This window comes from Oryctolagus cuniculus, chromosome 7 (genome assembly GCF_051225735.1).
Source record: "Oryctolagus cuniculus isolate XC-2025 breed Fujian yellow rabbit chromosome 7, ASM5122573v1, whole genome shotgun sequence".
Lineage (NCBI taxonomy): Eukaryota > Metazoa > Chordata > Mammalia > Lagomorpha > Leporidae > Oryctolagus > Oryctolagus cuniculus.
In genome coordinates, this window is record NC_142873.1 from 40799859 (window position 1) to 40915328 (window position 115470).

The 115470-nt window shown below is 38.9% G+C and overlaps 2 protein-coding genes across 2 annotated transcripts; one reads left to right on the top strand and one right to left on the bottom strand.

Moving 5' to 3' along the window:
* The first annotated feature begins 25581 nt into the window (after positions 1–25581).
* Positions 25582–105252, top strand: SPTA1 (spectrin alpha, erythrocytic 1). The gene is made up of 52 exons (XM_051858483.3): positions 25582–25781; positions 27003–27242; positions 29305–29430; positions 31998–32138; positions 32852–32998; positions 35042–35175; positions 36062–36206; positions 38146–38300; positions 39246–39381; positions 39490–39591; positions 41390–41527; positions 42126–42236; positions 44333–44410; positions 44554–44709; positions 46349–46553; positions 47884–48065; positions 50167–50410; positions 51904–52026; positions 60114–60331; positions 61039–61131; positions 63479–63616; positions 64772–64923; positions 65483–65669; positions 68023–68124; positions 69355–69446; positions 70288–70432; positions 71392–71573; positions 73866–73965; positions 74076–74273; positions 75021–75164; positions 75697–75800; positions 76110–76272; positions 76534–76665; positions 77471–77608; positions 77792–77896; positions 79096–79304; positions 80481–80601; positions 81150–81271; positions 83788–83920; positions 88329–88427; positions 89105–89267; positions 91751–91827; positions 93726–93935; positions 97763–98059; positions 98932–99044; positions 100325–100342; positions 100801–100852; positions 101960–102147; positions 103040–103093; positions 103470–103616; positions 104103–104247; positions 104739–105252. The coding sequence occupies exons 1-52, from the start codon at positions 25758–25760 to the stop codon at positions 104865–104867; spliced, it is 7257 nt and encodes a 2418-aa protein (XP_051714443.3). The 5' UTR covers positions 25582–25757; the 3' UTR covers positions 104868–105252.
* A 6220-nt stretch (positions 105253–111472) lies between these two features.
* OR10Z1 (olfactory receptor family 10 subfamily Z member 1) lies at positions 111473–112414 on the bottom strand. The gene has a single exon (XM_002715327.3). It carries the CDS (start codon positions 112412–112414, stop codon positions 111473–111475), a length of 942 nt encoding a protein of 313 aa, XP_002715373.2.
* Between the last annotated feature and the right edge of the window lie 3056 nt (positions 112415–115470).

A 115470-nucleotide genomic window follows, 5' to 3' on the forward strand; every position in this document is an offset into this window, starting at 1 on the left:
ATATAGAAAATTTGCTCCTTAGTGATTACACAGCATAGACAATCCATGAGTTTCCTGTTAATACAATTAAAATAGGAAGAATCTTTAGAGAGTTCATAGAAAATGTACATTATGAAAAAGGTATGCATAAAAATGAACTTATATTTGATTCCATTTTCTCATGAACTTAAGTATTTCATAGTTTATGTATTTGTTTCAAGAAACATTTTTAATTATTTTACGTGCAAGGGAATATGGTTAAGTATTGGAACAGCACAGATCCAAGATACACTCTTAAATATCCAGAATCTCACAACTTATGAGGAATGAGAGCTTAAGAGAATGATGAGAATGGAGAGTTCTTTTACTTTTCCTCATCAAGTAAGCAATCATTCTCTACTCTTCACACAATAAAGAAAGAAACCGTATTGGAGTACATAACATTAGCAAAAGGATAAAAATTAAATACATTTAATAAAATAAGGAACTGCCTTAATATTTCCTTTTTTATTACTACACTTTATTTATGAAACAAAGTAAGGAACAAAAACTATGACCTTTGCTTGTAAGGATATTGCTAAAGCAATGGAGAATAGAAATCCAAATGCCATTTCTCAGTAATTACTAGCTAAATGTTGCTACTGTAAAGCTAATGACTCATTATTTTGATATTTAATCTCTGTATTTTTATATCATGTATTTACACAAATGTGTATTTATTTTCTTAACGTATTTGAAAGGCAGAGAGATGACAGAGATTCCCATCTGTTCATTTCCTTTCCAAATGCCCATGACAGCTGGTGCTGGGACATGTGAAAGCTAGGGGCTCAGAATCCAATCTGGTCCTCCTTGTGGGAGGAAGGAACCCAGAGACATGAAGCTGGAGTGGGGAGTGGAGATGTGACTTGACCTGGGTACTCCAGTATGTGTGCAGATGTCTCAACCAATTTCCTAATTGCTGCTCCAAACACTAACTCCTGCATGAATGCTTTAATTAGGTTTTTTTTGTTTGTGGAAAACTGCAGCAACAAAACCAAATATATTCCGATATTGTTCAGTGAAAAGAAGTCCATAGATTAATCAGACTTTATCCTGAAAATATGATTTTTCACCACTTACTTGAAACCTCAGAACAGGCTGCCCTCAGGCCATTTGTCACCTCCTCCATCCCATGCAACATTTACGACTCATGAGTTCCTAACTGTGGCTCCTACCTCTGTGTTTATACATACTTCCTAAAAATCACATGACTACCAAGAAATCTATCAGTGCCTCCTACCTCTGTGTTTATACATACTTCCTAAAAATCACATGACTACCAAGAGATCTATCAAACTGTGGCTCAAATCAAATGGACAGCATCTTCTGAAGCTGTGCTCCAAACTGGAGCTTAGCACACAAATACACTAGTAGCTTGTGATCTCAAGCGTAAGGATGACAGGTAAAGAGGAAGTCACAATGCTATCTTGCTAGGAGAACTGGCCTCCTCACAGAAAAGCTTTGAATGAGGAAAATGTACTTGTGGGTAAATGAAGTTTGAATACTGCTTATAATTAAACATTTGGAATTTGCAATGGATAAAATTATTTTCCATTTGCTCATTCATTAGTTTAGAAAATATATCCAATGCCTATTAAAATAGGAATAGTTTTGCACATTAAATGTAGGCATTTATAGAACATATTGTCATAGTATCATCATGTTAATATTGATGGTAAGATAGCAATTATTGAAAAAATCAGGGATTAGCATGCTGGTGCAGCAGTTAAGCCAGCACTCAGGACATCCAAATCCAATATTCAGGAGCCTAGGATCAAGTCCTGTCTCTGTCTCTGCTCCCCATCCAGCTCCCTGCTAATGTGCCTAGGAAGCAGCAGATGACGGCCCAAGTACTTGGGTTTCTAACACCCACATGGGAGACTCAGATGGAGTACCTGGCTCCAGGCATAGGCCTGCTCCAGCCCCAGCTGTTTCAGTTATTTTAGGAGAGAGCCAGCAGATGGAAAATAACTCTTTCTCTTTCTCATACACACCCACATATTCTGCTTTCCAAATAAATAAGTAAACAAATGAAACTTTAAAAGAAGGCTTCCATAGCCTAGGCAGCTCATGTCAAGGGCCTTGAGTGATCACTGACATCATACATAAGAGTGTTAATTTTTTTAAATTTATTTGACAGATAGAGTTATAGACAGTGAGAGAGAGAGACAGAGAGAAAGGTCTTCCCTCTGTTGGTTCACCCCCCAAACGGCCGCCACGGTCGGAGCAGCGCCGATCTGAAGCCAGGAGCCAGGTGCCTCCTCCTGGTCTCCCACGTGGGTGCAGGGACCCCAAGCACTTGGGCCTTCCTCCACTGCCCTCCTGGACCACAGCAGAGAGCTGGACTGGAAGAGAAGCAGCCAGGACTAGAACCGGTGCCCACATGGGATGCCGGCACTGCAGGCAGAGGATTAACCAAGTGAGCCACGGCGCCGACCCCCCCAAGAGTGTTAATTGTTAAATTAACAGGAGTCACTGTGCACTAACTTTCCATGCAGCACCTCTGTCCTCAAGAGTTGTATTATGAGACTTAACAGTAAAACTGGTTCTCAAAGATTTATTTCTTTTTAGTGTATTGAGTGGAGGATATTTTTATGTCTCAAAAATTTTAGTTATGCCCAAGTTTCCAACTCCATTGCTTGTTTTCTTAGGTGCTTCCTTAATAAACGATAAAGCTTGTTTTCAAGGATTTACTTTATTTTAATGTATTAAGTGGAGGATAGTCTTATGTTTCATAAGTTTTAGTTATGTCTAAATGCTCACAAAAGATGTATCATTCTTTTTTATTTTTTTAAAGATTTTATTTATTTTTTTGAGATGTAGAGTTACAGAGTGTGAGAGGGAGAGACAGAGAGAAAGGTCTTCCGTCTGTTGGTTCACCCCCCAAATGTCTGCAACAGCTGGAGCAGCGCCAATCCGAAGCCAGGGGCTTCTTCTAGGTGTCCCACATGGGTGCAGGGGCCCAAGGACATGCGCCATCTTCTACTGCTATCCCAAGCCATAGCAGATAGCTGGATTGGAAGAGGAGCAGCAGGGACTTGAACTGGTGTCTATATGGGATGCCGGCACTGCAGGTGGAGGATTAACCTACTGTACCACGGTGCCGGCCCAAGATGTATCATTCTTAGGTGCTTCTTTAAAGTTAATTATGTTTCTAAAAAAAAAAGGAGTGAAATTTCTTCCAGATGCAATGACTTTAAATAGCCCTTGTCTCCACTATTGAGGAACAGTTTTGGTTTTTTTTTTCTTGTGCAAATTCTTGAACTCGTAGTACAGAGTTGGTCTTCTGTGTATAATTGAAAATGTATCTTAGTGGAGAATGGGACTGGAAATGGGAAAGAGAGTAGGAGGGGTAAAAGGAGGGGAGGGAGGGCTGTTGGGAGGGTGGGTATGGTGGGAAGAATCACTATACTCCTAAGGTTGTACTTATGAAATGCATGGTTTGTATTCCTAAAATAAAATATTTCTTTGCAGAAAAAAAAGTGATAAAATCACTTCGTTTTGTTTTGAAGAGCATTACCATCATTGCCTTTATTCTGATGCTGAAGAATGCTCTCCCATCTGCATGGAATCTGCTACAAAAAGCACTAATTTTTTTTAAAAGTTACCTAAAAAATACCTTTTATATCTCTACATTAATATTCCCTCTGAAAACAACTAATCAAAGTGTCATACCATCTTTTCATTTGTTCCAGAAAGGTAAAAACACGATGAAATTAATTGAATCTTCGATATACACGTGTAAAAAACATTTTTATAATTTTTAAAGATCCATCCATTTTTTCCAGACTGCTTTCAAAATTTGTTATGGAAAAATCAAATGTCACACCAAATTGCTCATACCACATTTTATTTATTTGCAAAACAGTGACACAGAGAGAGAGAGATGGAGAGAGAGAGGTATTCCACCCATTGGTTCACTCCTCAAATGGCTGTAATGACCAGGGCAAGGCCAGGCCTAAGCCAGGAATCTGGAAATCATTTGGTTCTCCCATGTGATGACAGAGGCCCAAGCACTTGGGCCATCTTCTGATGCTTTCCCAGGCACAATAACAGGGAGTAAGTTTGGAGGTGGAACAGCTTGAACTCAAAGTGGCACTCTTATATGAGAAGCTACTGTTGTAGGCAGTGGCTTAACTCTTTGTGCCAAAATGTTGCCCCCATTTTTATAATTTTTTATTTATTTGTTTTTATTTATCTGAGAGGCAGATACACAAGCAGGCACACACATACACACACATAGAAGCAGAGAGAGAGAGAGAGAGAGAGAGACAGATTACATATCCTATCTGCTGGTTCACTTCCCAAATGCTCGAAGTAACTAGGACTGGGCCATGTCAACCATGAGCCAGGAATTCAGTTCATATCTCCATATGTGTGGCAAGGATTCAACTACTGGATCCATCATCTGCTACAAGGGTTTACATTAGAAGGAAGCTGAAATCAGGAGTGGGGCTGAGACACAAACCCATCCACTGCAGTATGGGATGTAGGCATCCCAAGCCATGTCTCAATGACTAGACCAAATGCTTACCTGGAAAATTTATCTTTTGAGTATTGATTTCTAAATATTTCAGGTCAAATGACTTCTATTTGCATAAACATATTTTTTCCAGACTGCTTTCAAAATTTTTTATGGAAAAATCAAATGTCACACCAAATTGTTCATACCATATTTTATTAGCCTGTAATCAACAGTAAATATTGAGGTCGCCACCATATTTTCACAACGTATGTGATGTTAAATGATTATAGCCGGTGCCACGGCTCACTAGGCTAGTCCTCTGCCTGCGGAGCCGGCACCCCGGGTTCTAGTCCCGGTTGGGGCGCCGGATTCTGTTCTGCTTGCTCCTCTTCCAGTCCAGCTCTCTGCTGTGGCCTGGGAAGGCAGTGGAGGATGGCCCAAGTGCTTGGGCCCTGCACCCGCATGGGAGACCAGGAGGAAGCACCTGGCTCCTGGCTTTGGATTGGCGCAGCGCGCAGGCCATAGCGGCCATTTGGGGGGTGAACCAACAGAAAAAGAAGACCTTTCTCTTTGTCTCTCTCTCTCTCTCTGTCTAACTCTGTCAAAAAAAAAAAAAAAATGATTATATGAGCACAAAGTAAGTCTGGATGGCATTTGGAGTCCACAGTTGAATATTCTAAATAGCCCCTCCTTGGATGTATTTACATTGTTTACTTTCCACATTCTCATATCTGTGCTCTTTATGCTCACATGCTTACATTATCAGGTCACAGGTGAAAGCATGTGGTGATTAAGGTCAGCTTAATCTGGATTACAACTCAGAAAAAGAGGTGGAATTTTTCAAATGAAAAAAACCTGGAGCCAGAGCTGTGGCATAGCGGGTAAAAGCTGCTGCCTGTGGTTCCAGAATCCCATATGGGCACCAGTTCTAGTCTCAGATGCTCCACTTCTGATCCAGCTCTCTGCTATGGCCTGGGATAGCAGTGGAGGATGGCCCAAGTCCTTGCACTCACGTGGGAGACCCAGAAGAAGCTCCTGGCTCCTGGCTTCAGATCAGTGCAGCTCCAGCCACTGTGGCCAACTGGGGAGTGAACCAGCAGATGGAAGTCCTCTCTCTCTTTCTCTCTCTCTCTCTGCTTCTCCTTCTCTCTGTGAAACTCTGACTTTCAAATAAATAAATAAATAAGCAAACAAACCTTGGTAAGAAAAAGTAAACAAAGCTGGATTGGGCATTTGAATTTTTTACAAAAAACATGAGAAGACCACATCAGGAGACTATTTTTTTTTCTTCTTTTCCACTATTACCTAATATTTTCTTTAGTTTTTCCTTCACATCTTTACCTTCCCTCCAGCTTTTTATGCTATGGCTCAGTGACTTAATAAGAGCTATGGATAAGCTTACAGCAACTCTGTGGCAGTGTTGTGGTGCAGTGGGATAAGCAACTTCTTGTGACACTCCACAGTGAAGTGTAGTTTTAAGTCCCAGCTGCTCTGCTTCTGATCCAGCTCCCTGATATTGTGCCTGGGAAAGTGGCAGAAGATGGCTCACGTGCTTGGGCCTGTGCTGCATGTGTGGGGGGTCCAGATGGAGTTTCCGGCTTCTTGCTTCAGGATGCTCAACTTCTGGCATTGCAGCCATCTGGGGACTGAACCAGTGGAAAGATCTATCTTTCTCTCAGTCTCTCCCACCCTCCCTGTCACTCTGTCTGTCAAATGAATAAACATATCTTTTATTTTTTTTCAAAGAATGGTACCTCTAGTGCAATTGATTCATGGTTCTTAACTATTACTAAGAGAATAAGGCATTTTATTTTGTATGATACTCCAAAGCTCCTGATATGCTCAGAGAGAATTCATGGAGGAAAAAATCAAGTTTCATAGAATTTCTACGAAATTGATAGTGGTGTGTGTTCCATCCCATTGAAGTAACACCTTGATAGTAGAGACTCCATTTTGGAGCACTTGAGACTCCATTCTGGGAAGGCACCCCCTACCCCACGTGAGACTCTGGTCTGAAACTATGATCTAAAACAGTTGAACAATAGCAGTCCACTACATCACCCTTGGCAGAGCATAGAAATCCCCTAGCATGATCGCTCAAGCTTGGAAGTGGATAGGCTCCACCTGGGTTAATAATAAAAATGTAATTTGTCTATGTCCTACATATGGTTAAAACCAATACCTAGATTAATGTCAAGATTATAATTGGAATTGTTAAGATTGTAACTGGTATTGTCAAGATTATAATTGATATAATTGATACTAGTTTCGCATAGGTTTTAGGTCAGCTTGACCCCGGTAACCATGTATTCCCCCCTGTTCCTAGCAACCATGAATTCCTCTCCCGGTTTTGTGTTTTTTGCCTTTATAAACCCTGTTGCTTTGGCCTTCAGGGTCGAGAGTTCTTTGGGGCATGAGCCCACTCTCCACCGCCGGCAATAAAGGACCATCAGATTTTATCAATGTGTGGAGCTCCTCTGTTTGCACTCGCTCAGGTACAACATCATTGACCAGAGAAAGGCAGAGGAGGTTTCCGAACAGAGGTGATATCGGAACTTGATTTCAGATCACACAGTGTGGTACCAAAAACTCGGGGGAATATTTCTTCCTCTCACCACAGTTTCAGGAAATGCGATCCAGAACACTTTACATAGGTTCTAAGATGGTTTAGGCTGCACAAACTGAGGAGGAGAAATGGATATGGATATGCATATTTTGGGAGTGTGCCAAAGTGTAGAGTAAATATACTTTTCCCTTTCACTCTGTATAGTGGACTAAAGACTGTGTCTGCTCACATGAACCTGAGGGCCTCAGCCTGGTTTTAGTAAGAACTGTGGCCGATAGAGCAACTTTTCACAAAGTTACCTCACCTGATTCTCAAAGAGCTCAGGTGGTAGATTTGAGCACACTTACTGTCTAGAGTAAAAAGTAATTGAAGCAAGCAGAATTTTTTAAAGGTCAAATTGGTGAATAATAATAGAGCAAAAGACCAACACAAGCTTGATTTTCAATTTACATGCTTTCCCACCACAGAGACTCTAAGTAGTGCTATTTCAGCGTTATTGGTAATGCTATTTTCTCCCCAAAGTGTGGTTATTTTATTTATACCTGTAGAGGATGAGAATACATAATTCTTCTGATCAGAGCTAATATTTATTGTCTCTGTGTGCTAAATCATGGTGCTTTTGCATAAATTATTTTATGTAATGCTTACAAGGTAATAAAGCAAGCAGTCTCATTATTTCTGGTTTGTAGTTGTAAACATGGAAGCAAAGAGAAGAAAAACGTATCTTTCCCAAGAGAGCAGTGGAGACTGAACTAAAGTCTATCCAGTGTTGTAACTCCATAATCAATAAGCAGTAAATGCTCTGAAATCTCCATCAACTTCATCTGTACTTTTGTGAAACTCTGCTTTCTTCCTTGAATTAGCATTAAAACACTAACATGTAGCCCAGTCCCCAGCAATGCTCCTTCTATGTAGCCCTGGGCTTCACGTAATAAATGACTGTCAATTCATATTCTATGATTTTCTGTATTATGGAGTCTACAAATACAGTGAAAGTGAAACAGTGCTAAAAGTTACTTCTCAATTTTTGACATTTTCTTGTTTAGTTTTTTAGCAGTTGGAAAAATATATTTTTCAAAGACTTAGCTGTTTAAACAGAGTCTGGATTCCTAGGGGAAAAGAGAATAGTTTATATAAATAATTGTAAGCTCATTTATCTTGCTGTTAGTAATTATATATGCACACTCTAAAACATCATTGTAGGGCAGAAGTTTAAAATGTTGATTATTTTGCAGCTAAGAAGTTATTTATTTCTTAGGTATATAACTCAAGCCCAAAATACTGTCTCCCATCTTGTGTAACTTATCCATAGTCACATAGTCATAGCCTGATAACACTAACATGTTCAACACATTTCCTTTATGAGAGTATGTCTTCTTAATTACAAGTTTCCATCAGTCATAGGGATTTTGAACAAATTCTACTTTGGGCATTAGGGAGATATTAGTCTAAAGACAAGGGAAAATAGGAAGCATAGAAAGATATATGCCAGTTATTACTAACTTAAACAACTAATTAGTACATGCCTATTCTGTTCCAATTACTATTCTAGCATTATGTATGTAGCTGTCTGTAAAAACAAAAATTATTATACTCATGAAATCTATATACACTAAATAAATTAAATAAAATCACATAATCAATAATAACATATAATATAGAAAAATAATAATGTATAGCTAGGGAATAGGGAATTTGGGCTAGAGTGTGATTAGTTTTTAATAAGGCCACTGAGAGTGGCTCCCCACAGCAGGTGATATAATTAAGCTGAGTATGCAGGGAGAACATTCTAGCTGGAAAGAATGATGTTCAAAGACTGTGGTATCTGCATAGAACAATGACTGGTAGGATTAGAGGAATACAAGGTAAATTTATAAAAATTATTGTGAGGTCAGGTTACTTAAGAACAAAAAGATCATTGTAACGGCTTCTGGCTTTCATTTGGAGTGTGATGCTGTTGAAAGGTTTTCAGCAGAGAATTGACATTATCCTAGTTTATCCCTTGATAAAATCTCTCACTGGTGAGAGACTGAAAGAAGTTGAGGGGGTGGAGCGGAACTGTGGCTTAGCAGTAAAGTCACCGCCTGCAGTACTGGCATCCCATATGGGTGTTGGTTCGAGTCCCAGCTGCTCCTCTTCCAGTCCAGCTCTCTGCTATAGCCTGGGAAAGCAGTAGAAGATGGCCCAAGTCCACGGGCCCCTGCAGCCGCATGGGAAACCTGGAGGAATCTCCCTGCTCCTGTGTTCAGATTGTGCATCTCTAGCCCTTGCAGCCAATTGGGAAGTGAACCAGTGAATGGAAGAATTTTCTCTCTCTTTCTGCCTTTCCTTCTCTTTCTGTGTAGCTTTCAAATAAATAATAAACTTTCAAATAAATAAATAAATAAACCTTTAAAAAAAGAGAAAAATATTGAAGGAAGTTGGGGGTTTATTGCTACAATTCAGGTTAGTGTTCAGGTTTACCCAGGGTGGCAGTGTGAACTGGATTCTGGAAAAATGTTGAAGACATAATCAAGAGAATTTGCATACTGATTGGTTATAAGGTGAGAGCAAAATTTAGCCCCAAGGAATCTGTCCTAAAGAATCGGAAGAATGATGGTTCTATTAACTGAGATTTATTTCCAACTTTATTCCAAAAATAATGGAGATCATGGTAAATTACTTTTTCTAGTTCTTATTCTTTTTATGTTATTTATTCATTCCATTTAGGATATGCCTGCCCAGAAAAATCTGAATTTATCAAATCCATCTCCAAGCCAAAGGAAGATGACAAATTCTCTCAGTTTTCAGAATTCAGGTAGAAGTTGACAGTTATGAATCCAGCCTGCTTACCATACACAACATACACAATCTATCTTTATACTTACTTTCATTTTATTTACTTATTTATTTATTTTTATTTGACAGAGTTAGACAGTGAGAGAGAGAGACAGAGAGAAAGGTCTTCCTTCCATTGGTTCACTCCCCAAATGGCTGCTATGGCCCGTGCTGTACCAGTCCGAAACCAGGAGCCAGGTGCTTCTCCTGGTCTCCCATGCAGGTGCAGGGCCCAAGCACTTGGGCCATCCTCCACTGCCTTCCTGGGCCACAGCAGAGAGCTGGACTGGAAGAGGAGCAACTGGGACTAGAACCTGGCACCCATGAGATGCCGGCGCCGCAGGCAGAGGATTAACCAAGTGAGCACAGCGCGGACCCCTATACTTACTTTCAATTTATACCATTTACTGTGTACTTACAAATGAAAACATCAAGTTCAAAACAGTCCCCAAAATCATGACACCTCAACTGTATACTTAGCTGACTCTAAATGTTGCTTCTGAAGATTTTCTGTGCCATTCCCTGAAATTCTTTGGATAGCCACACTGACATACTGTGGTCTAAATCGAATTCAGAATATCTTCTGTGATTTTGATCACATCTTGTATCTGGCAGATAGGAATTCTGACACAGTTGAACTGACCAAGATTCTGGACATTGTATGTGGTGTTTGATTGATATTTACATAACATTATGTTAATCATAAGCATTTATATAGCGATTAGAAGCTGAAAGAATTTATTTTAAAATGTTTTCTAATAATTTTGTTTTATATTCATTATTTTTGATTAAAATATAATCACCCTTGTACATTTTATGTTGTATAGTGCCATATTTCAACATGTGCATACAGAAGAAGCTGATCAAATCAGGCAACTAGACTTTTCATTTCCTTTTCTTTGTGTTTGTCCCTAAAGGGAAAATATTTTTCTGAGAAACTAATACATATGCGGGCCAGCCATACCAGTCGAACAGAACCTGAAGGAGGGAGTGGGAATGAAAAGAGGGACAAGGGCACAGAGAATGGAGCCAAGACAAATGAACTGACCAAGGCTCGTTTATTCCAGTGTCTCAGAGATATTTACTCATAACCAGCTATAGCTCAAGGCAACACAGAGGATAACAAAATACACAAGAAACTTATTGGGTTTTCTACAACACAGTCATAACATAGTCAATTTTAGCAGAGTGCTCTTGTTTAATCATCCTCCTTCAACATGGGAGTACCTGACTTTCTCATCCCAGGAATTCCACAAGCCAAGACTGACCTTGACTTGTCTATGACTTGTCTATGGGCTGCCTACAAATACATACATCTACAACCAACTAATCTTTGACAAAGAAGCTGAAATTACTACCTTGAAAAAAGAAAATCTCTTAAACAAATAGTGTTCAGAAGTTAGAATCTCTGCATGTAGAAGTATGAAACAAGACCCCTATCTTATACCCCATACAAAAATAAACTCACAGTGGATCAAAGATCTAAATATATGACTTGAAATATTCAAATTAATAGAAGAAAACATAGAGGAAATACTATAAGACATTGTATAGGCAAAGACATCTTGAATAAGACCTCAGAAACAAAGTCAATAGAAGCTAAAATAGACAAATGGGATTACATCAATTTAAGAAGCCTTTGCAAAACAATAAAAACATTCAACAAAGTAAAGAAGCTACTGACAGAATGGGAGAAAATAATTGCAAACCATACATTTGATAAAGGTTTAACATCCAGAACATATAAGAAGCTCAAGAAACTCAAGAACAACCACAGAAAACAAACAATCCAGTTAAAAAATTAGTTAAGAATGTGAACAGGCATTCTTCAAAGGATGAAATAAAAAGGGCCAACAGACACATGAAAAGTTGTTCAGGATCACTAGACACCAAGTAAATACAAATTAAAACCACGATACTATTTTACCTCATCCCAGTTAGAATGGCTATCATCTAAAAATCAAAAAATGACAAAAGTTGGTGAGAATGTGGACAAAAAGGTACTCTAAAATACTTCTGATGTGTTGATTGTAAACTAGTAAAATCATTATGGAAGACAGTCTGGAGATTCCTCAGAAATCTGAAAATTGATCTACCATATAAGCTAGCCATTGCACTCCCGGAAATTTTTCCAAAGGCTATGAGATCAGCATATGAAAGAGCTATCTGAACCCCCATGTTTATAGCACCTCAATTCACAATAGCTTATCTATAGAATTAACCCAGATGTCCATCAACTGCTGACTGGATTAAGCTAATATGGTGTGTGTGTATACAGTCAGCCACAAAAAAGAATGAAATCCTGCCTCTTGCATGCAATTGGAAGCCATATGCTTAGCAAAAAAAGCCAGTCCAAAAAAACAAATATCTTGTTTTCTCTGATTTGTGGTAACTAACATGTAGCATAGAAAAAATGTAATGTATGTGAGTGAAAATGACATCTTGAGATTTTGTTAGTGCTTATAGCCCTTGTCCATACTCTTGAGGAACAGTGGTCTTTCTAGTTTCTACTTGTTGAATTCTGTTTTTTTTAACTTTTATTAAATAGATATAAATTTCCAAATTACAACTTCTGGATTATAGCAGATTTTCTCCCCCATAACCACCCTCCCACCCACAACCATCCCATCTCCCACTCTCTCTCCCATCCCATTCTTCATCAAGATTCATTTTCAATTATCTTTATATACAGAAGATCAATTTAGTATATACTAAGTAAAAATTACAACAGTTTGCACCCACACAGAAACACAAAGTATAAAGTACTGTTTGAGTACTAGTTATACCATTAATTCACATAGTACAACACAGTAAGGACAGAGATCCTACATGAGGAGTAAGTGCACAGTGACTCCTGTTGTTGATTTAACAACTGACACTTTTATTTATGACGTCAGTAATCACCTGAGGCTCTTGTAATGGGCTGCCAAGGCTTTGGAAGCCTCTTGAGTTCGCCGACTCCAATCTTATTTAGACAAGGCCATAGTCAAAGTGGAAGTTCTCTCCTCCCTTCTGAGAAAGGTGCTGCCTTCTTTGATGGCCCATTCTTTCCACTGGGAACTTACTCACAGAAATCTTTCATGTAGCTGTTTTTTTTTTTTTTTTTTTTTTTTTTTTTTTTTTTTGGCACAGTGTCTTGGCTTTCCATGCCTGAAATGCTCTCATGGTCTTTTTAGCCAGAACCGAATGCCTTAAGGGCTGATTCTGAGGCCAGAGTGCTGTTTAGGACATCCACCATTCTATGAGTCTGCTGTGTATCCTGCTTCCCATGTTGTATCATTCTCTCCTTTTTAATTCTATCAGTTAGTATTAGCAGACACTAGTCTTGTTTATGTGATATCTTTGACACTTAATCCTATCATTATGATCAATTCTGAACTGAAACTGACCACTTGGACTAGTGAGATGGCATTGGTACATGCAACCTTGATGGGATTGAATTGGAATCCCCTGTCATGTTTCTAACTCTACCATTAGGGGTAAGTCCGATTGAGCATGTGCTGAACTGTACATCTGCTCCCTCTCTTATTCCTACTCTTATATTTAATAGGGATCACTTTTCAGTTAAATTTAAACACCTAAGAATAATTGTGTGTTAATTAAAAAGTTCAACCAAGGGTATTAAGTAGAACAAAAAAATACTAAAAGGAATAAAGTAGTAAGTTGTTCCTCGACAGTCAGGACAAGGGCTGATCAAGACATTGTTTCTTATAGTGTCCATTTCACTTCTACAGGTTTCCTTTTAGGTGCACAGTTAGTTACCACCGATCAGGGAGAACATATGATATTTGTCCCTTTGGGACTGACTTATTTCACTCAGCATGATGTTTTCCAGACTCCTGCATTTTGTTGCAAAGGCCTGGATTTCATTATTTTTACTGCTGTATAGTATTCTATAGAGTACATATCCCATAATTTCAACAAGAGTGACTCCAAGATGGAGAAATAGTGAGGAACCTCACTGATAGTCCAGGAAAATATAGTTTAATAAAAGTGGAGATAGTGAAGTATCAGGGAAGATTTAGGGAAAAAACTACAGAGACAACTCCTCTGGAATTAGAGGGACATGGTGGATCTACGTGGAGGACACAGGCACCCACGGTTCAGGAACCCAGCTCTTGAGAATCTTCTCCTCCACACCAGGTTGGAAACAGAGGTGAGCTGAAATCTCAGTCCCCTGAGACACTGGCAGAAAAGCGGCAGGAAGAGCCTAGAGGGAATGAGGCTTGAAGCCCCGTGGGAGAAAGCACACCAGCCTAACTAGAGGAGAAAAAAAGGGGGGGGGGCGGTACAGACACAATTCTCTCCCTCCACTCACCTTACAAAGGCATGTGAGATAATAGAGCAGGCACCATTTGGACATACGTAACAGCTGCGCCAGCTTGGGACTGTGCCCTCTCTCAACAAAACAGAAAAACTTGACTCTGGTTGGGAGTAATAACAGGTGACTAAGACCTAGTGAATGTATGGAGCTTATGAACCAGGACTGTGATAAAAAAAAAAAAATTAAGGGTGTGTGGGAGAGCTCATGGTGTGGCTGAGATGTGAGTAGTCTCGGTATGAGATGCCACAAACTCGGTAACCTTGGCAACCTGCTGAGAGACATTGAAAGTATAATATTACAAAATTTAAAAGAAAATTTAAGAAAGAAAGGAGAAAAGAGAGAGGGAGGGACGGAGTGTGGGAAAACGGTAGGAAGTACTGTGTTCTTTTTTTTTTTTATTTTTTGACAGGCAGAGTGGACAGTGAGAGAGAGAGAGACAGAGAGAAAGGTCTTCCTTTACCGTTGGTTCACCCTCCAATGGCCACTGCGGCTGGCACGCTGTGGCCGGCACACTATGCTTATCTGAAGCCAGGAGCCAGGTGCTTCTCCTGGTCTCCCATGCGGGTGCAGGGCCCAAGCACTTGGGCCATCCTCCACTGCCTTCCCGGGCCACAGCAGAGAGCTGGACTGGAAGAGGAGCAACCAGGACAGAATCTGGTGCCCTGGCCAAGACTAGAACCCGGTGTGCCAGCACCGCAGGCGAAGGATTAGCCTATTGAGCAGAGGCACCAGCCAGTATTGTGTTCTTAAAACTGTTGAAAATACATGAAATCTGTTTTCTTTATATAAATAAGTAATTTATGAAAAGTAAAGAGAATATGAAAGATTCCTACTATTCATCTGGAACATATGTGTTGCTTTTATTCTAGTGAGTAATAATAGCTTTTAGTTGAATTATTTTAATTTCCCTTAATAGGACAATGACACTTGACATACCTGCTTTATTTGGCTTATTTTAGTCTCAGATTATTTCTATTATTTCTATTTCAGTTTAGTCTCAGATTATTTCTTTCAAGGTTGCTGTACTCAGAGGTAATTATTAGTGGATGGGAATATCCAGCAATTTTATTTAGGATTTGCTACTTGATATTTTGCTATTCATTCCTTGAAAGATAAGCATTGAGCTTTATTAGAAATTATCACATATCAGATTTCTTTCCTTCACATTTTAATTTAAAAATTAAATACATGACTTTAATAAGTTAAAATGTATGTAGTTGGCACTACTGACATCAATTAACAAGAAGATATTATTTTACAGATTTAAATGCAAAGCACTTTTTAATCTGCTACTCAAATTTAGCCATATATCAATGCTCTGAGTAGGTTTAGTCATTACTACCTTCATTATACGCTTAATAATATTTAGACAAACTTCCAACAGAGAGAAAGGTCTTCCTTTGCCGTTGGTTCACCCTCCAATGGCCACCGCGGCCAGCGCGCTGCGGCCGGCGCACCACGCTGATCCGAAAGCAGGAGCCAGGTGCTTTTCCCGGTCTCCCATGGGGTGCAGTGCCCAAGCACTTGGGCCATCCTCCACTGCACTCCCTGGCACAGCAGAGAGCTGGCCTGGAAGAGGGGCAACCAGGACAGAATCCGGTGCCCCGACCGGGACTAGAACCTGGTGTGCTGGCACCGCAAGGCGGAGGATTAGCCTAGTGAGCCGCGGCGCTGGCCAAGTTTACTGTTTTTTTTTTTTTTTTAAGGTTTATTTATTTATTTGAAAGTCAATGTTACACAGATAGAGGAGAGACAGAGAGAGAGAGAGAGAGAGAGAGGGAGAGAGAGGTCTTCCATATGCTGGTTCACTCCCCAAATGGCTGCAAGGGCTGGAGATGCATGGATCTGAAGCTGGGAGCCAGGAGCTTCTTCCGGGTTTCCCATGCAAGTGCAGGGGCCCAAGGACTTGGGCCATCTTCTACTGCTATTCCAAGTCACAGCAGAGAGCAGGATCAAAGTGGAGCATCCGGGACTAGAACTGGCGCCCATATGGTAAGCCAATGCTTCAGATCAGGGCGTTAACCTGCTGTGCCACAGCACCAGCCCCTATAGTTCACAGTTTAAAGGCTTTTTAATTTTTTATTCAATGCAATAAAATCCAAAGTAATAAGCAGAAAAAATTTAAAGTAAATAAGCGGAGTGACAAATGATGAAGGTAGGGACAGGAAAGAGTTCTATTTTTGTTAAGGAATTGCAAAGTTGAACAACATATACCATTTGAAATAAAGTTAAGGGACAGATAACCTTAGTCAACCTGAAATCATAAAAGTTAAAGTAGGTACTCTAAGGAAGTTAACTGCAAAAGACCTTGTTATAGTTTGAATGTAATTCTTTACTATTCTCATTTTCAGTAATTGGGGCTCTCTTTAAATGAAACTTATTTCTGGTGGAAAAAAAGTAAAATTTAAAAATAATAAAATATTAAATTCTATTAAATGGAAAAATTTGTTTTACATCAAAGCTAACATATTGACTAGAAAAGATCAAACCCAGCACTTTATTCTAATATCTGAGAAGAGACTCACCCAGGCTGCTCACTGCTGATTATACTGTATGGAGAGCAGATCCGCCCAGAGCTGATAACCATGGTCAACAGCACTCCAAATTACTTTTTCCCTGTAAACTGTGTAAAAAGACTCTTTTTAAAAAATATTTCTCTCTTAAATTATTCTCTAATACTTGATTCCAGAGTAGATTATACTGCTCCTAGGTATTCAAAAACATTGAAAGGTCTTTTTGCAGTCAACTATATCCACTTTATCACTTCAGTTTCTTTAAAATTATTTGCCCCTTTACGCTACTTGAAAATTTATGCATTACTCAAGTTTGCAATTCTCTAATTAAACATTGGAACTCTATGTTTTCCTTACCAGCTCTTTAATTAAGCCATGATCAACTCCAACTTTTCCTTGTAACCTCAGCATTCATTTATGTATAGCACAGCACAAAATTTTTAGAGTGTATGTGGTTTTATACCTTCACAGTACACACCATACATTTTTATCCAAACCTTTTCTAAATAAGATCTCTGTATGACCACAAATGTTAGGCATCCTTGGGAGATAACACAAGTGCAAAAAGGTCAGGGGCCGGCACTGTGGCGCAGTGGGTTGACTCCCTGGCCTGAAGTGCTGGCATCCCATATGGGCGCCGGTTTGAGACCCGGCTGCTCCACCTCCTATCCAGCTCTCTGCTATGGCTTGGGAAAGCAGTACAAGATGGCCCAAATCCTTGGTTCCCTGCACCCATGTGGGAGACCTGGAAGAAACTCCTGGCTCCTGGCTTCCGATTGGCGCAGCTCCGGCCATTGCGGCCAATTAGAGAGTGAACCAGCAGATAGATGGAAGACCTCTCTCTGCCTCTCCTCTCTCTGTGTGTAACTCTGACTTTCAAATAAATAAATAAATCTTAAAAAAAAAAAAAAAAAAAAAAACAAAGAGGTCAGTGGCCCAATTGGTTAGCCACCAGAGTACAAGATTTTGTAATCATGCCCCTTTGTTTATCTCAAGGACATGCTGGATACTTGCACTAATAATGATAAACAATGCCCTGTGACTGGAGAATCTCTGTCTCTCAAGGGATTAGAAGTACGGGATGAGACTGAATTTAAAGTCAGAAGCTGCCAGAGCAATAGCCAGAATGCTCTCAGAGGAACTTTTACTATGATTGTCTCTTAGTTACATTGATGGAAAACTTAAATAACTGACCTGCTTTGATATATCAGACCTCTCCCCTGAATGTTTCTTGTGTACTTTGGCATTGCTAACTTGCTCTAAATACAGTGGATTTTGTTCAATTAAAAAAAAAAAAAAGGTCTGTGGGCAGCGCTAATAGGTTAAGCCTTTGCCTAAGGCTCTGGCATCCCATATGGGTGCTGGTTGGAGTCTTAGCTGCTCCATTTCCAATCCAGCTCCCTGCTAATGTGCGTGAGAAAGCAGTGGAGGATCCTTCAAGTGCTTGGGTCCCTGCACCCGCATGGGCGATCAGGAAGAAGCTCCTGGCTCCTGCCTTTGGATCAGCCCAGCTCTGGCTGTTGTGGCCATTTCGAGGGTGAATGAGTGAATGGAAGATCTCTCTCTGTAACACTGCCTCTCAAATAAATAAATATTTAAAAATGGATTTTAAAATGGATTCCAAATTTTTAAAACGTTTGAAAGGATACTTAAGGTGATATATATAGATAGATAGATAGATACCTTTTTTAAAGTTTTTAAGCTTTTTATTTAATAAGAGAAATGCATAATAGAGTGAGGGCCATATCTAAGTAAGAAAGGGAAATCAAGATTGATAGTGAGCAGAGGGCAGTCCAGGAGCCAGCCATGTGGAGAGGAGGAGCATGCAGGCTGGAAAGCATGATCACACGTCCTGAAGGCACGGGGCAACAAGGGGGTTGAGGGCAGGGAGGGGGAAGAGGGTTGGCCCCACCTTGCTCCAGGCCTTTAATCCACTTCCAAAAGGGATTAGTTAGTTAATCTGACAGTTGGGTGGACAGATGTGGTCAGGTAGGGGCATGATATCACACAGGGGGCGTGGTAAAGGTGTGGTCTTCCAGCTCACAAACCTAATTGAATTTTATCCTATATTCCTGCCTATATCATTCCCTGTTCCAGCTCTTAATTCTGCTTCCTTTTTTTAAAACTTTTATTTAATAAATATAAATATCCAAAGTACGACTTTTGAATTATAGAGGTTCCCCCCCCATAACCTCCCTCCCACCCACAACCATTCCACTCCACTCGCTCTCCCATCCCATTCTTCATCATCATTCATTTTCAATTCTCTTTACATACAGAAGATCAACTTAGTATATACTAAGTAAAGATTTCAACAGATTTCAACCACAAAGACACACGAAGTATACAATACTGTTTGGGTAGTAGTTTTACCATTAATTCGCATAGTACAACACATTAAGGACAGAGGTCCGACATGAGGAGTAGGTGCACAGTGACTCCTGCTGTTGATTTAACAACTGACACTCTTATTTATGACGTCAGTAATCACCTGAGACACTTGTCATGGGCTGCCAAGGCTATGGAAGCCTCTTGAGTTCGCCGACTCTGATCTTATTTAGACAAGGCCATATTCAAAATGGAAGTTTTCTCCTCCCTTCTGAGAAAGGTGTTGCCTTCTTTGATAGCCTGTTCTTTCCACTGGGATCTCACTCACAGAGATCTTTCATGTAGCTCTCTCTTCTCTCTCTCTCTCTCTCTCTTTTTTTTTTTTTTTTTTTTTGCCACAGTGTCTTGGCTTTTCATGCCTGCAAAATTCTCATGGGCTTTTTAGCATGTGCCAAACTGTACACCTCTTTCCTCTCTTATACCCCCTCTTATATTTAACAGGGATCACTAAGAATAATTGTGTGTTAATTAAAGAGTTCAACCAATGGTATTAAGTAGAACAAAAAAATTCTAAAAGAATAAAATAGCAAGTTGATCCTCGACAGTCAAGACAAGGGCTGATCAAGTCATTGTTTCTTATAGTGTTCATTTCACTTCAGCAGGTTTCCTTTTAGGTGCACAGTTAGTTGTCACCAATCAGTCCCTTTGGGACTGGTCATTCCACACAGCATGATGTTTTCATTTTTTTTACTGCTGTACAGTATTCTATAGAGTACATATCCCATAATTTCTTTATCCAGTCTTCTGTTGATGGCATTTAGGTTGATTCCATGTCTTAGCTATTGTGAACTGAGCTGCAATAAACACTGCAGACAGCTCTTTTATTTGACAATCTGATTTCCTTTGGGTAAATTCCAAGGAGTGGGATGGCTGGATTGTATGGTAGGGCTATATTAAGGTTTCTGAGCAATCACCAAACTGACTTCCATAGTGGCTTTACCAGTTTGCATTCCCACCAACAGTGGGTTAGTGTCCCTTTTTCCCCACATCCTCGCCAGTATCTGTTGTTAGTTGATCTCTGCATGTAAGCCATTCTAATTGGGGTGAGGTGAAACCTCATTGTGGTTTTGATTTGCATTTCCCTGATGGCTAGTGATCCTGAACATTTTTTCATGTGTCTGTTGGCCATTTGAATTTCCTCTTTTGAAAAATGTCTATTTAGGTCCTTGGCCCAACTCTTAAGTGGGGCATAGTGCAGGCCCTGCCTGTCCTGGGTCTGGAAGTCTCTGTCTATGTCATCTAACAAATTCACGTTATGAACTGGAGCATTCTCAGTAACCACCAATGTCTGTGTCCCCTGTGTGGTCAGTTATTCCCAGAAGTTGTTGAGTTCTGAAACATACAAGTTTGTTAATCAGCTATGCTGTTAATCAGCAGTATCAGAACAAAACCAATAGGGAATGGGGTGTCCCTTAAGATGGAAAGGCTACCCTTATGTAGATTATAAACCCATTTAGCTTTAGCATAGAGAATCATAATGGAAGAATCCATTAGGAGTTTTATTATTGCTAACAGTTTCAAGAGAGAATCAAAAGAAGAGAGGCAGGTACAGCATGTCTGCCTTAAGGTGCAGTTGTCTTGAAGTGAGGAAAGCAAAGGCTTTACTTATCTTTTTGCTTTTGAAGAGGTACTTCAGATCTCTGACTGGATTACAGGAATAATCAGGCATGTCTTTTGAGTTCACCTGTGAAGACTTAAGAGGTAGAAGTTTAATTCTAATTTCAGTAGCACCTGGTAGGTTCCCTTCTATTTAAACTGCGATTGATCTGAAGAGGATCTTTCTATGGATGGCTTACTCAGAAATTCATTTTAGGTCTGAAATACAGTATTAATACTTTAATCAATAAACAATTATTCTTAAGTGCTGAAACTTAACTGAGAAGTGATTGCTGTTAAATGTAAGAGTGGGAATAAGAGAGGGAAGAGATGTGCAATTCGGGACATGCTCAGGCTGACTTGCCTCAAACGGTAGAGTCAGAAACATACCAGGGGATTCCAATTCAATCCCATCAGGGTGGCATGTACCAATGCCATCTCACTGGTCCCAGTGATCAATTTCTGTTCACAATTGATCATAATGATGGGACTAAGAACCAAAGGGATCATATGGACAAGAATAGTGTCTGCAAATACTAGCTGATAGAATAAAAAAGGGAGAGAACGATCCAACATGGGAGGTGAGATGCACAGCAGACCCATAGAATGGCAAATGTCCTAAACAGCACTCTGGCCTCAGAATCAGCCCATAAGGCATGCGGATATGGCTGAAAAGCCCATGAGAGTATTTCAGGCATGGAAAGCCAAGACACTCTGGGGAAAAAAAAAAAAAAAACTAAATGAAAGATCTCCAAGAGTGAGATCCCAGTGGTAAGAACGGGCCATGAAAGAAGGAGGTACCTTTCTCTGAAGGGAGGAGAGAACTTCCACTTTGACCATGGCCTTGTCTAAATATGATCAGTGTCGGTGAACTCAGGGGGCTTCCATAGCCTTGGCGGCTCATGACAAGAGCCTAGGGTGGTTACTGATGCCATAAACAGGAGTGTCAATTTGTTAAGTCAACAACAGGAGTCACTGTGCACTTACTCCTCATGTAGGATCTTTGTCCTTAGTGTGCTGTACATTGAGATTTAATGCTATAACTAGTACTCAAACAGTATTTTTCACTTTATGTTTCTGTGTGGGAGCAAGCTGTTGAAATCTTTACTTAATGTATGCTAAACTGATCTTCTGTAGATAAAGAGAATCAAAAATGAATCTTGATGTGAATGGAAGGGGAGAGGGAGTGGGAAAGGGGAGGGTTGTGGGTGGGAGGGATGTTACGGGGGAAAAGCCATTGTAATCCATAAGCTGTACTTTGGAAATTTATATTCATTAAATAAAAGTTTAAAAAAAATTAAAATCAGAAAAAAATAATTAAAACTAATGTGTTATCATGGAAAGACACAGTGTGGTACAGCCTGTCTCTAGCACCCATCACTCTGCATAATTAAAAGTTTATATCCAGTGAATAGCAATTACCCATTTTCCATCCCCTCTGACAACCATTTTATATTATGCCTCCATAAGTTTAACTATTTTGTACACACCAAATACATACTACCATATAGTATTTGTCCCTTTGACCTAGCTTATTTTGATTATTGTGTTTTAGTAGTTTCATCCAACTTGTTCCATAAGGCAGGATTTCTTCTTAAAAAACAAAGTAACATTCCATTGTGTGTGTATAACATATTTTTTTATCCACTTATCTGCCAGTGTATACTCTGGTTATTTCTATACTCAGATATTATGAATATTGCTGTAATAAACATTGGAGTGCAAATATTTCTTCATGATCATAATTTTAAATTTTTGGTTATGTAGAGAGAGGTTTTGCTGGATTACAGAGTATTTCATTTTTAATTTTTGTTTTCATAATGAGTGTATCATTTTACATTCACACCAACAATGAACAAAGTGTTCATTTTTCCACATTTTCAACAATATTTGCACACTCCCTCTCTCTTTCTCTCTCTCTTTTGAGACAACAGCCATCCTAACAGATATAAAACAAAATATTCTTGTAGTTTTCACTTAAGTTTCCTTGGTTATTTGTGATGTTCATCTTTTCTTAGACTTGTTTATTATTTGTATATCTTCATAGGAAAATATCTATTCAAACCCTTTACTTATTTAAAAAATGCAGTTGGTGTTGTGCTGTCATTGTTGTTTTGCTATTAATTTGGAGTTTCTTATATATTTGGATGTTCACTGTTTGTCACATATATTAGAATGTTTTCTTACATTCTGTAAGCTTTGCTATACAGAGCCTTTTGGTTTATGCGATCTCATTTATTTGCTTTAATTGGCTGTGCTTACAATTATTTTCAAGAAATAATTGACAAAACTATTAACATGAAGCTATCCACCAGGTTTAATTCTAGAGTTTTACAGTTTCAGGTCTTATTTTTAAACGTTCAGTCTACTTTGAGCAAATTTTTTGGGTTAATTTTAAGGGTCTAATTTCACTCTGTTGAATGTGAATATGTAATTTTCACAACACTACACGTTGAAAAACATTTTTTTTTTTATTTCAAGATGATTAGTCCTACTTATTTGACCATCCTACTTCTTGGGACACAAGGTTATCACATGATTAGTACTATTGGTGAGATGACCTTGGAACAGGGAAATGAAACCAGAAATGTTGGTATGCTAAGAGAAGGGAGACTACAAACAATGAGAATAGCGTGATGGTTGCATTGATGTGGGTTTAACTCCTTGCTAGAAAGCTCACAAAACAAATAGCCATGAAATGAGGTTTTTTCTTTCAGAAGAGTATTTCTCATGCACAAATGAGGATTATATCTGCTTTGAAAAATCTAAAAATCTGGCCTGCGCCACGGCTCAATAGGCTAATCCTCTGCCTGCAGCACTGGCACCCCAGGTTCTAGTCCCGGCCAGGGCACCGGATTCTGTCCCGGTTGCCCCTCTTCCAGACCAGCTCTCTGCTATGGCCCAGGAGTGCAGTGGAGGATGGCCCAAGTGCTCGGGCCCTGCACCCACATGGGAGACCAGGAGAAGCACCTGGCTCCTGGCTTCAGATCAGTGTGATGCACCGGCCGCGGCAGCCATTGGAGGGTGAACCAACGGCAAAGGAAGACCTTTCTCTCTGTCTCTCTCTCTCTCACTGTTCACTCTGTCAAAATAAAAAAAAAAAAAGAAAGAAAAATCTAAAAACCAGAAATTAATATAAATTAATCATGTCAATGTTGTTTCTTGTCTCTCAGATTAAGATAAAATAATATCCCTTCCTCATCCAACTTCAGACAGAAATTTTACAGAGCATTCTCCAAAAGTGTATTTCCAGCATTTAGGAGTGAGCTCATCTAGGAACAGCAAAAAACCTATTCTATGTTCTACAAATACAGAATATGAATTTCCTGTGTTGAATCATGAAAATTAAGTTATTCAAATTGTATTCAAAAATATTTGACGTGGATAGCCTCCTGCTTTGTTTGAGGGTATAATACCATTCTATTTTCATTTGATTTGTTTGTATTACTTTGTGAAGGTAATCTAAAACCTGTGAGGAAACAATACTGCCTACTTTTTCTCCACTAAAAATAATATGTAGGGGTGGGTTTTGTGGTATTGCAGGTGGAGTTGCTGCACAAGATGCCCCACATGCTATATCAGAGTGCCAGTTTGAGTCTTAGCACCTCTGCTTCCAATTCAATTCCTGTTAATGCATCCTTGGAGGCACCAACTAGATGAAGGCTCGAGTGTTTAGGCCTGTATCACCCACGAGAGAGACCCAGTTGTAGTTCTTGGTTTCTAGTTTTAGCTTTGTCCACCTCTGACTATTGCAGGCTTTTGAGCAGTGCACCAGCTGATGAAAAATCTCTTCCTCTCTATCTCTCTGCATTTCAAGTAGACAAAATAAAAAATAAACATTAAACATAAAAATACCATATATGATTTTTATATTATATGTTAGAGGTCAGTTATATCTTGAAATGTTTGTGTCATTACTAAATGAGTTTTCAAATGATGTATACTAATTTTTGTTTCATGAAATGCCAATGCATTCATGCATCTGACTTTTATTGTTGCTTTCATTTAAGTAATGATTATTGCAACTAAATTGAATTTTTCAAAACTTAATTTACGAAAAGAGGAATAAGATCTTATTTTGGAAAAGACCCCTACAGCAAAAGTCGGGACAACTTGTTGCCTTCTTATTAAAAATTTCACTTGAATTTGATAAAAATCTTGAATTATATTTCCCAGAATTTGGTTGGAACAAGAACCTATGTGTGACCTGTTTTCTTGCAGCTCCCTATTGATATGCATTAGAAGAAAGGACAACCCAGTGTTTCTCACTGGTTTATAATTTTCATTCATAATAAAATCTAGAATCTGTCAAAGAAACAAAACAATTTTATTTTTCTTTTTTAAAGAATATTTTATTTTATTTTATTTGAGAGGTATAGTTAGAGAGAGGGAGAAACAGAGAAAGAGCCCTTGTACTTGCTGGTTCACTTCCCAAATATCCTCAACAGCTGGAGCTGGGGTGATCCAAAGTCAGGAACCAAGGGCTTCTTCCAGGTCTCCACATGGGTGCAGGGGCCCAAGCACTTGGGATATCTTCTACTCCTTTCCCAGACCGTAGCAGAGAGCTGGATCAGATGAGGAGCCGCTGAATCCGTGCCCACATGGGTCATTGGCACCATAGGCAGAGGACTAATCTACTAAGCCACAGTACAGTCCCAAATACAATTTTAACATGACTTTTTTGTTTTACATGTATCACTTTTCGTTCTAATTTTGAATCTTAAAAACTTGCTTTCTTGGTTTTACTGAGGTAGTGTTGATGAACTCTGAGAGCCATAGATCCCAAAACTGTTGAGTCACCAAGCATCTGGGAGAGATAGCAGCCGCTTCTGCTGAATATGTCTCTTGAAGATAATGTCGATTGTCTGTAGCTGGCGGGATTCTGGAACCAAGCAAGAGAATTTTTTTTCATTTGGACTTTACCACATACTTAGTGTTTCTGTCATCTCTTTATGAATTGTGTCTCTTTTCTCTTTCTTCCTCTCTGTTTTACTTTGTGATTTGTGTCTCTGTTTTCTTTTCTCAGTCTCCATCTGTTCTGTTTTGCCAAGTTCTAGACTTCTAGGAAAAATGGAGCACTTTCCAAAGGAAACTGTGAGTACAGAATTCTCTTTAGTGCAATGTGCCATTAATATTATTAGGAAAGCTCTCCCCTTTGAACTTCTTTTACTGTCTTTGACAGAGTCATGAAAAATTGTTTCTATGGGTTTCAAGTAGAGGGTTCTTTTTATTTTTAACTCTTTTAGTGAATGTCTTATTTTAAACAATAACCTTCAGCTTATATCTATAATAGTACCAAAACTCAACAGACTTATTTGAATCAGAGATACATAGAGAATAACTAGGTACCTTGGAACAAAATAATTATTTGGAATTATTTAATTTTATTGTCACAAGGAATGAATAAAGACAGACTAAAATATAAACTAAAATATAAACAGACTAAAATACATAAATATATTGACTGTTCTGGCTATAGTAAGGATAAAACAGTGCCAATATTCAAATAATTGACTTATTAGCGGATGGTATTTTGCCTGAAATTATCATAAATAGGCTGGATTTTTTCCATAGGAAAAGGATATTTTGTGTTGCTTCAGATTAGACAGTTTTATATTTCAAAGACCAATTAGCTGAGATTCTAAAATTTGAAATTTGTGATAATTAGGTAAAATGTAGACTGAATTTTCACTTACAGTGTTTGTGAATAAAGCAAATAAAAGGAGCAAATGATACATGAACTATATTTTAAACATAAAGAAAAATTTTTCAAAGGTTTGTATGTCATTCACTAAGTTAATTGGAAGGTATTCTTATTTATTAAATTAATATAAAAATGATTAACTTGTCAATACTTTTTTAGTCTTTAAAAATAATCAATTTAAATTTCTTTTTATCCATCTGAAATTTTGTGATTTTCGGTAATTTATACATGCTTCATCATTAGTCCACTTCAACTCCATTCATGGAATATAATACATGCTAGTGCACATTTATGTGAAAAGTTGAAAGACTCTTCTAGGTGATTAACAATTATTAGCTTAAACAACAGGAGTATATAATTAAAAATTATATAAATATACTACAGATTTTCTGATAAATAGATATCTTAAAGATATCTAAATAAAGATCCAACAATAGTAAATGCTTTGCAGCATATAAGAAGGGAAGCATTCCAAAAATTTGAGAACTAACAATGGATAGAAGCTTTTTACAAAATATTGCATTTGCTTTATTTTAATTGACACATAAGAACTGTATGTATTTAAGGGATATAGTGTGATACTTGATAAAAAGAGGCTTTTTTGCTTGCAGGTTATAGAGAGCAGTGGGCCAAAGGTTTTGGAGACAGCTGAAGAAATCCAGGGCAGGCGCCAGGAAGTGTTGAGTAGATACCAGAAGTTCAAGGAACTGGTAGCTGAGAGGGGTCAGAAGCTTGAAGAGTCCTATCACTACCAAGTTTTCAGGCGAGATGCAGACGACTTGGAGAAGTGGATGTTGGAGAAACTCAAGATTGCAGAGGATAAAAGCTATGAAGACCCAACTAATATACAGGTCACACAATTGCTTTACATACCCAGGGCAGACCCTAAGATCACCAGGGAGGGAAATAGGTGTTTTTATATCAATGTAGAAAGGTGGGTGTGAATACTATCAGACTCTCTTTAGAAACCAAACCAAACTAAACCAAAATAAAACATATGGTAATGTGGAGTGGAAAGTTAAATAATTGAGTTAAGAAGAAGTTTAAAAGTGTATATCCCCTCATAAATTTGGAGTGGTGAGACTGAAAAAAGAAAAAAAATGAGACTTTATCAATGATTGAAAGTAGAGAATTTCTTCTTTTTTAAAAGATGTATTTATTTTATTTGAAAGTCAGAATTACAGTGATAGGAGAGATGGAGGGGTTAGATAGAGAGAGATCTTCCATCCACTGATTTGCTTACCAAAGAGCTGCAAGAGCCAGGCTGAGGCTAGGAGTCAGGAGCTTCGTACAGGTCTCCTACATGGGTACGGGGGCTCGAGGACTTGGGCTATCTTCTGCTTATTTCCCAGGCACATTAGCAGGGAGCTGGATCAGAAACAGAGCAGCTGGGGCCGGCGCCGCGGCTCACTAGGCTAATACTCCGCCTTGCAGCGCCGGCACACCAGGTTCTAGTCCAGGTTGGGGTGCCGGATTCTGTTCCAGGCCAGCTCTCTGCTGTGGCCAGGGAGTGCAGTGGAGGATGGCCCAAGTCCTTGGGCCCTGCACCCCATGGGAAACCAGGATAAGTACCTGGCTCCTGCCATCGGATCAGCACGGTGCGCCGGCCGCAGCGCAACGGCCGTGGCGGCCATTGGAGGGTGACCCAACGGCAAAGGAAGACCTTTATCTCTGTCTTTCTCTCACTGTCCACTCTGCCTGTCAAAAAAAAAAAGAAAGAAAGAAAGAAAGAAAGAAAGAAAGAAAGAAAGAAAGAAAGAAAGAAAGAAAGAAAGAAAGAAATAGAGCAGCTGGGACTGAAACCAGCACCCATGTGGGAAGCCAGCATTGCAGGTGGCACTTAACCCACTGTGCTGGCCCCAAGATTGGTTTCTTTTTTTTTTTTTTTATCTTTTATTTAATGAATATAAATTTCCCCAAGATTGGTTTCTTATAATGAGCTTACATTCACAACATGCATTCTTTGAGTGTAAGTTTGTCTCTGGCCAACTTTTAGGGGATCATGTAATTAAAAGTTTAGAAGATCTCTTAGGGATAGTAATGCTGCCTCTAAATAGCCCATTTCTTTCAACTTCTTAAACTTCAGGATTATATTTGCAAGGGAAATCCTTTCCAGATGCATTTGATAGATGTAATATTTATCTGAAATAACCTATTGGCAAAATAGTGTTATTTTCTGAAATAACATGATTCCTGGTGTTTTTTTTTTAAGATTTATGTTTTTTTGAAAGAGTTACACACACAGAGAGAGACAGAGAGAGAGAGAGGTCTTCCATCCACTGGTTCATGCATCAAATGGCTGCAACAGCCAGAGCTGTGCTGATCCAAAGCCAGAAGCCAGGAGCTTCTTCCAGGTCTCGCACACAGGTGCAGAGGACAAGGACTTGGGCCATCTTCTACTGCTTTCCCATGCTATAGCAGAGAGCTGGATCGGAAGTGGAGCAGCCAGGACTCAAATCAGAGCCCGTATGGGATGCTGGCACTGCAGGTGGCGACTTCACCAGCTATGCCACACACTGACCCAATGAAGTACTTTTAAAAGAAATCAGCTATTCCATTTTTTTTGACAAAGAATAATAGGCATTACGCTCTCATTCCCATAGGAGTCCATTAACCTTTTAGAAAAATAATGTTTTACCGAAAATTCCTCAAAGGCGTTAGGGTCAGGTAAGACATTCTCTATAGCCTTTAACTTTCAGCCAGGAATCCCTTGAAAACCTATGTTTAGAGGCTCCACCCAGAATAAAAAATTTCATTCAGGCTGGAAGTGTTCCAGCTATGGTCATAGGTTATCATTTAATACCGTTTGAGGAACAAGTAGTTTTGCCTAAAAGCAGGAGGAACACCAAGAACACTTTATATTCCGCAGAGACTATGCTGCATTAGCTATAAACTCTTATTTCTAAATTTCAGGGGAAATATCAGAAACATGAATCCTTTGTAGCAGAGGTACAAGCAAAATCAAGGGTCATTCCTGATCTTGAAGAAATCAGGGAAGCCCGATTTGCTGAAGGTCACTTTGCCCATGAGACCATCAAGGTAAATAATGATAGTCTGAAATAGAATTTTTAAATTCTTGCTTATGTTATTAGGATGTGAACTAATGATATCAGATATAAACTTTGATATAAATACCTTAGAACCACAGTTTCATTTTCTTATTTGCTACTGAGATTGATATTTAAGTTTTTGTCAGAAAAAAATGACAGGATTATCTCTTCTCACTTTAGTGTTCTGCTCTTTAAATTATTCAAACAAGGTGTGTTCTCCCCTTAGAATCCTCCTGAAATCTCTCTTCATTACGCTATGATGGCCCTTTCTTTGCTTACATTGTGCTCTGTTACTACTGTACTACTGCACCGCTACCAATTCTCTTTCTTCTCATCTCAAAAAACTCATAAAATTCCTTGTCATCTAAAAGCCTTTCCTGAACATTTGGAAGTAGAGAGGACCACCATTATAACAAGAACTTACTACTTGGATTTAATCCATGTATGTATCCATGGTTTTGTGTTAGTAAGCTCAAATTAGAGTCTATTTAAAATTTATTTTATTTATTTGAAAGTTACAGACATAGAGAGGGAGGGAAGAAGGGAGGGAGGGTGAGAGGAAGGAAGGTGGGGAGAGAAAGAGAGAGAGAGAGAGAGAGAGAGAGAGAGGTATCTTCCATCTGCTAGTTCAGAATGCCAAAACTGCTGTGGTTGGACCAGGCTGAAGTGAGGAGCCACGAACGTCATTTGAGTATCCCTCATAGGTGAAGGTTCCCAAGCACTTGGACCATCCTCTGCTGCTTTTCCAAGCACATAAGCAGGGAGCTGGATCAGAAGTGGAGTAGCCGGGACTTGGACTGATGCCTGTAAAGGGTGCTAATGTTGCAGGAGGCGGTTTAATCCATTATACCCAAAGCTAGCTTCAAATTAGAATGTTATGGTGCATGTAGAGCTTTCATTATCTATTTTATTTTTAAATGACTTATCTATATGCTTATTTATTTACTTATTTACAATTGCAAAGTAAGAGGGCAGGGGTAGGGCAGAGAAATACATAAAGAGATGTCTCATCTGCTGCTTCACTCCCCAGCTGACAGCAAGATCCAGATCTGGAACATGTTGAAGCCAGGAGTCAGGAACTCCATCACAGTCTCCCAGATGGGAGTCAGGGCTCCAAGTACTTGATTTATCTTCTGCTACCTTCCTAGGCATGTTGGCAGGAAGCTGGATTGGAAGAGGAGCAGCCTGGACTCAAACTGTCCAGGTCTGGGTTGCTAGGCTGCCATGCAGTGACTAAGCCTACTGAACCACAAAGCCAGTTCCTCTGTATTTTTAAATTGTCAAAAATGATTGTATTACATATTTTAAAATTGTGAGTATTCTTTCTATATACATCATAAAAATTCTACCCTCTTTTACTGTCAAAAAATATGATCAAGGAATACAGTTTTTAAACAGAATAGCAGCTCATTAAAATAAAACTCATAGGAAGAACATCTCCAATTTATTGTCTTGCAAAATTGAAATAATTTTATATTATTCAGTTTTTCTGTAGCCAACTTTCTACATTAATTAAAATAATTGAGAAATCAAGGTGGGTTTTTGGTGTGTCAGCTAAGACACTACTTAGGACACCTGCATGCCTTATCAAAGTACCTATTTTGAGTACTGGCTCTTCTCCTGAATCCACCTCCTGCTGATGTGTACCGTAGGAAACAGCAGGTAATGGTAAAAGTACTTCTGGCCTCATTATACATGTGGGCAACCTACCTGGACTGAGATCCCAGATCCTGGCTTCAGTCTGGCACAACCCAAAGTGTTACAGTCATTTTGGGAGAGAGCAGATTGTAGATTCTCTCTCTCTCTCTCTCTCTCTCTCATACACACATACACACACACAGAGAGATGCATTTAAAAGCCACTAATAAATATTTGAAGTATCTTCATTATCTGTCAAAATTGTTAAGGTTATATTATCATTTGGTAACAAGAAAAGATTCATGGATAGACATGGTCTAAATGCTACATTAAACAATGGAATATCTGAGAACTAAGACATGACATGACAGTAATTTCAATTTCACATGATGTTTGGAGCTAACCTGTCATTCAAAACTTTCAAAATATCCTCAAACTATGTCATCCTGAAATTCTGTTACACTTTTGGTACCACTGATCTTAAATTACATCAAAAATTGTGATTTGTTCTTTCTGGCAAATAGTTCTTGCTAAGTTTCTTCTTTCCTTTGCTATTGCTGTTTGTTTTGCTTTGAACACTCTTTGCCTATAACCTCTCAAAAAATCATCACCAGCCTCTGTCAAATGAGCAAATCTTTCACCCTTCTTTGCATTTCCCATCTTATTCTTTGTAATTATTCCATCCTATATAGCTGCAAATCCTTCTTAGGAGATCTTTTCATGGAAGATCATTTTTGGCTTAGTTTAATCCCATTAGTCATATATATCCTATTTTCTCCATTACGTATTTATTGACCAATCAATTCATGAATGATTGGGAGGAGGACTCTCTATCCAGGTCCTCATTTCACAAGTCTCTGAGTCAGTACCTGCCCCATAGTCTTCCTGCCTGAATGGTTCTGCCTCTCTTTTGCAAAGTCCCATCTGGAGCACCTGCGGATGCTGTGGGATCTACTGTTGGAGCTGACCCAGGAGAAGGGTTTCTTCTTGCTGCGGGAACTGAAGCTCCAGAAGTACTTACAGGAGTGTGCTGACATCTTGGAGTGGATCATAGACAAGGTATAGGACTGAACAGCATGCATGTGAGACATCCTAACCCTCTGTCCTTAGCAACTTACTACAAGCTATTCACAAAGTGAGGGAGTCTGTTCCCAGATTTTGTTCTTGAGAAAAAGAGATATTTTGCAGTTATGAATGTTATGGAAGATAACACTGTAGGGAGTTAAGACAAAACATATGGCTCTGAATGTGGAGAAGGCAAGATATAAACAAAGATTATGAAAGACAATCTATGTTCATCTTCCTTCTGCGTCCCATGATATTTAACTTCCCCTAGGCCTTTTCTCTTAAATCTGCAGTCTGCTTGAATATATTTTCAGCTCTTTTTCTAATCCCTTAAATCACAGTGCCTATAGTTATATTTTCAAAATTTTTCTAAATACTTAAAAACCATATAGTTAGGACTGAAGATTTATGTAAGTAAATGGGTAGTGCAGTTCCTTTGTAGATAATCAGAACATTGACTTGAGTAGAACCATAATGAATTTATTATTCATGCTCCAGAATAAAGAAAGACACTTCCGTGTGATCTTGAAGCAAAGCCCCTGATTTCTCTCAAGGATTATTGGATTCCCTTGAGCCAAGGTGTCCCCTCAGGAAATATGCCGCTGTTTCTGGTTCTTCCCAAGAGAGGTGTTCCTGAATGTCCTGGGAATGCACACTGGGGGTTGGGGCTTTTTCTGCTAATGCAACAAACTTTTCTGTGTCTAAAGGAAGCTATAGTGACATCAGTGGAGCTGGGTGAGGACTGGGAGCGCACAGAAGTTCTGCATAAGAAGTTTGAAGAGTTCCAAGTGGATCTGGCAGTTCGAAAGGGGAGAGTAGATGGAGTCAACCAATATGCCAATGAATGTGCTGAGGTGAGGCAGAGCAAGAGTCACTCCATGGAAAGGGTTCTGACCTTCAAGAATAACTTGGGGCACTATTTGGTGGAATGTGAAGGAGATACAACACTGTGAGAAAGCAGAGAAATGCATATCTAGAGTAACTTACCCTAAGCAATTTCTGCTCCCTCTGGTTCTACCTCTTTCTACTCAGTGCATAAAAATAGAGGTGACTGTGTATGTATGTGTATATGTGTGCGTGTTGTGTGTGTTGTGAATATTTTGTTGTGTGTATGTGAAATTAAACCAAATGGAGTGTTTCCTATATCATATAGTACATTGATTATTTGTGTTTAAAGGACACTGTTTCTCCATGAAAAGGAAAAATATTAAAGTAGCAGAGAAGATAAAATTGAGCAATCATTATATCTTATATATCTAACACCTTATGATATCAGTGACATGATTATTCTGGGGTAGTAGGAAGAGAAAAGGAAACAGATTTATTTTCATTACTTATGTAAATATTTAAATGAATTTGTAGCTTCTTAGTAGACACAGGCTCCATGTGGGAATAAATGACCCTAGTATATTGAAAAAAATAAAACTTAGAAGCCAGCCTGAGGCATATGGGTGTATATAGTAGATAGAAATAAATAAACCCTGACCCTTGGCTTGTATTATGTTTTTCCATCTATGATTTCATTATGATTGTAGCACTGTAGTGTGAACACTCTTTTTGTTAATAAAATCAGTATTCTGAGAGTTACGGATACTAGAATAGAGAAGATAAACTGCTTCCTAAATTTCCCCAGACCACATTTCCAATAGTCTTTAAATTTTCTCCTTCTGCACCACTTTTCTCTTGTTATGGAAGTTTTTGACTTATCTCCTACTTTCTAACAAACCATCACAAAATTTAAAGCAACAAACATCTTACTTGTTGATGATTCAGCAAGTCATATATTTGAGCAGCTCAGTGGGATCATACTCCTGATCTCACTTGGTTACCTCATGTGACTCAGTTAGAGACAGAGGATCTCAGATGGCCTTATTCTGGATCTGAGGCCTGGGCGAGGATGATGAAAGTTTTTTCCATGTAAACTCTCAACTTTCAGTAGACCTGGATTTTTCATATGCCAATATACATAAAGAATAAGAACAAAAGTCATAAGATCTCTTGAGGACCAGGTACTGAAGTTCATTGGAAATTACTTCTGCTACATTATATTGGTAAGCAAATCAAGGGTCATCCTTGGATCCAAGACAGGAGGAAACAGAATTCACTGCTTGAAGATATGAGTGGCAAAATAGCTTCCTATTTTTCCAATGTGTTACAGAAAGGATGAATCCAACACAGTTCACAGGGATCTTCTGCTCTTTTGGAGTAGAATCTACACAGTTCTAAGAGAAAGAAGTAAACACTCAAAGAGAATGGAGAAATGGATTTAGGAAGAAATGGGAATAGGATAATAGGGAGACTTAGATAGGAACCACTCAAAATTTGAAAGCATCAAACCAGGCTGATACTGCTAGCTTAATTGAATGTTCATAGGTCTTATTGCTTTAGATTATTTGCAAAAAAGCCTGAAATTTTCTAAAAGTCATTTGAGCATATGCATGCTTGTATACTTCTGGGATAAGGGAAACAGTTTTCATTGGATTCACAAAAGTATTAGGACTATGAAAGAGTTAAAAATGACAGTATTCACTTTTTGAAAAATTGTGACAAATTTCACAAAGGGAATTGTCTCTTCTTTTGCTTCGTTACTAGGGTTTGTCAGAGATTTGGCAAGCATCATAAAGTGGATATCTGAAAATGACTGTAGCTAGGTAACCTGTGTTAGTAGGCTAGTCCAGTGCTGTGGGCACAGGATGCAGTGTGTAGCGCATTGATTTCCTTTGTTTTGGTAATGCAGATAAGGATAAAGACAGGAAGCATGGCTATGGTGAATTGCAGTGTTTGGCTATAAAGGTTATTCTCTACTGTTGAAAAGGCACTAACCAGTGAGAAATAGTAAGTGATTGTTTATATAACTTACTCATCTCCTAACTCTGATGTTGGTTTTTCCTTCAAAGGAGAACCATCCTAAGCTACCCTTGATTAAGTCAAAGCAGGATGAGGTGAACGCTGCCTGGGAGCGACTCCATGACCTGGCTCTCCAGAGACAGAAAACCTTGTCCAGTGCTGCAGACCTCCAACGATTCAAAAGGTATGGCTTTGGCTACGGCTTTATAGAAAACCCCACAATTGAACCATGTGGGTGTTTTGTATCAGCCTCCATTTACTTCTATTAGCAATTAGTAGTCAACACCTCAAAACAAAGGGAAAGAGGCCGGCGCCGCGGCTCAATAGGCTAATCCTCTGCCTGCGGCGCCGGCACAACGGGTTCTAGTCCCGGTCGGGGTGCCGGATTCTGTCCCGGTTGCCCCTCTTCCCAGCCAGCTCTCTGCTGTGGCCTGGGAGTGCAGTGGAGGATGGCCCAGGTGCTTGGGCCCTGCACCCCATGGGAGACCAGGAGAAGCACCTGGCTCCTGCCTTTGGATCAGCACGGTGCGCCGGCCGCAGTGCGCAGGTTGTGGCAGCCATTGGAGGGTGAACCAACGGCAAAAGGAAGACCTTTCTTTCTGTCTGTCTCTCTCACTGTCCACTCTGCCTGTCAAAAAAACAAAAACAAAAACAAAGGGAAAAAGCAGTTCAGAAAACTGTGACCAACTACAAAGCTAACATTGAGGAGACTGCAGCCTAGAGCAGTAGAAATTAGTACTATTGGTCAATTAGTGACAGAAGCTCATCAGAGACAAGGAAAGCAACTAAGAGTCACATGCAGATGAAAGATAAAGTTAGAGAGAAGAAGAAAATCAAGATTAATTGACCCAGATTTGGGAAATATCCCTGGAGACTCAACTACCAGGAGGTGAAGGTTTCCTAACATTTCAGTAGAAACAAGGAACAAACAGGAATCCTATAAGTTGCTTTATGCTAGAATGTAGGAAGGCAATGTAATTGTTTCCTGGGTGAACTAGGCTGGTCCTTACTGTGTGCCTTGTTGCTGTTGGCCCTGCTATGCCTGCCATCTTATTGTTCATATCTGGCAGGGATGTGACTGAAGCTGTGCAGTGGATCAAGGAGAAAGAGCCTCTACTCACATCTGAGGACTATGGCAAAGATCTCATCACTTCTGAGGCACTGTTTCATAGTCACAAGGGACTTGAGAGGAACCTTGCAGTCATGGAGGACAAGGTAAGCCGCTGCTAGAGGATGAGTGACCCCTTCAACTAGAAGGCACTTGTTGGTTATATTTTTTAACACCATGACTCTATAGAACACAATGAACTCAAAAAGTTTTCAATGAAGGATAAATTCCATGGCACTGGGAGGTACTTCCTCATTCTAGTTCATAACTTGTACATGAGTACTATATACTTCTTAAATGTACATATATGTTTTATGTTCTTGTGTGTCTTTGTAATACATTTCACAATTTAAAAGTAAAATAAAGTCTCTAAGAATGGTTTCGTATTCACTCTCAGGAGATACCCTGTGGCCAGAAAGTATTTCCTTTCACTTAACCACACTAGCTGCTGTTGTAACTGAAATCTGCTTGTTTTTTTTTTTTTTTTTTTACATTGACTAGATAATACAAGCATTTTCCTCTTCACCTTTGACGATAAACTCTGATACATTTAAAGCTAAATTCTCCGTTGTGTTCCCTTGTAAAAACTGGACAGCCCCTGTCCTATGAGGGATTGGCACAGGCGTACAGCAACATGGAAGAAGCTTATTTTCCTAAATGACTCCCATCCCTTCTCCTCTGCCAACTTTAGCCACAATGTAAACCAATTACTACAGAGAGTCCATGGGGAAACCGCTGCACTTGTCATGCTGAAATATAGCCCTGTCCCTGTGTTCAGTTTTTGTAAACTCTACTATTTTACTTATCTTATTTGTGTGTTGGTCATTTTTTAACTACAAATAATAAAAATCTCAGGACTTGAAGAACAATGCTAATTACATCTTGAACCCTGGACAACCTTATTATAATTCAGTGTATTGAAAGCACAAATGGTAGCACATGGAAAGTCACTCATATTCATATTTTTCCCTAGTTACCCTCAGGAATTGTTTTAACAGTCTGACACTACTGCAATTTTCCTGGCCTTATGGGTGGAAATATCTTTCTGACTCTCACAATACTATTTAGGGGGACAGTAGAGAAGGACAGAAAAAGAGAGTAGCTCTTAACTGTGGGGAGCAACTCGGACTAGACTAAGTTACTGGAATTAAATTCTATGCATCTGCTCTCCCACAATATGGCGCTGGGAGAGGAGTAAACAGCTTCTACGCAGCTGCCTCTCGCCAACTTGAGTGATGACCTGCAGGAGCTGATTCTGCTCCTGATTGGAGGAGAGCAGCATACTCGGCATGTGGGTAGCAGAGTTGGGATTGGTGGAAGAGGACTATAAAGGAGGAGAGAGACAACATGCACCAGGAACATCTAAGAGGAACATCTATCTGAAGGAACACCTGAGCAGCCCCCGAGAGAGCCGGCCGGCGGTGTGCCGCTCCCCCGCGGAAGTGGGGAAAGTGGCCAGGGGTAACCGCCCTTCCACGGAGGTGGAAGGGACGGTAGCCAACCCGGGAAGAACCAGCAGCAAACCCGGGGAGGGCCGAGCAGACAAAAGAACAGTGCAGGGTCTTGTGTCGTTCTTCTGCGAAGAGGGGGAGCTACATAATGGTGCCGTGACTCGGATAGGAAGCCTAGGAGGGATAATGGTGCCGTGACTCGGATAGGAAACCTAGGCAGGGTTTAGTGTCGTTCCTCCATGAAGAGGGGGAGCGACACTTAACCTTGCTTCTGACACTTACTGGCTGAATGACCTTGAGTGAGTAAACATTTCATCTCTCACTTTTCAAATAAAATGGAAATAAGAATTATTTTTACCTCATATCATTATTAAATAAAATATATAAAGAGAAAATATGTGTAAATTTCTTAGCAGAGTGAGAGATAAAAATATTCAGTACATTGTAACAATGCATTAGTATACTAACATATCAATATGTTTATAAGTTGTTGTTTTCAATATGATTGTTTTGCTACTCCCCTTCCATAAATCTTTGCAATGAGTTAAGGTGCTTGTGCTTGGATATTTTATGAGGCTTCTTTTTTGTCCTAAAGGTGAAGGAGTTATGTGCCAAAGCAGACAAACTGAAGATTTCCCACCCTTCAGATGCACCTCAGATACAGCAGATGAAAGAGGATCTGGTCTCCAACTGGGAGCATATCCGGGCCTTGGCTACTAACAGATATGCAAAGCTGCAGGCTTCTTTCTGGTGGGAACTCTCTCCTGTCTACTTCCATAACTATGTTCACAGGGGCCAAATATAATATAAAAAGCAGAAATAAGGGTAAAGGGGGCAAAACAGTGAGGAACTCGGCTCTCTTACCTAATCACTAGAGGACAAAGAAGCTTTATTTTGCCAGGGGAAGTCCTTTATGGGAGGAAGTACCACTCAGCATCACGCCCCTACTTACCACAGGCCTCTTTGTCAGTTTGTATAGTTGTAGGATTCTATAAAGTGGACCATAAAGCTGAACAAACAAATGAAGTAACCTTTTGAAATTCTTCTCTAGCCAAGCAATGTAATAAATTTCCAAGTTGAAGAGCATCAAAATAATACAGCATTATTTGGGATAATTCTTATAAGCAACAACCATTCTGATACCCAGGCATATTTTCAGTGGTTAATTCTTACTATTAGTAGTTAAATCTCTAGAGCATAGTGTTTGTCTTATTGACACGATTTAAAATCAAATGGTGAGCATTTAACTGAATAGATGGCCATTTTCACAGTTTCTATTGTTTACTAATAACGTTAGCAATGAGGTAACATACACAAGAAATCCTAACTCTAATTCTAGCGCCCTTTCTCCAATGGGCTTCCAGTTTTTTATATAATGCGAATTTATTAATTGGCAGCATTGTGAGTGCTTCACTCCTCTTCAAGTATTGCTAGGATAGGTGTGACTTTGTAGTGGAGATCTATGCCCAAGCACTGCATCACACAGAGGCTACCCTGGAATCACAAAGTGAAGGACTAAAAGCCTGCACTGCTACAGGTACTTTGTAAATACAGGAAGTACATCAGCAACACAGATAGGGTAGGGTGAGGTTGAGGAATACCTTGCACATCTTTGCCCAGCACAACTCTTAACTCCTCATTCAAAGCCCCTTCCCTGCTGGTTCCCCCTTGTGTTTTATCTCACCTTCCCCACAGGTACCAGCGGTTCTTATCTGACTATGATGAGCTCTCAGGCTGGATAGAGGAGAAGACCACACTGATCAATGCTGATGAGCTGCCAACAGATGTGGCTGGTGGGGAAGCCCTACTGGACAGGCATGAGCAACACAAGGTTGAGAGGAAAGGCCTTCCCAGTCGGGGGTGGGGGAGGTGGTTGGTTCAATGCCAAGACTGACAACTTTCTTGCTGTATTTTGAAACATTGTGTCTTGTGGCTACAGCATGAGATTGATTCTTACCATGAGCGATTCCAATCTGCCGCTGAGACGGGTAAAGCTCTCCTGGATGCCAGTCACGAAGCCTCCGTTGAAGTTCAGGAAAAGGTAATCTGGATTACCAGGGATTGTGCGATTTTGATGACATATTGACTTTCCCCTTAATACAATAATCTATGAACAGGAAGTGAATAGAAGTCATTTAAATGTTTACTAATGTGGACGTGCATTTCACACTGCTCCTTTTCATATCTACGTTAGCTAAACTGAGTCACTGGAAATTTTCAGGATGTGCTGACTGCTTCCTTGTCCTTGGATCTTTGTTTCATTAACCCACTGACCTCTTCCTCATTGGAAACCCTAATGCCATATAGCTTCATTACACATGCTGCGTCTTATCACACTCCCATGCTTATCTCTGCATTGGAATTTCTAAGAGGATGCTACCTTATGAAATTTTGGTCACCTACAATGCCTAGGCACAACACAAGGCTGGCACTTTTTTATAATTTTTTGACAGGCAGAGTGGACAGTGAGAGAGAGACACACACAGAGAAAGGTCTTCCTTTACCGTTAGTTCACCCTCCAATGGCCGCCACAACCTACGCACTGCGGCCGGCACACCGCACTGATCCGAAGCCAGGAGCCAGGTGCTTCTCCTGGTCTCCCATGGGGTGCAGGGCCCAAGCACTTGGGCCATCCTCCACTGCACTCCCGGGCCACAGCAGAGAGCTGGCCTGGAAGAGGGGCAACCAGGATAGAATCCAGCACCCCAACCAGGACTAGAACCTGGTGTGCCAGTGCCGCAGGTGGAGGATTAGCCCATTGAGCTGTGGCGCCGGCCAAGGCTGGCAATTGTACCTTTTCTTCTCACCTATGTGCAACCTCAAATTAAACTGAGTTACTTACTTTTACTTGTATTTCTGAAATTTACTTAAATAACAGGATCTGAGAATCCTGCTGAATGGTGAAGTGAGGCTCACCAGTGTGCTAACCTCCTGAGTCACAGGTGCTCACAGCAGCCCCTGATCCAAAGAGATTGTGCTCTGCTCGGAGTCCAGGCATTCCCCAGGGTTAATAGTGACAATAATATTCGAAAGCCTCTGTATCTTACTAGATTCCCAGCACAGGATGCAGCACTGCATGATCGGTTAGACTGAGAAAACCACATTCTTAATTTCCCAGGAACTCTGAGGGAATATTTACAGCATGAACTTTTTATTCTTTTGTGAAATCCAAAGTATTTGAAGACTTAACTATTATCCTGGCATTCTAGGAACTTGTGCTGCTTTTTTATGGAGTTAGCAGCAACTAGGATGTGCTGGAATTTCTTGAACAGAAGCATGACCAAAAACAAAAGCTTTTTTTCTGGGTTTAAGGTCTCTTTTCTCATTTCTCAATGATTCATATTTTTTTTTCAGAATAAAATGCAACTTCTTAGATTTTAAGTGCTCTATAAATTTGATCTTTATGAAAAGTCCACACTTTTTTGCCACTGCATTTTTCTTTTGAGTACATTGTATCTTCTATTAATTATTTGGAGTCCAAATAACATCATTTACTCATGATTTTATATTCTATACTTCTTCTATAAACTTTTTTCTTCTGAAACTCCTTTCTCGCCCTTTCTGTCTCTGTCTGGTACAATACTTGACCATAGTTCTATGTCTAATTATTCTAATCAAAATTAATTTTTTAAGCATATAAGGTACATTGTACCTCTTTTATGACATTTATCCTATGTTTCCTGTACTGAAATCAATTATAACCTTAAATGAAAAGCCTATTTCCTGTTACTCAGCTTTCTAATCTTTAAAATTGCTTCACATTATTAGCAGTTCCATAAAAATAGGTTAAAATTAATTAACTAAACATCTTTCTGATATATTATCTCCTCCTTCAAAAGATGGAAACACTTGACAACAACTGGGCTGCCCTGCGGGAACTATGGGAACAGCGACAGCATCAGTATGAGCAGTGCTTGAACTTGCACCTCTTCTACCGGGACAGTGAGCAAGTGGACAGTTGGATGAGCAGACAAGAGGTAATGAGAGGGGCCCTTCCATCTCTTACTTGCCATGACTGCTGTCAGCATCCCACCACCATATCTATGGGAAGATTGTCCTGAGAACTGAGGATGATCCATGAAAGGAAGAAAAGATAACACCCTTGTATAGACACCTACAGTCCCCTAATTGACAAATACATACAAAAATATTTAAATGCATTGTACACAGGCTTTGACCACATATGAATATAAGGGGAAATGAATATAAAATTGGTGAGGGGTTGAGAACAGAAAATTGTGATGTGTTAGACAGAATTATTCTGAGAAAATGTCCCAAAACAGGTCAGTAGTCTCAGGCAGGCTTGAGAGCTGCAGGTGATGCCTGTATTGGTTGTGAGAACTCTGTATGCACAGACTTAGAAACGTAAGGGACTTTTGTCATGAGCACATTGGGAGGGAGGTCTGAGGTCTTGGGATCTGCAGTTAGTCTCTCTACACTATTGTAATTTGCACTATTTATTACTTTGTTCTCCAGCTCCATTTCCTCACTCCTGGGACCTTCTTTCAGATACTCCAAGAGAAATGTTGCTCATCAATGAGGCACAAATGGAATGTGTTTTTCTGTGTTCTACAGGCCTTCCTGGAAAATGAGGACCTGGGAAACTCTCTAGGCAGTGTAGAAGCCCTTCTTCAGAAGCACGATGACTTTGAGGAAGCCTTTATTGCTCAGGAAGAGAAGATCACAGTAAGATGATCTGCCCTGGCATGGGCATCTGTTTCATGTTTGTAAATATCATCTCATACAATAAATATCCACACATGAAATCACTTCTATGCTGTCAGATATAACATGAAGATTATTCTTATTAAAGTTAACTTTAATATTTTTATTGGTAATGTTTACTTGCATGTTTTAAAACTGTTCAGTTTTTAGGTTTTACTTTCTTAAATTTCTGAGACAATATATTTTTAATTTACATTATAGTCAAAGGCAATGCTTCACTAAATAAAACAGTTCAATAAATAAAAAGGAAAAGGTTACAGTGCAGCAGGAATATAGGCATATAGGAATACAAGGGTTATAAAGTATAATTAAATGAAAGATTACTGAATGTTATAAACATATGTGTTTTCATAATGTGAAAACCAAAACCTAACAAACTTGGATAAAAAAGAAAAGATACAGAACAATAATATATTCTTTCTATCAGCACACTTATTATTCCATAAGGCATATTTAGAAAGGTTTTCAAGATGGTAGACCATTATTTTTACTAATGAAGTGCATGACTCTGTCTTACTTTTTCTACAGTATAAACAGAGACTACTGGATAAATGAGTATATTCAATATAGAATCATTACTTTAGAGTTTGAAATGTATTTTTAGTTTATTCCTTTGTGGTAATATCTTAATACTCTAGTAATATCTAGATATCTAAATAATATGTAGTCTTTTCCTTCATAGTATATTTACCTTTAAAGTACACATTCATTTTTGTGTTTTCCATATAAAGCTGTGAACATTAAACTACAATTTCCCAGAAAACTGGTCAGTATATAAGAAAGACTTAGAAAGAGTGAGGAAGATATCAAGATATTGTGGGCCCAGTATATTGTATGTCTTAGTCTCCTAAGACTAGATTTGGATGGTGCTGACTTTAAACACATTCTCTCTCTCTCTCTTTCTCTCTCTCTCTCTCTCTCTCTGACATACACACAGACACACACATACATGTATCATCATCACCACCACCACCACCACCACCACCACCACCACCACTACTACCAACAAAAAACAATAAAATTCTAAGTGTTCAGGGCCGGCGCCGTGGCTCAATAAGCTAATCCTCCACCTTGCGGCGCCGGCACACCGGGTTCTAGTCCCGGTCGGGGCGCCGGATTCTGTCCCGGTTGCCCCTCTTCCAGGCCAGCTCTCTGCTATGGCCAGGGAGTACAGTGGAGGATGGCCCAGGTGCTTGGGCCCTGCACCCCATGGGAGACCAGGAAAAGCACCTGGATCCTGGCTCCTGCCATCGGATCAGCGCGGTGCGCCGGCTGCAGCGGCGGCCATTGGAGGGTGAACCAACGGCAAAGGAAGACCTTTCTCTCTCTGTCTCTCTCTCTCACTGTCCACTCTGCCTGTCAAAAATAAAATAAAAAATGTTAAAAAAAAAAAAATTCTAAGTGTTCAGTCTTAACTTTCAATCAATATTAAGTTTAAAATGATCCCTTATTAATCCTAATGTTTGTTCTGTATATTCTCACTGATAAATCTAACAGTGTAAAATGATTTTATTATAAGTTGCTAAAATTTATTTTGGATCATTACTCTACTCCAATCAAATAATTCATCCTGAACTCTAGCACTTCAGGGAATTTATGGCTGAATACAGATGGAAAAAGGTGCCTCTAAAATTTCAGAATCCTTTCCTATGTATCTTGGTATATTGATACAGCCTTAGGTATATATTATATATAGATGGATGGTTAAATAGATATATAAGTAACAGATATATGGACTGGCTACTGGACATGGCTATATAATTAACAATGCTTCCTCTTGAACATTGAAAAATTGACAAAATATTCAACTGTAGTGACATCTGAATTCATTCACTATAATCTTGATTTTAAAATATTTTGGCACAGAGCAGGTGCCTGACATGCCTAAGGTATATATGTTGCAACATAATTTATAACAGAAATCAGAACTAAGACATGGATCTTCGACCCTCAAAGTTGTGCTCTCCCCACATTGTTATGCTTCATTTTTAAACAGCTACGTCACTGTGGCTACTTTCTCAGAAGTCACTGAGGAAAAACCACTTGCTTTTTTTCAGACCTTAGACAAGACTGCAACCAAACTGATTGACGATAGTCATTATGATTCGAAGAACATCGCTGCTATCCGTGATGGGGTATGTCTAAGGGCCGGGACTGCTGTGTGACTGAGCACTGGGGTCAGGGAAAACCTTTTGGGACTGTTGGCCAGGGCTTTCAGTGACTCTTGTGTGTCCACATTTGCTTTTGCTGACAGTGAGTTTACTCATGCATTTTCCAGCTGTTGGCCCGGCAGGATGCTCTTCGTGACAGGGCTGCCACTCGACGCAGATTGCTGAAGGATTCTTTGCTGCTGCAACAACTGTATCAAGATTCAGATGACCTGAAGAATTGGATCAACAAGAAAAAGAAGTTAACAGATGACGAAGATTACAAGGTAGGCAGTTTGCAAGTTCTTGATGCACTCGTCAGGAAGTAACTTCATGGAATTACAATATGGGAGCTGAGGGAACCTTAGTCTTCAGCTGGTGATCTTCACTGTATAGATGAGGAGACAGGGACTCAGAGAAAGGCAATAACTCTCCCAGAATCTCCTAGGTCTATATATCTAATTGAACCGCAAGAATCGAAGTTCTGGTTTACCTGTAATCTGCTGTCTGTTACCTCTTTCCACTGGTATAACTTCCAATGATTGACACAACTTCAAGTGATCCTTAGCAGAATGAAAGAAAGGACAAAATGCTCCTTATTTTGATCTTTATTTCCCCTTTTGCTCTTACACCCTTTTAGTAAGAAAATAAGTGTGTAACAACAAGGTATTCAGATTTTTAAAAAAGCTATTGAGAACTCAAAAGTAATCTAATAATTTTTTATAATATAGACATACATTTTTGTAGCTGGCAGAAAATAATATTTTATTTTATTTTAACTTTTATTTAATAAATATAAATTTTCAAAGTACAACTTTTGGATTATAGCAGCATTTTCCCCCCATAACCTCCCTCCCACTCACAACCATCCCATCTCCCACTCCCTCTCCCATCCCATTCACATCAAGATTCATTTTCAATTATCTTTATATACAGAAGATCAATTTAGTATATACTAAATAAAGATTTCAACAATATTTTATTTTATAAATGAAGAAATCAGGGTCTGAGTTGGGAAACCATTTACTAAAAATTCATCCAGTAGTTTAGATGGTGATTTAACATAAAAATTAGAAGTATGAACTCTACAGAAAGTGAAACTAGATTTGAATTCTTGCTCTCACTGTTTTAGTTTCTGTGACTATGGAAATTCCTGAATTACCTCTGAGTTATAGATTTTTCTTCCATGGGGTTGAACCATACACTTACTTCATACTCATAAGTGTTACACAACATTGTTATGCACATACCTATAATCACAAACTTTCACACTGATAGTCAACGTTAGAATTGACCTCTTGATTTCTAGGCCAATATCTATTCAAAATTTTACTTTAAAATTTTTTATTAATATAAAAAGAACAGATTTCATGTATTTCATGTACAATTGTTTACTTTTCCAATTATCATTTGCTCTTTAATATATGCCTATGATCTTATTCTCCAATCTTGACAGAACTATAAGAATCTTATCTCTATCTTTCAGAATGTGAAAATAAGTTGCATGTGTTTGAATGCTTTAGAGGAATTATGGTTCCAGTGCATACAGAGTAAATAGATCTTTTCTATATGCATCAAACAGATAGATTGGTGATTTCTGTACTAAAGAAGCATAGAAAAAATTATGTTTGATGACAGCTATGATTGCCAGTTAGTGTTTGTGTGGGGTTACAACTTCAAAGTGATCTTCAGTGCGTATGCAGAATCAGTACAGATAGTCATTGCATTGGTTAGACTTGGCTGCTGTGTGTATAGAAAAATGCATTCATCAAATGTGTTTCCCAGGCATTGGACTAGGACAGTTTTCCCTTGTATGTCCTTCCCACACCTCATACAGTAGGACTTATAATGAGGAATAAACTCCCATGCTCAAACTTTCTTTGGGTAATTCCTTCAACTTATTTGTTTTTTTTCACCTTGTCTTAGGATGTGCAGAACTTGAAGAGCCGGGTTCAAAAGCAGCAAGTCTTTGAAGAGGAATTGGCCGCTAATGAGATCATGCTCAATAACATACAGAAAACTGGCCAGGAGATGATTGAGAACCAGCACTATGCCTCTGACAATGTGGCTACTCGTTTGAGTGAGGTTACCAGCCTCTGGAAGGAGCTGCTGGATGCTACAGCACTGAAAGGTGAGAAGCAGACTTTTTGATAAGATGTTCATTTCTAAATTCTGAATCCTTTCACTTCCATCTTTACCACTGTGGCATTTCCTGATGACCCCTAGCAGAAGGAATGCTACCCATTTGTTTCCCTTTGTCTTCCTGGTTGGTCAAGAACTTTAAAAACCCAGTGTTAACTTATCACACTATAAATGAGTATTAATGTAACTTAGGTTTTTTTAATTCCAGTATGTAGTGTTTTTAACCAAAATTTGTTTCACATTCCTCACTGTTCTCTTTTGTCTTGAATAAATCTACATGAATCATGAATTCAGTATTGACTGTGCATTTAAATCTATTCCACTTACATTAAATTTTTATATTTTAGTCCTATAAACTAAGATGATTAAATTAGACCTTAAAATATTGGTGGTGTCACATGTGATATTCCTACACTATTTTCATTTTAGAGAGCTTTATCACTCGGTGTCTTTTTCACTTTCATGTGAAAGTGTTTACCTCCAGACTCTTCAAAAGCTCCCTGAGCATGTCTGCATGAATAACTTCCACTTGAACTTTATCTCATCTCTTACTCTGGAAATTTAATCAACAGTCACCTATTACCATACATAATGAGCGTCTCTGTCATAGAACATTACTTGTAGATATGACTGTGCTTATTTCAAAAGGATGTGTCATACTGTAATTTTGGGATGCCATCCTGATTTGTGAGTTAGAAAAAACATTTAACCTGGATATAACAATGAGATGTCACTGCTTCTTCCCACCATCATTATTTCTGCTTTGCAGAAATAATACAAATAATTGCTGTAAGGTCACAGAACAAAGAATTTAGCTGAGCAGTATGAATAATCAAGGAGTTTCAAGAGAAGAAATTGAGGGGCATGATTTGTGATGAAAGAAAGGCAGCAAAGTTCAGAGAAAGGTATTTTTAAGAAAGCTTTCCATATTCATACTGCACTAACCACAAATAGGCTTCTCTTGAGAGAGTGCCATGTTTTGAGTTTTAATCCTTTTGAAAAGGAGTAATGAATAGATGGAAAGAATGTTATGCAAAAATATTCAATATGGTTAAAATCTGACACAGTAAAACTATACCATAGAATGTAACTCATTCTTCACCTTTCTTGTGAGAACATTATTATGTTCAATACCAGATAACATTGTGATTCTATCAATTTCATTTGATTTATCAAATAATCATATTAAACAATTTTCATATGTTTCTCTTTGGAATATCAAAATACTATGCTGTTTGTTAAGTTGAGGGAAGGTATGTCAAAATACAAAGACCAGAAATTATAGTACATAATGCCTTACGTTTAATGTCTTCCCCTAGGGACACAGTTGCACGAAGCTAACAAGCAGCTGCAATTTGAAAATAATGCAGAAGATTTGACCCGCTGGCTGGAGGATGTGGAGGCACAAGCTACCTCTGAGGATTATGGGAAAGCCTTGACAGATGTACAGAATCTCCTCAGGAAACATGGCCTCCTGGAGTCAGCAGTGGCTGCTCGTCAGGTTTGTAGTTAGCTCTTTGGACAACTGTATGCAATTGGTATATATGTTCCAGGCGCACTTGTAGATTGTAATTGTTATTCAAGAGAGCAAGGAACCAAAGGTAAAGTTTACAATTTTTGTTGTTCAGCTCCCTCTTCCCAATATGTCCTCCAATCCAACCATTCTCCTGAGTGTCCAGTGTCTTTTGTCAGAACTCCATGGTTGATGCAAGATTTTCTTGACTTCAGCTGCAAAACAAGGGCTTGGGGAAAAAACGCATTTTCCTATTTTGGTATTCTGCAATTTTAACTTGAAAATATATTGAAACTTTTCTTTCAGTTAAGACAATTAAAACCCATGGAAAGATATTGAGTTTCCCAATATCAGAGAGAAAATTAACAATAGAGCCAGAATGATGACAGTTTTCTAGGCTCCTAGTTTCAGGATTATTCCCTACAACCTCCCATAGGCTGTCACTGAAAGTGAATTAATGCAGTAAGTTTCAACAGCATGAAAATTTTAGGTGAATTTTAGGAAAATTAAGTGGAAATCCACTTCCAGATGACTTGATTTCTTATTCCATTTAAAAATGATTCTATTGTTCCCTAGGGGGCTCCATAGTCTGTCATGTTGAAATACACTCTTGTGATTTCTGCTCTTTGGTTGTGGAAAGCAAAATAACCTGTTGAAAACGAAAATATGTGTAATACATTATTATATATACTGTATATAACATGTAATATACATGTATAAAACTGTAAAGATTACAGATAGCTCAATGGATTTTAAATAAAACAAAAGCTAGAAATAGGAAAACCATACAAACATAATTTTGAAATATATATGCACAAAGTGTTTTGAAACAGATTTTCAGAGAAAGGAGTGGTAAGATTTATTTGCTTTTTTGTTTAAAAGATTATTTTATGTATAAAAGTAAACAAAAAGGTCACCTTGAGGAAGAGATACACTGTGTGTAGACACTTAAAAAATCGGTGTGTGCAACCATACTTGGGAAGTTATGGCAGCTGATCACCAAGAAATGGTTCTCTTGATTGGAGAAGAGGCTGAGATACAATGTTTGCAAAGGAAATTTTTGATATAGAATGTTAAAATGGAAGAGATTTTCAATATCCTCTAGATCATAGTGTTCACTACATAGATGAGGGCACTAAGACCAAAACAAGTGAACAAGCTTTCAAAAAAATCAAATGGCAACTGACTGTCAGCCAAGAATGGAAGCCACGTTTCCTGTTCTTTTCCTGGATCATTTTGTACTACATTAGGAATTTTCAAAAAGTGCAGTGGACAGACAGTGAAGATGATGATAAGGAGGAGGAGGATGTTGATGATGTTTTTAAAATCTCTCTATTATACTAACATGTTAAACTTTCCCAAGAAATGAGAACAGTTAGTGAGATATTTTAGTTATTTATCAAGACTTTAATTCTTTATAGAGAAGTGAGTATATATTTTAGAATGTTATTTATGGTCAGCATTTTGTTCCAAAGTGAGAAGGAATAGATGAAACCCTTTATAAGCTGATCACTGATGACAAAATAGAAAGAGTAAAACCAATACCCAATGTTTCTTTTTTCTTGAGGAATTTATCTGTGTATTAGTCTCCCCGCTCCAACACACAAAGCAAGCATGTGCATCTCCTTTTGCAGAAATGGCTTACATGAGGACAACTAGGCAGTGACCAAGGCAATCCATTTGTATTTCTCTTTCATACATTCTTACTTTTTTATTTTTATTTTTCGTAATACCACATTTCATTTTACAGGCAGTCCTGCATATAAAAAACAAGCCACAAGAGTTGTCACTTTCCTTGAAATGATAGCTTATTTTAAAGTGAGATAAAGAGCATGGACAGGAAACATTGAAAAATCTCACTTTTTCCTCTTAGACTCCCATTTATAAACACTTTCACACAGTTAAATTCATATAGTTTGGAGCATTCTATGTTTTTTCCTTTCTGAAATGTGGCTTGCAAACCATTTTCCTATAAAGAGTTCTTAACTTGATGAGGTGATCCTCCCTGTAACACTCTGTTTCACTTATTTTGTAGTTCTTTCTTACTAAATAATTGAGTTTTCTGGCACTCATTCAATTTCCCCCTCAGGATCAAGTGGACACCCTGACAGATCTGGCTGCATACTTTGAAGAAATAGGCCATCCTGATTCTGGGGACATACGGGCAAGGCAAGAATCCTTGGTGTCTCGGTTTGAAGGTCTGAAAGAGCCACTGGCCACCCGCAAGAAGAAGCTCATTGACCTGCTCCGTCTGCAGCAGATCTACAGAGACACAGAGGATGAAGAGGCCTGGATCCAAGAGACTGAGCCCTCAGCAGCTTCCACCTACCTAGGTTAGTAAAATTACAGCCAGCACAGCCACAGGGAGAGGAGCAAATGGGTAGAGAGTTTGCTCTCAACTCTTCACCTCATAGTCATGAAAATGTGTCCAGCCCCCCATTAATAATCATAAATTTTAAATAATACTCACCAATTCATCTTCTAAAACCAGATTCAAAAAATCCATGTACCTCTGGGAAAATCTAGAGTGTTCAGCTTTTTTTTTTTTTTTTTTTTTTTTTTTTTTTTGACAAGCAGAGTTAGACAGTGAGAGGGAGAGACAGAGAGAAAGGTCTTCCTTCTGTTGGTTCACCCTCCAAATGGCCGCTGCTGCCGGCGTGCTGCGCCGATCCGAAGCCAGGAGCCAGGTGCTTCCTCCTGGTCTCCCATACGGGTGCAGGGCCCAAGCATTTGGGCCATCCTCCACTGCCTTCCCGGGCCAGAGCAGAGAGCTGGAATGGAAGAGGAGCAACCAGGACAGAATCCGGTGCTGCCACTGGGACTAGAACCCAGGGTGCCGACACCGCAGGCGGAGGATTAGCCTAGTGAGCCATGGCGCTGGCCAAGTGTTCAGCTTTTTGATGCTTCTTCCAAAACATAAGATACATGGCAGTCTTGATTGAATAGTCATGATTAATGTTTGAGGCACAAAGTATTCTGTGTCTACATTTTTAGTGGCCCCCTGTTATAACTATATACGCCATTTTATGGGTGAGAGGAATGAAATAGCATATAACAGTGTCCTATCTTTGGAAATAACTAGTTAGTCAGGGTCAATACCAAGATACTTATATTAATGTATATACAGAACAAAATGCACATAAATAGAGTGTGGCTTTATGCACAGGTTGAAGGAACACCTCAGTGGGTGGGCAATAATGAAAATGGAGTGATTCGTATGGAAATTTCCTATAAGTAACAGAAGTCTGAGGTTTATTGAAAAGTTGGAGGTTCTGGAGGGCTGTATTGGCATGATTAGCAGACAGGAAAGGTGGAGCCGTCTGCAGGGCTAGAGGAGGAAGGAATTCACAGTAGGTGGTAGTTACTGGATGATATTAATGCTGGCAATAAATAAGGTATTTTTGTAAGTTATTCCTAATCTTTACCAAAAAGATTCAAATTGGTAATATTGTGCATCTTTCAAGGTAAGAGAACTCACATTTGGAGGGTTTAGTGACTTCCTGAATTCTGCAGAAATTAGCATGTGAGAGATCCTGCTTTCTCACCACAATATACCAACAGAAACTTACATGATATTGGCCGTTCAGCTAATGTGTTGTTCATCTTTCTACACATCTTCCAAAGAGTGTTCTAATTTCTTCATTATATTTTCTGTAATAATGAATTTTCTGAGGACAAAGAAGCAGTACAATAGAATAGAATTAATTAAGGCAGGATGATTTTAGGAGGCTCCCTAAATGATTAGAGCAATGGTTCTAAAAAAGTGAAGTATGTTACTTCGACTCACCAGAGTCATCCCAAACCTTGAAATTCTTCTTCTATGTAGGCAAGGACCTGATTTCCACCAAGAACCTTCTAAACAGGCACCAAGTCATCCTGGCAGACATCGAAAGCCACCAGCCACGCATTCAATTGATAACAGAGAGGGGAAACAAAATGATTGAGGAAGGTATGTATGATTCAGATTGAGTTGGCCAAAACATCACTATACCACACATCTGGAAAGACGTTTGTGTAATGTGAAGTCTTTGTTAGAATTTGAAATGTCTGATCCATTTGCCACCCAATGTAGATATTCCCTTTGAGAAATGTGCATATTCCAATTATAGGAATCCCTCAACCTCATAAGTCAGTTACCTCTAAGACAAAATTATCAAAATAAAATATTTTTACCTTAATCATCTTTTTCTATTCACTTTACAGAGTTCAAAGGCCTTGTTGAACAAATCATGTCCCTTTCCCATGTGGGAACTTCCAGGTCTGAGAAGACAGAACTTTGGTTTCCAAAGTCTTACTATCTTTGATGGCAACTGATGCCATTTGTTTGCATTTGCCACTCTGTATAACAGTTTCAGTCTGTCTCCTCATCTCGGCCTTCCATATTCATAATTTTCTAATAATTAAGCAAATTCTCAAAATTGAATATTGTAGATCAGGTTTAGAATGAGAAATACACACAACTTTGGTATTCTACTCCTAACAATTAAAACTCAGAAATTCAGATCTAAATTGAGTGATTCAAATCAACAAATGTTTATTTGGGATTTTTAGAATGGTATGAAAACAGCTTTTTTCCTTTAAAATCTCTGACGGCAGCTGTCCATTTTTTCTTTCCATTCTGTCAGTGATTGATTTAGGTATTTGAAGTTCTGTTGTCATATGCATATATATTTATTTAAATTTTGTTGAATGTAAATCTTTACATTGCAAAATACTCATTTTACCCCTGGTGTGGTGGCCTGAATATTGTCTCAACCCCTGAATTCATGGCAGGAGTTTAAGCCTCAAATTCTTTTGTTAATGGTATTTAATTCCCAAATTCTTTTGTTAGTGGGTGTTCAGAGAAGGAACCTTTGGGAAGTTTTAGATTATATTAGATCATTACAGTGGACCCCTGTTTTTGAATCCTGGCAGTTTTATGAGGAAGGGTAAGAAAGACCAGACAGATATACACAGACATGCATACTCTCACCATGATGTAATTTACCCAATAGGGGTGCTTTCCAAAACCTGCTTTTTGCTATCTGGGCTTGAACCTCCAGAAGGATCACACAAAATAATCCACTATTCCTTTTAAAGTAGCCTGATTCTGGTATTTGTGTTATAGTAATGAAAAGTTGGTTAGTATATTTAATAATTTTTTTCCTGAAATCTACTCATTGTGACCTTCATATAACCAACTGAGATGTATTTTGATTAGGTTTTACATGGCGCTTGTTTTTCCAAAATTTTGTTTGTACTATGTTTATTTGTAAAATGAGACTCTTAGAGACACATATGACTAGGACTTGCTTTCATTTTATCTAACCTGGTAATTTCTCACTTTTAAAGTATTTAGATCATTTATACTGAGTGCAGTTATTAGTACAGTTGCATCTAAATCTGGTACCTTTCTATTTGTTTTCCTTTTACACATCAATCTCTTTCTTCTTCATATCAATGGTGCATTTATTATCATTCCCTTTTTTTCTTCATATTGGTCTGTTAATTACAGTTCTATTTGTATTTAATGTGTGAGATTTGGGTCTGGTTTGCTGTAGTTTTTCTAGATCCTTGAGATGCGTTGAAAGCTCATTTATTTGATGCCTTTCCAATTTCTTGATGTAGGCACCTATTGCTATAAACTTTCCTCTTAACACTGCTTTTGCTGTATCCCATATGTTTTGGTATGTTGTGTTGTTATCCTCATTTACTTCTGGAAAGTTTTTGATTTCTCTTTTGATTTCTTCCATGGTGCAGTGTTCATTCAGGAGCATGTTGTTCAGTCTCCATGTGTTTGCATGTGCTCTAGGTATTCCTGAGTTGTTAATTTCCAACTTCATTCCCCTATGGTCTGAGAAGCTGCATCATATGATTCTAATTCTTTTGAATTTGCTGAGACTTGCTTTATGGCCTAGTATGTGGTCAATCCTAGAGTAGGTTCCATGTACTGCTGAGAAGAATGTAAATTCTCTATGTGTAGGATGAAAAGTTCTGTAGATATATGTTAGATCCATTTGAGCTATAGTGTCATTTAAATCTACCATCTCCTTGTTGATCTTCTGTCCTGTTGATCTGTCTATTTCTGAGAGTGGAGTATTGAAGTCCCCCAATACTATTGTATTGGGGTCTAAGTCTCCCTTTAAGTCCCTTAACAAATCTTTTAAATAACCCAGTGCCCTCTAACTAGGTGCATATACATTGATAATTGTTATATCTTCCTGTTGAATTGATCCCTTAATCACTAATATAGTGCCCCTCTTTGTCTCTCTTGTTTTTGTGTTAAAGTTTATTTTGTCTGATATTAAGATGGCTACACCCAATCTTTTTTCATTTCTGTTGGCATGGTATATCTTTTTCCAGCCTTTCACTTTCAGTCTGCATGTATCTTTGTTGGAAAGATGTGTTTCTTGTAAGCAGCAAATAGATGGGTTTTGTTCCTTAACCCAATCAGCCAATCTGTGTCTTTTAACTGGACAGTTGAGTCCAGTGTTCAATGTGACTATTGTAGAATAGGAAAGTGTGATAGTGAATATTGATAAGTAGTGACTTTGCCCTGCCATTTGCCAAAGATATTTTCTAATATATGCTTTGAACTTCCTGTGATCTTTTGCTGTGAGGTTTCCTTCATTTACCTTCTTTCATATTGATGACCGTGTTTCTGTGTTTCTGTATGTAACACATCTTTAAGCATCTTTTGCAGGGTTGGACGAGTGGCAACAAATGCTTTCAATTTCTGTTTGCTGTGAAAGGTCTTTATTTCACCTTCATTCACAAATGAGAGCTTTGCAGGATATATTATTCTGGGCTGGCAGTTTTTTCTCTCTTAGTACCTGGGCTATGTCTCACCATTCCCTTTTAGCCTGTAGGGTTTCTGATGAGAAGTCTGCTGTGAGTCTAATTCGAGATCCTCTGAGAGTAATCTGACCTTTCTCTCTTGCACATTTTAGAATCTTTTCTTTGTGTTTCACTGTGGTGAGTTTGATTACAACATGTCGTGGTGAAGATCTCTTTTGGTCATGTTTACTAGGGGTTCTATGAGCTTTCTGTACTAGGATGTCTCTGTCCTTCTCCAAACCCAGGAAGTTCTCTGCTAGTATCTCTCTAAAAAGGCCTTCTAATCCTTTCTCTCTCTCCATGCCTTCAGGAACTCCTAGAACCCAAATGTTGTTTTTTTCAATAGTATTCTGTAGATTCCCAACAATATTTTTTTAGATTTCTAATTTCCTCTTCCTTTCTTTGGTTTGACTGTATACTTTCCTGTGCTCTGTCTTCTAAGTCCGATATTCTCTCTTCTGTTTCACTGACTCTGTTTTTAAGGCTCAATAATATGTTTTTCATTTGATCTATTGAGTTCTTCATTTCATTTTGATTTCTCTTCACTATCATACTTTTTCTACTAGTTTCTGCATTTCATTTTGATTCCTCCTTAAGATTTCATTTTCATGAGAGAGATTTTCTATCCTGTCCAGTAAGGATTTATGTAGTTCAAGCATTTGTTTTTGAAAACTTCTAAATGCTCTTATAAATTTTTTGAAATCTGTATCTTGCATTTCTTCCATCTCATCATCTTCATAGTCTTGGCTTGGGGTATCTTGTTCATTCGGGGGCATCATAATGTCTTCCTTGTTCTTGTTTCCTCAGTTTCTGCATTTGTTGCTTGGCATTGTGGAGATATTCTTTGGATTCTTCTTCCCTCGCTGTGGTGTTTTTTTTTTTTCTTGTTATACTGTGACTGTATTAAGTGGACTGTCTGCTTTTGATGGAGCCTTAGAGGCTTGAGATGGGTGTGGCCAGAGAGCTCTGTTTGGTTCCTCAGGGTTAAGGGTGTGCCAAAGGTGACACTCCCAGGTTAGGCCTGGTAAATCTCTCTCTCTCTCTCTCTCTTTTTTTTTTTTTTTTTTTTTTGATTCAGAAGGGAAGTAATTCTGCACAGCTGAGCAGAATTGAAGGTAGTCAGCTTCGGATCTCTAGCTCCTGTGGGTATAACATTCACCTGCTCTTTTCCAAGGACCACACAGGGAATCTGTTCTGCCCTTGGTGTGGGCTCAAATTCTCCTGCAGTCTCTCACTGGGTTGCCAAGGTTACAGAATTTTAGTGTCTCTGGAGAGTACTCACGTGAACTCCATGAGTTCACCCACCATCTCTTTTTTCACAGTCTCAGTCATTAGCTCCACACATTCACTAAGTCCTAATTTCCTGTTATTTCATCCTCCCCCCCCCCCAGTCAGGTTTTTCTGCTTGGCTGTGGGAGAGCGAAGCCCTGAGGTCACGCAGCTTTTATGTATGACCAAAATGGCGCCTGCTCTTTGTCTTGCTCGCCTTTGAGAGGTGAGTGGAGAGACAGAAACTCATGTTCGTACTGGTCCTTTTTTTTTTTTTTCCTCTCTCCTCTAGTTATCCTGGTGAACTTTCCACCACGGGGCTTCAAGCCTCGTTCCCTCTAGGCTCCTCTTTCTGCTTTCCCGCTGGTGTCTCGGGCTATTGAGGTTCGGCTCACCTTGCGTTCCCACACTGGTGAGTAGATTCCGCCGCTGGTGTCCCAAGCCATGGGCTCCCATGCCCTCTATGCAGGTCCACCATGAATCACTAGTTCTGGAAGAGTTTCTGTTTCTTCCCCAAATTTTACTTGAACCTGCAGTATCTCCACTTTTATTAAACTGCCTCTTCCCGGACTATCAGTGTGCTCCCTTCCTATTCTGCCATCTTGATGGAAATCCTGACATTTGTCTTTTTAAAGTTCATTGTTTATAACTGTACAGTGGCATTCCCACAGTTTATAAGATGTGCAGTAATGCCATTTTGGTATTGTCTAGTGTAGTATATGCAATGGTAACTATCAAAAAGCATAACCATACAAGCAAACACTTTTTAGGGCCCTCAATAATTTTTAAAAATTCTAAATGGATACTGAGAGTCAAACTTAGAGAGTCACTGCTTTAGGATTTAAAATGCATATCTATAATTTATCACAGCCCAACTTCAAATAATATCATACCATTTCATGTGTGATGTAAGAGCCTTAAACATATATCTTTATTTCTTAACTTTGCTCTTGGTACTACTGGCATCATGCATTTTAATTTCATGTATGTTATAAATACTACAGTGCATTGTCACAATTTTGCTTTAATATTCAATAAGTTTTGAAAGAGATGAATAAGTCAGAAAAGATACTTATTTTCATATTCATCATTTCTGGTGTTCATCATTACTTTGTGTATGTCAATATTTTCTGCCTTATCGTTTCCTTTTTATTTGAAGAACAACCTGTAAATTGCTTATAATGCATGTCTGCTAACCATAAATTCTCTCAACTTTTGTCAAAAAATATCTATACCTAAAATATTTATAACTATTATAAAATATCTAAAAAATTATAAAATATCTATATCCCCAAATATTTTACTCTAATGTTGAAATCTGTTTTACCACATATACAATTCTTGGCTGACAATTTCTTCCTTTCAGTACTCTGGAGATACTGCTGTCTGATCTAGTGTCTTGCAGTTTCTGATGAGGAATCTGATATTATTGCTTTTTTTGCTGGTTTGTATGTAATGCCTCCTTTCCCCACATGACTCCTAACTTTGTCACTGCTTTTCAGAAATTTTCTTATTTTATAATTTGAAGCGATTTTCTGTGTTTCTCAAGGTTGACAATTGTTCACTTCTTGAATCTTTATTATGATGCTTCTTGGACAGACTTTATTGCAGGACCAAGAGACTGATCTAAATCTACAAGACTGTGCTTTTGAGATTTCTACCTCATGTATTGTAATGTCCTGCCACTTTGGGGCAACAGGAATTTTAACTATTTCTAATTTAATGTGAATCCTAGGAATTGTTTGACCACTGCATTCAAACCATTCTTTCCTCTACCTTCATAGGTGTTTTTTTTTTTTTATCTTTTATTTAATGAATATAAATTTCCAAAGTACGTCTCATGGGTTACAATGGCTTTCCCCCCCATACCGTCCCTCCCACCCACCACCCTCCCCTTTCCCACTCCCTCTCCCCTTCCATTCACATCAAGATTCATTTTCGATTATCTTAGTATACAGAAGATCAGCTTAGTATACCTTAAGTAAGGATTTCAACAGTTTGTTCCCACACAGAAACATAAAGTGAAAAATAATAGATGATTTTTTTTTAAATGATGATGAAATCAGATCAGACCTATTGTCATGTTTAATCCCAGTGAGAGTCAAATTGGGAATTGATAGTTTCTTTTCTTTCTTTTTTTTTTTTTTAACAGAAGATCAGTTTAGTGTACATTAAGTAAAGATTTCAACAGTTTGCACCCCCATAGAAACACAAAGTGAAATATACTGTTTGAGTACTCGTTATAGCATTAAATCTCAATGCACAGCACATTAAGGACAGAGATCCTACATGAGGAGTAAGTGCACAGTGACTCCTGTTGTTGACTTTACAAATTGACACTCCTGTTTATGGCATCAGTAATCTCCCTATGCACCAGTCATGAGTTTCCAAGGCTATGGAAGCCCCTTGAGTTCTCCGACTCTTATCTTGTTTAGACAAGGTCATAGTCAAAGTGGAGGTTCTCTCCTCCCTTCAGAGAAAGGTACCTCCTTCTTTGAAGACCTGTTCTTTCCACTGGGATCTCACTCACAGAGATCTTTTGCCAGAGTGTCTTGGCTTTCCATGCCTGAAATACTCTCATGGGCTTTTCAGCCAGATCCGAGTGCCTTTAGGGCTGATTCTGAGGCCAGAGTGCTATTTAGGACATCTGCCATTCTATGAGTCTGCTGAGTATCTCACTTCCCATGTTGGATCACTCTCCCCTTTATTTATTCTATCGGTTAGTGTTAGCAGATACTAGACTTGTTTATGTGCTCCCTTTGACTCTTAGTCCTTTCATTATGATCAATTGTGAACTGAAATTGATCACTTGGAATAGTGAGATGGCATTGGCACATGCCACCTTGATGGGATTGAATTGGAATCCCCTAGTATGTTTCCAACTCTACCAATTGGGGCAAGTCAGCCCGAGCATGCCCCAAATTATACATCTCTTCCCTCTCTTATTCCCACTCTTATGTTTAACAGGGATCACATTTCAGTTAATTTTCAACACTTAAGAATAACTGTGTGATAATTACAGAATTAAACCAGTCATATTAAGTAGAACAGACAAAAAAAAAAAATACTATGAGGGATAATGTATTAAGTTGTCCATTAGCAGTCAGGGCTATGCTGATCAAGTCACCATTTCTCATAGTGTCCATTTCACTTCAGGAGGTTTCCTTTTTGGTGTTCAGTCAGTTGTCACCGATCAGGGAGAACATATGGTATTTGTCCCTTTGGGACTGGCTTACTTCACTCAGCATGATGTGTTCCAGATTCCTCCATTTTGTTGCAAATGACTGGATTTCGTTGTTTCTTACAACTGTTTGCTAATGAGTAACTAATGAGACAAACACTCTGCCTGTCAGCAAACCTCCTTTTTAAAAAAGGAGCATCCTTTCTTTTTAGCATTCTGCCTCACAAGTTCTAGTTGTCTGGTCTTTCTGTGTCTCCTACTCAGTGTGAATACTGGGCTCTGTTTGGACTATCCACTCCAGCACTGCAGTCCAGAAATTGCCCAAGGAATACATTTTAAAATGGGATTTGCATTATATTTTTCCTTCTTCTACCCGTTGTCTGAAAACGATTTTATCTTAAGGTCTGTTCTGTCGAGCTGGCTAGAAAGGAAAAGCAATTCCTGTACTAATAAATGTTATGAGCAGAGGAAGAAATCTGTTGATTTTTTCTGTTTAGTCTGGAAAAGACAGGTTTTTGGAACTCTGAGCATTAGCAATACAATGTTTTCTCAGGTCTGTATTTCCTAGACTATACCAACACATCTATTCCCAAGTAGCACATTTTGTTTCTTAAACTCTGAACATTTTGGTTCTCCAGGAACTCAAAAAAGTGTGACCTTGACTAAATGCATCACCATCCTCACACCTCTCTCTCAGGTTTACTGAACGGAGCACAGCATGGTAGATGTTAATGACAGTTATGCTCACCTTTTGTTTCACTCTGCCATAGACCATTTTGCTGCAGAAGATGTGGCTTCTAGGGTGGAGAGTTTGAACAGGAATATGGAGTCACTCTGTGCTCGAGCTGCCAGGCGGCAGAATGATCTTGAGGCCAATGTCCAGTTCCAGCAGTACTTGGCTGACCTGCATGAGGCTGAAGCATGGATTAGTGAGAAGGAGCCCATTGTAGACAACACCAACTATGGGGCTGATGAAGAAGCAGCCGGGGTAAGATGGGGTAGGAAGGAATATTATCTACTGAATATTCACCAAGTGCTTATGTTATGGGGCAACTACAAGTTCTGTTCTGTTATCCGGAGTTTACAGAGTGATCAGCTTTGACTTGTATCTTCTGGGATAGCTTTAGAACTGACAGGGGTTTCAAAAGATACACTATATTTTTCTAATCCTTCAGAGATTTGTAGAGTTTTAGGGATTAACTAAATCCAAAAGATGTGACCAGCAATTCATATCTGTCTTGGTCCCATTCTAAACTTCGCAGAGTAACCTTAGGCTTTCATAAACCAACCGTATTTTAATATAGAGGAACCTCAATAATGTTTTTAAAATAAAAGTAGACAGACATGTTGGGTCAAAAAGAACCTCAAATGTCATAATTATGCTTTATATCCCTGTCTTATTTTCTATTCTTGTCCTATGGAAACCCAATAAAGTATTTCACAAATCTTATGTGCTGGAAATAACTGATGATCATTTAAAGTTATGCTAATGCTTATCCTACAAAGAAGCAACATTATCAAAAATGTCCTTTCTCAGTTATGATATGTGTTGGGAACTTTGTAATAGCTGGAAAGTAGGTCTTATAAGGATTTAAAGCAATCAACAGTACCCAAAATAATTTTTGATGCATCCCACTGATGTGCTTAGTGTTCCTCCTATATTCATTCCTATGACTTTCTCATCAATAAATCCAGGCTCTTCTGAAGAGACATGAGGCCTTTCTAGTGGATCTCAATGCATTTGGAAACAGCATGCAAGCTCTACGGGATCAGGCAGAAGCATGCCAGGTAAGAAGGACTTAGTGATGATAGGCATCTTTTTCTACCACAGAGGGAAAGAAATTATCTTTATTTTTGAATTTTACTTCCTACAATCTGTTGCCAAACAACTCCACAAACTAGTTGAAGTGTCTATAGAACCTCCAAAACTGGATCTGCTCATCCACCACACAGAAGGGCAGCCACTGACATTGGGGTGGTGGAGGAAAGCAGATGTTTATTCGAAGTGCAAACCAAGGAGATAGGCAGCTACTGCTCAATTCTCAGGCTCCCAAAGGAGTTAGGGGTGGAGGTTCTTACAGATTGAATTTGGGGCTGAGAGGCATGTGCTCAATTCTTACCAAGTTCCTGGTTGGTGAGTGACACTAGCGACCTTCCATTGATTGGTCAGCGATGAGGTGCTCTTCAGGGAATTGTTGATTGCCAAGTGGGCCTCTGTTGGTCTGGGTGGGTTACATGTAAGTCGTAGTTATTTTATGCCCCAGACCTGGAATTTCTCTGTCTAGACCTGGAATTGAATTCTCCTATACAAAATCCTCTTGACAATACTTTTCAACAAATTTTTATCTGTAGGGGAAGCAAATGCTTCTTGAGTCCTGTGATTAGAACCTTGTAGAGCCAGCTGTACAACTGTCTTAATTCAGTGAATACCTTTAGATAAAGTGCAGGCAAGGAAATGGTGGGCTAGGGGAGACAGAGAAGCTGTCTTTTACATTAAAGGGGTTCAGTCTGAAATCCATGACATAGTTGCAAAGAAAACACCCTCTTCTATAATCCTTACAGACAGTAATTGCCGCATCTTGTAGTATCCATGGAGATAACGTCCAAAGAAATTTTCAATAAAGCCTATTGTGTCTTCACTAATTTCTTTATTTTATCTCCTTTTCCCTTCCTTTTGCACTTCTGATTTTTCTTTCTTTCTTTGCTTCTTTATCATTTTTTTAAGAATTTCCTTCTTTTATTCCTTGGTATTGTTAAACATACAAATGCTTATTAAATGTCTGCCATAAAGATGTATGAATTTTAAAAATCCCTATATCTAAGAAAAGTACATTCCAAAGGTGGACAACAATTTAAACAGTGAGTGCTTAAAATAGATGTGGGAAGAGGAATCACAGAGAAGGGAGCCTTCTTTTCTCCTGAAACAAGAGTGCTGGAAGATAAGAAAACTTCCACAGCTGAGGTGAACCATTTTATCTGAGCTATTTAAAAAATGGGTTTCTTTGCAGACCAGGAGAAGAAGGGCTTTCCTAGTCAATCAGCTACCAGAACAAATCCACTGAGCCACAAAGCAATCAAATGGACTTGAGGAATGGGAAATGCAAATGGTTGAGAATGTGAGAATGGTTAGGGTACAAAGTGAAGGAGAGTGTCATGAAGAATGATGACTCTAGAACCAAATAAAGGATGTACCAATGTCCTCTGGGCACAGCAGAAATAAGAAACACACTTCATACATGTAAGAGATTCTTTCTAATGAGAGGCTAAGAATTTGCACGTTTGAGAAGACAAAATTCTAGTGGGTCATGTCAATAGGTATTTACAGAGATCCTATATTCCACCTCCCACCTCCCTCGGACTCTGCACAGTGCCTAAACAAGAACAAATTGATTTATGGATTTTCACAGTACACATTATGAGGATACACAGTACTCGAAGGAGATAAAATCAGAAGGATCTGTGAGAGAGCTGAATCTTCATCTCTGTTCTGGGCAAAGGTCATATTTTGTTCATTTTCTCAGAAGTATGATAATCAAGGAAAGTAAAAATCAGAGAAAAACTCCACTTTGAAGAACATGTTGCTTGCGAAAGACACACTGAAGATATTTTTACTGAGTTCAGTTTATATTATCAATTTTTACAATTCCGTGTCCTTTACTCTGCTGTAGATTGCACATCTCTAAAATAAAAGGTCCACTGTTCCTTGATATAATGACTTTAAAGGCTAAGGAGTAGAGAAGGATTTCTAGTGGCATCCAGGGAAAGGAGAACAATGTCAGATAATGGATCTTTCGCTTCCTCAACCAATTTTCTGAAAGGTTGGCGTGTGTAATCCACTTGAAACTTCGCAAAGATATTACTTCTTCCACTTTAAGGGTCAATTGCTTAGAGCATTGAATAGTTTCTGAAAAACTACGTATTTGCTTACTCCATCTAATGTTCACATTTACCGAATTGCAGTCACTTGATAAGTGTTACAGTGAAGCAGTATCTTGGAAGATCTCTGGTAGCCACATAAGACGTTCCAGATGCTACTGTCTTCTGTGAGGCACTAAGGACTGCCCACCAGTAGCAGCCTGCAGTAAGAAATTATCAACGCATTACTGACATCAGCTTCCTTTTTGTTTCTCTTCAGCAACAACAAGCTGCACCAGTAGAGGGAGCTGCTCGAGAAGAGAGGGTTGTGGCTTTGTATGACTTCCAGGCCCGAAGCACCAGAGAAGTTACCATGAAGAAAGATGATGTCTTAACTCTGCTCAGCTCCATCAACAAGGTGGTATTTCCTTCTAACCTTCCCATCAACAAAATGACTTTTCCATAGCCATCTCTCCCAAGTCTATAGATAGTTATATTTTCACTGCCCAACATGTTTTATCACTTTATCTCTTATACAGCTATAATTTATTGAATAGTATCTTTCCTCCAGGTATTGTGCAAGATCCTGTAAATATCTTTTGGTATTGTAATTCCAATTTTAAAGTTAATATTTTAATGATCAAAGATATTAAGTAATTAGCCCAAAGACATATAGAGTATGAATATTAATTCTAAATATATTACAGAACTAATTTGTCCATTTGGTTTTTTTCTCCTTTGTTTCTTTTCCAGTCTAGTATTCCTAGTGATGAAATAACAATGTCTTGGTTTAAGTGGGACCTGATACAAGATTAATTGTTTATCAATTTGATTTTCTTTAAACTTTATACCCTTTATACTCATGAGAACAGCGATAAGATATTGACTAATATTTTTAATATATATTTTATGAGAAATCAAGTTATTTTATACTACCATACCAAATTCATCTACAAAAACTCTTGAGAAGATGCTGTTACTCTAAAGCTATTTTAAGCATTTTTGAGATAAAAGAGGTTTGACTGTCAAATATCCGGTGCACCTGTCCAGTCCCCCTTTCACTTTGCGCAGACCTTTCCACTTTAGCTCATTATTGTCTAAGAAAATTCATTCTACAACAGTCAGTATAGGAATACACTCCATGACAAGGGATTCATATTCATGAGTTTCAGGGAGAACCTCTGGAAAGGGAAAGAGGAAGCATTTTGGTGTAATATCATCACATGCAAATGTTCGACCACAAAGAAGCCCCGTTGTATTTTGGCCCAATGTGCTTTTGTGAACTTCTAATGAGCAAAGCATACCATCCTTCTGAGAACTCTTTTCAGCTTTTGGCAGCCTCCCCACAGTGAAAGGTCTGATGTAAAATGTCACATTACTCGATTTCAGTGACTTATCTTGGCCATTCCTGCAAGTCCTCACAAAAGTTATATGACTCATAAATGATGCTTAGTTTCTGTTGAGCATCAGTTTATCCCTGTATCTAAACACTTAACTGAAAGAGTTGAAGCCTCTCCTGTTTGTGAATTTCCCCAAGAATTAAGGGAGGCTTTGGGATCTGCTCTCTCTTCAGGACTGGTGGAAGGTTGAAGCTGATGACCACCAGGGCTTTGTCCCAGCTGTCTATGTCAGGAAACTGGCCCATGATGAGTTCCCAACACTTCCACAGCGACGAAGAGAAGAACCAGTCAACATCGCTCAACGCCAGAAGCAGATTGAGGATCAGTAAGTTCTAGAGGCTGGAGAACTGGACAGTGTTTGCCCAGAATCTCCTACTGGCCAAAGATACTCTTCCCACAACTCTGCATCTGTTAAATTAGTGCTTTCACAGCAAACCCACAGATGAAGTGAGGATAAGGTAAACTGAAGACTCTTCAGCTGGTTCAGTTTTTACATGAGAACTGGGACACCCATAATCATTAAATCAGTTGCCTAACGTCAGACGCCTGATAGTGACATGATTTCTGACTCCCTGCCCAGTATTCTTGAAGGATTATTACTAAGTCTCCTGACATCCATATGAACTTTGTGCATTATAGCAGGCTTTTCATATCCAGTTGTCAGCTGGCATGTACAAATTTTACTTTTATAGGATGGGAAAAATGTCACTAGCCATACTATTGGTCCATTGACATATATTTAAGTTTACTGGTCTTTTCATTTGGTTTTTCTTCCCTCTCCTTTTTTGTTGCTTTTGTTCTCTGCTCCTCTCATTGTATCTCTCATCTTAATATTTTCTCCATTTTTATTCCACTTTTCTTGTTCCCTTGATTTCCCTGCCCAGATACCACTCCCTTCTGGATCGGGCAGAAGAACGCAGGCGTCGTCTGTTACAACGGTACAATGAGTATTTGCTGGCCTATGAGGCAGGAGACATGTTGGACTGGATCCGAGAGAAAAAGGCAGAGAACACCGGTGTGGAACTAGACGATGTGTGGGAGCTGCAGAAAAAGTTTGATGAGTTCCAAACGGTGAGAAAGAGGAATCTTCTCTAGACACCTTTTGGAAGGTTGTCACTGCTTCCTTTTGCTCTGACTCTCCTCCTACTCTTTAATTCTTTTGACTTCTTTTTTGTTTTTATTCTTTTTGTCTTTTTAATTGAAAAATAATTATATATAGTCATGGAGTACAATGTGATATTTTGATATATGTATACATCAGGGAATGATTAAATATAACTAATTAACATATGCATTATTTCACATACTATTTATATTGTGGTGAGAATATTAAATACCTATTCTTAGTAATTTTGAAATATATAATACAGTACTATAAACTATAATCACTACACTGTACAATGTATCTCAAAAACTTATTCTTGCTTTCAAATTGGAACTTCGTACTTTTTGACAAAAGTCTATTTTCCAACCCCCAATGCCAGTCCCTAATCACCACTAATTACCACCAAACCCTTTATTTTTGTGAGTTTTAAATTCCACACATAGCTAAGATCACATACCATCTGTGCCTAACTTATTTCACTTAGCACAAGGCCCTCCAGGTTCATCTGTGTTGTTGCGTGTAACAAAACTCTCTCATTTTTGAAGGCTGAGTAGTATTTCATTTTGCATCTCAGTTACATTTTGTTTAATCAATAAGAAATAAGATCTTTATTCAACCAGGAAATATTTTTGAGCACTTTCTGTGAATCGGGCATTCTCCTTGGCATTTGGGATATATCAATGACCTATTCTCCCCAAAACTAAGAGCCCCGAGCTCAGATCTTTCTCTGAGTATTGTAATCATTAACAGTTAGAAGGAAGAATGCAGAGGACATTAGTTTAGTCTTACAGTCTGCATTCTCTGCCACTCCAAAATCCTGCGGGAGTGCTGATTTCCCTGAATTCTTCACAGCTTAAACTATAACCATATTGTGTTCCTGATGCCCAGTTTGAGATGGTGTCTTGAAGTTCTTTGTGTAAATTCTTATAATGGGACAGAACTTGGGGTGGGAAGAAGGAAGAACTTGATAGCCAGATACCTTATAAATTGTCCGTCCATCTAAAACTTTTTCATTATCCTTTTTTCTCCCAGATTTATACCATTATCTTATCTAGCAGTGAGTCTAAATTATTTCATTCCTTTTTAAAAACTATGCTGTCACATAGAATTCAAAGTTCAAATGAAGGACCAGCTTTGTGGCTTGGCAGGTTTAGCTGTCACTTGCAACACTGGCATCCCATATTTCAGTGAAGGTTCAGGACTGGGTGGCCCTGCTTCCAATCCAGCTTCCTGGTAATGCACCTGGGAAAGCAATAGGAGGTGGCCCAAGTACTTGGGCACCTGCCACTCACATGGGAGATCCAGATGGAATACACAAATACTGGCTTCAGACTGGCCCAGAACCAGAAGCTGTGACCATCTGGGGAGTGAACTAGCAGATAGAAGTTTCTTTCTCTCTTTCTCTCTCTCTTTCCCTTCTCTGCCACCTCCGGCTCTTTTCCTCACTTCCTCTCATCCTTTGTTTCTCTCTCCCTCTCTCCTTTTCACTCTGTCATTCAAATAAATATTTAAAAAATTCAAATAAGCTCCTTAGAGCTGTTACTATCATTTTTAATACAAGAAAATTATAACTCAGTCATTGAAATTCTGCAAAGGTGAAGTTGCTAGTGACAGAAAAGATTATTGCACAGCTCAAGTGTACTTTCTGATTTATTTTAATTTATTTATTTTTATTTTTATTTTTTTGACAGGCAGAGTGGACAGTGAGAGAGAGAGACAGACAGAAAGGTCTTCCTTTGCTGTTGGTTCACCCTCCAATGGCCGCCGCGGCTGACGCGCTGCGGCCAGCGCACCGCGCTGATCCGATGGCAGGAGCCAGGTACTTCTCCTGGTCTCCCATGGGGTGCAGGGCCCAAGCACTTGGGCCATCCTCCACTGCACTCCCTGGCCACAGCAGAGAGCTGGCCTGGAAGAGGGGCAACCGGGACAGAATCCGGTGCCCCGACCGGGACTAGAACCCGGTGTGCCAGCGCCACAAGGCTGAGGATTAGCCTAGTGAGCCACGGCGCCGGCCAGCTCAAGTGTACTTTCTTCTGTGGAGTGCCATAATATGGAGAGAGATTTCAAGAAATCTAAGAAAATGGAATATGCTTCAAATTCTAGATGAGTAATTATCCTCTTGACCAGTTTGTCATAGTCAGTATCAGGGAGCTCCAGGGAACTCATTTAGTGGCACATTTTGGAGGTCAACTTGTGTATTGCAAGGGAGTTCAGCAATGTGTTTCACTGTTTAGCAGAGATGAAACCAAGATAGGCAGGTAAGTAGAGAAGGTTCTTGAGAGAGGATTTACTCTGCTTTGGACACATTCTCCCATGCAGGATTTGAAGACCAATGAGCCTCGCCTTAGGAATATCAACAGGGTTGCTGATGATCTGTTATTTGAAGACCTACTAACACCAGAAGGAGCTCAAATCCGGCAGGTAACCAATACTCCCTTCACGCCTCCTCACCACCAGGCTGGGGTTTTGTTCTCATTTTACTTTTATATAATCAACGTCATACTCCACAGATAACTTACACTATGCAAAAGGTAATAGCAGTATGCAATGGGCCTCAGAAAAGGCCAAAGATATCAGTCCAGTCATTCATATGAAGATTCCTTTATAAAGATTCATTGAGTTTCCTCTCTACTCTCACATAGGTGTTTCTGTAGTTGGGTGGGGAAAAAGTGTTGGAACCAGAAATTCAGGTGTAGCTTCAATAAGTAGTTTTAGGAAGCTTAGGGGACACGTCCATAGACATCTGGAAAACAAGGCTACATAGTACAATCACTAAATTTCCTTTTGGTTTTTTAATTCTATGTTTCATCAAATTGAACATAAAGTTCTTGCCTCCTACTCCCACTTAAAATTCAACTTCTTTGGAGCATATACCTTTAAACTGATCTCAAATCCTTAAATTACAACACATACTCACTTCTCCCTCCCTACCAAGTACATAGGAAGTCAGTGCTCAACAACACAAATGTAAAGAAAATGTGGGTAAACTATGATAGTGGGACAAAGTTAACGCAGCTTACTGAAAAGAGTTGGATTCTGAAACCATAATGAAGAAGGATATAGGTCAGTGAAGATGGGGCAGAGAGAATTCTTGACTGGACGTACATCGTATCTATGGTTCTAACAAAGACTTAATGAGCATTAATGGAATGTTTTAGCTCTTTAAGTTGTGATAAACCAGTAAGGATAACCTCTTTATGCAGTGATTTTCATGGAATAAGGAGGATTGTGCACAGGAACCACACACTTTTTCCCTACTGTAAGAGGCTACTAGGTTTAGTAATTCAAGGTAGAGAACGATTCTATTTTCTCTAGAGAAATATGATTGCTATTAATCAGCAACATGATACTTACTTCTCAGTTTTTTTTGGAGGCTGTAATGTAATTTTGGTGGCAGCAATCATTGATTACTACTCCAGGGTTGATGGTTTTAACCTGGATCTTCAATTCGGGAAAAAGCAAATTCCTTTCTGCTGCCCTGGAATAAATGAGCCCCACGCTCAGATGATCCATGGAAGATGTAGCATTATGCAACGTCTGAAAGACACAGCATGAAAACTACCATAGTTCAAATCCCACGTGCTCTTCATACACCACTGGGCTATATGAGCTAGCTGTATGTCTAAAGTCTCATGTTTGCATCTCTTTCAGGAATTGAATGCTCGCTGGCGTTCCTTGCAGAAGCTTGCAGATGAACAGCGGCAACTGCTGGGCAGTGCACATGCTGTCCAGATGTTTCACAGGTAAGAACTGTAACTCTAAAGAGCAGCGCTGCTCCAGAACCCCCAGCTGCAGTCACTATGGTGGAAACCTATCTATTAATAAAACTTCTTCCTGAAGTGGAGACAACTTGCCATTAGGAATGAGATTTTTGGGTAGTAGATTCCTCACTTAGTAGATGGGATACTCCCAGACAACTAAACTAAATTTTCTAGTGACTAAGCTTGTTTCCTAGTACATACTTAGTAGTCTACAGTTATGTTTCTGTGACAGTGAACAAAGCTTGAAGTAGAGATAGGAGTTATGGGATTTTTGAACTAGAAGCATACAGTGAAGGGCGCCAGACATCACATTGACTATTTATTTAGTATTGTGTGTGTGTGTGTGTGTGTGTTTGATTTCTAACCCCACACCCACACTTAGAAATACACACACTCAAAAATAAGTGGACAAAGAAAAAAACAGAAACTAAACAGTTTTGTTGTGTATAAAACATATTATTTAAGGTGCAAGAAGGGGAAAATTTAGACACCCTGAGTTTTTAGTATAGTTTACAATGGAAAGTGGTGAAATATAATGATTAAGTAGCCAGACCACCTGGTTCAAATGTAGGCTTCACTTTTTAGCACTGAGAAAAATCCTTATCCTTTTTAAGTCAAAGATTTCTGAAATATGTAATGGGAGTGGTAACAGGAAATAGTCCTCTGGGAGATGTGAAGGTTAAAGGACTCTAAGTAGCTCACACATAAAGGAGGATGATGGTGGCGGTGGCAGTGGTGGGAAAGATGGTTTCCTTGTGGCCCTAGGTCGTCTTCCCTTGGTGCACATGATTACTTCTAAACTGTTTTCTCCCTTGCATAACAGAGATGCAGCTGACACAAAGGAGCAGATCGAGAAGAAGTGTCAGACCCTCACTGCTGCTGAGCCTGGCACAGACCTGTTCAGTGTTCAAGCCCTTCAGCGGCAGCATGAGGGCTTTGAGAGAGACATCATACCCCTGGGGGAGAAGGTGAGATCTCTGCTCCCAGAGTTTTCCCTGTACTCTCCTTGTATGTGGCTATCGCTATGCCAATGCCTCCTCCTTTGAGTCTCCTTTCCGGTAACTTATTCATACATTTCTCTTTTTCTTGCATCATCCTTGTTCTACCATCTCTAAGTCAGGGTGACTAAAAATGTGTGGCTGTGACTATTAACATGGGGGGGGATATTGAGTTCCTATATTGAAGTGAGTACACTATGTCCCTGCGTTTTTTAGTGAATTCCAAGTGGTCAGTACTGTGTTAGCTAACTGGAAGGCAGGGGCCTGGGAGAAACACAAATGTCCATACGCAGAATGACTAGATTTGCGCCTGTGACAGTGTTTCCTTAGTAAGGAATTGAATGAGATGAATTCTGTCCCACACCCAAAGTGAATTCTGGGGCTCATCAGATAAACTAGAGGCATCCAATAGCTTGGCATTATCATGAAGAACAAAAAGAAGTACAGGAGATGTCTATATCAGAAAAGTTCTCCCATGAAGAATCAAGATCTTTGAGTTCTCTAAATGATGTTGCTTTTTTATTTACAAAATCTGTTTTAATTTTTATTATTAATTTAAAACTTACAAAACAAAAATGTTGAGCTAGTAACACAGGTTCCCATACATCCCTCACCCCATTTCCCTTATTGACATCTCAAATTTATGTGTTTGTCACAATTAGTGGAGCACATTCAGCTTCCACTAATAACAGTCACTTAATCACCATTCCCTGTAACCTTACTAATTTGAAAAAAATATTATGATGTCAATTTTGACTATTGCAGAAATATGTCATGTGGACTAAAATGTTTATATCATTGTGTAAAATATTAGAGTATGTTTCTATATCAGTTGTGTCTATTTAGGGAGATGAACAAGACTCAGAACTCTTTTGCTGAGATTCACGTAAGATTTGAGTCTGATTATCAGAGCTCTCATACATCTCCAGGTAGTCATCCTGGGGGAGACAGCACAGCGGCTCTGCGAATCCCACCCTGATGCCACTGAGGATTTGCAGAGACAGCGGACAGAGCTGAATGAGGCCTGGGACAACCTGCAGGGGCTAACAGAGGACCGCAAGGAGAGCCTGAACGAGGCCCAGAAATTCTACATGTTCCTCAACAAGGCCAGGTAACACTTAAAAGCAGAATCTTGCTGGGTGAGGACAGTAAGTCCCATGTCTGGCCTCTGAGTAAGTTCCATGTCCTCCCTCTAGGGACAATCTGAGTGCAGCAGGTTTACATTTCTGTATTTGGAAGGCATGAGTGTGTTCCAAGTCCCATCTCTAGCAAGATACAAAGAGTTCAGGTTCAATACTTAAAGCCACAAAGTTTAGAAGTTTGAAGGAATATGAGGCTATCTAGGCCAATTAAGTAAATTTCTGTAACTTTTATATTATACATAAAGTGTGGGTTACAGGAGTTTTCATTCTACTGGAGATGCAGAGAAGAAAAGAGATAACCAGCGTAGAATAGACTATGTCTCAGAACATACTTCCTAACAAACAGCAGGTTACAGTTCATAGGTAGAGAGAACAGATGATGCATTATTAAGTAACTTGGAATTTTGCTGGGCCTTATCAGTCAGGATTTTAACATGAGGGAGAGCTATTTATGTCGGTGGAACTATGATAACAAAGACACACAGATGAGAAAGATACAGAATAAACAGCCATAACCAGAGCATGAGTTTTGAATGTTGAGAGGAGGGCTGGGAAAGAAGTAGTAGAAATGTTGGAATTAAATCCTACAAAATTTTCAATGTCTTGTCAGAATTTCAAACCAAAATTCACCTCAAAATACATATTGTGTGTGATTATTTCCATATCATGTCCTATAACATAAATTTGCTGGGAGGAGGATTTAGAAAGAAGAGCCCAGAAATAGTTCAAAATGCAATTCGTTTGAAGAAAAAGAAGGAGGATTTTGGCAAATGATTGTACTTACTCTTGGCAATACTCTCATGAATTTAACACCTTTATAAATTTGTACTTGTTCACATAGTACGATTAAACAGCATTCGTACTCATTTCTCAGCAACATATATAAACATACAAGTCTGTATGAATCCAGGTCAAATGATGCTCCTTGTACTTTATAAATCACTACTAATTAGTGTTGCAGAAATAATGCTCCCAGTCTCAGAAATATTACCACCTCATTCTATCTCTTCATGGGATTTTGCTTTCAGTCTTGTATTTATTTATTTTTAAATATTTATTTATTTATTTGAAAGGCAGAGTTAAAGAGACAGGAGAGACAGAGAGATCTTCCAACTGCTGACATCCATGGCCAGGTCTGAGCCAGGCCAAAGCTGGGAGTGAGAAGCTTTATCTGAGTTTTCCACATGGATGCAGGGGCCAAGTACTTGGGCCATCCTCCACTGCTTTTCCAGGCACATTAGCTGGGAGATCGATCAGAAGTGGAGCAGACAGGACTCAAACTGGCATCTGTATGGGATGCCTGCATTGCAGGCAGCAGCTTATCCCACTACATCACAAGGCCGACTCCACTATCAGTCTTTTTATTAATTATTAGTGTCTATATTCTTTTTATCTCAATCTAAACTGTGAGCTTTAGAGAGTATAGGTTTGTATTTTCCACAATGTTTGTTATTAAATAAGTACTTTATAAAACCTAGTAACTTGAGCAGATGAATGCATTAGTTCACAAAAAGTAGACTTCTTTTCCCTGGAGCTAAGGATTCCTACTTAGCAAATAAGAGTAAATACATTCGTCATGAAAACATTTAACCATCATGGAACTTTCAAATTAATGCATTCACATTTGTCCTCTGGGAGGATATACTTTAGCTTGCTTTGTCTAACGCTTGACCATTTGAGAGGGGAAACATGTCCTGATTTCATCAACAGTGTGTGTGTGTGTGCGTGTGTGTGTGTGAGAGAGAGAGAGAGAGAGAGAGGAGTATGCAGATCTGTTTCTATTAATGAGTAAGAGAAAAGATACAACTTCCCAGAGACTCCACAATAACGTCTATTTTTTAACCTCAGAAATCACTTAAAGGGAATCAGTACTATCAGAAATAATAGAATATATACTGTTCCAGAATTCCCAATGTCTGCATTCTAGTCCAGATGTCTGCTTTTGATTATATCACATTGGCATGACTTACATTCTCCAAACTGACTTTTTATCTCCAGTATGGAAACAAACAAATCCTCAGTTTTTAATAGGATTATTTTACATAATTGAAAGAGATGATTTAAATGAACAGGGTCTCAATGCAAGGAATTGTTATCATTAAGTGATACAGCAAAAATTCCAACCTAAGATCTCTGAAGCATAGAAAGCTAGATAGAAGGTGTTATTCTGGAATTGTGTTTCGAGGGGGAAAAGTCATGGAATAGATAGCCTTGTAATAAGTTAAAAGGCTTTTTGTCAATCCCAATGTGTATTTCTCAAGGGACCTTCAGAATTGGATCTTGGGCATTAGTGCCATGGTCTCATCACAGGAACTGGCCGAGGACTTAACTGGCACAGAGTTTTTGCTTGAGCGACACGAGGTATGGTTACAAGAGCCATAGTTGCTGATCATTTGACTTCAAAATCTCCCCTCATTGTAAAACTTTCAATAGAATTGGCCTTACTTGTTTCTTTCCCCCTTTTACCACAGGAGCATCATGCTGAAATGGAGGCAGAGGCCCCCACATTCCAGGCTTTAGAAGATTTTGGTGCAGAACTTATAGACAGTGGGCATCGTGCTAGCCCTGAGATAGAAGAAAAACTTAAAGCTGTCCGACTGGAGAGAGATGATTTAGAGAAGGCCTGGGAACAACGTAAGAAGATCCTAGACCAATGCCTGGAGTTGCAGGTAGAGCAAATTCCCTAACCTTAAGCAAGTTTGGTCTTTGTCTATTCTTTGTATGCTTTACATAGATAACTCACTACTGTTTTCTTGTTGTAAACACAGAACACCCCTTGTCTATCTGGCACTGTACTCTCTGATTTATAGATTGATTATTGCCATGTTGCATTCATCCTTGTACAAAGAGCAAAAAATGTTGAAGTCAGTCCTGGATATGAAGTGGGGTGATTATTATTGATTGAATTTATTGTGGACCTACTGTGTGCAGGGCCTGGTTCCACAAACACAAGGACTATAGTGTAACTTTTCTGAAGTAGTAAAATTAGATGTGTAGTTCAGATCATTCTGGTACAATGAGATGAATATTAATAAAATTAAATCTATGAGTGCTTTGAGACTAAATAGGAAGGACTGATTAGAACTTTTGCGGGAAGGGAGTAGCATTGTCACAGGTTACCCTGAAAGATGATGTCTAACAGAGTCTTAAAGAAATAATCATCCAGTATTCACCAGGGATGCGTAGGGTAAACAGCAATCTGACAGCTGGACATAGCTTATATACAATCATAAATGTGTGTTCAGGAAAGAATAGTCATTCCATTGCAGCTCAGATTCATTGTATGAATGTTTCTTGGAATAAAATAAGCATCTCTTTTAGGATCTTTTGTATTAATATCAAGAGATAGAGTAAGAAAATCTCCTCTGTACTCCTTGAATAAATATACCATTTGACTCTGATTTCATTCCAAATAGTTGTTCCATGGGGACTGTGATAAGGTTGAGAGCTGGATGGTGGCACGTGAGAATATTCTGAAATCAGAAGACTTGAGTTCCTTAGAGAGTCTGGAGGCGTTGATGAAGAAGCGTGATGATTTGGACAAAACAATTGCTGCCCAGGTAACAGCGGTTAAGATAACAGTTCTATTAATAACCATTAGTGATAATAGCAAAAATGCTACATATGTATATGCTTTCATGATCTATAAGTATCTTGACATATTGATCTTACAGAAAACTCAGGGGCATGCAGGTGAGCTTAATTCTTGGCACTATATTACTCAAATTACTTGTAGCAGCTGTACTTTCCTACTCTAACGCCATTGTTCTGAAACCCAAGTTTTAGGATTGAAAAATGGGCTTATGTGTTATCTAGTTCAATGTCCCACCCAATGCGAGATTCACCCTCTACAGCAGTCATGGGAAGGACCTATACCACACAAGCATCTCATCTCAATATGATTGTTAGTTGCTTCACTTCTTGTCCAGCTGAAATCAACCTCTCTGTAAGGTGTTTAATCTTTGGTCCTGAATGTATCACCTGAAACTTTAAAGGATATCTCTATATCTCTGTTCCAGTCTAGGAAGGAGTTGGGGGTTGCAAAAAGGCCTAATGTCCAGTTGTCTGGCTCTTTTCTTTTCCTCTGTACAGGAAGAAAAGATCACTCAGCTAGAACATTTTGCTGGGAGACTCATAGCTGATGATCACTATGCCAAGGAGGAGATTGCTGCACGGCTGCAACAATTGCTAGACAGGTTTGACCTTCAGCTACAGGAAAATGTATCTTTGCTAGCATTGCTGTGAGGATTACACTCTGAGTTCTCATTCTTTCCAGATGCTTAAAACTATCTGGACATCTTAGGGAACTTTTGATCCAGATTTATAGAATGAGAGGCATTGAATATACCTTAGAAATTACCTGGCTTGAACATTGCATTTTAAATCACAGAAGAGTGAGACTGTCTAAGAGGAAAAGGGACATGTTGGCAAATGGGAAACTTTATTTAGCTTCAGAGCAGGGGGAAAGAGTGGAGGGTAAAAAGTAATCCAAATCTCTCTTCCAGATGGAAGGCTCTCAAAGATCAGCTGATTGCTGAACGGACAAAACTTGGAGACTATGCTGATCTAAAACAATTCTATCATGATCTTGAAGAGCTGAAAGAATGGATCAGTGAGATGCTGCCCATTGCCTGTGATGAATCCTACAAAGACCCCACCAACATTCAGGCAAGTTGAAACTAGGAATTTAAAAATAATTTGTAATTCACAGATTGTTGGTGGTACGGTCATTCCCTTATACTGAACTCTCCATTACTGCTGAAGCCACTGTGCCTGCCCTGAGGGATTTCTGAGTCTAATGTGGAGCAGATCCTTCAGAAGTCACCATCACCTTGGTTATGACAGCACCAGCACTCTTCTCTTTAAAGATAACTTACCTCATTTTGATCCCCTAAGTGAGAGGTAATTTAGTTTCTGTTTTTCCTTCAGAGGAAATACCTAAAACACCAGACCTTTGAAAACGAGGTCAACGGACGAGCCGAGCAAGTAGAAGGAGTCATTAACCTGGGAAACTCCCTGATTGAACGGAGGGCATGTGATGGCAATGAAGAGACAGTGAAGGTAAGGGCTCTGCTTGAGGTGAGTTTTGGAATGCAAAGGAGCAGGAAGAGAAGGATTTCATTCTGTCAATGTTCAATAGAAAGGAGCTGTAGAATCCATACTGTGGTCATTTTCCTTCTGTGGTACAAGAAAGAAATCAACATTAAAAAATTACACAGACTGTATTTGTCCCGGCATACTCAGTACCTAGAACTCCAAGAAAGCTTGCTATTAGTCCCTAACCCTTATCATGCTTATTTAACATGTTTTTAATCCTTTTTGCCCAGAGTTTTTTTTTAAAGATTTATTTATTTACTTGAAAGACAGAAGTACAAATAAAGCTAGAAAGAGATGATGATTTTTCCATCAGCCCAGGGCTGATTCACTGTCTAAATAGCTTACAGCAGCCAGAGCCATCTTAGCCCATGTTGGGCCTGTCTTCTGCTACTTCCCCAGGCATTTTAGCAGGGGCCTGGATCAGAAGAGGAGCAACTGGGACTTGAACCAGCACCCTATGGGATGCAGGCATTACAGGCAGCTGCTTCACCTGCTGCACCACAACACTGGTCCCAAGCTCAGAATCTTTTGTCATGTGAATATCAGTCCCTGAAATCAGCTCAGGACCCTTTATTCAACCTTTCCCTTTTGTCCAACATCTCCTGTTATTTGTTCAGGTTAAGTACAATTGCCTTAAATGTATGATATTCAAGTTATCAGAAAATTTTCACTAATCCCTACCTCCAGAATCTCCTTACATTATCCTGTCAAGTAGTCACATGACCCAGGTTCCTGAAACCATACTGATTCCCCACATTCTTTGGTCTAGGAACAACTGGATGACCTGGAGAAGCAATGGGACCTCTTGCTCGAGAGGACGTTGGACAAAGGGCAGAAGCTGGATGAGGCTAGTCGCCAACAGAGGTTCAACACAGGCATCCGGGACTTTGAGTTCTGGCTCTCAGAGGTAATTGCACCTGGAAATGGTGGTGGCATGGGAATTTAATTAATAATTATTAAGTCAATAAATTTACATCAGGACACTTTCCTTGACCATCCTTGGGAAAAATTTGGGGGCAAAATGCTAATCTTATTTTCCTTAAAGAAAATTTTCATCTGTCAACTTTGTTGCTTATTTCTCCATTACCAGGCAGAGACATTGCTTGCCATGAAAGATCAAGCCAGGGACCTGGCTTCAGCTGGAAATCTTCTCAAGAAGCATCAGCTACTGGAAACAGAGATGTTGGCTCGAGAGGTAAATGGTGCTGGGGTTTAATTTCTCTGAGTGAACTGGAAATATTTCTACTTTCCTCCCACCTGTCTTAATGATGTCACTTGAGACTATAGCCTTGAAAATACACCTTAGTGTCCTGAATCAGCAAGTATTACTTTTAAAAGTTTAAGACTCAGGTAGAGAGAGAGAGAGAGAGAGAGAGAGAGAATCCATTGGATGAGTTCCTAAATGTCCTGAATATTCAGGGTTGGCCCAGGGCTGGCGTTACAGAAGGTAGCTGGGAACGGAATCCAGATCTCCCACATGGTGGCAAGAACTCAGCTACCTGAGCCATCAATTGCTGCCCCCCAAGGCCTGCGTTGGTGGGAAGCTAAGATTGGGGGCTGGATGTGGAATCAAATATAGACACTTGAATGTGAGATGCAGGCATCTTAACCGGTGTCTTAATCACTAAGCTGAATGTTCATCCTCGCAGCAATTATTTTAACCAGGTCAAATCTGTGGCTTTGCAGATTCATTTTAACAGTCACTGCTAAATCGATTTATATAGATTCTAAGACTCCAGGAGGTGGATTCTAAAAGCCATCTTTTTTTGTTGATATATGCATATAAATTCATCACTTCCCAAAGCTAGAAACCCTATGAATAATTCCATTTACATCTTAGTATCAACCGGAAATTGGTCCTGGACACAGTCATAGAAATGCTGGCAGGTGTTGATCATACTGTGAAATTTTTTAGTATTAGATTTATAATACAAGTATGTGTAGACAGGGCAAGAAGGTAAAGGCTTTACAGGTTTATGGCTTCAGGACTGGTCAATATTTTCTGTTATATAACTAGGAGAGTCGGTTATGGTGGGAATAGACACAGAAGATTCTGACTGTTCTGTGGCTGGCCTAAGAGTGTGACCAATAAAAGAGTTATTTTTGAACATTTCAATCAATTAATCAATATGTGATTGTCAAATTTGGTGCTGTGAAGAAAGACAGTCCCCCAAGTGTACAAGAGATTGCTCATCCAAATCTTGTTTTCTAGATGGCGAAAGAAGGCATAGAATATTCTGTGTGAGACACATAATATTATATAACGTGAAATTCACTATTTTTAAAAGCAATCTACTTGACCTTTTCTTTGAAACGGAACCAGTAGAGGTTAAGATCTGGGGTCTAGGTAATAACCATATGATATCATTCACCGAGCACACTTGAACTTTCTAGGATGCACTCAAGGACCTGAATAATTTGGCTCAAGATCTGCTGTCCAGTGGGACTTTCAATGTTGAACAGATTGTGGAGAAAATGAAAGATGTCAATGAGCGCTTTGGTGATGTCCAGATCTTGGCAGCTGCACACCATGAGAAACTGAAAGAAACCTATGCCTTGTTCCAGTTCTTCCAGGACCTAGATGATGAGGAATCTTGGATAGAGTGTGTACCACTAACTCACAATATACATATAATCAAGATAGCAATTGAATAGTCCACCAAACATGTTTCTGTTTATGCTGAAATGGATATTAATAATAGACGTTTGCCTTAGACTAAAGTTAATGTGACTTTTGTTTTCCCATATTCCCTCACTAAATGCAACAGAGGGAGACAAGTGTGGAGGTAATGAAGAACAGTTCACAAATATTCTGGGAACAAATTTAAGAAATCATATAGGTTTGTTCTAGATACTTCATAGAATGTATGATGTTCACAGAAATGTCAGGGCATTTATAACTTACCAGCTGACCAGTCATTGTCATTATTATTCCTATATCCAATTTATCTTCTGTGATGCCAAAGTAGATACCACAAAGGGAATGCTATGTAGTATTCACCGTGTTTCCATTGCTAATCCCATTTCTTTTGCAAAATATATGATTAGGAAAATAGCAAAATAAATTGTTTTGCCTAATTCTTATTTAATCTGCTTCATCATATTTTTATTCTACATATATGCTGATTCTTATGAATAACAAATGAATTAAAGGGAAACAGAGTGCTTAGGGCAACAAATAGGACATGTTGAAAGCCTTTTTAGAAGGCACATGATGTCATGATCTTGTCTATGAAGTCTTTGTGCTTCACAGTGATGTTCACATCTTTTATGCTTAGAACCATCCCAATAGGTGTGATCTCTACATTAGCCACTTTTGCCTCCCTTTTGGCTAAATTTATTATATATATTAATAGAAATAACAAAATCCTTGAAGTTCATATGTATTTTCACATTTTTTGAAAAGAGAAACATTAGTGTATATTCTTGAGCTTGAGCAAAGAAAAGATACATAGGTAGATAAGCAAAGGAATAAGTAGGAAGGCTGTTCTCGCAATGCATATGTTGGGTAACAGTATGCTATTTTAATTTGTATTGGCATAAGTTAAAATTTCTTTGCTGAAAATCTCTGTTGCTAATTACCTTGTTTTGGTTATTGGCACCTAGATGTTCTAGAACTCACCATATTTCCCACCCCCACACACACACTTTCTCTCTCTCACTCTCTCTCTCTCTCTCACATGCACACACATATATACATACACACTTAGTAAGCCATGCCTCCAAGATGATCTCACATGTCTAAACTTCGAATTTTTCATTTTGTTCATTGATCTCAGAGAGAAGTTAGTACGAGTGAGCTCCCAGGACTATGGAAGAGATCTACAAGGCGTTCAGAACTTACTGAAGAGGCACAAACGCTTAGAGGGGGAGCTGGTGGCACATGAACCTGCCATCCAGGTAGGATAAGAATATCACACCTGAAAAGATATAAAAATCTGATAGCAGTTGCTTAGAATTTACTTACATGTGAAAGTCCTGCAAAATATGAAAGTAGCATGTTGCAGTCACAGTTACACATCACACTCATTCTTTTCTCATTCACATTTTATCTCCTGTGAATATGAGAATTCTGAGCAGGAATCCATGCTCCTCCCTGGAAGGAGCAGTTCTAGTACTACTGGACAGTTTTTGACAATTAGCACTCAGGATGGAACATCTGAGAAAGCTGCTCTTGAGCCTCTTGAAAAGAAGGCAACTTGGTCTGACTTGGCAGCAGGGGTCCCCAGCACAAATGCTGAGATACTTGTGCGTATGTTTGGGGTAACTGAGAATGGTAGTTTCAGTGTGATTTTCTACATCCTCTCGGGATTCTCAGGACTACCCCATGTCCCATAGAGGTTATAAACAATCTAGAGAGTAAGAAGGACCAGATCCTTTGCCAAGGGACTATGGCTGAATGGGGAGAGAAGTGGGATAATGAGACATGGAGTGGGTGTATTCCTCAGAATGTGCTGGATATGGCAGAGGAACTGGAAGATAAGGCTGCTGTGGGGCAAGAGGAGATCCAGGAGCGGCTGGCTCAGTTTGTTCAACACTGGGAGGAGCTCCAAGAATTGGCCAAGGCTCGGTGAGTGGGGATTGAGGAAAAAATTTTCTTCTTGGATTTTGAATGTTAGCCTGGTTTGGGGAAGCTACTTCTGTGTCTGGTCAGCATTGACTGCTCTCCCCACTATCCATGTATCTTATAGTTCCCTGCTCAAATGCCAGTCCAAGTCTGCCCCACTGAAGTGATCATTGTCTCTCTCCTGAATATACCTCTCTTCTGACACTTGCATTTGTCTTTTGTCATGATTTTCTTACAAGTATTATGTTTTTTAAAACAGGACAAATTTAGTTTCTTTAAAAAGATATTAATATAAAGTGAATGGATTTCATGTATTTCCTAGTTACAATTCTAGGAAGATAATCATATTTCCCTCCTCCCCTCTCTCCTTCCCTCAATCTCCATCCTTCCATCTTTTCTTTTTTTAATTTTTGCAAAAAAATAATTTCAACCCACTCTATAGCCACAGGCTTAATGCACCACTAACCATAAAATTCAACAAATAAAAAGTAGAACAACCTTAGTTCCACAGGACTATAAATAAGAGCTAATAAAATCAAATCCTATACAGCTTTTGTAATCTATATTAACTGGCACATGTCAGAGAAAACATATGATATTTGTCTTGTTGAGACTGACTTATTTAAGCATAAGGGTTTCTAGCTGTATCCATTTTGTGGCAAAAGACAGGATTTTGTTTTTTATGGCTGAGTAGTATTACATAATGTATATATAACACATTGTCTTTATCCAATCATCAGTTGCTGGTCATATGGATTGATTTTATATATTAGTTATTATGAGTTGAGCTGCAATAAACATGGGGGTACACATAACTATTTCATATTCTGATTTCATACCTTTTGGGTAATTCCCAGCAGTGAGATGGCCAGGTCATATGGTGGATCTATTTTCAGATTTCTGGGGAATCTCCATAATTTTTTCCTTAGTGGTTATACTAGTTTACATTCCCACCAATAGTGTATTTTAGTACCTTTCACCTCACATCCTTGCCAGCACTTATTACTTTATGATTTTTAGATGATAGCCATTCTAACTGGGGTGAGGTGAAACCTCACTGTGGATTTTATATGCATTTGCTTGATGGCTAGTGGTCTGAGGATTTTTCATGTGTCTGTAGGGCATTTGTATTTCTTCTTTTGAAAAATGCCTGTTCATGTCCTTTTCCATTTCTTAATTAGATTACTTGTTTTGTTGTTGTTGAGTTTCTTGAGCTTTTTATGGATCTTGGATATTAATCTCTTACCAGGTTATTAGGCACACATAATTTTACTTTCACTGCCCAGGTTTAATATTATTGTAAATCCCTTAGTGATGAAATAATGGAGCAATATTTTTCTCTTCTACAACCATAAAGCCAATTTATATTCCATCGATATACTGCTAAGTCTAAAAATTTCCGTCTGTAATTCCATGCCTGTTGGCAATAGGAAGCCATCTTTTCCTCAGGAATAAAAGGAATCTCTGTAACTTTGTGATGCATTTATTATATAATAAATGAGGCATGGGGTCAGCCTCATGGTGCAGTAGATTAAGCTATTGCTTGGGATGCCTGAATACCATACTGGAGTACTTGAATTCAAGTCCCACCTCTGCATGTGGTATAGAGTCTTGCTAGCAATGTATATCCTGGAGGCAGAAAGTGACTTCCTAAGTACTTGGTACTCTGTCACTCATGTGGAAGACCGAGATGGAGTTCCTGACTCCTGCTTCCAACCTGGTATAGCCTCAGAGCTTGTCAGCGTTCAGAGAATGCACTAGTGAATGGAAAATCTCTATACTGTCTCAGTATCTTTCTGTTTCTGTCTCTCTGCCTTAAACATAATAAAATCAATAATTCCTTTAAAAATTGAAAATGGAAAGACAGAAAGAGATGCAAAAGGAGATAGAGATCTTCCATCCACAGCTTCATAACCTAAATATCACAGATTGAGTTTTGGGCTTCTGGTTTTATTCTGACTCAGCATTGGCTGTCACAGGCATTTGAGGAGTGAACCAGAGGATGAATGATTCTCTCTCTCTCTCTCGCTGTCTCTCTCTCTCTCTCCCTTTCTCTCTCTCTCCCTTTCTCTCTCTTTCCCTTTCTCTTTCTTCTCTCTCTCTCTCTCCCTCTCCCTCTCTCCCCTACCTGCTTTGACTTTCAAATAAATATAAATAAATAAATCTAAAAAAGAAAGAAGGCAGTCTTCAGAGTAAAAAGAGACTGCTTTACTGCTGATAGTCTATGGCTCTGAAGTCCTAGCATTTTGATTTGTTTGAACAGTTCTCTTCCACCAACAAAATTTCTTAAAGAGAGATGATACCAGAAATCAAACTTCTAGGAGAGGTGTGTCCTCCATTTCACAGGAGATCTGCAAGCTGACCAAAAGGCATATATCAGATACTTCTGTGTCCTGGTTTAACTGTGTTGCCTTTTGAGAATAAGCTGGTCTACTTTGTAGAGATTGTGCTATTGTTCTAGATACCCACTGCTTACCATTTCCTTCATATCGTTATGGGTGCTTACCACCTTGTTACAGAGGACTTCGTTTGAAGGAGTCACTAGAATACTTGCAATTCATGGAGAATGCTGAAGAAGAGGAAGCTTGGATCAGTGAAAAGGAAGCTATGGTTGCCCGAGGGGATTCTGGAGACACATTGGCTGCTACTCAGGTGAGGAACAGGCAGCATGGGTCAGTTTTCTTTCATTTTTATCTTTCCTGACATAGTCAGTGTTTTCACCTGTACAATTGGAACCTTACTCTTTGTTGGAAAAGGAGAAGAGGGAACTACAGGTAGTTCTCCCAATATTAAACATGAAAAATCAGGGTGCAAAAATGTGACTTATCCAAGGTCATGGACATAATCAGATGTGAAGGCAAAACTCAAATTTTAATCCCATGATCTGTTATCTATCAAAGACATCCTGAATAAAGGTCTTTCCTTATAAATTAGATTTTTTACAGGTTATAAGTTTTCTGTAGATTCCCTCAATTCCTGATGTTATAATGATTTGGGAAATACCTCATATCTTTTGAGATGAAGTAGTTTCTTATATGGATATTTTGTTTGATTAATTCCTTATAAGATAAATAGTTTGCAAGTATTAAATCACATTCTAAAGGGTGTTGTTTGTCTCAGAGAGCTTTGAAATTTATTTTTAGATGTGTTACTTGTGCTTTTTGTGTCATATTCATGCAATCATTATCAAGATCAATGTCATGAAATCTTTTCCTTCTATTATTTTTCAGGAGTTTTGTAGTTCAGGTATTACATTTAGGTCTTTAATCTGTTTTGAGTTATTTGGGGGCATGATATAAGATAATGAAGTGTTCAATTTCATTCTCTTTAAGTTAGGATTCAATTTTCTGAGCAATTTTGTTAAACAGACAAATGTGGCACCCTTGTCATACATTGACTGATTAAAAATGTGTGGCTGTATCTCTAGGCTATATATTCTGTTTCACTGACCTACATCTGGCTTTGTGTCAGTACCATACTCTTTTGATTATTGAAGTTTTGTGATATAGTTTGAAGCCAGGAAGTGTGATCCTTCTAGCTTTGTTCTTACTTCTCAAGATTATTTCATTGCATGTGGTCTTTTTGAGTTCTGTAAGAATTTTGTAATTGATTTTTCTATTTCTGTAAAAATATTATTTGATTTTGACAGAGATTGTATGAAATCTGTAGATTACTTTAAGCAGTCTTGAATTTTAAAAATATTGTCTTTTAAGCCATAGATGGTATGTTTATTTGTTTTTATCTTCTTTAATTTCTTTCATCAAAGTTATGTGGTTTTTAGTGTACAAAAGTTTTTACCTTCTTGGTGAAAATTATTTTTAAATATTTTACTTTTGAAACAATTACAAAAGGAATTGTTTTCTTAATTTATTTTTCAGATAGTCCATTGTTAGTATATTGACATTCAGCTGATTACTATCTATTGATTTTTTTAAAGATTTATTTATTTATTTGAAAGTCAGAGTTGCAGAGCAGGAGAGGCAGAGGCAGAGATAGAGAGAGGGAGAAAGAGAGAGAGAGAAAGAGAAAGAGAAAATCTTTCATCCACTGGTTCATTCCCCAAATGGCCCCAACAGCATTGAGCAGGCCAAGCAGAAGCCAGGAGCCAGGAGCTTCATCTGGGTCTCCTGCATGAGTGCAGGGGCCCAAGGACTTGGGCCGTCCTCCAATGCTTTCCCAGGTACTTTTTTTTTTTTTTTTTTGACAGGCAGAGTTAGACAATGAGAGAGAGAGACACACACAGAGAAAGATCTTCCGTTGGTTCACCCCCCAAATGGCCGCCATGGCCGGCACTGCACCAAACTGAAGCCAGGAGCCAGGTGCTTCTCCTGGTCTCCCATGTGGGTGCAGGGCCCAAGGACCTGGGCCATCCTCCACTGCCTCCCCAGGCCACAGCAGAGAGCTGGACTGGAAGAGGAGCAAGCAGAACAGAATCCAGCGCCCCAACTGGGACTAGAATCTGGGGTACTGGCACCACAGGCGAAGGATTAGCCAAGTGAGCCTCGGCGCCAGCCTTCCCAGGTACTTTTTCAGGGAGGTGGATCAAAAGTGGAGCACCCAGGACTGGAAGTGACGCCCACATAGGATGCCGGCGCTGCAGATGGCTACTTTACCTGCTACAGCATAGCACTGACTACCTTATGTGTTGTTTTTGCCTGCACGTTTGCTGATTGGTTTGTTACTTCCAACTTTTTTTTAAATGAAATCTTTAGGGTTTCCTATATGTAAGATCATGTAATTTGCAGGCAGACCATTTTACTTCTTCTCTTCTGATTGAGATGTCTTTTATTTCTTTCTTTCCTAACTGCTCTGGTTAGGACTTTCAGTACTACACTGAATGTAAATAGAAAGAATGGGTACATTTTCCTTCTTCTGATCTTAGAGGAAAAGTGTTCAGTTTTTCAGTACTGATCGTAGTTGTGGGCTTTTCATAAACAGTTTAATCATGTTGCACAGTATCCTTCTATTACTAGTTTGCTGAATATTCTTACCATGAAAGGTACTGAATTTTTCTGATTCTTTTTTCTTATTCATCAAGAGTGTCATGTGATTTTTGTCTTTCATTCTGTCAGTGTGGTAAATCACATTAATTGATTTGCATACATGGAGTCATCCTTGTATCCCAAGGATACATCCCAGTTGCTCTTTTAGTTGCTGTTGGATTCAGTTTGCTGATATTACATTAAGGATTTTTGCATTTATATTCATTAGGAATATTAGAGTGCATTTTTCTTTTTGCATGGTGTTTTTATCTGATTTAGGTCTAACAATAATGTTGGCCTCATGAAAAGTGCATGGAAATGTGCCTTCCTCTTCAGACTTTTGAAAGAGTTTGAGGATTGGCATTAATTCATGAATATTTAATCAAATTCACTAATGAAGTCATCTGGTCCTGGGCTATTATTTGTTGAAATACATTTTTTTTTAAATTTCTAATTCAGTCTCCATGCTAGTTTAGGTCTTTTCTTACTTTATGATTTGTTCTTGATAGGTTGTATGTTTATAGGGCTTCCTCTATTTCCTCTTGATTATCCAGTTTGTTGTTCTATAATTATTCATCACAGTTTCTTGTGATTCTTTTGTTTCTGATACACTGGTGTTAATGTATCTTATTTTATTATTAGAATTATTATTTGGAAATTATTATTTGGAAATAAGATGTGAAGATGTTAAAGAGACTTTATTGCATATAGTATACATACATAAGATGTGACTAATTCAAAAATCCAATATCATGAAGTGGGTCAGTTTTCTAATCTACATTTGTTGTTTCTGCAAAAATGAAATATAATATAATCATAATATAGTGTAGCTCCTCTTGTTTTAAATATCTGAATTCCTAAGAACATCATATATTAATTCCTAAGAACATAATACAATTCTTAAAGTTGTATCTACAAACTATATTGAGTCTGTTAACTAATTAAAAATTAACAATTTAAAAATTCCCAAGAATATCATATATTCTTTGCATATGATGATTTTGTTATTATTTTTTAAAAAATATTTATTTATTTATTTGAAAGTCAGAGTAACAGACAGAAGGGGACGGACAGAAAAAGAGATCTTCCATTTGCTGGTTCACTTACTAGATAGCCACAAAGGCCATGGCTAGGCCAGGCCAAAGCCAGGAGCCAGGAGCTTCACCTTGGTTTCCCACATTGGTGACAGGGTCCAAGTACTTGGACCAGCCTCACTGCTTTTCTCAGGCCATTAGCATGGAGCTGGATCAGAAGTGGAACAACTGAGACACGATCCAGCACCTGTATTTGATGCTGGTGTCGCCTTAACCTGCTATACCATAATGCTGACTTCTCATATGAAGATTTTGAAATGTACATGAATCAGAAGTTATGTTTCTTCCTTTAGCTTGTATTATTCTGTTGTGTTAAAAACAACAACAACAACAACCACAATCAAAAAAAAAAGTGTAACTTTACAGAAATAGGGAACCAAAGAGTCATCAGCAGTATTGGTGATGGTTGTGTTGGTGGTAGTGGTGGTGAGGGCTGTTATAGAGATTTTGTAGGAAAAGAACTTTAGAAGATGTAAGTCCTGATCTTCATGCTCCATTCTCACTTCTCTCACAATTCTGCCAGTTGTGCAAACATCATGTTTCCAAAAAGCAGTCAAAAGCAGAGAGAGTTTGAATGGCTATTCGAAGACAATGCTCCATTCTTGCCCACTGTCTTTCTCTGGCGTTAGGGTCAGTCTTGGTGAGGGGTGTTCTTGATACTTGTTTCTTAGAACTTATATCTATCTAAATATGGAGAAATCACCTTGATCAACCCTCATTTCAAAATCTGGAAAATGTAAAGTCACAAGTTTGAAAGTGTCACTTGTATTCCTTTTACTCTTTTCTCCCCCAGTAAATTTGCACTCTTTTTTAAGTGAAAAGTTTTGGGAGGGGAATTCAATGGCGTTGTTCCAGAGGATGGGAACATTCCCCTGGCTTAACAATTTAGCAGAACCAACCATGGTAATCAGCATCATGAACCTGAATGTGAGTGAAGTTAGATTTTCCAGCCTCAGAAGTTAATTCTCCTTGATTCTTGTGCAGAGCTTGTTAAAGAAACATGAAACTTTGGATAACGACTTTGCTGTCCATGAGACACGAGTGCAAAATGTGTGTGCACAAGGAGAAGACATCCTGAGTAAGGTAAGTTTGTTCAGGAATTCCAGTTCAAACTTTGAGTTTTAAACTGGGATTGGCTGAAATACAGCATTATGAGTACTACATAAATCATAAGATGCCTTTTAGTGTTGTTACTATTATTCTTAGCAAATAATGATTTAAAAATGATGTTTTCTGGAAATTATTTTTTTCAGGTTCTTGCAAGGATACCTTCTATTTTTCCTTACATCATTTGTTGACACTTCTGCTTTCCTGTGTAGAACATGATGGTTATAAGGATTGTATCAGGGGTTTTGACCATAGAGTATTATATGGATCTGAAGAAATTTCTTTAACCCTCTAGGGAGGCAAACCACATTAAGGCATCTGTATAATTTGAGGGTCATTTTTCTGTTAAATGCTATTTTTACAAAGCCTAGTTGATCTAAGTGCTATATGGAGACCCCTAGACATAGGGAACTCCACATCTTTTAAAAGTTTATAGTTATCAACATAGCGAAATCATCCAAATGCAGGAATGGAAAGAACCTTCTGGAGCATGAATGGATAATAGGATAATTATCCTTGACCTAGAGACTAGTTATATATTTGGAATGAGAGAGGTGAAAGTTTTCAATGTTATTAAAGAATTCACATTTCAAGCCCTAGAGACTCATCAGTGTATCTGTCTCTCTCCTTCTCCCTTCACCTTGATGCTACAGGAGGAAAGTCAGAATAAGGAGAAGATTTCTGCCAAGATAGTGGCTCTGAAAGAAAAGACCCCTTCTCTGGCCAAGGCAATAGCTACTTGGAAGCTGCAACTAGAAGATGATTATGCCTTTCAACAGTTTAACTGGAAAGCTGATGTGGTAGAATCTTGGATAGGTATGATGGGCCAGGGCCCTGGTACCCTTGGGTTTAAGAAATGTTATAGCTATTTGAAAGCTGCAACTGGAAGATGATTGTGCCTTTCAACACTTTAACTGGAAAGCCAATATGATAGAATCCTGGATAGGTATGAATAGTCAGGGTCCAAGGTTTAAGAAATATTAGTAGAGGTGAGCATGTGGGACACCTGCATCTCATAACAGAGTGTCTGGGTTTGAGTCCTGGCTTTACTCCTGAGACCAGCTTTGACTGATTCATGCCCTGGGAGGTGGCAGATGATGTCAGACATTCATGTGGGAGGCCTGGGTTGGGTTCCAGGCTCTGCACATTGCCCTGACTGTTGCAGGCATTTGAGTAGTGAACCTGACATCAGAATTTGGGGTGCCATACGATATCACCCTATGCTTATTAATAAATTCCCAATCTTAATAAGCCCAATGTGGGTTCCTTCCTATTATTCAGAGAAAAATTCTGAATACCGGCATAAATGAATGAGGCAGCATGGTGCATTTTAAGCTTTTATTCAGTGCAAAAGATGCATAGGAGAGTGAGGGCATTGTCTATAGGAGAGAGATAAATCTGGGTTCATACTGAGTACCAGGAACCAGCCACATGGAGGAGCATCTAAGCCAGGAAGCATGGGGTAGGTGGCCTGAAGGCAATGCACCCTGGAGGCACAGGGGCCAGCAAGCCCAATACTGGCAAGAGGCCAAGGAACGGAAGGATGGACACACCGTGTGCCAGGCTTTTAAGCCACTTTGAAAGGGGAGTGGTTAATTAACCTGGTTAGTTGGTGGGTGCTCAGGTGCAGCCAGGTAGGGGCATGAGGTCACACAGGGGCGTGGTGAAGGGGTGGTCTTCCAGCTCACAAACCTAATCAATTTTAACTTGTATGCCTGCCTGTATCAAACCCATAGATGAATTCTCCTCCCTCTTCCTCTTTCTCTCTCTTGCCATCTCCCTCTTTGTCTCCATCTTCCTCCCTGCTCTCTCAAGTAAATAATGTTAGGAAGAGTTGCAGATTGGTGCCTCCTCACACGGAGCACCGAAATGGTAGGAAAAGAGACAGTGTACGAAATCATAGCCAAACCAAATTTATCCAGAGAAAATAAATTTGTGAGGTGGGTGACCAACTGCCCACATTCACATTGATGAAACATGCAGCAAAAGGCCCGGACCCCCAGAGGCCAGGGATTGGGGTGGGGGAGGGGGACATCAGGTAGAGGTGAATTCCTGGAACTGCTCTTTCCAGTGTTCCAGCAGAGCAGCTGGTCTTTCAGGTGGCCTTGGGGGAAGGGTGTGAAGGCAATAGGGTGTGAGACCCAATTGAGATTCCAGGGCAAGAAATACATTCCAATGTTATCTATCTTTTGGGCAATGAGCAAGAATGCCTGAGACTTATGTCTTTGTTCCATCAAATAAAATACACAAATAAGAACCTAAAAAATCTTGATAAGTCTCATTTATAGAACAGTCTCTGGGACTTTTTCTTTTACCATGGAAAAGGTGGTGATCTCTTCACCACCCATTCTTGTCCTTTCTGGACACAATTGCACTTACATGTGAGCACACACAGACATAAACATGCTGATGGAATAACTAAATATCATACTTCCAAAGAATGCATTTTATTTGGAATTGGTGATTTTGTTTGAGATATTTGTCAGGATCTCCCCCTCTGGGAACTGGCCAGGTTGCCGCGAAGGAAGAGTCGAGGAGACTGAGGAAGGTCAAGCTAAACACTTTATTGATACTCTAGGCGACGAGGAAGAGAAATCACTCAAGCCTACTCCTGCAGGCACTAGGCACTACAGACCAGGAGCTTCTCCCCGCGGACACTAGGCACTACGGACCGGGGAGAGAGGCTGAGCAACCTCTGGTTTACAGCATCTGAGGGTCCCCTTATATACAGTTTCTAGAGGCTAGCCTCGCCCACATTCCGACCTCCCACGGTCCTGTAGTCATGGCAATGACAGTTTGTGGTTAGGCCATCCAGTTAGGCCCTCCTTTTTCAAATCTTACCAGCTAGGGTGGTTCCCTTTCTACTTTTCTTTTAAGCTGCACTACTGCACAGTTATTTTCTTTCAAATGGCACTACAGTTACTTTATTTCAAACAGTGCTACAATTACTTTCTCCATGAATGGTTCCCTAACAATATTAAGAATTGGTAGGGCTATGACAAAACATTCTAGGAAATAAACTGTGTTTTTGATTTACTTGTATTTTATGTCTAACATGCCATTTTGCATTTTTTATGAGACATTCAAAAATTCCCTTGTCCCCAGACCTGTTTTAGTCAGTTGTGTCCTGCATCCATCTAGAAAAGCAGCCCGTTGTTCCCTCCTGTTTCTCTATCCCAGTGAGTCCCATACTTGGAGAATTTGGAGTCTTTTCTTTTGTGAATATCCCTTTTCTCTTTACCAGGGCTTATATAAGACCATCTGTCTTTCTCTTCTTACTAATTATCTTTCCATTTTAGCTGAGAAGGAAACAAGCCTGAAGACCAATGGCAATGGTACAGACCTCTCTGCCTTCCTCACTCTCCTTGCAAAGCAGGTAAGGGCAGACTACAGAGCAGAAACATGTCATGGAGGCCTAAAACACACATCACACAGAAGTGCAGTCCTCCAGGATTATTCCATTTCTTTCTTTTTAAAAAAAAAATTATTTATTTATTTGAAAGGCAAAGTTATAGAGAGGCAGAGAGAGGTCTTCCATCTGCTGGTTCACCACCCCCCAAATGGCCACAATAGCCAGAGGCTGGGCAGATCCGAAGCCAGGAGCCAGGAGCTTCTTCCAGGTCTCCCACACAGGTGCAGGGGCCCAAGGACTTGGACCATCTTCTACTGCTTTCCCAGATCACAGCAGAGAGCTGGATAGGAAGCGAAGCAGCAGGGACTCAAACTGGCACCAATATGGGATGCCGGCACTGCCGGCGGCGGTTCTACATGCTACACCACAATGCTGGCCCCTATATCATTTCTTAGTTGTGTAATTTTTTTGTCTTTATCATTTGTAATATTATTCCAATGATATTTCCTGATTCAATAATGTGTTTTTTCCTCCCTCAGTTGCCTTGCTGCTATATTTTTATCATTTGTTATAGAAACAAATTCTAGCTTTTAAATGTTTCTCTTTATTTGTATGTTCTATTCCATCAACATTTTTTAATCTGAATATTTTTCTTTGTAATTAATTCAGTGCAGATTTTTAAAAATTTCTCAAGATGGATCAATGATCAAAATTGTAGTCATTCTTTTTTTTCTAATATACTAATTTACATAATTAATTTCCCTCTAAGAAAAAGCTTTAGCAACATCTCATTAAATTTATGTTATTTTGAAAATCATCTCATGAAAATGTTTCTGTCACTTCTATTTTAAATTTGTTTTCAATTATTGGTTATTTGGTATTGCATTATTTAATTTCTAAACACTTTGAAATTTTCTTAGTTATGTTTTTGTATTTATATCTAGTTTAATCTAGTTTATTTGAAATTTGTTTTTGTTTGTTTATACTTTCATCCAGCTGTCAAAGTAGTTAAAAAAAATGGGAGAATTGGCCCAATATATGCCACTCTGTTAAAATTGAAAGAGAAGCTTACTGAATTTTATGAATTTGATATCAGCATTTCCTTTTTTAATCCACTCTATATTTACAGGACATATTCACCATAATATTCAACAAGTAAAAAGTAGGAAGACCGCAGTTCCGCAGAAGTATAAATAAAGGCTAAAAATGACAATCATATCCCAAAGTAACCATTTCATTCCTACACATTTTTCTGTATTCTATATTAACTGCCACATATAAGAGAAAATATATGGTATTTGTCTTTTTGACACTGGCTTATTTCACAATCCAGATATTCAACTGATGACTGAGTAAAGAAAATGTAATGTGGTATATATATATATATATATATATACACTATAGAATACTACTCAGTCATAAGAGAGAAAGAAATCCTATCTTTTGCAACAAAATGAATTCAACTGATATCACATTAATGTAAAAATGATTTGTATTATGCATTCCTGCAGGAGGGTGTTTGCTAGTTTGTGCCAAAGTCCCTAATACTGCACTGCTACTACTTATGGCACAAAATGCATTGGATGATTTAAAAAATAGTCTTGGAAAGGATATGGGCTGTAGAAAGGATTTGGTTCTGATGGGGATATTTTGGATCATCACATTCTACTCAAATATTTGCTTCATATTATTTTTAGAGCTAACCTAACATTTAATTATACAACACACACACCCTAGAAGTTACATATAATTCCAACCTTGAGTGTTCATTTAAGTCTCTAAGTTCTATCACCGTTTTCTTGTTCATCATTCTAACTCTTCATTAGCTGTTACCTTCTCCATGATAAAAATCAGGTAGAACACAGGTGCCCTTGGAATGTGCACTATTTTCTTGTCCTAGCCTCTCTGTTTGTCTTTCTCAGGACACACTGGATGCCAGTCTACAGAGCTTTCAGCAAGAGAGACTTTCTGAGATCACTGACCTGAAGGACCAACTGGTGTCTGCTGAACACAGCCAGAGCAAAGCCATTGAGGAGCGCCATGCTGCTCTGCTGAGGCGCTGGGAACAATTGCTGGAAGCGTCTGCTGCCCACAGGCAAAGATTACTAGAGAAGCAGCTGCCTCTACAGAAGGTAAAAAAAAAAAAAAAAAAAAAAAAAAAGGAGGCATAATCAGGCTCTATTTTCTATAAATTAGCCATGAAATAAAGAAATAGATATTGGTAATGCTGTTTGGATAATCCACAGCTATTTTAGTACACTGAAAAGGATCAGGGAGACCATATAATTGACCAAGATGTAGCTCATTTTTTGTATATTGGTAGTAACTTTATATATTTTTGTGTATGTACACACACGTATTGTTCAGTTACACACCTGACTTGAGATGGACTCCAAATACATGAAGTGCAAGAGTTGGGTGAGACAGAGGGTGGGAAGTCTCTGTGTATGGTAAAACTGAATCTTGCAGGAAGTAATCAAGATTGCTCTTCTATTTTTCTCTAAGTTAAATAAAAAGAACAATGGGCAAGTCATAAAATATGCTCTCAATTTTATTGACCTTTCCTAGATGAGAGACCTTGTATGTGTCACTTAACATCAGTATTTCCTCCACTTAGGAAATAAGATAGATTACCATCTCCTGAATTTCTTTCTCACTAGTATTTAGAGAAATAACAGATCTTGAAATTCAGTACCAGGATTGGGCATTGTGTTGCCTGGGGTAAGCCACCTCGTGGGATGCCCATATCCCATGCCATCAATGCTGGTTAAAGTCTTGGCTCCTCTGCTTCCAATCTTGCTTTCTGCTCGTGCACCTGGGAAGGTAGTAGATGGTGGCCCAAGTATTTGGGTCCTTGCCACCCACATGGGAGATCTGGATGGAGTTCTGGGCTTTTGTCTTCAGACTGGCCCTGCCCTAGCTTTTGCAAGCATTTGGACAATGAATCAGTAGATAGAAAATTGCCATCTTTCTCTCTCTCCCCCCTTCTCTGTCTTTCCAATAAATATTTTTTTAAAAAATTGAAAATAATAATTATTATTGCTATTACTTTCCATATAAATACAAGTGATTCAAATATTCTTTTCAGTAGATGCTGCTAAGGCAATGAATGTTGAATAGAGGTAATTAATATTAAGTTTATTTTTGGTAAAATATATTTTAATCCATTTTTTTAACAGGCAGAGTGGACAGTAAGAGAGAGAGACAGAAAGGTCTTCCTTTGTCGTTGGTTCACCCTGCAATGGCCACCGCGGCCAGCATGCTGCGGCCGGCCCACTGCACTGATCCAAAGGCAGGAGCCAGGTGCTTCTCCTGGTCTCCCATGGGGTGCAGGGCCCAAGCACTTGAGCCATCCTCCACTGCACTTCCCTGGCCACAGCAGAGAGCTGGCCTGGAAGAGGGGCAACTGGGACAGAATCCAGTGCCCCGACCGGGACTAGAACCTGGTGTGCCTGCGCCGCTAGGCGGAGGATTAGCCTATTGAGCCATGGCGCTGGCTTAATCCATTTTTATAATATATATTTTCCATAAAATTTTTGAAGAATCCTTATATTTCAATGATAAGAAGAAGTCAGAATAGTCAGTGAAATATTAGTGGGCCATAAGAAGCAATGTATTCAATAACAAATTATGATAGGGATTTGATATCAGAAAACAAACAAGTAAAAATCAATCTAGACCCTTAGTTAATTTTTACTTCATTGAAAAACATAGGACCTGAAGAAATCAATTATAAATGAAAAATTAAATGGGCAACTTTACACATAAATATGCACATATACATAAATATACATAGGCAGCTACTTCACATTTTTGTTCTACTTTGCTTAATTTTCTTTTTTGAAGATTTATTTATTTATTTGAAAGTTGGAGTTACACAGAGAGAAGAAGAGGCAGAGAGAGAAAGAGAGAGAGAGGTCCTCCATCCGATGGTTCACTCCCCAATTGGCTGCAATGGCCAGAGTTGCGCTGATCCGAAACCAGGAGTCAGGAGCTTCCTCCGAGTCTCCCATGTGGTTGCAGGGGCCCAAGGACTCGGGCCATCCTCCACCGCTTTCCCAGACCATACCAGACAGCTGAGTTGGAAGCAGAGCAGCTGGGTCTCGAACCAGTGCCCATATGGGATACCTGCACTTCAGGCCATGGTGTTAACCCACTGTGCCATAGTGCTGGCCCCTGCTTAATTTTCAAACTACAAGTTTTTAAACTTATATTCTGATTATAAAACATTTAGTCAATTTATAATATAGTAAAAATGATATGAAATGCTTTATATATTTTCATACCCTTTCTGTGTAGAGAATGTTAAAATTTTCTCTGTATCACTCTATTTTAGCATAGAGATTGCTGAAATGAGTACAAGGTAGGATCAGTCAGTTTTCCTCCCTCTAACTCCCTTGTTTCAGAATGAAAAATTAATTTTCATAGTTTTTTCCAGATGAATGTTTTCAGATGCATGATCCTCCACCCAATATCTATGATAAATTTTACATATAAAACTATTTTGGTCACCTGCTGTTTGGAATAATCCATGCTATTGTTCTCATTCAGTAATATGAACAATTCACTGGCATTCAGACAATGTACACAATTCCAGATAGCAGCAAAGAGATATATAAATTTATATCTAGGATGTATGTTAGAGAGTAGAAAATAGGTGTAAGGGCTGGTTTGAAAACTTATGGCCAGGGTGGTGTATGAGTAAAGTCACTTCCTGTGACAGCAACATCTCATATGAGTGTCTGCTCCAGATCTTGCTGCTCCATTTCCCATCCAGTTTCCTGCTAATATACCTGGGAAAGCATCTGATGATGACCCAAGTGCTTGGGCCCCATACACATGTGGGAGATCCAAGACACTCTGGGGAAAAAAAAAAAAAAAAACTAAATGAAAGATCTCTGCAAGTGAGATCCCAGTGGAAAGAACAGGTCTTCAAAGAAGGAGGTACCTTTCTCTGAAGGGAGGAGAGAACTTCCACTTTGACCATGGCCTTGTCTAAATATGATCAGAGTCGGTGAACTCAGGGGGCTTCCATAGCCTTGGCAGCTCATGACAAGAGCCTAGGGTGATTACTGATGCCATAAACAAGAGTGTCAATTTGTTAAGTCAACAACAGGAGTCACTGTGCACTTACTCCTCATGTAGGATCTTTGTCCTTAGTGTGCTGTACATTGAGATTTAATGCTATAACTAGTATTCAAACAGTATTTTTCACTTCATGTTTCTGTGTGGGAGCAAACTGTTGAAATCTTTACTTAATGTATGCTAAACTGATCTTCTGTATATAAAGAGAATCGAAAATGAATCTTGATGTGAATGGAAGGGGAGAGGGAGTGGGAAAGGGGAGGGTTGCGGGTTGGAGGGACGTTATGGGGGGGAAGCCATTGTAATCCATATTCTGTACTTTGGAAATTTATATTCATTAAATAAAAGTTAAAAAAAGGCAAATAGGAAAATTACTTAGTATAGTCAAAGATGTCAGTGGGATATAGTATGCAGAAGCTTGGAGGACAAAAAAGTGAGTAAAGCATACAACAGATTTGCTTGTTTGTTTATTCAATTATTTTCCATTAATTGCATGATAACCACATGCCAGGTAGAACTGGAGCACAAACTTCAAATAAGAAGCCACGCAACTGGAAATTACTCTTGCCATTCTTGAAATTTTATATCTGAAATTACTTTAAAAGTCATTCAAAGTCCCCATTTGTAAATGGTGGAAAACGTGACCAATTTCACACAAGAGAAAATGCCATGACTAGGACTTGAACCTCTAACATAAACACACATCTACAGATCTTCTGCTCCCCAATGACTTTAGTTCTGCCCTTTTGGACTTCTGGCCCTGAAATTATTTGAAAATAGTCATTGTTTTCACTCTCAGTCTTCTCTTCTGTTGAGGGTTTTTTTTTTTTTTTTAATCAGGAAAGACAAAGTTGTCTTTATTTTTTTCCTGCAGGCTGAAGAGCTATTTATGGAATTTGCACACAAGGCTTCAGCTTTTAACAACTGGTGTGAGAATGCTGAGGAGGATCTGTCAGAACCTGTGCACTGTGTCTCTTTGAATGAAATTCGACAGCTGAAGAAGGATCATGAGGATTTCTTGGCCTCTTTAGCTGGAGCTCAAGCAGAATTCAATCATCTGGTAGAACTGGACCAGCAAATTAAGGCTTTAAATGTGCCTACTAGCCCTTATACCTGGCTTACAGTGGAGGTGCTGGAAAAGATCTGGAAGCACCTTCCTGACATCATCAAGGTAAGTTGGGGCACAACAGAGACTTCCTTCAGCCATAGTGAGTGTTCATTATCCAAGGTGAGAGATGTTTGACCTTCAGCCATAGTGAATGTGACTACTTAGTTCATTATCCGAGGTGAGAGATGTTTGACATAAACAGAGAAAGACAGAGACTATTAATAATTATGTTGAGACAGCAATAATGAACCAGACTTGCTTCAGAAGTTGGGAAATATGTTCTCATGCTTCTGGGTACTGAACAATGATCTGGAGAAAGCTAGCAGAAACTTTAAGAGGTGGCTTAGTAACAAATCATGAAAAGTTCATGAGGCTTGTGTGTGTGTGTATGTGTGTATGTGTGTGTGCATGTGTGTGTGTGTGTATGTGTGTGTGTGCTCATAGCTTCATATTTCCCCCCTTTGTGTATTTTATACACACCTTCAAAAACGCCATTTTAATGTGTTTATTTTTAATCTTTGTCTATAGTCACTGAAATTATGAGAAGTAATTTTTAAGTTTAGCCAAGAAAACAATCACTATACTCTCACTCTTTTTAGATGACAAGTCTTATTACTACCTTTTCTTTTAAGACTTGCTTTATGTTCATTTAAATTAAATATCACTACTCCTCTCAAAGAAAACTATTGAGAATAGGGGATATTTACCTTTGTTACTAGCTTACTTGTTACTGGGCTTGATCTTAAATACCCTTCTAAGTTTTTATTGGAAGTGATAATGAGCCATTCACATTTTGGAGGTGAGAATTGGTGGCCTAGAAGAAACCTAAGTGCATAAGCATATGGAAGGTGACAGCAAGTCTAGAAAAAAAGATTCTTGTGTAGCAAAGAAAGGCTTTCAAACTGAATCCCTCTATCTGTGGTTTGGGGTTTTAGGAACGGGAGCAGGAGCTGCAAAAGGAAGAAGAAAGACAGGTCAAGAATTTTGAGATGTGCCAAGAGTTTGAACAGAATGCCAGTGCCTTTCTTCAGTGGATCCTGGAGACCAGGTGCACTGTTATATCTCCAAACCTATGACTCTTATGTCACACATACCATTTGATGTAGGAGTGAAACATGTGTCTGAAGGGGAGATAAAACACTTTAATAGAACAAACTGTGTCCTAAAATCACCACATTGAGTCTGTGCATTTGGAATTGACTAATGTCTGAAACAATCCTTGCAAAAATTAAGAAATAAGAATTTTATCCTGCTGCCTACAGTGTACACTTCTGCTTTTTATCCTTGATAGTATCACCTTTCTTCCTGTTGCCTGTAATTACTGACCAAATAACAACAACCCTGTAAGTTTACAGGCCACATTGCATTTTACAAATAACTTCCATATCCATTAAATCACTTAACTTTGAGAGCAACCTTGAGAAGTATATAGAGCAGATCTTATTGCATATGTTTCCAAATGTGGAATGGAATTTAAGTAGATAAATTAACTTGTTGAAGGTCATATATTTTGTATTTGTTGGCACAATCAGAAACAGCTCTTGCTGTGAACATCAAATAGGAAGTTATTATGCTGCCTGCTTACTACAGCTGTAATGATAATCAAGTGTGATAATATATGCCGATTGCATTTATTAAATGTACAGTGTTCTCTACATGACGATAGCATTTGTCAGATACTCTGGGGTAAATGACCTGGAAAAAGAACAGATGGAGAAAATGTAATATGTTAGTATAAATGACCAAAGTTTATAGTCTATATCCACCAGCAGGTGAATCAAAATTGTGCTGTGAGGCTTAAAGTACTCACTTACAGAATCCATATATACAAGCAAACTTCAAAATGTTGGTGGGAAATTGAATTAAAATAAAAGTTTATTTTGATGCTAAAATTTTACATTCATGATTGCTGTTTCATAATGTGCATTTCCCTGAGCTTTTAGAAGACCCCCACATATGTATGGATTTTTAAAAATTTTTCCTTTTAATTCTATCTTCAATGAACTTTTTGAAGTATGCTGGTATATTGTTCCTACATACTCACTGATGTGGATGAATCAGACAATAACCAAAAAAAAAAGTGCCCATGTCTGAAAAGCATATCCCTTGCTCTATACTCTGTCCTCAAGCAGGCAGCTTCAAAGACCATTCTGAGATTCTCAGAATAGAAAACATTTTGGAAAGAGATGGTGGACAGATTTGTGATTATCACTACAAAGGATTTAGAATGTTTCATGTGTCTAAGGAAATAATATTGTTGGAGTAATCCATACTAATATGATTTTCCTTTTCTCTCTTCCAATTCCTGTTCCGGGCCTCCACTTCCAGAGCTTATTTTCTGGATGGGTCAGTAGTTTATGTTATCATGTTTGTTTTATTATGTTATATTATGTTAGTCATAAGAAATTTGTATTTCCTCATGATCTAATGGTGCTTTAGTAAGACTATGGATAAAGGAGGAGTTCATTGTGATTTCATTCTTCTCCTAGACTATACGAGATAGAGTCTGAGCTACATTGCATGAGTGTGTACTTGAGAATAGAAAAATAGAAGGGATATGTGGGAGGCTTCTCCTAGTCAGAGCAGGACTGAGTCAGGACTCACTTCTCTCTCGCCAATCTGGCAAGGTTGCTGATAGGGTGGTTTGGTTATAAAAATTTGGCTTTGAGAAACTTCTGATTATAGAGTCCCTACATGCTAGGAGAAGCAGAAGCAGACAAGTATAGGGACTTTAAGTCGATATGTCTGTATGAAATACTGACTTATAATCTTATAAATAATGTTTTCATTTGGTTCTTAATTAGATCTTTGCTAAAAGACACAGGAACTCTGGAATCCCAGTTGGAAGCAAATAAGGTAAGTATTATTTGTTCACTAACTAAGGCTATTTCCAGAATTATAAATACAGCAAGAAAAAAACAGTTAAAGGGAACCCTGGTGACTTATGTAAGTACCACCTCAAGTGCAAAGCTATGGCTGTAGTGCAAGACCTGCCATCAGTTTGCATTCCACCTATAATGCAACTGTTTTGTGGTTATGGATCTCAGTTTGCTTAAATCTCTGAAATTCAACTTCTGTATATAAACGATGGAGTTAATAATACCTACATTCTAAAGTTACATAATGATTAAATAAAGAAGCAAGTGTAAAACCTGTTAGTCTATAACCTGTAACACTGACAAATCTGTTATTTGATATGGTATGATGAGGAAATTGAATCTAGATAATCTTCCCACAGTCAAGTGTAACAGTAGGCCACAATATGTTTTTCAACCCTGATTTAATTATTGTCTCCCCCAGCAAAAAATTAAATTAAATTTCTCCCTAATGATGTCAAGTAGACATGATGTGTGGAGATCTGCAAGCCTTGTAACAGGGAAGACATTTTCATCACCATCCATACCATCATTAGAACCAATGTGCTCCTTCTTGTCTTGGGGAACAGCATCCCTTCATTAAGAAAGCACGGATAAAATGCAGAAATTTGAGATATATTGTGCACCTATGACAGGGGCAGTCTCTACACGTCTGCCCAAACTGATGAAGGAGGTCCAAGAGTGAGCCCTTGGGAGCTTAAATGAGCCTGAGACCTCAGCCACAATCAATAGTGCATGTAATTCACAATGATGATCATGGAGAGCTGATAATGTATGAATCCTGGAAATCTGACTCTTCTTTATCCATCATATCTAAATACTAACTCTTCATATTACATAATGTAATTACATAATTACATAATATTACATAATACTGGAATAGCGGGAGTCATCTCACTGTGACTTCCCACTATAAGTGAGAATTACATGTATGGCTTTTTTGAGTAGTTCATTTTTTCACTGAAAACAGAAGAGCCTTGAAAAATAATTGAAAAGGGGTATTTAAGGGAAACCCACATGCATCAACCTCTGCTCACAATTCCATGTTTGAGATAGGTGATTATTTGTCTTCTTTGTTTTTTTCCAGAGGAAACAGAAAGAGATCCAGGCAATGAAGCGCCAGCTGACAAAGATTGAGGATCTAGGGGACAATTTGGAAGAGGCGCTAATCCTTGACATCAAATATAGCACCATTGGACTGGCACAACAGTGGGACCAACTGCACCAGCTTGGGATGCGGATGCAACACAACCTAGAACAACAGATACAAGCCAAGTATGGAGAAACTAAGATGAGAGCAGGGAAGAGTGAAAGTGGCATTAGGTGTCAGGAGCTTAGCTAAGGGCTATAGCCGGGGCGCCAGATAAGAGCTGCTTCAGAGATAGTACACTTGCCTCTCCAGGACCTGTGTTCTCTCTCTTTACTCTACTACATTATGTCTCCATCTCTTTAGGCTGAAGTCTAACAGAAAATAAATGACAGTATCCCCACACTCTTGGGTTTGTTGATCCTTTTCTGAATAACTAAATCCTGCATCTCTTTCTTAGAGTACCTTCACTGTTTTATGTGATATCTCAGAAGGCAACTCCTTTGGTAAAATCCCATGCAATACACAATGTCTAGAATGAAAGAAATATTCAAAATGTGGTCTAAAAGAATGGAAATTCATATCTTTCTGGATTAATTATATCAAAGTAGTGTTAGAGGTCAACAGTTTTTAAAAAAGCAACACTTTTCTATAAATCAAGGATTGGCAAACTACCTATAAAGGCCATAGCAATAAATGATGCAGACATTGTGAATCATTAACTTATATTGTAGCTTTTTAGCTCTACCCTCTGGTATTGTACTGAAAAAGCAGCCATAGAAATATCTTAAGTGAATGAACACGACATCTAACAGTAAGACATTATGGACAATGAAATGTAAATTTCATGTAATTTTCATCCATATAGAATATAAAAATCATGTTTGAATCCTGGAGTTTGCAAAAACAGATGGCAGGATGGATTTGGCCCATGGAGCATAGTTTGCCAACCACTGAATTTGAGACTCACCATTGTCCATAAAAATTTTCTCTCTCTCCTCTCTCTCTCTCTCTTTCTCTCTCATATCTTTTTCTATTATTTTATTTTTGGGGTTAATTCATAGTTTTTTTTCCTTTCAGAGACACCATAGGTGTGAGTGAGGAGACACTGAAGGAGTTTAGTACAACCTATAAGTGAGTATAAACTCATAGCTGATTGTTCATTGTTTTCTAGATTATTCAGAATGAGTCTACAAATCACTAATATTCTTCTCCCTTTGTGTGGCTTGGCACAATCCTAACTGAAGCTCCAGATCTGCTAATTAGCTTCAGTCATGACTCTCAATATATGTATGAGATTCCTGACCTTTAAAAATTACACCTCTCTCATGCTTAATGTTTTGTGCTTTTTCTTCAATCATTAGGTTAAAAACAAGAACAGAGATACAGATAGGCTCTCTACTCAGTTCTCTGACAATTAATAAAGCTCTAGGTGATGCAAAGAAAACCTTTTGCTTTTTGTTTAAATCTGATTCTCTATGGAGCTTGATGAATTATTTTCATTCTTCAGACACTTTGATGAGAATTTGACTGGGCGATTAACTCACAAAGAATTCCGGTCCTGCCTGAGAGGACTCAATTACTACTTACCCATGGTGGAAGAGGATGAACCTGAGCCCAAGTTTGAGAAGTTCCTGGATGCTGTGGATCCAGGGAGGTAAGAGGAGGTCCAAGGACCAGACTTGTATGTGAGTTCTAAGGGAAGTATGGATGATTCATAGGTCAACACATGAGGATGGGACTATTTGTTGTGTGCTTGTAGGAGTGTGACTGAGTCATAGAGGAATCAAGTTATAATGGAGACTAAATCCTGCTAATACCAAGGACCAAAGATCACAAAATTTTTAAGTGCCTGGGGATAGCTGCTGATCAGATATTCTAAAACCTTATGGATAATGAAGCTGAAGGATACATTTGGAAATAGAATCTGGAGCTTAGAGATCAATGCTTATTTGGCTACTAGAAATTGAGAGAGTATAGCATCAAATGGAGAGATGAGCCATTGTCTGAAGCAACTTAATTAAAAGAACTCTTGCACATTTTAGTTTACTTCAGTCTCTGGGACACTAACTAGGCTGAGAGAGGGACCTCTCTTTTGTCTCTGTCTTGATAAGGCAGAGCTCCTGATGTGTTTTTCCCACAGGAAGGGATACGTCTCTCTGGAAGACTATACATCATTCCTGATTGACAAGGAATCAGAGAACATAAAGTCCAGTGATGAAATAGAGAACGCTTTCCATGCCCTGGCAGAAGGCAAAGCCTATATTACCAAAGATGACATGAAGCAGGTCAGTTTCCAGTCACTTCCTACCCAGTGTTATCATCCTAATCTAGGCTTTGTTGGCCTCAGGCTTGGTTGCCTACTTTGAAGACACCCACTCACCAGCTCACCCATTTTTGCCATCAGACCTTCTTTTGAGCAAGATATCATTTTCTTTAGTCACCATTTCAAAAAAATTATGGTGGTTCTCTACTTTCTGTCAGTCCAAAACTTCTGACTCATTTTTAAGGTAATTTCTTATCCTTTCTATATAATAAGACAACATTAGGGAATGAGATAAATGAAATAGTTGAAGTGAATGAATTCTCAAAGCAAGAATGGAGTTGAAAAGTTGCTCTTTATTAGAAATCCTACATTTTTGAGAAAAAAAGTATGAAAGGAACATGACTCGATTCTCCTTTAAAAGACTGTTTAACCTTCTGAGTTTAGAGCATACAGTATCCCAAGGAACCAGCTATTTTGAATTTCTATATTTTTTTTAATCTTTATGTTTTTCAGGCCCTAACTCCAGAACAAGTGTCATTTTGTACCATACATATGCAGCAATATATGGACCCGCAGGGTCGAAGCCATCCTGCTGGTTATGACTATGTTGGCTTCACCAATTCCTACTTTGGCAACTCATAAACAGCTCTTGGTTCATCATAAAAATTCTTGGCGTGATGGGAAATATTGGGGAATATAAGGGACAGGGAAGTGGGGAGGGTAAAAAGATGGTTGTGCTTGTGTTTTGTGTGTGTGTGTGTGTGTGTGTGACAGTTACTGCACTACCTTAAACAAATTTCAAGTTTAAGAGCCATAAGGGGTTAATAGAGGTAGAGGAATGGAATTTGTGGGTTATCTTATGTGCAGCTTGTTACTCTGAACAGATGCCAAGGCCCCTATAATTAATTATTGTATTCTGCATATCTTCATCATTTGGTTTTGTTTTGATAATAGAATAATATATTTCTATAAAAATAAAAGTATTTCTTTTAGTAAGGCAAAAATAAATAAAATATTTCTGATCTAAGTGAATGTGCATATTTTTGAGAACTGGATTTTTATCTAAATATGAACATCTGATTTTGGTGTTTGGCATAGTGAATTAAACCAGTGCTTAAGATGCCTGTATCCTATACCTGAGTGCCTTGGTTTGAGCCCTGGCTCCACTATCCCTTCCTACATCCTCCTAGTGTGCTTCCCTGGAAGCAGCAGATGACGGCTCAGGTACTTGCTTTCCTGCTACCCATCTGGAAGATTTGGGTTGATTCCAGGCTGCTGGCTTTGGCCTGGATCAGTCCTGACTGTTGTGTAATTTGGAGGACAAACCAGTGGACAGGATATCTCTCATTGTCTGTCTCTTTTTAACTTTGAAATAAAATAAATGAATAAAAAATCTGAACAGTTAACTGTGCTATAAAGAAGGACGATGATAGAATAGACAAATAAAACCTATGATTATTAAAGACAAATTCTTATTAGTTTTGGAAGTGTTTTAATTCTTACATTTGAAAATGAAGATACTTGATATTCTGGAGAATGTAATAATTTATTTTATAATATTGAACCACATGAAGATCAGCATAACACCTATTTTCTAAACATGTCCCCTAACATATTTCACCATTTTTGCTTTTTAAAAGTAACCTCGGCCGGCACCGTGGCTCACTAGGCTAATCTTCCGCCTGTGGCGCCGATACTCAGGGTTCTAGTCTCAGTTGGGGCGCCGGTTCTGTCCTGGTTGCTCCTCTTCCAGTCCAGCTCTCTGCTGTGGCCTGAGAGTGCAGTGGAGGATGGCCCAAGTGCTTGGACCCTGCACCCCATGGGAGACCAGGAGGAAGCACCTGGCTCCTGGCTTCAGATTGGTGCAGCACGCCAGCTGTAGTGACCATTTGGGGGATGAGCCAACGGAAGGAAGACCTTTCTCTCTGTCTCTCTCTCTCACTGTCTAACTCTACCTGTCAAAAAAAAAAAAAAAAAAGTAACCTCATGCTTCCAGAATGACAAAATTCCAATATGGCATGACTTCCTCCTTTCCTCTAAATCTCTGAATTTCCTCTTAAGTGTTAATATGATACAAAGAACATTCCTTTTGATTTACTTTCATCTCCCACTGAAATAGGAGTCAGTTGAATTGTTTATAACATTAAGAATTAAGAAAAAAAAACAAGAGGTGGTGCTGTCTCCAAGAATTTTCAGGCCAGGTTTGATCTGAATAGGTTTGAATGCCAATACTCTGACCCACCTCATAAAATGTAACAGTGTCATTTGCCATCAAGAATTCTTAAGTAATTCCTTTGCCTTATGTAAAACTGCTTGTATATTATACAATCTAGGAATTTTGCCACTAGGTTACCATATTAATATTAATTCCTTTTTCTCTGCCTGGAAATTACACTTCCTTAGTCTAGGGACAAATTCACTCACAGATGTACTTAAGCAAATTTTGGTTAAAACTAAAGTTATCTTTATTACTAAGAATTTGTAACTATTTCATTGATTTTTGTGTAAACAAATGCCAAGGAATATAACCACCAAAAAGTATTTTGCAAATGAATGTTCACAAATCTCTTAATTGTCTTATTATAAGTTACCAAAAATGTTTAAAGATAGAAAAATAATATAATCCAATAGGCCATCAGATTGTGTCAGGCATTTGGTCTGTGGTGAAGACTCTCATGTCCAATATCAGAATGCCTGGGTTCAATACCCACCTCAAGCTCTTGGCCAACTTCCTGCTAATGCAGACCCTGGGAGGTAATGGTAATGAATCAAGAAATTGTATTTCTATTGCCTATACAAGTTAGTTCCTAACTCCTGGATTCAGCCTGCCCCAATCTTGCCTGCTCTGGATATTGGGGAAGTAAACCAATGGATGAATGCTTGCTCTCCCCCCACCTTTCTTTCTCTCTCCTCTCTCTCTGACATTAAAATAAATTAAAAAATTCAAAATTATTTAGTATCAATATCACACTTGCCATATTTGGAAAATACAAAAATAGTAAAACAAGACCAAAAAAAAAGAAAGAAAGAAAAACAAGTCCAGAACACAAAGGCATAAGTGGTTCTATTACCTGTTCCCACTCCAACCCTACCAAGTCTTTTCAAAGTCCAAATAACATATTTAGGTATGGAATGGGTGTAAAAAATTTTATAGCAAAGGACAATTAACATCTCCTTATAAAAAAGATTGAGTAATATAAAGGCTAGAATGGCAGTATTTATCTGAAGAAGCAATGAAATTACTATAACAAGAGAAATTACCAGTGCTGCATTCAGCACCTTCTGAAATCACACTCTGACGGCCCATGCTCTCCAACAGGACATGGTGATCTCATAGCGCACATAATGTAGTAGGGGGTTATGAATATTCAATGGATAATACATAACAAGTAGAACTTAAATCACATTTTCTTTTAACCTCTTTCTTAATATTCTCTCTCATCTTTTTACTTGAAATTGGAACTTTTATTCTTGCTGAATGTCTTCTTTACAATTACAGATTGGACACTGCCCCTGAGTCCCAGTATTATGGCTGCATCCCTGATTTTTGTTGTCCATGATTCCTGCTTCTTGTTTGCTTCTCATAGTTCTTCTGCTTCTAAGAGAACACTCTGTATTATCTCTGATTTCATCTGATTCTATAGCTACTTATAGCCTGATATATTTTCCCATAGTTAATCCTCTTGATCTCTGGGATCTAGATATACCCCTTTCTTTTCCATTCAGACACATACCAGGTGAAAGAACTTTATTTATTTATTTTTTTGTCCAGCTATATCATGAAACATAAGGTACTTTTTCTTCTGGTATGTAAGTAAACAAATTATTCTAGCTCAAACTTAGCATATCAGCTTGATATTGTCACATCAGTTCAGTTTTTCTATAGTGAGCTTAAATTTTATTTTTGATATAACAGGAAAATTGTGTAAGTATATATTTTCATGTTTGTAAAGCACTATTTTTCAAATAAGCATTTTTTGATATTTGCTTAAGTTGTATTCTATTATAGTCCAGTATAGTTTTCTTTTGAAAATGTGTCAGTTACTCAGTGAAAAACATTTCAAATATTTTAAAAACTAAAGCTAAATTATAGTGTGTAAGACAACAACTTCGGTGATAAAACTATAAAGAATAGAAGGAAAATGGTATGAAAATCAACTTAGAGGTTAATTTTAGGATTGGGATGGAACCCGTTGCAGGCTTCTGAGGTAACTGGCAGTTATTTTTCTTTACTGAAATGATAATTAATTTGATATTAACTTGATAGCACTCTATTAAGATATGCAGTTTTTTGTATGTTATATTTTACAATTAAAATTGTTAAAAACAAGCTTTAAAAAGAAATATAATATGTTAGACACTGCTGGCTCTGGTTCTGGCTTCGAACATCAGCATGGCAAAAAATAGGGTACCTTAAGGTGACAGTGTTTGGAAACTATAAATAATAATAGGTGTTCATGGTGAATTCCTAGTATGTAAGCTGACTGTGTTCTGAAGACTTTATATTAATGTTTATCAAAAGCCCCATCAAATAGACACTCTTTTCATTCTACCCTACAATTGAGAAAATGGAGGAACTGATACCCTGGCTATATATGTAACAACTGGCAGCACTTGGCGTTTAACTCAACACATTTGACTTCAGAGACTCTGGTAGTACCTGGGTCTTTCAGGAGACTGTGAATTGAGGATATGTAATCACATTCAAATCAGGAGACTTCTGAATAAAGAGTGTGTCCTTTGTAAGCATACAGTCAAATCTTTATTCAAGGGAGGGAATTTGAATCATTTAGGGAAATTTTGTAGACTATCTCCATTGTCTCCACCCCATAGTAATAATCTGAAATTCTATAAGGATGGATACATTGAATATCCATCCTGAAAAAGCATTCCAAGTAGATTTTATATACTTCCATACTTAAGACTAGTACATTTGGATGTTAGGTTAGCCTTTGACTATTACTATTACTTAGAAATTCGTGGAACACTTGTACTCGCCATTGGTTAGTGGGCACCTAAGGAATTTATGCTGAGTGAACGGAAGAGGCTGTAGAGATCAATTTGCTCAAACAGCTTCCACGTAATGGGGGATGGCCTCCAGCTTATAGTGAAATTGATCATAAAGTATATGGCCCATTCTATACTCAGGCCCTTTCTGCCTTCTGACTTTCTCTGTTCTTCAGATCAGGTCTCTTTCTTCCCACATTTGGTTTTCATTATATTCTATCTAGAGAACATGGAAACCTGAATTCCATTGAGAGAAAAAATATTGTCTCAGCTTAAATTCGTCCCTTGTCTCTCGTATCATGCCCTACTTCCAATTCATTGCTACATTATATGGACCTTACCTTTCAAAATCTCAGGTTTGTAGTTTCTTTCAGTTTTCAGCATCCTGTCCACATGCAGGCCACATTGCCTTCTGGTAGGATGACAGCAAAATCCATTTGTTACTGATCTCCTTGCTTCTGGTTTTTCCCTGCTAAAGTTCTCATCCTTTCCACTTCTTGGTTTATCTTCCTAAATCTGTTTCCAGATGTCACTTCACTCTATTCTGAAAAGTTCACTGTGCTCTGTCCCCATTGCTGAAATCATTATGTCAAAAGCAAGGTGTTCAAATTGCTGCCTGTACCCAACAAACAAGCTCACTTTTCATCATCATCTACAAGGATTCCATCACCTCTTCACAAGTCACTACTCTCTGAAACTGGCCTACGATGTCTTATCAACCAGCCATTGGCTATTCTGTTCTCTCTTCTTCAAATGTCCTTTCTCCTTACTCAGTGCATTCAAACCTCACTCATATTTTAGAAACAAGTTCAAGTACTACCTTAGGCATGAAGCCTTATCTGATCTTCCAGCCACAGTACCTCTCCCTAAATTAAAGGTCAATCTCTCTTTCCTTATATTAATTATGACAGCTGACATTTATCAGAAGATTGTTATGGCTGAAGAATTAAAATCTGTTAATGCATGATCCTATTTATCTACCAACATAAAATCATGATGTTACACCCATTTTACAAATGCCAACTCTGAAGTTCTTAAAAGTTAAATGAATTACTCAGAGTTGCATTGCTAGAAATCTGAAGAGTTTGCACCCAAACTCCTCTCTAACAATGTCTGGCATATATGACACATTGTGGAAAGAAAATTGGAAGAATAAACAAATAAACAAATTCAAAGGATATTATCAGGGCTGGCATTGTGGCGTAGTGGGTAAAGATGCTGCCTGCAGTGCCTGCATCCCATTGGATGCCAGTCTGGGTCCTGGCTGCTCCACTTCCAATCCAGCTCTCTGCTATGGCCCAGGAAAGCAGAAGATGGGCCATGTCCTTGGGCCCCTGTATCCGCGTTGGAGACCTAGAAGAAGCTCCTGGCTCCTGCCTTTGGATTGGGCAGCTCCCACAGTTGCAGCCATCTGGGGAGTGAACCAGTGCATGGAAGTCCTGTCTGCCTCTGCCTCTCTCTAACTCCATCTTTCAAATAAATAAAGAAATCATCAAAGAAAAGGGATATTATCCAGTTTGGGAATTATGCAAGTGGGGATGGTTCTTGACATCCAAGGTTATGAGGTGTTTAGAAAGTATCACCAGTTATCAGGAAAAACAGAAAACATTAATAAATATATTATCTGAAATATGACCAGTCCAACATGGATAAGCAATCGAAACAAAAAGAAGAAAATCATATTGAATCAGAAATAGATGAAAAAACAGCTAGTGAGAGAAACAATAACCTACCTTTTCATTTCGTGAAGCATTAGACTAATTTGTCAAAATGATTTGCATTGGATTTAAGATCTTGAAATAATATTACAGGTCAAATAGTCTCATTATACAATGATTCAAAAATCTCTACAGTAACCATAATAAGGCTCCTGTCAGCCCTACCTTAAACTTGACCACTCCAAACTTTGTTGCTTTGTCAAACTCCGTTTAAAAATATTGTAATGATTTTAATGCATTTCAAAAACCAAAATATTAATAGTTTTTAGATGCTGGGGTGGTGTCTTTGATACTGAAAACAAACATTCAGATTTTGACCTCATTGTACTATGAACACAGTAAGAAGCCCTGCCTCTGATCCCCTGCAGCCTGGGGGAAAAGCAGGAAGCAGGATGGGGCCCATGAAGGTTCTGTCAAGAACCTCAACAAGTGTCAGCTTTGGCCTGAGTCCTTGAATATCTGGCCTCAGTTTCTAGTCTATGATCATTCTACAAAGAAAGTAGTGTACCTTTGGGCTAACTTTCATCCTTTTCCTAGCAAGCTCCCTCGGAAGGCATTTCTCATAGCTGCCTGCACAGCCCGATTTCTTAGACTATACACAATGGGGTTGAGGAGAGGGGTCACCACAGTGTAGGTAACAGCAATCAGCTGATCTCGCTCAAGGGAGTAGCTGGCTTTGGGCCTCAAGTACATGAAGGAGGCACAGCCATAGTGAATAACGACCACAGTGAGGTGTGAGGCACAGGTGGAGAAGGCCTTCTTCTGTCCTGCTGCAGAAGGAATCCTCAGGATTGCTGCCAGGATGTAGGCATAGGAGATGGTGATGAAGAAGAAGGAGATCAAGAGCACCAACAGGCTGAGGATAAGAATCCCGAGCTCACTGAGACCGGTATCCCCACAGGCGAGGCTCAATACTGGAGGTGTATCACAAAAAAAGTGCTGAATCTCATGGGAGCTGCAGAATGATAGGCGGAAAATGACCAGTGTCATTCCCAACCCAAAAAAGTATCCACTTACAAAAGAAATACTGATCAATTGGGCACAGATAGTGGGACTCATACGGCTGGCATAGTGTAGTGGGGCACAGATGGCCACATACCTGTCAAAGCCCATGACAGCCAGAAGGAAGCAATTGGTACAGGCCCATGAGGCAGAGAAGAACATCTGGGCAGCGCAGCCCACATACGAGATAGCCTGGACCCTCAGAGCCAGGCCCACAAGCATCCTGGGTATGATGCCCAAAGTGTAGCAGGTCTCAGAGAAGGACAAGAATGAAAGGAAGAGATACATTGGTGTATGTAGGTGAGTATCCAGCCTGATTACTATGATAATGAAGACGTTGCTGGTCAAGGTGATGAGATACAGTGAGAGGAACAAGGCAAAGAGCAGTAGTTGAAGGTCGCCAAAGCTGGAGAAGCCAAGGAAGACAAAGCCTTTCCAGCAGGTTGCATTGGTGTGCCCCATTCAGAGTGATGTCCCTGATAGACTGGCTGATTCCTGCCACGTTGACAGTAGATACATAGCTTCTTTAAAATACAGGATGAGATGGGTTCTCTTTACCTTGTGCCTGTTGTAACTTGAAAAGGAAGCCTTGATTTAGAATGCAAACTTTAGAAAAGTATTTGTTACATTAGATACAAGTGAGGATCCATCTTGACATGAATGTATGCTCATATACATAGAAAAAAGTACACAATCATTGCACATATTCATGTATAAATATTTGTACATAATATATGACTGTATGGCAACTTCCCTGGACCCCGCTCTGTTGGGACCGAGGAACCTCGCCCGGGAGCAGAATCCCAATAAAATCCTGTGAATTAATTGATTCATCTGCCTGGGAAGATTTCTTACACACCAGACACCTTGCAGATGGTGCCGAAACCCAAGAGCTGAGAGTGTGCGCCTCCCCTTTCTGGGTTTGAGCCCCCCCTCACTCCTTGAACCTGTCTGGTGCCCCAGGCTGATTAACAGACCACGCTCGACCAACTGTAAGTAACTCCTCCCTTTCTCTCCCTCCCTCCTCTGGGTTGGCCCAGTCTCTGCAATCTCTGGCTAGCTCTCTGTCCAGACAGAGACCTCAAAATCGTGTGCATGTGGGCTCTGTTCTCTGCTGTTTAGCCTCCCAGAGGCTGTGGAGATGTCCTGCCACTGGCTTGGCCCCGTAGAGGACTGACCTCTAATCCATCTACTGAAGTCAGGGATAGGGGACGCCTTGACCAAATTTCAGTAGATCTGGGCTGCCAGGGAGACCATGGGATCTGGCCAATCCCGAGGGTGGGATTCAAAATGCCCCCTGGCCTGCCTCCTAAAGAACTTGAAGAAACTGGGACTGGCCCAGGACCTACTCCACCTAGGCATGGCCTAATTATGTACTTGACAACAGATCTAAGTGGCCCCCTGAGGGAACATTCAATCCCAAGGTCCTCACTGACCTTGAGAATTTCTGCTGAAGGGAGAAAAAATGGTCAGAGGTCCCATATGTCCAGGCTTTCTGAAACCTCCACTACCATCCTACTCCCTTCTCCCCTACTTTCCTCTTTGCTGGCTCCACAGCCAAGGTCTTGCTGGCCAAGATCAGGCCCCCACCTCCTAAGGATGCCTCTTCTGTGTTACTGCCAAACTCTCCACCCTCCACCTTTTCAGATCCTCCTGAGTTCCTGGGGACCCCACAGCTAGCCAGGAACCTCCTGCCCCCATATGCACATTCTTCCACCCCACTTCCATGTCCTGACACCATGTCCTGCCTCTCTCCACTGCCATTGCTGGAAGCCAGGTGGCCACGTGGCACAACCACCAGTGTCAAGCTCCACCCCCATCCTAATGGGATTCACTGCTCCTGTTTCCCTGCCCACCCTCCAGCAAAGTTTTAAAAGAACCTGTTCCTGAATACGTGGCTCTCTAGCCTCCTCCTCTGGTCTCCTTTCTCTTCTCTCTTCTCTCCTGCTCTCTCTTCTCTCCTCACTAGCTCCTCTCCTCTCTTGTCTCTCTCATACTCTCCTTCTCTCTCTTTTTTCCCTTCTTCACCCCACCCCTCTGGTCTGCTGGGTTTTAGGTCAAGTGCCTAAGCCCCACGTGGCCAACTGGATATGACATCATGGGCCAAAGGTGTTCTTAGGAAAAATGCAATTGTAACTGTAAAAAGACACTGAGTTTGAAGGAATTTCTCTTTGGATCTAGGAAGATCACTACCTTTGAAAATATCACTTTGTAACTTGCTGAACTTATTTTGCAATTTATTTTAACAGGTTTCCTGGTAATCAGTACTCAATGAAACAACAATGGGTAGTTAGTACTTGTTTTAGATGAATGCAATTTTAATTTTAATTGAATTCAGATAGTGATATTTAATATCAGCATCTTAAGTCATTTAGGTGTAACTGCTAATTTAAATTGGGTAAAGGCAAATGAGATAATGTGTCTAAATGTAAACTTTGGATACTCAGCATGTTATATTCTATAAAAAGTTTTTGGGTTAGTTTATAAACTGTCTAGGAAAAGAGTTCAATATTGCTTAGAGTAACTCAGGCTGAAATTTGATGTGTTACCTTATTTAAAAATGTCTTAATTTTGAGATTTTTAACAGGTTATTTCAAAACATAAAGCAAGGAAATTGCCAGATGGAAAATATCCCAAGTATAAAATTGTGCATTTGGTAAGGAAGGTTAAAAGGAAAGAGTTATTTTGAATAAAGAAAGACAAGGTTTGTAAGATTGATTTCATCCTGATGCTAGTTTAGACTGGAATGGAAATGATGGGATGATTCAAGTAAGTTGAAGAAGGTGTGTGGAAGTCACAGAAGGTTATGAAAGAAATCTTGGATCTTAATGAGAAAGCCACAGAGGCCTAAAGAGTTAAATGTTCTGTAAAATCCTACAGATGCTTTCAAAAATGCTATGTGAAGTAAGCAAGTGCCTCTTGTTGAGTTTATAATAAGTTTATAATTTTAAACGAGGCAACTTAAAGTCTTTTGTCATCCACAGTTTTATATATCAGATTTTCTGCTCATAAAAGTAAACGTTGCTGGTTCTGTGTTTAGCTGTGCTCCTATAGGTTCCGATGGACTTTTTCCAGCCACTTCTATTGTATTCAGTACTTTGGGGTGGTGCTGTAAACAAATGAAGCCAATAATGTATTATAGGTACCAACTGAGAGAAAGTGTGGTTAACTGTGGTTACTAAGAGCAGAAAGTAATTAGAATCAATTGGTTAATTAAAAAAAAAACAGTTAAAGAGTTTAAAAAGCTAGTATTGAAACTGCTATATTTGTTATCTAATGATTGAAACTGCTTTCTAAGTTTTCATTTTATATTGCTACTGTCAGTAAGTGATCTGGGACTGGCACCCCCATTTCTCTATTCTAAGTCTAACTTGTTCTCTCATTTCTATATTCTCTTCGAGGTAGGAATCTAATTCTATTCTGAAGGACTCTCCAAGATGCACAATTTGATTTTTAGATCTTATAAAAGGGATGGCTAACATTTCCTGTAATAGCATAGCCAAAATAAGAGCTTAAAT

Excerpts from the sequence above, each read along its gene's own strand:
- OR10Z1 (XM_002715327.3), bottom strand. The coding sequence starts at position 112,414 with ATGGGGCACACCAATGCAACCTGCTGGAAAGGCTTTGTCTTCCTTGGC.
- SPTA1 (XM_051858483.3), top strand. The coding sequence starts at position 25,758 with ATGGAGCACTTTCCAAAGGAAACT. Across the intron at positions 25,782-27,002 it reads AGCACTTTCCAAAGGAAACT|GTTATAGAGAGCAGTGGGCC; the intron begins GTGAGTACAGAA and ends TTTTGCTTGCAG. Across the intron at positions 83,921-88,328 it reads ACACATTGGCTGCTACTCAG|AGCTTGTTAAAGAAACATGA; the intron begins GTGAGGAACAGG and ends ATTCTTGTGCAG.